Source organism: Bos javanicus, chromosome 19, assembly GCF_032452875.1.
Source record: "Bos javanicus breed banteng chromosome 19, ARS-OSU_banteng_1.0, whole genome shotgun sequence".
In the NCBI taxonomy this organism is placed as follows: Eukaryota; Metazoa; Chordata; class Mammalia; order Artiodactyla; family Bovidae; genus Bos; species Bos javanicus.
This window is the reverse complement of record NC_083886.1, coordinates 33111298-33250424: the sequence shown is the minus strand read 5'-3', so window position 1 is coordinate 33250424 and position 139127 is coordinate 33111298. Positions and strand designations below refer to the sequence as shown.

Below are 139127 nucleotides of genomic sequence, written 5' to 3'. Positions count from 1 at the left end.
GCAAAGGGTGGGACAGGAGTTAGTGACTGAACAACAACCACGTCCACCCCAGTTTCTGCTGCGGATGTCAGGGTAGAGTAGAGAATCTGCATTCCTGGCAAGGTCCCATGTGATGCTGCTGCTCCTGGTCTCGGGACCACACTTTGAGAACCACCGCTCTCCAGTTTACAGATCTCCCCTCCAGAAAGTACAGGGTTCCTCCGACTGTGATTACACCAGAACCATCTTGCCACTAGGTCTGACCTTGTACGTGCCCACTGAGCCATTTTATTCTTGCTAAAGTCTTTATTGTTCAGAGAGAGCGAGTGAGTGCCAGGCCAGTGACGTGGCCACCACTGATTAATGAGCCTCCTGCAGCCCTTGCATCTTCAGGAGACCCTGGCATGCGGCTTTTGCCCTCAGAGCCCTGCGTTCGAGGGGGAACGAAATGAGAGGTCTCTTTAGAAAGGCCAGAGGGTGAAGGCTGGAGGGGCCGGGCGAGGCTGCAGATCACTGGAGAAAGACCAACCTGACCCTCTCCAAACCCACAACAAAACCTTTTCTTGAGTGATTAGCCCCAGAGAAAGGTGATTTGTTAAAGCCCGGGGTTCACCGCCTTTGTGTCCCGGGCCTTGGACATCTGGCAGGAGCCAGCGAGTCCTCTGATAGCGGGCTTGAGCCCCCATTCTCAGCCAGTGGACTGTGCATCATTGAAACACTGGCTACTTATTCTCATGCTAATCCGTGAACTCAGAGCAGATGCGAGGCGTTTGGTTCTGTTCTTGCGCGCTTGTAAAGAACTAATGCAACTTTTTGAAAAGGGAAGGGCAGGGTTGGGCTGAGAGAAGGGTGAAGGTGAAGGGGGAGAGGGAAAAGGAGGGGACCGGGGTGAATTCCAGAAAGAAGAGTTTACTTAAATGACTTTCTCTCTTGGTGGGCAAGGCACTGCGTGCAGTTCATGCAAACTCCAGCCAAAGAAGTATAAGACAGGAAATGTGAATTAATATTAAAGCTGTGGGACACCTCCAACTGGCAAAGTGGACAATATTCATAGAATGCAAAGGAAGAAAGGCATAGAAATTTCTCTCCCAATAAGCTTTCATGAGTCTTTTTCTGTCTGTCTCATGCAAAAACTTTATCTTCTGGGGCATAGAAACTTTATTCCAGCCACTAAAGATTACAGGTGGTGCAGTGGTAAAGAATCCACCAGCCAATGCCTGCCGCCAACACAGGAAAATCCCCTGGAAGAGGGCATGGCAACACTCCGGTATTCTTGCCTGGGAAATACCATGGACAGAGAAGCCCGGTGGGCTACAGTCCATAGGGTCACAAAAGAGTCAGACATGACTGAGCGCGTGCACACACACACACACACACACACACACACACACACACACACAGATTGCTTGACAGACTTATGGCACCCTTCGTTTTATAGTTAGAATGCCATTTGAAAATTGAGATAAGTTAAAGGGGAAGCTGGTAGTTGTTCAAAGGACTATGTCTCTATTTTTATATGCATTTCCTTTTTTCTATCGATAAAAAGATATGTATAGATTTATAGAGAGAAGGACAGATAAATAACTTTCAAAGCTGTCAGGCATTTAATACTGTTATTCCTGTGTGGTTCATTTGACTAAAGTGCCTATATTATTGATTACATTGTAAATCTGTTAATGACAACATCGATTCTGTGGAATATCTAGATTTGTTTCCTACACTGTCATTAGGAAAATTCTTAAGGAGAAAGACTTATGATGCATTTGCTGATGGTGGACTGTCCCTCTTGCCCAGAATTTGTGACCTATTTAATGCATGCCATGGACACAGGCTGACGTCTGCAAAGCATGCCAACTCAAAATTGTTTACAACTCTCACCCAGATGTCCTCTCCAGGCCACCAGCTAGCATCACTCACTTTAACGGCTCTGCCATGTCAATAGCCTCTTCGTGCTCAGTGACCAGACCACCACCTTCCACTCTTGACTCTTTCAAGAAGTCTCTGAAGTCAGAGTTGTCTAGACTTCCCTAGGGGTGAGAAGAACCTGGAATGCTTGTTACACAAAGACCTCTCTAGATGCCCCTCCACTACACACCCTTATTCAGTAGATGAGAGCAGGCAGGGGTCCTAGCACACCTGCCAAGAGTCCCAGGTGACTCTGATCAGCAGAAATCTCTGGATCACATTGTCCAAAAGAGCATGCTTGTGACAGTCGTGGGGTGAGCAGGGGTCTCGCATGTAACCTGAGCTGCATGCCCTCTGCCCCTTCTCTGCGAATGCTGTCCTCTTTTGTTGGGCAGGTGTTTGGGTGTATAGTATTTAGTTGTAATTTTTAAAATAACACACCTGTGTCTTTCGTGATCTAATTCTTCTTTAGTACACTTGTGTTTAGCCACCTGTGACTTCTGATACCTGGCACGCCTGTTTTCACTGTACTGCCATTACCTGGAGCTTTTGTCTCCTGGTACCTGGTCCTCAGGTCTCTGTCTTGTAGAACGATGGGCACAGGGACATTTGGTGATGAAATATAGAGTACAGTAAGTGTATGGGCTTCCTTGGTGGCTTGGACAGTAAAGAATCTGCCCACAATGCAGGAGACCCAGGTTCAATCCTTGGGTCAGGAAGATCCCCTGGAGAAGGGAAGGGCAACCCACTCCAGCATCCTTGCCTGGAAAATCCCATGGACAGAGAAGCCTGATGGATTACAGTCTGTGGGGTCACAAAGAGTCAGATACAACTGAGTGACTAACACACACACAGACAGTAAGCGTATAGTATTTAATTGTAATTTTTAAAATAGTGCCCCTGTTTCTCTCATGATCTGATTCTTCTTTAGTACACTTGTGTTTATCCTTCCTTTAGGCAGTGCAGTGGTAAAGAATCCGCTTGCCAAGGCAGGAGACACAGGTGATGCAGTTTTGACCCCCGGGTCGGGAAGATGCCCTGGAGAAGGAAATGGTAACCCACTCCAGTATTCTTGCCTGGAGAATCCCATGGACAGAGGAGCCTGGCGGGTACAGTCCATGGGATTGAAAAGAGCTGGATATGACTGTGAACGCAAGAGTATTTTCTTTGAGTCAGTCATTCTATAAAACCTTTTATATGTATTAACTCATTTACTGCTCATGTCAACTCAGTCATCATAGATATCATATTACTGTTATCCTCCTGACATAGATAAGGAACTGAAGCCAGAAGCAATTAGGTAACTTGCCCAAGATCAGGCAGCTTACAGGAGGTGGACTCAGGGTTAAACCCAGGTAGTTCAACTCCAGAACTCAGCATAATATACACATCAGTTATCCTTTCATATAACCCCTCAGTTCCTCATCTGTAAAATGGGAGTGTTAGATTTGATCTGATGTAACCAAGTTTATTTCTGTAATGGGTATATGATCAGAAATTCATCTGTGTATAAATTCCAAGGATTTAAAAATAACTTTTACTGAATGAAGCATGTCTACATTTAGTGATTTTTAGATGTGACTCCACCATGATTCAACTGTACAGGGGGTATAATTTATACCTATTTTCTTTCTGTCAGCAATCCTTCATTATGTCAGTTTGGTGACATCAATTTAATGAAGTGAAAGTTCAGCAGTTCAAGATTGTGTGACTAACGACATTGCACTTCAGTTATAATTGGCACTCGATCCAAGGATGCTAGAGGTATACCTGGCAAGGTTAGTTCTGCAAAAGAACCAGTGAGACTGGTGGCAAATACTTGCTGCCCTGTGAGGTCAGGTGTGTTGGCTCAAGTGATAGAGAACGTTTGGTAACAAGCCTCTGGGACACACTGTTGGCCCCCAGGTCACACAAGAGCAGTGGGGTAGAGGAGTGCACAGCCAGGCTGATCAGCAGTGCATCCTTACTGATACCTGCTCAGCGTTCAAAGTGTGGTCCAGCATCGAAGATGCTGTAGGAGACCTGTAAGGTTTGGAGTGGATATAGATAAAGCATCTTGCTAGTATTTAGTGGGGGGTTGTTTGTTTTTTTAAATATCTATTTATTTACTAGGCTGCACTGGGTCTCAGCTGTGGCACGTGGGGTCTTTAGTTGTGGCATGTGAGCTCTTAGTTGCAGAATGTAGGATCTAGCTCCCTGACCAGGGATCTGTCCTGGGCCCCCCGAATTGGGAGGGTGGAGTCTTAGCCACTGGACCACCAGGGAAGTCTCATATAGCTAGTATTTTAGACTTGCCAATTAGTAAAGAGTCTGCCTGCAATGCAGGAGACCCCGGTTCAATCCCTGGGTCAAGAAGATCTCCTGGAGAAGGAAATGGCAACCCACTCCAGTATTCCTGCCTGGAGAATCCCACGAACAGAGGAGCCTGGTGGGCTACAGACCATGGCGTCACAAAGAGTCAGACTCGACTGAGTCACTAACACAAACAGTACCAAAAAAGCAGCCTCTGTACTCATAAAAGCCAATTCCTTTAAATAAATGAATAAATAAAATATATGGAGAGAAAAATGGATGTAAAGATGCATATATGCGTATGTGTATGGGGTTGTGACTTTTAAAAATGTATTTTTACTCTAGGCCAAGGTCAAAACCAGTTTTTAAAGTACTCCCTTAGGTCTTCTCATGACCAACAATTGCACCATCTCCAAAAGCCCTGTATCAGCACATGTTATTTTTCTAGTCACTCCCCTCAAAACCATTGGTTTTTACCATTTCTCACTGTTTGATGCCCACTCATACCTTCCCTTTTCTCCCACTCAGCTTAGATTCTACAGTTTTCCATGGAGTGGTTTTCCTACAATCCCTCCCTTAACTCCCTTTTCTTCTTTGACTTCAGACTATTTGACAACCTCCACTTCGGGGTCCCTAATCTTGATGCATTTCAGCTGCACCCAGGCAACTGACTGAACACAACTCAAGAAAACACAACTGTGCTGGTTTGTTGTTCATGACAAGTGCCACATGGGCTTCTGTGCTTGCCGTATTTCCCGATAAACTCACTCTCCTGCTCTTAGACGACACAGTTTCACACCTTTGTGTTTGTTTTCAATCTCAGGCAAAATTCTATCCACAAGGAGGCTAAGGTGCCTGTCTTCATTTTGTTATATAGCTAAAGACTCCATGATAAACAGTGTATATTTTCTGACACTTAGTAAAGGTCTCATGAAAGACTTTAATTAACTGGGTTTGGGTCCTTTGCCTGTTCATGAGCCAATTACTATGGCCAAGTTCTGGCTTTTGTGCCCACCCCTCTAAATCAGGTTGGATCCAGGCTTTCCAGGCCACGAGGACCAAGAATGAGGGGGTGCTCATTTCCCAAAGAGATATTTGGGGTGCCTACAATGTAAAATGAGACAGACTGTTCTTGCTTTGCACATGAGGTTCATAACACAATGCCCAGCAGGCAGCAAAGAAACATTAGCTCGATGCAAACAGCACATAGAAAAGCTTTGGGATGTAGACAAAGTTCTACCTAGATAAAAAGCTAAACCCTAAAAACTTGCATCACTGAACAATAAAAAAATGAAAATAAATAAAATATGATCTCTATTCTTGCTCAAGATTCTAGAACAGACAACAAAATACATCTAAGGAAAGAAGAAAAAAGGAAACAATAGAGTTACAAGCAAAAATCAATGAATCAGAAAATAGAAAACGGTAGTTTTACTCCTCAATTGTTTTCTCTTTTTGTTATATAAAATAAATAAACGTATATAACTCTGGCAAGCTTAGTTAAAAGTGATGTGTGTGTTGAGTCATGTCCAGCTCTTTGGGATCCCCTGGACTGTAGCTGCCAGACTCCTCTGTCCGTGGAACTTTCCAGGCAGGAATACTGGAGTGGGTTGGCGTTTGCTACTTCAGGGGATCTTCCTCACCCAGACATCAAACCCAGGGATCCAGCCCGCATCACCTGCACCTCCGGCACTGGTAGGAGATTCTTTACCAATGAGCCACCTGAAGGGAGGCTAAACACGAGTGTACCAAATAAGAATTAGAATCATGAAATAAACAGGTACAATGTTTTGAAAACTATTATTGAATACTATCCACCATTTAAATACTTTGATGAAGAGAATGATTTTAGCATGTTTTTAATGTTCATTGAGCAAATATTATACAAAGGAAACATAAACATATTGTCATAGGAAGAAATCAATTATGTACAGCAAAAACCAAGAATGCTCCCTTTTCCGTCTTTCTAGCACTCTTCTTAAAAATAAATACCGTCAAGAGTCGAGAGTTCATTTTTTCTTCCACTGATGCATTTACATATGTGTGCATGTATGTCTTCAGTGTCATATGGGAAAATCTACCTGTGAGATAATATTATCCACACTGCTCTTGGACTTACTTTTTCACTTAGGCAAATGAGTCGATGATAAATCTAGTGTTGACATGTAGATCTATCTCATCTGATTTTACAGCTTCAGCATGTTCCTTAGGAAGGTAGCCTTTTGTGTGACTTAAACCAGTTCTCTGTTGGACATTTAGGGTGTTAGCAACGTTCCTCTTATAAACATGAAAAATGAGCGTCTCTGCATCTTTGGGCTCAAGAGCAAGTATTTCTTTGGAATAAATTCCTGGAAGATTTTTATTTTGATGGAGGGTGGCAACTTGTCTTCCTAAAGGTCAACAACTAACTTTTTGATTTTTCATTTTGTTTATTCTTGAAAATATTCTCTGTCATCAACGTTTTTACTCTGCCAATGGGATGAGGACACCCAGTAATTTATCTCAGGCTTTCACTGCTCCCCAGCGGTAATTTCTATTACATATTGATCAGAAGACTTAAAAGATAAAGCTGCTTCCTAAGTTTTCATCTCTCCAGACTTGGGAATATTAGTACAATTTCTCAGGCTTATGTCCGTTCACCAGAATGGTCTCTAAGGATTGAAACGAACATAGGCACAGAATCAAACATTACTGCCCAGCTCTATTCCAATTAGTTTTCCTCTTTTTCTTTCCTTTCTTTCCTTCTGGTAAATTTTGTAATGGGAGAAAAGTAGCTTGTTTCTCAATTTTTACTCATTTCTTTAGGTAATGAGTAAAAGAAATTACTGTGAAGATTTTCTGGGAAAGAGATTTTCTGTGAAGAATTTTCCATCTCAAGGGAGAGATGGAGTTGAATCTTTTGTATGAATACAATATTCTCTTGATCCTCACTGATGGTAATAATTTTGTTACTGAAAAGTGTTTTTATTGTTTCTGTTTTTTTCTTTTCTACAATTTACCTACAGATATTGTTTCTTCTTTTAAGGCAATTGAGTATCGATCTTTCCTGGTGGTTCAAAGGTTAACCAAATGTCATCACTGATGTTTGGCTATTTTGTAACCTATGAAACCAGTGAATTCATATCTTTCAAGTCTTGTGAGATCCACTGTTTCTCTGCCTATGCTTTTCTGTGTAGTTTGGGCACTGATAGGGTTACCAGGTGAGGTGGGCTGGCCCCTTGAGACCCAGAGCCTCTGAGAGCTTCCCCTTGCTAGACCAGACTGCACGCAGTGTGGGTGGGAGGGGCAGAGGAAGAAGGTTGAGCATCTCTTCCTGTCCTGTCACCCTGAGGAATTACCCCTCCGCTTTAAACCCACCTGTGACTGTGGCCTTGGGACCACACCGCAGCACACTCATCTTACAGCATGTTGGGTAGCACTTGGACCCCTGTATCTACTCCATTCTCCTGGCTTGCTTTCACACACTCAGCAACATTTCTGGTCTACTCATTACACTTTTTCCTTTCCCCTCAAAGGTAATGAGTGCTCAGATTACCACATTGATCTAAATTTTCATGAATAATTTTAAGGAATAATTACTGATTCAAGAAATGGTGGAAAATCTAAATATAGCAACCATGATTTTTTTAAATTGTCAATGCATACCCTTCCCCATTAGAGCTCCAGATCCAAATTGCTTTATGAATAATTTTTATATTACTCTCATATAAATTTTTCTACTCTTGCAGAGTGTGGAGAAAAATATAGACTATATAGAAAAATATAGACTTTTTGGATCATTTTAGAAATCCAGATTAGTCATAATAAAAAAATGACAAAATTGAAAACAATAAAAGTTTAGCCTTTTGAAAGAATATTGATATAAGCATCCCAAATAAAAATTTTAGCAAAATACATACAATAGAAAAATAAAATAATAATAATAACAGCACTATATTACCAAGAAGGTGAATGTGCATATACTTCAGCATTGACACACATTGATGTAACATGAAATATTACAGAAAAGAAATAAAAAAGAACAGGTATCTCAGTACCTGTAGAATATATTAAACAAAATCCCAGTTAATATGTACTTCTACATTTGAAATGAAGTTATCTAGTTCTTTAATAAGATTTTAAAAAATCCATAATGGAAAAAGAACAAACATTACATTTTTAACCATCAAAATACAGAAGTATTCCATAAATAACATAAACAGAAGGACATCTGATATTTTATTATTATTCTGCATTTTTTATAGTTCTAACCAATTCAATGTGGCAAGAAAAATGAATGAGGCAGACAATGTGGAAAGCAGATTTAAAATTTTTGTCTACTAGAGATTAACTAGAGGTTAACTGAAAAACAATGAAACTAGTAAGAGTGCCCACTATGGGTGTTGGTTACTGAACACATGTGGAAAAGGCAATAGCTTGCTTATATATCAGGGGGAAATCCTGAAAATATCTTGAAGAAAGATTTATTTACAAAATGATCACACATCTAACTCACATAGAAATAACCATAACAAAAGACGCAGGAATGTTACGAAGACAATGAAAAATTCATCCTGTGGCCATGCAATACAATTCAATAGAACAGAGTAATTGTGGTGCTCTAGAATACGGCATACAGTGTTCTTGGAAGGGACTACATTTATATGTATGTATATACATATTTATGTGTGTTTGTGTGTGTGAATTTCCTCTCAAGTTCAGTAAATTGAATTAAAGTCCAGTAAAAATGTAAAGAGCATATGGGGCGGGGGATGGTAATTGATATAACAAACTTCAAATTTCTAGGAAAATCAAGATGTGAGAATAGTCATCACATTTTGAAATGCTAGTTCAGGGTTTAGAGTCTCAAAGTGATAGTACACAAGTAATATTGCAATGATAGCATGTGATCCTCATGGGAATAACAGTTGAGTGTGTGTGTGTGTGTGTGTGTGTGTGTGTGTGTATGTGACATAGTTGTGTCTGACTCTTTGCAACCCTTTGGACTGTAGCCCACCTGTAGCCCTGCCTGTAGCCCAGGCTCCTCTGTCCATGGGATTCTCTAGGCAAGAATGCTGAAGTAGGGTGCCATGACTTCCTCCAGGGGATCTTTCCAACCCAGGAATTGAACCAGCATCTCCTGTGTTGCCTGCATTGCAAATGGATTCTTTGCCCACTGAGCCATCATAGAACAAAGTAAAATGTTCCAGGACAGATATGAATATGGATCAAGTTAAATGTGGGCTTTCCAGGTGGCTCAGATGGTAAAGAATCTGCCTGCAATACAGGAGACCTGGGTTCGATCCCAGGGTTGGGAAGATCCCCTGAAGAAAGAAATGGCAATCCACTCCATTATTCTTGCCTGGAGAATTCCATGGACAGAGGAGCCTGGCGGGCTGTAGTCCATGGGGTCACAAAGAGTTGGACAGGACTGAGAGACTAATACTTTTCAAGTTGAATGTAGGAGAAACATGTCGTTTCAAGTCAGCAAGGAAAGAATAGTCATTAGGAAAACTAGTTCATCATTTAAGAAGTTTGAAGGTTAACTTGCAATAAGTAGAGAAATTGCTTAGGTAAGAAACATACGCAGAACACCCCTTTCCTGGTAATTTTCCCTGGTCTTGCTCATGATCTCTTAGGATATTTAGTACACTAGATTGAATTTCCCTGTTTATAAAGGGAAAAAAGAGATCTAATGATATACAAAGAAGAAACTACTTTTTAAAATCACTATAGAGCCATTCTAGAAATGTTATTTTTTTTTCTGGGCAAATGGGTCTATAAGAACCACATTCTTATACAGTCCGGGATTTGAATTATCCCACATTCTTTAAAGGGTGAGAGCTGTGTCAGAGGCTAAGCTGTAAAAAGCTCAGACATGAGTTTGGGCTTTTAGTGTTTAATTAGTAAAGATAAGCTTTATCTGTGCAGCCCCAGCTAATATTATGCCAGAAGTTGAAAGGCAGAATGCTAGAGAGATGGGGTGTGATCAGATGGATAAAATGACCAAGTCCATGTGCAGAAACTATCAGCAGGAATGAATCTTGCACTCAGTTGCTTAATAATATGTCTGGAAAAGGTACACTATTGTGTAGAAACAATAATGGGAACTAAGAATTAAAATAAAAGCCATTTGTTGAAAGTACTTTGCCTCTGTATGTCAAGGCATGTTCTAATGAGCTAACTAAGCCTAGTGGTCCATACCTACTTCAGAGAGTGTGTTGTTTAGTCGCTCAGTCGTGTCCAACTCTTTGCGACCCCATGGACCATAGCCCACCAGGCTCCTCCGTCCATGGGATTTCCCAGGCAAGAATACTAGAGTGGTTTGCCATTTTCTCTTCCAAGGGCTCTTTCAGACCCAGGGATTGAAGCTGAAACTCCTGCGTTGGCGGGTGGATTCTTTACCAATGCGCCACCGGGGAAGCCCTCAGTGTTCAGTTCAGTTCAGTCACTCAGTTTTGTCCGACTCTTTGTGACCCCATGGACTGCAACATGCCAGGCTTCCATCTCCATCACCAACTCCCGGAGCTTGCTCAAACTCATGTCCATCACCGAGTCGGTGATGCCACCCAGCCATCTCATCCTCTGTCGTCCCCTTCCCCTCCTGCCTTCAATCTTTCCCAGCATCAGAGTCTTTTCTAATTAGTCAGTTCTTTGCATCAGGTGGCCAAAGTATTGGAGCTTTGGCTTCAGCATCAGTCCTTCCAATGAATATTCAGGGCTGATTTCCTTTAGGATTGACTGGTTTGTAGTAGTTAAGAGAATGTAGCGGGCACAAAAAAATCTCAAGTTGGAAATCAAGTATTCACAAAGTAAATTTTTTATACTTTTGAAAGCTGAACTGAATTTCCATTTTTAGTGCCTATTTTAACAAGTGGCAAAAATGTAATCATAGTCCATTCTGGGTACCCTTGGACTATGATTACATTTTTTTGCCATTTGTTAAAATATGCACTAAAAATGGAAATTCAGTTCAGCTTTCAAAAGTATTAAAAAAAAATTGGCTCAGATTGTAAAGCCTGAGGTAGCCTGTAAAGTCTGCCTACAATGCGGGAGACCCGGGTTCAATCCCTGGGTCGGGAAGATCCCATGGAGAAGGAAATGGCAACCCACTCCAGTATTTTTGCCTGGAAAATCCCATGGACAGAGGAGCCTGGTTGGCTACTGTCCATGGGGTTGCAAAGAGTCAGACACAACTGAGCAACTTCACTTTAACAAGTGGCAAAAATGTAATCATAGTCCATTCTGGGTACCCTTGGGGTCTCCTTCTGTCTCCCCTGCTCCCATCCCCTTATCAATCCCTCTGCTCCCACTCTGTTATCTCTTGTTTGGTCTTAGAGATGCTAAGACATCACAGACAGTCTGAGCTTGGGCCATTGTTACCGTCCATTGGGCGTCTGCCGAGCTGTACTTTGTCCTCCCTGTCCTTGGTCACAGCACATGACTATCACAGTTGCATCATGCCTTGTTCCTGACCTCCAGGCTTCTCCAGACCCTGCATCCTTATCTGGACCCCACTGCCTCCTGGTTGTTGCTTCTTCCGTGGTTCTGGCATTTGGAGGGGGGAGTTGTTGCTGGTGCTTCCTGCTAAGGAATCCCATAGCCCTTCTCCTTTGCTCTGAGATGGGGGATATCGTTGAGACTTGCCCTTTCTCTGGCTTTCCCTGGAGGCCGTTGCACAAGTCTTCTTGGCTCTCAGATTCCCTCGGCTCATCTAGAGTCTAGCTTCTGCCAGACATAATCTCTGGAAGAGGGTGGACAGGAAGCATCAGCCTGTTCCTCTCCTACTTTTTTTCTGACTCATATCTCCTTCTCCTGCAACACAGGAAAGGTTAAAAGTCTTTGGCACCCCACTCTAGTACTCTTTCCTAGAGAATCCCATGGATGGAGGAGCCTGGTGGGCTGCAGTCCATGGGGTTGCGAAGAGTCGGACACGACTGTGTGACTTCACTTTCATGCATTGGAGAAGGAAATGGCACCCCACTCCAGTGTTCTTGCCTGGAAAATCCCAAGGATGGGGGAGCCTGGTGGGCTGCCGTCTATGGGGTCACACAGAGTCGGACACGACTGAAACGACTTAGCAGCAGCAGCAGAAGTGGAGAACTAAGGAAACTCACTCAGAATCACCTTATCATTCACATCTATTGTTTATGCCTCACGTCCTTCTAAAGTTCACCTAAAAGATTAACTCGGTTTGGATCTTCTACCATAAAACTATGTTTTGTTTTTTTTTTTTTAGGTGGACCAATTTTAAAATCTTTATTGAGATTGTTACAGAATTGCTTTGGTTGTTTTATGTTTTGTTTTTTTTTTGGCTGAGAGGGACCTAAGCTCCCCCATCAGGGATCGAACACACACTCCCTGCAGTGGAAATAAAAGTTTTAACCACTGGACCACCAGGGAAGTCCCTATGATATCTTTTAAATAAAAGAAACACCAATATTAGAGTGAAACAGAAAAAATTATGGACCGAGCTGAAGGAGATCAGTCCTGGGTGTTCATTGGAAGGACTGATGTTGAAGCTGAAACTCCAATACTTTGGCCACCTCATGCGAAGAGCTGACTCATTGGAAAAGACCCTGATGCTGGGAAAGATTGAGGGCAGGAGGAGAAGGGGATGACAGAGGATAAGATGGTTGGATGGCATCACTGATTCAATGGACATGGATTTGGGTGGACTATGGGAGTTGGTGATGGACAGGGAGGCCTGGTGTGCTGCGGTTCATGGGGTTGCAAAGAGTCGGACACGACTGAGCAACTGAACTGAACTGAGCATCCTCTACTTTCAGAAAAGAAACAGAGAAGAAATTTAAAAAAAAACTCACATAACCCACCTTAAATCAACTTTTAGTTCCCTGTAATTTATGTAAATAGGCACCATTTTTAAATTAACTGTTCTTAATTGTTCTGATGCTTAGCTTTTATTGTACCCAGACGATTTTGAGAACTTCAGTGATCAGCCTACTGAAAATGTCCCTTGATCCTTTTGCATGTTAATTCACCTCTTGATAAGGTGTATTTCCAAACCTGCACCCATTTCTTTCATATGTCACAGAATCGGAAAGAATTGACTCAGGACAGAAGCAAGATATGTGAGTAATTATCAACGTTTCCAATTATTTTTTTTTGCCAAATCAATAATTCATGAAAGTGACCATTTGTCAAGACCTTAAAGTCCTATCCCTCAGGGGAGGTGGGTCCCTGGAGAAATAGAACAAAGAAAATTCCAGATACATGGGTGGAATGTCCCCCACCTGGTCTCAATGTAAAGCCAGCCCTCACTATCTGCAGCTGAGGCTGCTGTCTGTTCAGAAAACATTTGTCCTCTGAAGTTCCTGACAACAGCGAGCCTTTATAAAGTTTAGGATTACATTTCTTGAAGTGTGTTCTGAGAACAATGAATGTTATGGGATAGGACGTGGGTAAGAGGAGTCCATGGTCCAAGAGGCTTGGAAAACATTGGACGAAGCAAATTTAACTGGTATCTTTACTAAAACGTCATCTCAGAGACTGTAACATGCTAATGTCTATTGGGAATACTCAAGAGGGTACAGTCTTTCGAATTTATTCTATTGCAGAATACTTTGCTATGGAACACCCGCCAGGATTCGGGATGTAGCTGGGGAAACTCTGGCCTCTTTCAACACTGGAAATGGCAAGAAAAGGCTTGAGCATCCACTCAGAGGAAGACCTGCTAGGAGCAAGCCCCAGCTCCTACCTGGCCTTTAGTAAATATCATTAGTCTCTCTCCCTCATCATCCTTTCTTTTCCAAACTTCAGAGACTAATACTGGCCACTATCAGCAGTAAGACAGCTTCCCTGGCGGCTCAGCAGTGAAGAATTCGCCTGCCAATGCAGGAGACACAGGTTCAGTTCATGGGTCAGGAAGATCCCCTGGAGAAGCAAACAGCAATCCACTCCAGTATTCTTGTTTGGGAAATCCCATGGATAGAAAAGCAGGGTAGTCTACAGACCACAGGGTCGAGAACAAGTCAGGCAGGACTTAGTGACTAAGCAACAACAAAAACAGTGGAAAAAACACTTCTTAATATGGTTTTATAATAATTTTGCTCGTTTCTCAGTCTGGAAATACCACTATGCTCATCTCCACCTGCAACAATCTTACTCGATCTTCAACAAGGTCCTTCTTCAATTCCACTTACTTTGGGAAATCTTGGCCATCTTTCAGGGCATATCCAGGAGCTGGATATGAATCTGGTGAGTGGGTAGCACTGTCAGTCACTCACTGGAATACAGTGCACTGTTGCATTCTAAAGAGTGTGTGCATGTTTTGTCTCATTGAGATTACACGCCCCTAAGGCCTGTGTTTCCCCACATGCAGGACATTGGCTGCTTGCTCATCCAGATCCATGTCACCCCCTGCTTCTGCTCCAGGAGGCTCACCTGGAGAGCTGACATCAACAGGCTCCCAAGCTCTGTGGCTTCCATGATGGTTTGGCCACTGCAGTGCCAAACACACGCTGGATTTTGAAGACTTTGTATGAAAAGAAAGAACATAAATAACCTCAGTCATTTTTATATTGACATGTTAAAATCGTGTTTCTAGGTATGTAGGATATATTACTAAAATCAACTTCACCTGTTTCTTTTTACCATGTTTAGGTGGCTACTAGACATTTAAAATGACCTATGGGGCTTGTATTCACGGCTTATGTTTTACTTCTAAGGTACAGGGCTGCCCTAGGGCTAGATATGGTGTGAGTGGTTCTGAGAACCCCAGTCTCCTACACAGTGTGGGTGTTTAATACCCACGTAAAGGAAATACCTGTACTTGGAATGTGAAAGCCATGTTGGAGCTGAAGCTAGAAGGGAACTTGGCCACCACCATTTCCAGATGGGAAAATCCAACCATGTTTGTAAACATTTATGGGATTGCACATGTTTTCAGAATAACTTTAAAATTATCTTCTTCTTTTTTTTTTTTCTTTCTGGTCTTACTTCTGCAAGTCAGACTGAAACACCTAGAGATAAACTAAATATATTAAAGCTCAACTAGATTGTTGACATCCAGTATTAGGACACAATGAGGCATTAAAGCTTGGCAGGACTTCTTGCTCATCCTTGTAAAAGCTCATTGCTTTATAGCAGCAGAACCTAACAAACTCTTCACCAGTGGACAGAAAAGGCTGGGATTGGCACTTCATAAACAGAAAACCACGTCCAGCCCTCAGTATTTATCCAGCTGGCATACATACAGCAATTCCACCCAGGCACCCAGAGTCAGAAACCGCCAGATCGCCCTGGAAAGGTTATAAAGACTTCACTTCCACGTCAGATGGAGCGCGGGAAGGCAGGCGGGCCAAGTTCCCACACTGGGCAGCAGGAGCCCCCCGCACCCCGGCCCCGCGGCCGCGGCCAGCCCTGGGCAGCACACACCGGGCGCCGCGAAAGCCGCCCGCATGGCCTGCAAGGGTGAGGGTGAGGCGGCCAGGCTACCGCCCACATTGCGGGGCATCCTGCTGAGACCAGGAAACCAAGAAATCAGGAACAAATCGGATTGGAATTAAAAACCACCTCATGCAGGTTCCACGGGCCACCTCCCTCCATTAAACAGCAAGGCGATTTGTAGGCCTTTCTGACCCGCTCTCTGAGGAGCGCGCGGAGAGGATGTAGGGTCAGGGGGGGCAAGCGAACCAGGAAACCGCTGCTCAGGAGAAGACATTTAACTCCGCATTGGGGCGCGCGCACGCTCGCGCACGAAAGCACACACACACACACACACACGTACAAACAACACTAAAAGAATTCCTTCATCAAAAACTGCGCCTATGGATTTGGAATCGGAGTTGATTTCTTTAAAAAAAAAATTCTGAATTTCTCCATTTGATTCAGTTTTTGGCTCGTTTCCTAAGAGATTGGTCCCTTCCAGGTCCAGGGAAACTTTGATCATCCTAAACTAGCATTCGGGAAACAATGAAATGAAAAAAACAACAAAGCACCAAAAGCTGCTGCGGGCAGAAGGCTTCGCCCGGGAATCCGCAGTGGACAGCAGGGTAGGTGGGAGGCGAAGCCGCAGCGAAGGAATCCAGTTCGCCCCGGACAGCCAGGGGCGCGGCGCGCGGCGCGGTCCCGGGAACCGCCACCAGCGAAACTTCCGAAGGTTCGCGGAGGTGGGGACTTGGCGGCTCCGGGGTCAGAACGGAGAGACCCTGGAGGGAGGGACCCCGAGTACAGGCATCGGAGGGGTCGGGGCTGCGCTGGGTTGAGTGGCGTCGGAGTGGTTTGGGAGCCCCTGATGGAGCGCGTGCCTCGCGGGGTGGGAGTCAGGTCCCGGGGATCCGGCCCCCGCGCCTGCCGGTCAGAAGTCCCAGGAGCCGCCGCAGACCCGGCCCGGCTCCGAGGGGGCGAGGCAGCCGGCTGGGGTGGAGGGGGCGGGGTGGGCGGAGTAGGGAAGGGGCGTCGCCTCGGTCGCCCCCGCCCTCCCCGCGGTCATTGGGCGGCCGCCGCGGGGTCCGCGCCACCTTCTCCCCGGCGCACCAGTCCGCGCCCCCTGCGCTCCTCCGGGGGCTGGTCCGGCCCCGGCCGCTGACGTCACCGACAAGTTTGCTGCCCTCGGAGCTCCACGTGTGGCGGCGGCGACTGCCCGGGAGGCGGTGGGGAGGCGGGGAGCGCAGTGGCCGCGGCTGCAGACGGGTCCCGCGCAGCCCGGTTCAGCCGCGCCGCTCCCAGGTGGGACCAAGAGCCGCCGGAGCGGCCGGGCGCGCACGGAGAGGGGCGGACGACTGGGCGCGGCCCCTCTGGCTCCTGCTCCGGCAGAGGGACTCGGGGGACCTCGCCCCAGGGCCGGGAGCGCGCACCCAGGCGGGCCGGGGACCGAGCAAGCGGCGGCTTGGAGGCGCTGTCCCCGCCGCGGTCTGGAGCGCGCGGAGCCCAGCGGCCCGGGAGCCGCGCGTACGCTCTCCGGGACCGAGTGAGGGATGCACGATCACTGAGCTGGGACGCGCGCTGAGAGGCTGCTCCTGCCGGGGGCTGAGACGCACTCCTTCGCCACTCGCCGCCGAGATCCCCGTTCCGGCAACTCTCGGGGACCTGGGGCGCCGAGCGCGGCCCCGGGCTGAGGACTTGGGCGAATCTAAGACGATGGTTTCTTAAGCACGGCATCACGTCCCCCTTCCCGCCCCCTCGACCGACCGGAGGCTGGGATCCCGCGCGCGGCTCTGGGGCCTCCATCTCCCGGAGGAGTCCCGGCTGCTGCCGCCTGGGCAGCTCGCACGGCCGCGGGGGCGCAGGGCGATGTGGCCTCGGTCCAGCGCGCAGGAGCCCCCGGAGGATGTCCCGGCACTTGGCGGAGTCCCGGCCTAGCATGGCCCGCGCGCTGCCCGACGTTGCCTCCGGCTAGGATGGCCCCTCCAGGCCCGGCCGGCGCCCACCCCACCTCGGCCGAGCCGCTGTCCCGCAGCGTCTTCCGCAAGTTCTTGCTGATGCTCTGCTCTCTGCTCACGTCCCTCTACGTCTTCTACTGCCTGGCCGAGCGCTGCCAGACCCTATCTGGCCCCGTCGTGGGGCGGTCGGGCGGCGGCGAGGAGGCGGGGACCCCGGGCCGCGGCGTCCCGGCCGGAGGCCCGGGGGAGCTGGCCGCGTGGCCCGTGGCCGCGCGAAGGAAGCGCCTCCTGCAAGTGCGGCCGCGGCCGAGGCGCCGGCCGCCCGCCCCGCGAGCCGACCGCGAGGAGGCCGGGGAAGAGGAGCCCCCCGGGCTGGCGGGGAGTCTCGGCGGCTCCGGGGCCGGGAGCAGCGTGGCCGAGACTCCGCCGGGGACCTTGGCCCTGCTGCTGGACGAGGGGAGCAAGCAGCTGCCGCAGGCCATCATCATCGGCGTGAAGAAGGGCGGCACGCGGGCGCTGCTGGAGTTCCTGCGCGTGCACCCCGACGTGCGCGCCGTGGGCGCGGAGCCCCACTTCTTCGACCGTAGCTACGACAAGGGCCTCGCCTGGTACCGGTGAGCGGACGTGGGGCAGGGAGTGGGCGGCCGGAGCTCGCGGTGGGGGCTCAGGAGCCCTTGGCGACCCTCACCCAATGCATCTCCCTCCCCGATTTCATCAGAGGGCAGAGGGTCACCAGTAGCTGTCCTTAAGACGAGGGATCTTTCCCCCACCCTGCCTCTGTCTAAATATGGCGAAATATTTAGTACTAAACCCCTGTATTTTCGATTTGCCATATAGACATTATTTCCACAATAAAGTGGATGAGGGCGGGGGGTGGATATTTTGGCCTTGGAGATATTTTTCTTTAGTTTTTCGGATTCCTTTCCCCCCAGATAGCCCATCTCTTCATTTTCTCCTACTCTGTGGAAGCAGAGAGAGAGAAAATGTCCCTGCCAAGTTAGAAACCTGCTCACCAATTACTAGATAAGTAACCTAGTGGATCCTTTCCCCAAGGAAACCTGTTTCTATTTCTCGTTTATCTACTGGGCAGTTCCCTGGGGTTAATGCAGTTTTTGCCATCGCCTATTTATTTACTTATCTTAACTCTTTGCCAGAGAATTGTCCTGGGTGGTAAGTAATATAGATAATTGTTCTGAGTGGTAAGTAATACAGACACTTAAAGTGTCTAGAACTAGACTCTAGGTTTGGCGGTATGTATGTGAGTGTGTTTTAAAAAAGGCTTTGTTGGCAATAACTTTTGTTTAGGGCAAGGAAATTGCACAAAATGCCTTCTGTATTTGTGGGAAAGAGTACCTTTTGTCTCTGGACTGGCAGAAACTTTTCTAAAGATCTTCAAACAATTCCCTTTATAAATGAGGTAGCCGAAATTTTTGTTAAAGGAAGAAAAGCGGGGGGGAAGTAGGAATCTTGGTAACACTGTGAAAAAACCTTCCTAATGCAGTGTAGGAAACAAGGCTGATTTAGATCTTAATCTTAAATTTGCCAGTCTTCTCAAATTCAGACCACCTTTAATAACAGAATAAGCCAAACTCTAATAAATCTTAGTGTCACCTGGGTTTTGTTTGCCATAAAATAGTGGTGCTTTTTTCTCTCCTCGGAGCATAAGGAAAAATACGCTGAAATTTTCCATTTTCTAAAGTTTTATCTTATTCATTAAATGTTCCTTCTCCTTATTATTTTAACTGAAATGATATTAGAAAAGTTACAACACCATTTAAGTATATTTCAAAAGCCCACTCAATTAGCCATTCATCCCCCAAAGAGAAATGGACATGATTTGACAAGTTTATTTACTTGAGAGTCAAGCACAGGAAGCAAATTTACAGTAACCCAACTCAGGAGAAAACGGTTTCGTCCTAAAAGTCAAACTTGAACATTAAACATGTTTCAAACAGTAACTTTCCATTTGTTGGAAAGAAAAACAAACAGCCTTCCCGTGCTATGGGATATATATCATTTAAAATCATCAGCCACTTAAAAAAATCCCCCTGTGTTTCTGTCATTTCTGTTGTATCCTCTGGGAAGTTCTTATAAAAATGACCTGTTGAATCTGGAAACAACAGGTCCTTCTTCTTAGCACAAAGGCAGCTCTGTTTTTTCCATCAAGGACACAAGAAAGACGTGATTAAAGACCCCCTAAAACTCTTATCTAAAGCAGTTTGCATTGAATGCGGCCCGGTACATGGCTGTAAGTGAACACATTTCAAGCCGACTGCCCCAAAACATCTAAGACAATGTTGGACTCTGAGGTGCTGTTATGTATGGTGAAATATTTAGTACTAACCCCCTGTATTTTCGTTTCGCCACATAGACTTTATTTCCACAAAGTAGGATTGTTTCTTCCCGTTTCAGAGATGAGTAGCTGAGGGTACAGTATATTCAGAGAGCTGGATCTTATTTTCCGTGGACCTTTCTGAGCTTGTGTAAGAGAAGGAAGGTTTCAAGGTAACTAGAAACACAAGTTGTTTTTTTTTTTTTTTTTTTTAGAAGGGAGAGGCAATTTAGAAAAAGAAGAAAAAGTCATAAACTTTTAGGCTGCTCTCTTGCTTGGAAACTGGATGCATGCTGTAAAGTAAATATCTCCTTGGATTGTTTACTTGGGTAGAGGAGTTTTATAAAGCAATTTATGGTGGTTACAAAAATAACTGCACAGTAGACTTCATGGTTTGGTGGATTTAATTTTCTGAGTGTTGGAGCAATGTCTTTGTTTTACCATTTGCAATGGGCTTTTATTGGATGCATAAATTTAAGTTTAACTCAATTACATGGAAAACTCTTATTAAAAAAGTCCAACCTATGGAGGCTGGATTATGCGATTATTTAATGAAATTTTGCCACAGTTCTCTTTGATCTTGGTTCTGAACTTGGAGTTAGATGTTTGTGGAAAAGACTGAAGACTTAAACATGAAAAAGAAAATCACACACAACACCATCTATTAGGCACGTTTTAGCTCTTGTGTTTAGGCAGTATTTTAGGTAAAGGGATTCCTTTTAGAGCTTCCTGATTCCGTCCCAGAATTGTAATATAGGATTTCTAACACACACTTATGAAATGCCACCCCTCCCCCCTCCACACACACACAGGAACAGAAAGAAAACCCTAGTCTTTGAGCCCTGAAGTGAGTTATTCCAAGCAAAAAAAAAAAAAAAAATCTGTACAATATTTTTTAGATGCTCTTTGACATGGGAGAATCATGCAAATCTAGCCTTGTTTTTTCACCCCGTGAAGTTTCTCTCCATTTGCCAGAATAGTTTGTTGTGGCAGCGCCCCCTACCGTCCTGATGATGGCACAAATCTGTTGCTGATGGGAAGTTGGGAGAAAAATCTCTTGGAAATTGAGTTTGATCGTTTTAAAACGCTTGTTGCTAGGACGTGTCAATACATTTCTCTCTCTAGGGAAGAAAATTAATGGTACTTTTTAAACTACATCCCAGAAATAGTGTAATCAATAGTTTCTTCGTTTGGACAAGTGTGTAGCAAAGCTTAAGAAAACGAGTTTATTCAAAATCTCTAAAAAGGAAATTATTCATATTGATTTAAACTGTCTGAATAGTACTGTCAAATCAGTGAAACATAGGGACATTTTACTATGCCAGGGAATTTGTTAATGATAATTTAGGGAGCTCCAGTGGAGTTTTCTGGATATGAAACTCCGCCCTGATGGGGTTTAGAAAACATTCCACATGACTTAATTTAGCCGACATGCTATCAAGGACGACGACAAATGTCTGGCTCACGCATCACTGGAAAGCAGTCCTTCGCCATGCTCTGTCTCCGTGTCCATTGGATGTGTGGCGGGTTCCTCGAGCAAAGTGGGGAATTGTTGCATTAATTTCAAAACTTTAAGATTTCTTCTGAAAGTTAAGACCAGATACCTCTGCTGTAGTTCAAGACCCGGTGAACTTGGAATTCAATAAGAACCCCCCTCCTCCACTCTGCTTGTATATTTGCACCAATTATAATGTATGGTTATTTTTCTCCTAAAAAGATACCTTAGCTTTTATCTTACCTCCTAAGATAAAAAATGCCTATTTATAAAGTATTTAAAGATACGTGTGTGCGCTTATGCATACTATGTATTTATATATGTATGTATATGTTTGCATTCTGTAACACTTCAGTCTTTTATTTTGGGACAAGATAGTTAAGTGTTCCTTGTCTAAATCTCTTATGCTAGCATGTCTCATTCCTATATTTTGATTCAGTTTTTTTAGTGAGACTGGATGATTTCCACAGAGAAAAATGTTGCCAATATTATTTTACTCCGTGGCAGTGGTCCCCAGCCTTTTAGGCACCAGGAACAGTTTGGTAGAAGACAATTTTTCCACAGACTTGGGGTGGGGGATGGTTTCAGAATTATCCAAGTGTATTCCATTTATCGTGCACTTTATTTCTGTTATGGTTACATGAGCTCCACCTCTGATCATCAGGCTTTAGGTCCTGGAGTTTGGGGATCCCCGTGTAGTATCCAGGAAGATCAGAGGTGACTCAGCTTGGAGTTCAGAAGATGCTTCTTTCCATGGCTTCAGAATGTGAAGCTTTCTGGCCCTTCCCGATCACGGCCTTGTTTATCATCCTGGGGAGAGGCAGGCTGAGCAGAGGCCCTTTCGGTTCGTATCGGGGGTGATAGGCGTCTCAGAGCAGCTGGGAGCAGCTGCAGAGCACCCCGTGTTCGCTTTCCCACCCTTGTGAGCCACCAGCCCTTCTGCAGGAAGGGTGGGGGATGAAATTTGAGCCACAAGAGTCTGGCCACCCATGCAAGGTCCTGGGGACTGCCATCCAAAGAGGCCCTGTGTCCTCAGAAGGGAGTGAAGGACCTTGGAAGGGCTGAAAGGTCGAGGGGGGAAGTGGGGAGAAGCAGCTTTGGGCCCCGAGTCCTGTGTCTTTGGAGGGGGAAAGGGCATCATTTGCTCCCAGGAGTCCTCAGTGACTGGACGCGTTCCATCGAGTGGGAGGTTGCAGACAGTGCCTTCGAGACGCCTCATGCTGCCATTTTGTTTGGCCTGGGTTCATCCCCTGGTAGACCTCCCCGGCAAGACAAGTTCAACAGTCTCCTCTCTGTGTGTGTGTGTGTGCGCGCGTGCACTCAGGTTTGTGCGTGAACCCACATTCAAGAGCAGGCAGCCAGTAGGTGGACAGATGATAGAACTGATAACAGGAATGTTACTTAGTGGTTCGGGAACTTCTGAGCAGTATCAGACTCAAGTGAAACAGGGTCTAGGATATTGAGTCCAGCCGTTAAAACAACAACAACAGCAAAGCCATGCTTGGTACAGTCCGGAGCGGGAATGCCTGGTGTGAGTGATGATTCGCTTAGAGTGATGAGCTTTATCACTTGCTGATAGAGCGTATGTGAAGCGCACGGCCATCTAGGAGCGAAAATCCTTTTGTCATCTCCTGCCTTCCCTTAAAAAAAAAAAAAAACCTAAGAACGGTCTGGCCCAAATATTTGTCTCATGGAAATGTCTGTGGATGGGCCCAGAAAGAGGACATGCCAAATCTGTGTTCTGGAGGGGCCATGAGAACAAAATAAGCTTTTGCAGTTAATGACAAGAGGGAGTGACCTTACATAGGCCAGAAGCTCCCGTCTTAGGAGGAGAGTGTCACAGAGCAAACACACCCACTTGATATAAACAACTAAGGCTTGCCTGTCTCTACGGGATGCGTTTGAACAACTGCACATCATACTTACCATCACTCAGGTTGCTGGGTCGGAAACTTCATAGATGTAGCGCTTTTCCTTAGGGAAAAGCTTTCCCTTTCTCCACCAAGGAACAGGAACTTAGCTGATAAAGAGCATCATTTTTCCATGTGCTTCCTAGTGATACTGGACTTGAAGCTTTGAGAAAGTTTGTTTCTCCTTAAGTGATGAATCCTTATTGTGGAAATGAGGTTTCTTATTAAGGCATATGCCTTTAATATTATAACCAGAGGAAATTGCACTTCAGTAATATTTTGGCTGCCTAGTCTTTGCGTTTGTAAGAATGTCTTTAAAATGTTTGCCAGCACTTTAAAATCTTTGCTAATTTGATACAGTTAAAAAGTCTCTACGGGCATAGGGATATTGATACAGTTAATAAATTAGCCTATATGAAATAAACTTATGTGAAACCAGAACCTAGAAATTGAGGAAATGCCGAGTTTAGAGATCTGAAGCATATTCCCAGCTGCTTGCCTCCAGTGATACAACTTCTGATTTTTTAATATCACTCATGTGGTCATGACTGTTACATTTAATCTGTGGTCCTTTGAAAGCTGTATTCCAGAAGTTCAGATTTGCTGTCAGATGGCTATAAATGTGGGCTTCCCAGGTGGCTCAGTGGTAAAGAATCCACATGCCAATGCAGGAGACTCAGGTTCCATCCCTGGATTGGGAAGATCCCCTGGAGAGGGAATGGGAACCCACTCCAGTACTGTTGCCTGAAAAATCCCATGGACAGAGGAGCCTGGCTGTTTACAGTCAATGAAGTCCTAAAGAGTGGGACGTGGCTTAGTGACCAAACACGCACATAGGCGGTAAATGTTTAAAAAAAGAAAAGAGGGAATATTTAGTAAGAAGGAAACTTAGTACTTGATGTTAGGCTTGTGATATTCTTGCAAACTTTTAAAAAAGAAAAAAAATCCTGTTCAGGGACTCTTGAGAGCAGCCCACTTTGAATGTGACATTTAGCGCCACCTAGTGGGAGGGAGAGTCAGCAAGGAACCCAAAGGGCTGAACTTGGAAAACTTCATCATGATCAGAGTATATTTGGTCTCCCCATTTTTTTAAAACAAAAAACAAGGAGGGAAAATCATGTTGGGTAGCACTTACAGCCTCTCTGCCTGAGCCCGCTCTTTCAGGCAGGGAGGTTATCCTTTCGAGAGAAATAAAAAAGACCTGCCTTAACAGTAAACCTGAAAAGCAAGGTAGAAGTGATTAGGAGATTTGTATTAGAAATGTGCATGCCTGAAAGAAATACCATATGCCCCAGATTAGTTTTGTTAGTGTGTTTTGCCTCTGTTTCTTGAAACCAGCTTCACATGAAAATACTTCCAGATGATTTTTATTTCAACATCAGTCATGCAGTCTTATTTCTTCCACCCTGTGGGACAGGCTCTTGAGGAGGGTCCCAGGATTCTTAGGGGGTGGCACCCGGAAGCCTGTTTAACCCTTGACATGCCTGAGATACACTTTGGAAGATCTGTCTGTGTGGGACAGTCTTATAGGAAGGTCCTTTCAGAGTTTCCAGCAGGAGACGGCTTCCTGTGAAGCCGTCCAGGGCCTGGGGAGCAGAGTGGGCAGGTACACAATACTATATATAAAATAGATAAACCAGCGGTGGACCTACTGTATAGCACAGAGAACTCTACTCAGTATTTTGTAATAACCTATATGGGAAAAATATCTGAAAAAAACAGATAAGTGAGTGTATCTGAATCACTTTGTTCTAGAGGTGAAATTAATGCAACATTGTAAGTCAACTCAACTCCAGTTTTTTTTTTTTTTTTTTTAAGTAAGCATGGGTGGTAAGGGGCTTATAGGAATGTTACAGTGGAGGAACCTGGCAGACCCTGCCCAATCCAGGTGATGTGGGTGACATCCCCTTGTTTTCCTATGGAGATCCTGTGTGTGTGTGTGTGTGTGTGTGTGTGTTTGAGTCAGTCAGTCATGTCCAACTCTTTGCGACCCCATAGACTGTAGCCCACCAGGCTCCTCTGTCCATGGGATTCTCCAGGCAAAAATACTGGAGTGGGTTGCCATTTTCTTCTCCAGGGAATCTTCCCAACCCAGGGATCGAACCTGAGTCTCCCACATTGCAGGCAGATTCTTTACCATCTGAACCACCAAGGAAGCCCCTGAGATCTTGTATCCCCTGGTGTAGTACAGGAAGGAAGGCTTCATGTGCGGGAGTTTCTGGCCCCACCAAATGCTCAACCACTGTCTGGTCGTGAGAAAACATGAAGGGAGGGGGCAGCCACAAAATGCCTGAGCAGCATTCTTCACAAATGTCAAGATCGAGACTAGCAAAGTAAGGCTAAAACACTTGTCACCACTGGGAGCAGATGAAAGAGACTAATTACTAACGAGTACATAGAATCTGGTACCGTCCACTGGGTCCCAGGAATAGAAAAAGGGTGTTGATGAAAAACTGAGGGTATGTGACTGGCGTGTGTGGTTGAGTTCATGGTGTCATAGCAAGGTTAGTTTCCTGGTTTGATCCTTTACCAGGGAAGATGATAACCTCAGGGGAAGCTGTCTGGGTGAAGGGGTTTCTGAGAATTTTCTGTACTGTTTTGTTTACAATTTTCTTGTCTAGAATGATCCCAAAACCAAGAGGAAAAGAGCATCATTAACAAAGAAGGCAGAGGGGTGGGATGAGGGTTCAAGAAGGGCTCGAGAGGGAGGGCTTATATATGTACTTACAGCTGATTCATGGTATTCTACAGCAGAAACTAACCCAACATTGTAAAGCAGTTATACTCCAATTAAAAAAAAAAAAGAACAGAAAAACAAAAACAAAGAAGGCAGTGGGCAGGAGGGCTCATTCTGAAACCCTCTACCAAGCGAGCCCCTTTGCTCCTCTCCTTCCAGCTGCCCCCACCCCCCATCACGCCCCCCAGCATGGGCTAGCGAGCTCCCCTCCATGCCAGCACCTGTTGCTCTAGACATGCTGATCTTTCCCTCAGCGTATTTCATAATAAAGTTGGCTCAGGGCTCCCCTTCCTGCTCTCTTGTCTCTGAAACATGGGCAGAGACGGTTTTGTGTTCCTTTTCTGTTCTTTGTGGCTGGCAAGTGTCACATCACGAGGGTATAAAGTCACCAGCCCTGACTGAAGCCCTCTCAGGCTGGAGAGCAAAAGCTTTGATGTCGGTGATGGGTTTTTGAGGACACAAAGCGCTGAAGTGGGAGTCAGAGGAAAATCTGACGTGGGCATCTGGCTTTGTATGTTGTTGCTTCCAATCAAGGAGGAGGAGTTGTCAGGGCTGGGGAAGCTGCCGATGTAGGTTAGAGGGATGGGTGGACCCATGCCTGTGGATGCGCCTTAAGCTGGGATGACAACACAGTCTAGATTTTAGGGGTGAGCTTAAATATTCTTCTTTTTTTTAAATATTTATTTATTTGGCTGCACCAGGTCTTGGGGCAAATGGGCTCTTTAATTGCAGCATGTGGGATCTAGTTCCCTGACCAGGGATCAACCCCGGCCCCCTGCACTGGGAGCATGGCGTCTTAGCCACTGGACCGCCAGGGAAGTCCCCTCAGTTTAAATAGTCTATCTCCTCACTTGACCTTGTGCTTCAACCTTTGGTTTAGACCCTGGCTTGTGAGACCCGCTGCAGCAGCGATGCAGATCTGGACCAGTTGCAGGTGTGCAGGAGAGGGAGGAGAGGAGAAAGTCCAGCTTCCATAGTGCTGGAGGGCTGGACCAGGGTGATCTGGGTGGCTCTTGCTGCTGGAACGGCTAAGCCTGGGATGCCAGCGTTATCAGACTCCAAGTTCCCGTCTGGGCAGCATACTGACGTTTTCTGCTTCTGTTTTTAAACACACAGTGGTGCATCGGAGGCTCTGACTTAATAGAATTATGAAAATCTGCCTCAGAACATCTCCTTTGATATTTTTAACGACTGTCACAATAAAAATTACATTTTTACTAGAGCAAAACAAGAAAACAACTCTGGCTACATCTTGAGACTCAAAGAAGATAACAGTATTTCCTCTTAATCCTTGACTCACTTACCTTGATTGAATCTGTTTTATGAACCTGTGTCGTGCCAAGGACAAGCTATTAAATGCTTGTGTAGATAAAAATAATTTCTGTGATTTAATGCTATTCTGGGCTTGTTTGGCATTTTTCCACCTTAGGTGGCATACACTTTTCTTCATGCAGTTTGGAACCTTATAAATACACCAAAATATTTGAACCTGCAACGTACGTTTGATGAAATGTCATTTTCATTTCTATTTCATTTATTTTCACTCTGATTTGTGTTATTTTCTTCCTTCTAATAACTGTGGGCTCAGGTGGTTCTTCTTTTTCTGATTCCTTGGGGGGTAAAGTTAGGTTGTTCATTTGACTTTCTTGAATGCAGGCATTTATCACTATGAACCTCCCTCTTAGAACTGCTTTTACTGCATCCCCTAAGGTTTTGGAGTGTTTCCTTTCCATTTTTATTTGTCTCAAGTTATTTTTAAAATTTACTTTTTGATGTGTTCTCTGACTCATTGGTTGCTCTCTGACTCATCGTGTTGTTCAGACTCTACATATTTGTGAATTTTCTATTTTTCTTCTTCTCACTGATTTCTAGCTTCATACCATTGTGGTCCGAAAAGACACATACCATGATCTCAAGGTTCTTAAATGTGTTAAGACTAGATCTGTGGTCCAGCCTATGACCCACCCGGGAGAATGTTCTGTGATGTTCAGAGTTCATCTGTAGGCATATCAGAAATCCTGAGCCATCCAAGTGATTTATCACCCATCCATTAAAAAATAACAATCAGCATGGGGGGAAAATCCTCTTTATTTAGTGGTCCTGATGAGCAAGTCTAAATGGCTGCATGGGGATGCCAAAATATTGTCAGGAATATAATGAGAAGGTGGCTGGCTGCTCCTGGAAGTGGGGGGCAGGGTGAGTTGGTGGTTGTACTCATTCCTTAGGATCTCGAACCCTGTGCTCTCTTTTGACTGTGGGAAACCCCCAACCAGACCGCCCTGAACATGGCTGAGTCATCGCCAAAGTCCATCTTTCTTACTCTTTTCTGAAGTATTTCAGATCGACACTTTTTTCTTTAGAAGTGTTAATACTCCCAGTCAGGCAATAGCCTAGTTTTTACCCCCCAGCACTCTTCTGTTGATCTTCATTATTATTGTTATTAATAACATTTATCTAATTATTCTGCCAATTGGTCATTAGTAGTGCCAGGCTCTATACTATAGTGGTTAGGTCATTGCCAAATAAGACATGACTGTCGATTTGCATTTCTTTGGTTCTAACAATCAGAAACTGTAAAGAAAATTGGAATTAGAAGGTATCTTAGAGATTGTCTTCTGCCTATGAAAAAACAGGGTGCCTTGCCTAAGATTAAACCAAAGACAAGTGCTCAGAACTTCTATTTTTCATGGTAAAATTCTGGAGACTACAACTGGGAAACCATTGCTTGCTCTGAATTATGTAAATTTTATTTTGGAGGATTTATATCAATGGCAAAAATATTCCAGAGAATGGAACAATTGATAGCATTATTTTCTCTCCTTCCAAGACTGGTGATTAAAACTGAATCAAGTTGAGTCAGTGATCAGTTCATCTTTGCATTTCTGGCTTTCATCTCAGATGTTTTCACCAATATTTTGATGCTTATAGATTTTGGAACCCAGCTAGCACCATTGGCCTATGGATCCTTGTAAGTAATTTGTTTTATGGTTGTTACCTGTTTGTAAAAGATTAGTGGGAGAAATCCAAGTACAGACAGGATAACGTTTTCTTTTTCTCTCTTGAGCATTTGGAATAGGAAGTAATCAATCAAATTATAGGAATAAAATTCCTTTCCCTTTTTCAGAGTTCTCATTTGGATTAGAGCTCTCCTTTCAATAGGAACTATCAAAGTTGCCAGGCTGGGTTGAGTGACAAAGTCAAAAATGGTATGTTTGTTACGGTCATAAATCTTTGCAGATACTCATTACGCTCAGGTATTTTAAAGAGGGAACTGGATTAAGCTGCAGTGAAAGTTACATTCCCAGGGCTAACTGCTCCCCCCTCGTCACCTTTCTTAACTGAAGCCATGTTTGCTGCCAGTGGATGCTTTGAAAATTTCTGGCCCTACAAACAGGCTTCAGTGATGAAGCGATTTCGTTTTACAAACAAAGCTGTCGAGTAAACAAATCTGGCATCTGGTCCTTTTTCTTAATTTTCTGCTGGACTTTAATTATTCTTGTAGTTTTCTTTCATCAAATGTTGTGGGATTTTTTTTCTTTTTTAAGAAATAAAGGCTGCTTGTTTTTCTTTCCAATGAGGTCTTTCTCTTTCTTCTTGCTATAGGAGGACTTGAGATTACAACAGTATCTGTTAAAAAGGCTTTCCCCAAAGCCAGAGGGTCTGCTAAAATGACCTGCTAAGGTTTAATGATGGAAAGAAAATACATTTAATCTGTTTCATATTTATACGGGGGGAGGTCATGGGGAGCTAATGCTTGTGATGAAAATCCTTGGGGTTTTCAGGTGCACTTGCTTTGTGGCAAAGGGTGGCAAGTTGGAAGCAAATATTGGAGAAACCACTTCTCGGCTCCAGTTGACAGTTAACAGGAAGGTAGACTTCTAATTCGGAGAAGGCAATGGCACCCCACTCCAGTACTCTTGCCTGGAAAATCCCATGGACGGAGGAGCCTGGTAGGCTGCAGTCCATGGGGTCGCTAAGAGTTGGGCACGACTGAGCGACTTCGCTTTCACTTTTCCCTTTCATGCATTGGAGAAGGAAATGGCAACCCACTCCAGTGTTCTTGCCTGGAGAATCCCAGGGACTGGCGAGCCTGGTGGGAGGCTGTCTACGGGGTCACACAGAGTCGGACATGACTGAAGCGACCTAGCAGCAGCAGCAGCAGACTTCTAATTGCCATACCCTCTGATTTCTCTAAAGAATCTTGGGATATTGATTTTTTAGAAACCATAGTGAGAAATAATTAACATATTCAAAACAAAAACTCAGAAAACCCAAAATTCTGCAAAGAATGGAGTAAATCAACCTCATCTGACCCAGAGCGGCTGCTAGTTTTTAGCCTTTGGCTTGCAGTGAAGATCCGAGTCAGCAACAAAAATCTGGTGCGTACTAAGAGTTTTTCAAACTCTGAATTGCAAGACATTGGTGTATAATAAAGCCAATTACTATTTTTTAATGGAAGGGGTTATAATAGCATAAAATAGGAGAGTGAATCCCAGGTAGTAACCCAGAGAAATATTACCTTGACAAAGTTGCTTCAGGTATGAACATAGATAAGTAGATCAGGTGTGTGCAGGAAGGTTGGAGATAAAATGTACTTGTCAGTAGTGGATCTCATTAGAAAAAACTTTGAAAAACACTGGCCACTGTGAGCAGAGGTCCTGTGTGAAAAGACTGCAATGAACATGCCAGGGGTGTCCCTCCAGGAACTCACCTCAGTCTTTGTCCACCTTCTGTCTCCGGGCCCTGGAACTTTACCTCTCACAGGAGAGATTCGCTGTTTGTTTAGTGAAACAAAAATGATGCCTTAGGTCATGGGTCAGCAGTTTTTTTCTGGAAAGGGCCAATGGTAAATGTTTTAGATTTTGTTAGTCAGACGGTCTCCATCACAAGTATTCAACTGTTTCTTAGCAGGAGAGCAGCCTTGTTGTTTTTCAGTCACTCAGTCTGTCTGACTCTCTGCAACCCCATGGACTGCAGCACGCCAGGCTTCCCTGTCCTCCACTGTCTCCTGGACTTTGCTCAAATTCATGTCCATTGAGTTGGTGATGCTAGCCATCTTATCCTCTGCCACCCTCCTTTTGCCTTCAGTCTTTCTCAGCATCACGGTCTTTTCCAATGAGTGGACTCTTTGCATCAGGTGCCCAAAGTATTGGAGCTTCCTTATATAAATGATGGATGTGGCTACCTCCCAATATGTAAATGAATGGGCTTGGCTATCTCCCAGTAAAACTTTATTGACCAACACAAGCCTTTGGCTCACTGGACATGCTTTTCAGACTTCTAGGACAGGCTAAAAGCTTCATGTATGTCCCTGGACCTTCCCTTACTTTACTGATCATGTAACTCTCAGATGAGTATCCATCATGGGAGGTGTTGAGGATGCATGATGTAGCTGATGGACTCCCCACAAGGTATCACTCACAGCTCCTCTTAGCCAGATGAGGCTAGAAGAGTCCATCCTGGGAGTGGCCTGTGGGAACTTTTTGAAATATGCAGACTTGTGCAGGACGATGGCATTTCATGTAAAAGTGATTCATGTGCTCAATGACAAACATTTTACTTTAGAAAAGCCATCATATAAACAGATCCAAGAGGTCTTTGGTCTTTTTTTTTAATATATATAAAAACAGTTTAATAATGCAGTTTGCTGTTTCCTTGACTTCGTGTTTGAGTATGTGCTTAATTTACATACATCTTCCTCCACGTCTCCATTTTTCCTTCAGTCTTTTGGATGCCTGGGCATCCTGCGATGGGGTCACTTGACCTCTGTCCTGAAATGCAGTCCCACCATGTGGTTCCAGCCAACAGTTTGAGTTTGTAGGTGAGGAGTGAGACATCAAACTGGGATCAAAGTGTCAGGAAGGATTTTTGAGGCTATTTCATGGCATGTGTAGGGAGACTAATAATATTTTGATAGAAGCCAATATGCCTGAAATATTACAATTTCAATGCATAATCAACAGTAAAGCATTATCAATGAGATATTTTGCATTTTTCATACAAAATCTTCCAACTCTCAGGTGCCTTTTATTTTTTAACACTTTATTTTTTAAGTTTAAAATTTTTTAGTTGTGCCACATGGCACGTGGATTTTAGTTCTCTGACCACAGATTGAACCCGTGCCCCCTGCATTGGAAGGCAAATTTCTAACCACTGCACTGCCAGGGAAATCCCTTTTTTTCTTTTAATTGCAGATTGGGCTCTTTGGATGGATACTTATGGCTTCCTGCATTAGTTTTTACACACAAGTAGCATCTGATTGATATTCCTATTTAATTTTCTTGAACATTCTGGGAAAAGTGCAGTGGCTAATTTCCAAGGCAGTGCTGTATGAGCCTATTCTAAACTCCATCACAAGGGTAGAAAGCAAAATAAACTTGCTTTAAGAATCCCTATCTTTTTGAAAACTCACTCAAAAATTCCCTGAAAGAATGAAGATATTTGAATACTTTGTGTTTTCTCTTACCAACACTGAAATTCAAAGTTTCAACCATGGATATTCTTTCATTGGTGACATCTTATTTCTTCTCAATGAATGCCTAATAGCGGACATTGTAATGCTTCTGATATTTTCCTTTTCACTGGGAATTTTGGTGATGACGAGAAAGCATTAAAAAAAGGGAGGGGGAGCAAAAACTGAGAAAAGCAAACCAATGTATTCCTACTGTTTGACTCACAAATTTATTGCTTGTGGGAAAAAATTGCTTCTATAGTGTTCAATGTAAGCTGATGGCAGTCATTTCTGTCTGATTCACAGAGGCTCATGGAGAAAGGACTTGGAGGACATTGCAAGTTGAAAATGGCTTAAAATAAGGATACTCGAGTATCTAAAGTTCAGAAGCTATTTTCATGGCATCTCTCTAGGTTTAGTCTTGGGATGTTGTAACTAATTAATCTATTTCACTGTGGTGGTCCTTTCTAGGTCACTCAGAAACTGAGGTGGGGGGCCTTTAAACAGCATGGTGATGGATCAAGGGGATCAATTTGGGGAAGAGGAGGGAAGGGGAGTGTGTGAGATTTGCAGAGAACTGTGGCAACCCCCTGCAGTATTCTCACCTGGGAAATCCTATGGACAGAGAAGTCTGGCAGGCTACAGTCCCTGGGGTCCAGAAGAGTCAGACACAACTTAGCAACTAAAAAACAACAACAGTTCCTAGAGAGTTGAGATTTAGTACAAAGTCTGTGAAACTCAAACAGGAACTGAATATCACAAAACTAAATCCAGTCACACCATTCTGAGCCTACGGTGCCCTTGAGAGCTTCAGTTCAGTTCAGTTCAGTCGCTCAGTCGTGTCCGACTCTTTGCGACCCCATGAATCGCAGCACGCCAGGCCTCCCTGTCCATCACCAACTCCCGGAGTTCACTCAGACTCACGTCCGTCGAGTCAGTGATGCCATCCAGCCATCTCATCTTCTGTTGTCCCCTTCTCCTCTTGCCCCCAATCCCTCCTAGCATCAGGGGTTTTCCAGTGAGTCAACTCTTCGCATGAGGTGGCCAAAGTACTGGAGTTTCAGCCTTAGCATCATTCCTTCCAAAGAAATCCCAGGGCTGATCTCCTTCAGAATGGACTGGTTGGATCTCCTTGCAGTCCAAGGGACTCTCAAGAGTCTTCTCCAACACCACACTTCAAAAGCATCAATTCTTCGGCGCTCAGCCTTCTTCACAGTCCAACTCTCACATCCATACATGACCACAGGAAAAACCATAGCCTTGACTAGACGGACCTTTGTTGGCAAAGTAATGTCTCTGCTTTTCAATATGCTATCTAGGTTGGTCATAACTTTCCTTCCAAGGAGTAAGCGTCTTTTAATTTCATCCATGTGCAGTGATTTTGGAGCCCAAAAAAATAAAGTCTGACACTGTTTCCACTGTTTCCCCATCTATTTCCCATGAAGTGATGGGACCAGATGCCATGATCTTCGTTTTCTGAATGTTGAGCTTTAAGCCAACTTTTTCACTCTCCACTTTCACTTTCATCAAGAGGCTTTTGAGTTCCTCTTCACTTTCTGCCATAAGGGTGCTGTCATCTGCATATCTGAGGTTATTGATACTTCTCCCGGCAATCTTGATTCCAGCTTGTGCTTCTTCCAGCCCAGCGTTTCTCATGATACACTCTGCATGTAAGTTAAATAAGCAGGGTGACAATATACAGCCTTGACGTACTCCTTGTCCTATTTGGAACCAGTCTGTTGTTCCATGTCCAGTTCTAACTGTTGCTTCCTGACCTGCATACAGATTTCTCAAGAGGCAGATCAGGTGGTCTGGTATTCCCATCTCTTTCAGAATTTTCCACAGTCTATTGTTATCTACACAGTCAAAGGCTTTGGCATAGTCAATAAAGCAGAAATAGATGTTTTTCTGGAACTCTCTTGCTTTTCCCATGATCCAGTGGATGTTGGCAATTTGATCTCTGGTTCCTCTGCCTTTTCTAAAACCAGCTTGAACATCAGGAAATTCACAGTTCACGTATTACTGAAGCCTGGCTTGGAGAATTTTGAGCATTACTTTACTAGCATGTGAGATGAATGCAATTGTGCAGTAGTTTGAGCATTCTTTGGCATTGCCTTTCTTTGGGATTGGAATGAAAACTGACCTTTTCCAGTCCTGTGGCCACTGCTGAGTTTTCCAAATTTGCTGGCATATTGAGTGCAGCTGGAGAAGGAAATGGCAACCAACTCCAGTGTTCTTGCCTGGAGAATCCCAGAGACAGGGGAGCCTGGTGGGCTGTCGTCTCTGGGGTTGCACAGAGTCGGACATGACTGAAGCAACTTAGCAGCAGCATTGAGTGCAGCACTTTCACAGCATCATCTTTCAGGATTTGAAATAGCTCAAATGGAATTCCATCACCTCCACTAGCTTTGTTTGTAGTGATGCTTTCTAAGGCCCACTTGACTTCCCATTCCAGGATGTCTGGCTCTAGGTCATTGATCACACCATCGTGATTATCTGGGGTATACAAATGACTGCAAGAAATCTTTGCTCAGCTAATATCCTGATTAAAATGAAACCAGTCACCCCATAGCCACCTGCACTTGTGCGACAGAACGGAAGAGCGTTTCATTGTATGGCCAGATTACTACGTAATTGCAGCAGTGGAGAAAGTAGAACACTTGAAGGGGAAGAGAAAGAGAAACACTTTGGAACAAATGCCTCAGAGGCCACCGATAAAGGGGCCTAGAGACCCATGTCGGGGGTGTGAGGTGGGAAAGGTGGTTCAGGTCTGGCTGGTGGGCGCCCTTGTTCTCCGTAGATTCCTCTGGGGATTTTTGTGTGTCATGGCATGATTCATGTCCAACAGATTTGTAAGTGAAGTGAAAGTTACACTGTATCAGCGTGCCTGCTGGGATGACTGTCCAAGACAGCATAGCTAAAAAAGAGGGTTTGGGGAAAATACGACAAAATGTCAAATGTGATTTCTTATAACAGATTATTGATTTCTTGGGGAGAGAGAACAGGAAAATCATGAGTGGCATGATATGATGTGTGAACAGAGATATACATATGTAATAGGTAATTATTATGAAGTCCTTACAAATCCTGGTAGCTCAGTTGGTAAAGAATCCACCATCAATGCAGGAGACCCCGGTTTGATTGCTGGGTCAGGAAGATCCACTGGAGAAGGGATAAGCTACCCACTCCAGTATTCTTGGGCTTCCCTTGTGGCTCAGCTGGTAAAGAATCCACCTGCAATGTGGGAGACCTGGGTTCCATCCCCAGGTTGGGAAGATCCCCTGGAGAAGGGAAAGGCTACCCACTCCAGTATTCTGGCCTAGAGAATTCCATGGACTGTGTAGTCCATGGGGTCACAAAGAGTTGGACACAACTGAGTGACTTTGACTTCACTTACAAATCTGTTGGACATGAATCATGCCATGACCAATCCCCTGATTGTTATCAAACTACATCAATGGAGAGATCTATATATATGCATATGTATATATATATTTGTGCATCCTGAAATTCCCAGAGGTAGAGATGTTTGTACCAGCCCCTATAATATATATATATATAGGGCTTTCCAGTTGGCACTAGTGGTGAAGAATCTGCCTGCTAGTGCAGGAGACATAAGAGATGTGGGTTTGATCTCTGGGTTGGAAAGATCCCCTGGAGGAGGCCATGGCAACCCACTCTAGTATTCTTGCCTGGAGAATCCCATGGACAGAGGAGCCTGGGATTTGATAGTCCAGAGGGTCCCAAAGAGTCAGACACAACTGAAGCAAGTTAGTATGCTTCAGGGCTAAGATATGTAGATGTATATGTGTATATCTAAAAGTCTGTATTGATATATAGTTGATTCACAATGTTGTACTAATTTCTGCTATCCAGCAGAGTGACTCAGTTATACATACATGTATTCTTTTCCATTATGGTTTATCATGGGGCACTGAATACAGTCCCTGTGCTATACAGCAGGACCTTGCTGTCCATCCATTTGGAGAGATGGTATTTTGACTCCCTTCTTGGAGGCATGTTTCCCCTTCGTTTATACCAAAAAATAAAAAATTAAAAAAAGCAAATAAATAATAGTTCATTTAAACAGCTCTGTTAGTACATAGACTTGAACATGGGACTTCCATGCAACTAGTCTTATAGGCTTAGCACAGTTTTAAAGGTTCCAGTGAAAAGGTTCAAAACAGGAAGTTCTTAAAAATTGCATTCTCACTAGATATGTAAACAATTTCAACACAGTGATGTGGGAGTCTGACTTCTGACTGCCTCTTATCAGAAGTCAGTAGAATATGCTAGCGCAGTTTTTGAAAGCGTGGGCAAAATCATTTTCTGTAAAGAAAGTACTTTTCGTTCCTCCCCAAGGCCTTACAGATCTGAACTGTTGAACTCAGACTTGAGTAATGATGTCCTATACTTTGCCAAACAAGTCGTTTCCCCGTTTATCACATCCATCAGAAGGGGAAGTGTCCCGCAGGACAGACTTTTTCCCAGGAAAGGCCTTTTCGTGTGTATGTGTCTGTTTTCTGAAGTCAAGGTAAGTTGAAAATCAGAGGAAAATTTCAAGTTGGTTTCCATATCGTTCGCAGGCGATGTTCACAAATCTGAGTCTGGGGGTTGTATTCTATTGGCACCGAAATGCTGAGACGTTAATTAAAGAGGAATCTATTATCATAGAAAAATAACGCAGACTGTTTAACAGCACCAGATCATGTAAAAAGGATGGAAATAAGACACAGTTGCAGCTTTATTAGACACAGCTGCAACTAAATAAAAAATATGTTGTAAATATTTTTTTTGAAAACTTGAAAAATTTAGGCTCAGAACAGTGTGACTGAATTTACTTTTATTGTATTTAATTCCTGTTTGAATTTCACAGAGTTTGTACTAAAGCTCTCCCTAGAAACTGAACTTGTTTGTACTTATCCCAAAATCAATTATTAAGAAAAAAGTACATGATCGTAAAATCTCATATTAGCATTGGAAATGACCTCCCGAGTCATTTGGCCCAATACTTATCTGATAGACCAAAGTTTATTAATATTAAAACGGCTCCATAGCTACTCTGGTCAACAAATCATGTCCTGATATATCTTAAAAAACTGATAACATTTGTGTGTGCTCAGTCTCTCAGTCGTGTCCGACTCTGCGACCCCATGAACTGTAGCCCACGGGCTCCTCTGTCCATGGAGTTTTCTAGGCAAGAATACTGGAGTGGGTTGCCAGTTGCAACTCCAGTGCATCGTCCTGACTTAGGGATCGAACCTGTGTCTCTTGCATTGGTAGGCAAGTTCTTTACCACCGAGCCACATGGGTTGCCCTTTCCTTCTCCAGGGGATCTTCCCAGACCAGGGATCAAACCCCCATCTCCTGCATTGTGGGTGGGTTCTTTTCCACTGAGCCACCGTGGAAGCCTGAAAGAAACACTAGAGGAATGCAGAAAACTGCACGCAGCTGAACTGAGTCGTGTAAGTCTACTTGAGTCTATACACACATGCAGATACGTGCCTCACCTGTCCACCAGCCACCTCAGCTCAGCTCCAGTTCCGATTCACATTCATCCGTGTCTGGTCAACAATTTTCTGTCGCATTTTTGACAACCTTCCTTCAACACTTTACAATAACTCCCAAGCTGCAATCTTCCCAATGCCTACTTTCATGGAAAACATCAGGGCTTTTTCAGGGTCAAGTGTCATATTTATTGTTGTATCTATGAATTTCTTAACCAGTTCAGGTGTGAAAACTGTGCTACCCTTATTGTTAGGTTCCTACCTTTCAAAAAAGTGTGCCCCTGATAAAGTTCGAGAGTGTTATACCCTTATTCCATTTTCCACATAAGCTCTGTGGCTTTTATGTTATGATTTTTTATAGTGGGGGATTTGGGAATGTGTACCATGAGTTACAGCACAGCTGATTGTATACCATCACAGAAAATGTAGCAAATGCGGCACAGACAAGCTTTGTACCAATCTGATGTATTTTTTTCTCAGGCATCTTACTGTGTATCACATATTTTTAAAATTTTGTTGGTCTAATTAGACTCAGGGCATATGTACAATTTGTTAGGAGTTTTATCATTTAGAAATTTAATATAAACATTTTCTAGCTACATTGTTAGACCTTTGATAAATGTTGTAATGACTTCTAAGTCCTCTTTTAAGAATATGTTCATAATTTATTTATCATTTAATCACTTAGCCTTTAATCACTTTTTGCTTCTGTTCTGCTGCTCTGTCGTATCCAACTTTTTTGCAACCCCCTGGACTGTAGCCTGCCAGGCTCTTCTGTCCATGGGATTTCCCAGGCAAGAATACTGGAGTGAGTTGCCATTTCCTCTTCCAGGGAATCTTCCCAACCCAGGGGTCAAACTCATGTCTCCTGTGTTGCAAGTGGGTTCTTTACCCACTGAGTCATTGGGAAAGCCCAGTTAATCACTTTTTAATTTGGGGGCTATTTTACACAGTACTTTGATGGATGTCTTTGTAGAGCTTTTTGTTATATTGAGTCCAACTTGTTTGGCATGAACTCTGAGAAGTAGAATCATAAGGTCAAAGGCCATGAATATTTGATACATATTGCTAAATTGATTTCCAAAATGATGGTGTGAATTTATACTCCTGGCAGTGTTGTACAGGTAGAAATGTGATCAAGTTTCTCTGTTTCCAGGATTCTCAAACACAGAGGAAAATTCCATCTGAACACGGAGACATGAGCCCTGCATCTGCAGGATCAGATGCTCAAAACTGCTCTCTCATTGCTTTTTCGGGCTCCTACCTTGTTCTTAGCATCCTGGCTTCTTTTAAATCTCCTTCTAAAGTGTCCAGGAGTGTTGTCTGGTCCTTTCAAGTCACACCCTCGAGACAGAGGTCCAGCTGTCCATCCCCTGGGAGACCTGCTCCTGAACCCTTCAGGTGATGACCTGGGACAAGTCCATTCTCCTTGTTAGGACCTCAGTTTTGTTTTCTTAAAAACTGGGTTCGACTCAGTGTTTTCTGAACATATTTGGAGACATCTTTAGAGACATGTTCTCAAGGAATTCATAGAGGTAAGAAAGAAATGGTAAAGGTTGAGGAGAAGGGAGATGAAGGCAGATGAAAAACATCTATCCCTCTATGACTTAGGAGAAGACTGATTTTCAGAATAGCATTTTGTTATGAAACATTTCAGTATAAAGTTAAAAGGATTTTATAGTAAGTGTACATCTACTCACTACCTGCTAAGTCACTTCAGTCGTGTCTGACCCTGTGCGACCAATAGACGGCAGCCCACCAGGCTCCCCCGTCCCTGGGATTCTCCAGGCAAGAACACTGGAGTGGGTTGCCATTTCCTCCTCCAATGCATGAAAGTGAAAAGTGAAAGTGAAGTCGCTCAGTTGTGCCGGACTCTTAGTGACCCCATGGACTGCAGCCTACCAGGCTCCTCCGTCCATGGGATTTTCCAGGCAAGAGTACTGGAGTGGGGTGCCATTGCCTTCTCCACTCACTACCTTGAGTCTATTTTTAACATTTTTTTATATTTTTAGTAATTAAAAAAAATTTTTTGACCACACCATGTGGCATGCTGGATCTTAGTTCCCCAACCAAGGATCAAACATGTGCCCCCTGCATTAGAAGGTGAAGTCTTAACCACTGGACTGCCAGGAAATTCCCACTGCTTGTTTTGTCACATATTTTTCTGACAACTGTGGATTCTCTTTTGTTTTCACAATCCCTCAGGGCACAGCGACTCTCTTCAGACTCCACGGGGCTCTGGGAAGGTTGGGGTAGTTTTGGCAGTTAGTCACTGAAACCATTGGAGTTGGCATATTGGTACCCAGCACCATCTTGGATGGTACCCAGTGCCATCTTAGATGCCCTCTGAGGGAGATTTTCTCCCTGCAGTTTCATTAGAGAAGTGCTTATACTAAAATAATGCATCAGTTGCAGAGTGTAAAATATAAAACTAAGGAGACTGGATTAGAAACGACACAGGATCTGTAGATCCACATGAGCCAAGGTCATCGAAGCCATCTCACTATAGACATTCCAAGGTTGCCACCACACAGAGTGTGCGGGCGGGATTTTTTTCTTTTGGAATTCCCCTGAGGACCGTACAACTCACCAGAACACTGGCTTTATTGCTCTGGGAGGCACACGCTAGTTAGACTAGTGACCCTGGTCCTCCAAGCCACCCCCAGCCCCCGCCTTCTCCCGTTAACTCCAGCTGTGGCTCTTGTGCTCAAGACCCATGAGCTTGTGTGGGCTGAAGTCAGGAACCCTGAGCTCCCTGGGTTTGCAGACATCTGAGGAGAGAGTTTGGATGACAGTGAGCTTCTCTTGCCTCTTTGTGCTGCTGAGCAACTCACCATCAAATGCCTGTGTCATCCTTTCCTTCTCTGTAAAACATGGCCGAGAATTTTTACCTGGCTTGAGTTAGAGGGTGGTTGTGATTTTTTAAAAAAAATGAGATACTTGGGAATCCCAAACTCCTGTAAATACATGAAAAGTACATGGGGTAAAATGATTTTAAATAACAGTTTGCGATACTGACGGAGGAGGGCTTGGCAACCCACTCCAGTATTCTTGGCCTGGAGAATCCCATGGACAAAGAAACCTGGAGGACTCTGGCCCACCAGATCACAAAGAGTCAGACGTGCCTGAAGCAACTTAGCACAGCACACATGATACTGAAATAAAAGTAAGGCAAAAAAAAAAAAAAAGACTGAAAGAAGATGCATTAAATGCTGCTGCTGCTGCTAAGTCGCTTCGGTCGTGTCCGACTCTGTGCGACCCCATGGACTGCAGCCTACCAGGCTTCTCCGTCCATGGGATTCTCCAGGCAAGAACACTGGAGTGGGTTGCCATTTCCTTCTCCAATGCATGAAAGTGGAAAGAGAAAGTGAAGTCACTCAGTCGTGTCTGACTCTTAGTGACCCCACGGACTGCAGCCTACCAGGCTCCTCCATCCATGGGATTTTCCGGGCAACAGTACTGGAGTGGGGTGCCATTGCCTTCTCCAAATGCTAGCATGCTGAAATTAGGTACCAGTGATGATTTCTCTTCCTGTTTCCAAAATTGTTTAGACAGTAAGTTCCCTGCAGGGAAACCTTCAAGTTGTGGGCTTTTAAAGATGGGGAGGTGTGTCTCCATGTCCAGTCGTATCAGTTTGCTGATGTGTGTGGAGCATGTTGTCACTTGCATGCACCCTCTACAAGTGGTGTGCTTGTGTGTCCTCTGCTGTACAGCGCTGTGTAGAGTACAGCAGTGCAGGATCTTCATTTCAAGCCCAGGCTGTCCCAAACTTCCCAACAGAAGCGAACTTCCCAAGAAATCTCCCCAAACAGAAGCAAGCATAAAAGCAGCGGTGATGTAGCTGCTGCTGCTGTCCTTTTCCAAGTACGGTAAAAATGTTTTAGTTTTTGTTCGTTTTTAATGTATTATTTGTGTGAGAAGTATTATAAACCAGAGCTTCCCTGGTGACTCAGACAGTAAAGAATGTGCCTGCAATGCAGGAGTCTTGGGTTCAATACCTGGGTCAGGAAAATCCCCTGAAGGAGGAAATGGCAACCCACACTAGTGTTCTTGCCTGGAGAATTCCATGGACAGAGGAGCCTGGTGGGCTATAGTCCATGGAGCCACAAAGAGTTGGACACAGCTGGGTGATTAACACATACACATGTTGTAAACCTAATAGAGTACAGTATTATATAGCCGATTGTGTTAGTTTGGTACCTAGGCTGACTTGTTTGGACTTACAAACAAATTGGACTTCAAAACATACCCTCGGAATGGAACTCATTCATACATGTAGGGGACTTCCTACCTTTATCACGAAAAAGTGTATTAGGACTACGCATCTGTTGTTCTCATCATCTTAGGACAAAATGCAAGAAGTGACTTTTGTAGTAGCCAGTGGAAGAGGGAAGCCATCAGTCTTCTTGGGGAGAGGCTGGAACATCCCAGAAATGAACCTCCTTTGCCTGCTAGTAGCCCCGACTGCTGATTTATACCTTCTGCAGCCTACGAGCAGTTGTTTACTTTGCATCCCTGGGTAACAGCTGGAGTCTCGCAAATGTGTTGAGAATATTTGACTGTCAATAATTCTGGAAGGTTTTATCACGTTGGAGCTGTTGAGAGACTTTGAGAGGTTAGATTAACCGTTAGGTTAACCCACTAGCTCCTGTCTTCTGTGCTGTGCCACTTTCAAGGGGGGATTAGCAGTGCCCGGAATAGAATTCTCAGGTCCCAGCTTCTGTGAGCAGGAAGGTGGGAGGAGTGGGAGAAGGCCAAGACCCGATTTAGGGTTTTAGAGCAGAGAATGTGGATACCAGCCAGGTGGCAAGGGCAGGAATCCTTGAGAGTCTTGAGTATGCTCTTTGGAAGTTCTGTTTTGCCTTTTTTACCCCAGGGGATTGGATGTACATCAGAATTTTACTTCCAGTCTAGTTTCCTGCATTAAAATTTCAGAAGTTGCTAGTTGTGTGAAATGAACATCTTAAAAATCTTGACTGGTCAAGTAAGTCAGATGGAGAAGGAGAAATATTGCACGACATCCCTTATATGTGCAATCTAAAAAGGAATGATACAAATAAACTTACTTATAAAGCAGAAATAAGCTCACAGACTTAGAGAAGGAACTTATGGTTGCTGGGGGAAGGGATAGTTAGGGAGTTTGTGATGCACATGTTCACACTGCTGTATTTGAAATGGGTAAGCAGCAAGGACCTGCTGGATTGCACAGGGAACCCTGCTCAGTGTTAGGTGGCAGCCTGGATGGGAGGGTAGTTTGGGAGAGAATGGGTACATGTGTATCTAATGGCTGAGTTCCTTTGCTGTCTACTTGCAACTATTGCAACATTGTTAATCAGTTATACTCCCATATAAAATCAAAAGTTTAAAAAATTTGAGCTGGAATATGAAGTATAAATCATGGCTGGTTGTACAGAAAGAAGGGAATAGGATGAGCTGGCAGGAACAGGAGTGGTGACTCATCAGATTCAGTTTAGAGTCAAAGCGAGCATCAGGCTTTGTGCACACGATGGCATTTCAAGGAGTCTGCTTTGGGGGACTTCTGTGCTGTGTGCGTCTGCTGTGTGTTCCCACAACATACGCTTGACTTCAGTCATGAGATGTGGGGCCAATATAGTCTCATAAATACAGCCTGTAATTATTTCAGAAACACTTGCAGGGGACGAGCCAAGATGGGAAAAGACATGCTTTCCTTTTGGCCTACCCTCCGCCCTTTAACAATAAACACACAGGGATGTTGCCGAAAATAGAACAACCACCACAATGGCTCAGACAGTAAAGAATCTGCCTACAGTGTGGGAGACCTGGGTTCGATCCCTGGGTTGGGAAGATCGCCTGGAGGAGAGCATGGCAACCCACTCCAGAATTCTTGCCTGGAGAATCCCCATGGATCGAGGACCCTGGCAGGCTGCAGTCCACGGGGTCGAAAAGCATCAGACACGACTGAGCGACTAAGCACACAACAAAAACACGTGCACCCAGCCAGAGTCCAGAGACTGGGAATTCCCGCCTGCCAGGGCAGTGCAGGCTGAGGCTGTGCCCATGGCGATTGCCCGGGACGGGGACCTGCAGCCAGAAGGTGAGGGTTCTGGGATGCGGCCTGTGTTTGCCAGGAGAGACAATGCAGTGACCCCTACTTCTGCCCAATGCCTTGACAAACCCCCTGCTCTTTGACCTCATGGCTCACCTCCCAGGCTCAGAAAAATGCAATAGAGAACCTTGCCTTCTCAACAGGGGTTTGGGGAAAAGAAAAAAAAAATCACCCACAAAAAATTCAAACCACAGGTCTGTATATTGGCAAGCGATCTGAGCTTATACTTCCTGTGAATGTGAGAAGTACACACTGAGAGGCCAATATGAGAGCTGGTCTCAGGACTGTTGAGACCCTGGTGTCTTGAGCAGGGGGAAAAAAACTGCTCTGGATTTTCTACAGCTTGGTTCCCAAGAGGCATGAACAACCACAGGAGAGGGTGTGGGCACCATTAGCAATTTCAGCCACTTGAGAAAAGAAGTCAACCATGAATGAAAGACAGGAAATCTGGCAAACCCCAGGCAGACCTCATAGATATAACACTCTGAAAGGTGCTTACAGCTTGTTTTAAATTATTAAAGAAGTTTTAAAATATGTAAAAATTACAATGAAAAAGTGTGACAGCAGAAAAAGATTTGGGAAAGGACCAAAGAGAATGTGGGAGGAACACTGGAGTTGAAAAAGACTCGGTGGCTAGGCTAAGCTGCAGATTGAAACAGAAAAAACAAACAGTAATAACCAAGAGATCAATCTGATAGGTTTACCAAACACAAGAGCCAAACAGCCAGAACATACAGATAACTTAGAGATTTGATGAAATTACCAAAGAGATAACAGGATGGGGGACTGGAAGAGGATGGTTTATAGCCACAGAGAATAGACTTGCTAGGTCCAAGGTACATTTAATAAGATGTCCAGAGAACAGAACGTGAAGAACTTTCAGATAGAGTTAACTACAGACAGATTTTTGCTGAAACAACTATTAAATGACATATTTTATCAAGAAAGACTGAATCCTTAAGGAAAGCATGATGTATTAAAAAGAAAAGCCCTGTGGAGCCAAGAATTGGGTAAACATGCTAATGCATTGAAATGAAACTTAATAAAAGTGATAAATGGGTTGGATTATTAATGAGACTAAGAGGTGAGGTGGGGGCAGTGTTGACAGTAATGTTCACTTTTGATTCTCTTAAATTACTCATCAGGCAAACCATTTACATGTAACCACTGAAAGAATAACTTCAAACTGGAGGACAGTAAAATAAAATACGTAATAAACTCAGTCAACCCAAAGGAAGTAAAAAAAAAAAAAATGAGCCAACCCCGCCCCGCCCCAAAGAATAGGAACAGTAAAACATACAAATAGACATAGAATCTAGAAAGCAGCAGATAAGACGGGATAAAACAAGTCCGAATGTATAATTTATCAAGCTAAATGGAAATGGATTAAACTCAGACATTAAAAGATTCTCAGATTGGATAAGTTTCTCAGAAAGGGAAGCCTCCATCACAAAGAACCTGGATCTTTGGAGAAAATTTCTACTCCTTTCAAACGTCCTCCATACTTCTGTTTTCTACACCAAGGCATTAAAAATACATGTTGCTGTGCACAGACTGAATAAAGATCAGAGTGTAGAAAAATTATCATTAACACATGTCCTGAGGTGCTGCTGATGGAAGAATGGCTTTTCTTGGATTAACATGAAAAGTTTCCTAAAATCAATCCTGAACTTTTTAGTTTCCTACAGAGCAGTGGTGATGCTGATTTTGGTCAGGGGGACCAGTCCAAATGTTTCATTGTATAAGAGTATCTTGGGCCATTCATTAATAATTAATTAACAAAAACTCTGTGCCCAGCATCAGTGCTAATAATTACGATTTTGTGACTTTTTAAAATGGGTTTACTGTTTTATTAACATTTAATCTTCACTAAGAAGGAGCTCAAGTATCTGCCTGCCACACGTTCACATTTTTAAAAGGAAGATAAAATGGACAGCTTTAAGGGTGCAATGTATTTGTCATTGCACAATACATTCAGCAGTTAGACAATCTAGGGGATGGTATAATTGGACAGCAAGAAGATCAAACCAGTACATCCTAAAGGAAATCACCCCTGAATATTCATTGCAAGGACTGATGCTGAAGCTGAAGCTCCAATACTTTGGCCACCTGATGTGAAGAGCCGACTCATTGGAAAAGACCCTGATGCTGGGAAAGATTGAAGGCAGGAGGAGAAGGGGACGACAGGTTGAGATGGTTGGATGGCATCACTGACTCAATGGACGTGAGTTTGAGCAAGCTCTGAGAGGTGGTGAAGGACAGGGAAGCCTGGGGTGCTGCAGTCTGTGGGGTCACAGAGAGTCAGACACGACCTAGTGACTAAACAACAACAAGTACCTATACACCACAAGTACAGCGAAAAGCTCTGAAATTGGAGGGAAAAAACCCACCATTTAGGACTGCACAGAGGTCCTTGGCTGCCGACACAATCTCCCCTTGACTTCAGACTTGAGACAAACTGAGGGAGTCTGTCAGTACACAGAAACTCTGAATTCAGAACAAACAGTAACAGGATATATTGGCCAGAGCCAGTTCAGATTGTGGGGCCCGGTCCAAAGCCAGCAGGGTTAGCTGGAGGCTGAAATGTTGCAGCCGAGGTCCAAGAGAGCAGACATCTTCTAAAAATTGCTTGTTTCCCGAGAAGTCCCTCAGAACTCATTTTCCCAAACAGGGAGTTTTGTGATTTTTAAATTGCCCTCTCATAGTTGATGAAAAGCATCTAAAGAGCTCAGAAACATATAGTCAAGACACGAAGGCACTCCAGCCATGCTCTTTGAGGTCACATTTCCACAGCCAGAAAGAGAGAGAACTGAGCCCTCACTTGAACGTGGGGGACCCGTGTCTCAAGAAAAGGTCGTTTCATGATGCTTTGCTGGGCTAAATGTCTTTGTATCAGTCATTCCTAGAGGCAAAGCTGGAAAGAACCTTCTGAATTTCGAACCTATCCAGCTACTGTAGACCTGAAGGAAGCCCAATGCCCCCAGCATCCCTCCCCCTGCCAGCCTGTACTGGAGCAGCAGAATGGCTGGACATCTGTGACCTTTACTTAGTTTGTCCAGATTCCGACTCCTAGATTACCCACACAGATCCTCCTCCAGTTGCCCTGATTCCGGCTGACGTAACATCCTTGTGTATCTCAATCTGAACAGGATGTGGGTACCGGCCAGCACACGGACCCTTCAGGTGCCTCCAAGAGCGGAGAATTCGCCGTCCTCTTCTGTAGCATATGGCCCTTCTAAGCCCTCCACTTCCCTGGGCTCCAACTTTTGTTTCTTTCAAAACGGTTGTCCCCCTGAACAGATGACCTGTGATCTAACCGTCCTCAAGGTTCGGGTGGCATGTCTGAAGGGCTCATCATTTTCCTTTCCAAGTGGGGTCCATCCATCCCCAGAAAAGACTCTGATGCTGGGAAAGATTGAGGGCAGGAGGAGAAGGGAGTGACAGAGGATGTGATGGTTGGATGGCATCACCAACTCAATGGACATGAGTTTAAGCAAATTCCAGGAGATGGTGAAGGACAGGGAAGCCTGGCATGCTGCAGTCCATGGGGTTGCAAAGAGTCGGACTCGGCTTAGTGACTGAACAACAATGACAGCAATATCCCCAGAGGGATGCGTGTTGGAACTAGTTTGGGGACAATGGGTTCCCTCCCTGCTGCCTTCCGTCTGCAGTGTGCATCACAGGCATAGGTATTTTTCCCACCTTCAGTGCAGCCCTGAGAACCTGAGGAACCTGGTTGAGAGCCCCTGTTGGGTTGATTCGATTCCGTTATCCCAGCAAAGTGAGCAAACAACAGCTGGCCGATTCAGCTCCTCAAGCTCTGTATCCACTCCTGATACACAATCCCCTTGTAAAAGAAGCTCGGGCCTTCCAGGCACCTGAAGTTAGAGAAAACTCATCTTTTTTATGAACTCGAATACGGTCCTGTCATAGTAAATATAAGATGGTTTACGGTCACAGGGCACGTCGGCTGGCTTCATAAACCCTGCCTCCTGGAGCTCAGCTGGGTGCCTTGATATTTGACTCTACCGATAGAGCTGGGCCCTGGTGGAAATGTTTGCCAGCGATTTCCATCAACGTAGAAAAACAGGACTTACAGCCCATAAATTCTCTGCCCGGCCGGGGGTGGGGGCTGGGGTTAGGTACGGAGGGGCCTGGGGGGAGGGTGTTAAAGGACCTCCATCCGGATAGTGTTTCTCCAGTTTTTGAATCTGTCTTTCACGCTGGACATTTTTATAGGGCCATTCAATCCCAGGATGTAAGGAGATCAGAGTGGGCGGGAGGGGGCGGCAATGTCAGGAATAGGATAGGGTTACTGGCCTCGCCCGCTGTTTGTCCGTGAGTGCCCGGCCCCTGCACTGGTGACAGGATGTAACAGTGCTCACAGAAGGGGCTGGGGCCTGTCCATCTGTCTGTCGGAGGCAGATGGATCTGTCGGAGCGAGTCGCCCTGGACTCCTCTGGGCCAAATCTGTGTCTGACTCATCTTCTGGCACATGTGGCAGGCTGCAGGCTGCAGCTCCCCCTCCCCTGGACACAGAGCCAAAGACACTGCTGGTCCGGTCCACACAGGACAGCACAGGAAGGCCTTGGTGGAGGAGACGGGGTGGGGGCCAGTCCCATCACTGGTCCCCGTTTCTAGGGTGTTTGACAGGCTGGGCCTTGCTGGAGGAGTTAGCTGTCCGTAGGGTTGAATTTGCAGCAGGCTTTGGCAGCTGTGGGTGTGTTTCTCCTGCCAGCTTCTGGTGCAGTGTGAACCCTGTCAACGCAAAGAGCTGATCCTCCAAAGAAGCTGCTGGCGGCTGAGAGCAGCACCAGAGCCTCTCCTGGTCAGTCCTGATCGGGACCTCTGTGCTGGCAAAATACACAACATTGTGGGTGCTTCAGTGCACAAAAGGGCTGCTGTTTGCGGTTGGGCCCATCTCCCGCTAGAATTCCCCAGTGCCTCCAGCCCTGGGGGGTCTGTGGCCAGTGCCTTTAGGGATGCTCCTGGTCTGGCAACTCCTTGTGAAGAAGGCTTGGGAGAACATCAGCAGCAGGGAGAGAGACGTGCAGACCAGCATCACCTCCTGAGACAAGAAACTCCCTGACTCTCGGCAGTAGACCAGAATACTCAGCTGCAGCCTGAGTCTGGGCTGTCTTCCACCCAGGGCACTGGGTCCCCATGCTGGCTGCTTTCTGGAGCCACCTGGGGAGCTGGTAATACTGATGCTCTGGGTCTCCTGCAGAGACTCCTGTCTGAGTGGTCCCAGGTGGAGGCCAAAGCTTCTGGGACCATGCGCATGCAGGGTGGGGGCCGGCCCTGCTTAGATGTGTTAGGACCAGAAATGAGGATGATGGAGACATTTGTTTCTGGTCTTTTGTGCCTCTTCTACACCCACATCCCCTTGGGCTATAAGCATTTAAGGTTTTGTGCTCTCTTGCATGATCTGCTGGAATTTGTTCGAATTTCACCAACCTGTTCTCAGCCCACGAACGTGAGGAATGCCACTTTAATTCCCCTAACTTTGGTGTCTCTTTCAGTTAAAAGGAGAAAACATTGGAAAGAGTTTTCCTGCAGGAGTTTTATTGTTGTTTAGTCACTCAGTCGTGTCCTACCCCTTTGTGATCCTATGGACTGTAGCCCACCAGGCCCATCTGTTCATGGAATTCTCTAAGCAAGAATACTGGAATGGGTTACCATTTCCTCCTCCAGGGGATCTTCCGGGACCAGGGATTGAACCCCCATCTCCTGTGTCTCCTGCATTGCAGGTGGATTCTTTACCTGCTGAGGCATTGGGGAAGCCCTAATTACTTTTCAGTAACCTTGTCATTTTTTTCAAGTGCTATTTTTGATCTTGGCATTGTGTAAATATTTTTGTGACAGTTACTAGACTTCAGTATTCAGCTTGTCTGATGTTGAAGACTTTTATTCTCTGGTATCTCCTTTATCCAGCTATTTTTAAAAGATACAATACATCAAGCATAAAAATAATACAGATAATTTCTCATGTACCAGACCTGACATTTTGCCATATTTGCGGCAGACATAGGTACAGAAGTATATAGATGTTTTCAAAGACATAAGCTGGTCATATAAGTTAATGCAAGTCTCCCTGAATCCCTGTTGGATTCCAGCCTCTCCCGCCCTCCCTTGAGGCAACCACCATCCTGAATTGTTTTTTTAAATCATTCACTTGCATATTTTATTTTTATTACCTCTTTATACTATAAATAACTGCCCAGTTTTTTTTTTAATTTCTATAAGATATTTGAACATGTTATTCCCATTCATCCGAATAGTCATTGTAGTCCTTTAATATTTTCAGCATTTTGAGTCTTTCTAATTTTTTAAAAACCTTCTCTTAAATGAGAAGATTTGTCTTTGACCTACTTCACTTAATATGATAATCTCTAGGTAGATCCATGTTGCTGCAAATGGCATTATTTCATTCTTTTTATGGCTTAGTAATATTCCATTATTCATTTACTCCTTGGAAGAAAAGCTATGACAAACCTAGACAGCATATTAAAAAGCCGAGACATTACTTGGCTGACAAAGGTCCTTCTAGTCAAAGCTATGGTTTTTCCAGTAGTCGTGTATGGATATGAGATTTGGACTAGAAAGAAAGCTGAGTGCCAAAGAATTGATGCTTTTGAACTGTGATGTTGGAGCAGACTCTTGAGAGTCCCTTGGACTGCAAGAAGATCAAACTAGTCAGTCCTAAAGGAAATCAGTCCTGAATATTCATTGGACAGACTGTTGCTGAAGCTGAAACTGCAATACTTTGGCCACCTGATGTGAAGAACTGACTCATTGGAAAAGACCCTGATGCTGGGAAAGATTGAAGGCAGAGGAGAAGGGGATGACAGAGGATGAGATGGTTGGACGGCATCACTGACTCGATGGACATGAGTTTGAGCAAGCTCCAGGAGTTGGTGATGGACAGGGAAGCCTGGCGTGCTGCAGTCCATGGGGTCACAAAGAGTCGGACACAACTGAGCAACTGAACTGAGCTGAATATTCCATTGTATATATGTATCACGTCTTCTTTATCCACCCGTCAGTGGACACTTAGGTTTCTTCCACGTCTTGGCTATTGTGAATAGTGATGCTGTGAACACTGGGGTGTGTGTATCTTATTGAATTAGGGTTTAGTCTGGATATATATGCCCAGGAATGGGATTGTTGAATCATATGGCAACTCTTTTATCAACTTGCTCTTTCTTAGCCTGTCTTTATCCTTAGTATTTCACAATTCATCCATTTCTGTAAAGTCTACATTTAAGTTTGGTGAGCATAGGGGGCAGATATCACTTAAAACTTTCTTCAAGTTTTGTTTGTTTACTGTAAATCTTTTTTTTCCCTCTTCAAAATGTACCTCTGCTGTTCCTTTCTATTTAAGGCTTTGTTCCTTTAATTTTGTGGCTTCTCTTTCTAGAACTGATGTCTGTTGTTATCTGTTGACTCATACTTGAACATTCAAGGTTTTAGTCAGGCCTTTAATTTGCTCAAAAAATAGGGTGTGTGATTCACTCCAAATAAACAGGAGGTCCAGTTAATGAAAAATCCAGTCTAATTAAGTGATTCCGCAGCTGGGAGGTGGAGGGAAGAGGTGGCATCTCAGAGGACCCACCAGAAAAACATTTCCAGCCTGTCCTCTGACCCCTGTTTGTTTCTATGAACCTGCTGGTCTCCATGGCTGCTTTCTGCATGGGCTTTAGCTTCTTGGGAGTTTGCTGATTTTGTCTGTTTTCATTCAGTTTGGCTTAGTTGTCTCTAAAGTAGGTGATGTGACTGTGTCTGACCTACTTCCTTTGCCTCTACGTGCTCTTTCAGGGAAATTTCCGCTGTCCTGAGGGTTCTGCGGAGTGCAAGCCCTGTTGCCATTGAGTTTCTGAGCAAGTCTGCTTATTCTGTGATTTTTCCTTGCTGTCTCACCCTTTCTCCTTCTAGGGAGAGTTGAGGATTTCCTCCAAGGAAGCCACTGCTCACTGCTCATACCTGCACTTCACTTAGGAAAGGTGCCCAAGTGTCACAGCCTTCAGTACCCGCCCTTCACATGATTCCACTTGCACCCTGGCTGCAGAAGTACCCTGGAGCTGAAGGCCGAGGCCACCCTTCACTGTTTTTCAGTGCTGAGCAAGGTTTCCAGATCTTTATCCTCCTTCTGTCATTTTGTCTAAGCCTGGATGAAGGATGTGAGAGGGAGCGATTTTAACGACGTCAGAGCTATCTTTTACCTTCATGATGGGCTCCTTTGCTTTTATACTTAGAAAATCCTGCTCCAGGAGTTACTGCAGGTGCAGCTCTGTTTCCAGGTTTTTATAGAAAATAGAGTATCTTCCTGTGCACACTTAGGTCTTTTCCCATCTGGAATTTCCTTTTGTGTGTGGTTTAAGGTACAGAAGGTGCTTTATTTCAAATAGTTAAGATTGTCCTGGCACCTTCTGCTGAGTATAATCTTTCTAATTTTCATGATTTCACTCAAAAGGGCCACCTTTATATCATAGGTGGATTGTGTCTTGTTTGAATGTGAGATCCATTTTTTACAAATGTATTCATTTATTTATTTGGCTGCATTGAGTATTGTGACACACTGGCTCGGTAGTTGTGGTGCTTGGGCTTAGTTGCCCCAAAGCATATGGGATCTTCTGGGACCAGGGAGCAAAACTGTGTCCCCTGCATTGCAAGGCAGATTCTCAACCCCTGGACTACCAGGAAGCCCCCTGAATATGAGGTCTTAAATTTCACATGTAAGGCAAGTTCTTAGAGACTCAAACACTCCCCTGGGAGACCCTTTGATTGGGTCTGGATTGCTGCAGGGTGACGAGCTTCCACCCCGAGGGTCCCCCAGGGGAGGGGGACCCCTGAGGAGACTGCAGAGGTACAGCATCCCTCCTTACTTTCTCAGGAAGCCCCCCTCCAGAGTATCAGGACAAATTCCCTGTAGTATTTCAGGGCATCCTCTCTCTCTGTTGCCAACCTGAATCTGTGTATGTGAAATGGGTATTTAATGTTTAACATGACAGCCCTCTGAACAAGGGTGGATCGTGCATCTCCATTGGCAATTCTTAGTCTAACACTGTAGGAACCCTGGGGTCGGTTTACAAGAGCAGGGGTTTGGGGAAGGCCCCTGGAGCAGAGTGGCTGGGGAGGGGGAGAACTGCATGCAGACAGTGGGCTCCACAGAGAGAAGTGGAGCCCTCAGGGTGCCAGGTGTTTCAAATCAGCAGGAATGTGGGTGGCAAGCTGGGGAGGAGTGGGTGACAGCCCAGGAGAGGTAGGGGGACAGCTGTCACTTCTGGGCTGAAGGGTTGGTTTATTGTTTGCTAAGAAGCCAGGTACCTGGAATGGTCTTAAGGGGAATTCAGGAAGAACGATTCAGCAAGGTGAGGGTGCAGGATAGGTTAGAATGATGGCGGTTTGCCTACAAGGAGTTCACTTACGAACAGATCATGTAGTTTAATCCAAATAAGAAGGCAGAGAGGAGCTGAGGGTGGACAGATGCTGGCAGGAGGTGACATCTGTGCCAGGGATTGTGTCTTTCCCACCACCTACCCCGGCAGATGAGGGAAACCTCGATGAACTTCTTGTCTTCCTGCTTAAGAAACGAAACCTTTGCCTTCTCTCTCTTTTGGAGGAAGGCTAAGCATGCTTCTAACGAATTTGCTTCTAATGAGGGCTTGGACATGACAATTTCTGAGTCACCAGCACTGGGTGAAGAAGGCCATGCACTGGTCAGGGCCGTGCAGTGACCCGAGTGCCCGGCGGGTGACCGCAACCCAGGATGCACACGTGAACCTTGAGTGCTCAGACGGCCGCTCTGGTCATGGCTGAGTCTGGGAAAACTTGGCAGGTTTGCCGTTCCCCTTGGAGCACTTTTATTTCTCATTTTTATTTTTTAATAAGCCTGATACATTATACATTGCTCATTTACTACTAAAATTGGAACCAGTAGAGCAATAACTGGCAATTACCTCTTTGAGTACTGTGAATTTCCCTGCTACTTGCCTGCAGTCAGCGAAGGCTCCAAGCTGCTCAGACTGCTGGACTCAGGCTGTGGCCTTTGCAGCTGGACCCGTGAAACTGCAAGCCTCTGTCCTGCCTCGTGCACAGGCTGGCCACTCAATAGACGACACATGGACCTCTTGTTCACAGGGCTGGCCTTTGGGCCACAATGATGCTTGCTCATGAGTCGACTCTGCCCCCATGGGAAGGGGAAAAAAAAGGATTTTAAATTTGCTTGATCATGAAAAACCAGGAAGCAGAAGTCCCAGGGGAACCAAAAGTCCACTTCTCAAGGCAATCAAGAAGTACTCCTTGCTTCAGAAAAGATTTTTCGTATCTGAGGTGCCTCTGGTCAGCTGATACTGATACTCTGGTCAGAGTATCTTTTGTCTTTTCTGAATGCTCTAGAGTTTTTTTCCCAGGCACAATATGAAATAGTGTTGATTTCTCAAAAAAATCTCTCTTTTTACGTTCATCATTCCTAACCTCATTCCCTTACCCTTTCAAGTTGTTGTTGTTGCTCAGTTGCTAAGTCGTGTGTGATTCTCTGCTGCCCCAAGGACTGCAGCACGCCAGGCTTCCCTGTCCTTCACCATCTCCAGGAGTTTGCTCAAACTGCTGTTCATTGAGTTGGTGACGACATTCAACTATCTCATCCTCTGTCTTCCCTCTTCTCCCTTTGCCTTCAGTATTTCCCAGATCAGGGTCTTTTCTAATGAGTCAGCTTTTTGCATCAGGTGGCCAAAGTATTGGAGCTTCAGCTCCAGCATCAGTCCTTCCAATGAATATTCAGGATTGATTTCCTTTAGGATTGACTGGTTTGATCTCTTTGCCATTCAAGGGACTCTCAAGAGTCTTTTCCAGCACCACAGTTCAAAAGCATCAATTCTTCAATGCTCAGCCTTCTTTATGGTCCAACTCTCACGTCCATACATGACTACTGGAAAACCCACAGCTTTGGCTAGATGGACCTTTGTCACCAAAGTGGTGTCTCTGCTTTTTAATATGCACCCTTTCAGGTACTTCCTTTTAAAGTTGTCACCGTCTTGGCCTAACCACCCACACTGTTATCAGATTTTCCTTAAAATGATACCCAGGAGGAATCTTATCCCTTTGGAAACCCTTACAGATAGGAACTTCAGAGCAAGGGATGATTTAATAATTTCCCTATAAAAATTCCAGACAGAATTCCACAGGAAAATTAGACACAAGACAAGGGCACAGAAATATGGGAGCTGGAGACCCCAAGGAAAATCAGAGATTCGAAGGAAAAAGAACCTTCTCCATAAAGTAATGAGAGTTGGCGTCTTTCTATCTCATAGATGAGACATCTCGTCCATTTGACAGATCATAGGCTTATTCTTTGGGGTTTTCTTGTTGTTTATTTTGCTTTGCTTTGTTTCTAAGACTTTCTGTTGAGTGGCGAATCTGCTCCAGGCAGGACCGAGGCTCAGGCCTTCACATGTTACTCAAGTTTCTGATTTTTAGCTTATTTCAGAAAGATTAGGTGCAGGAAGCTGTTTAGCCCAATCAGCAGCATTTCCCCTTCTCAAGTTCAAGGGCTCAGACATGGCTGGAAGAGAGAAGGTTTTAGCCATACCTTTCTTCATCTGATGGCTCAAATGGTAAAGAATCAGCCTTCACTGCAGGAAAGGCGAGTTCAATCACTGGATCAGGAAGATTCCCTGGAGAAGGCAATGGCTGCCCACTGTTGCCTAGGGAATCCCACGGACAGACAAGCCTTACGGGTTACAGTTAATGCGGTTGCAAAGAGTTGGGTAGGACTGAGCAACTAACACTTTCACTTTTTTCTTTGCTTTAATTTGCATTTGAGAAGTTCCCCCCACCCAGCCCCCACCCCACCCGCCCCCAGACCACCATGAAAAGTTAGTAATGAATGCAATACTGAATGGTCCTGATCCTGGAGTTGGTTGGATCACTCTCTCCCCAGCCAGTAGGCAGAGTTTTGGAGACAAATACATTTCAGTACAGATGGGGACTCTTTTTTATAAATAAATTTACAAGTGAGCTGACAGAGCTAAAGCTAGCCACCTAAGAAGAGGTAGAAAGAACACCCCTTCCACCCTCCCCACGTCTACTTTTCCCATGCCTTAAGGATTCATACCTTCACAGGGAGGTTGTATTGATCAGTGTCACAATCATATTTGCCCTGACATACCTTGGCACTTAGATGATAAGTACCATGGTCAGCCAAGGGAAAATTAAAGTGTTTGAAACTAAAATCAGCAATTGCCAGCCAGGTAGCCATCAACTCAGGTCTAAATCAAGCCAGTAAGTGCCTGTCAGCTGGACAAAAAGAGGATGAGATGGAAGATCTCCTGGAGAAGGGAATGGCTTCCCACTCCAGTATTCTTGCTAGAGAATTCCATGGACAGAGGAGCCTGGGGGGGCTACAGTCCACAGGGTCACAAAGAGTCGGACACAGCTGAAGAGACTGAACGCACAGGCATGTAGTCCTTAGAACAGTGCAGAGGTGAGATCCAAGCTGGGCTTTAGGACCATTCAGTGGAGAAGGAAACGGCAACCCACTCCCGTGTTCTTGCCTGGAGAATCCCAGGGACGGGGGAGCCTGGTGGGCTGCCGTCTATGGGGTTGCACAGAGTCGGACACGACTGAAGCGACTTAGCAGCAGCAGCAGCAGCAGTGCTGTATGCTCGGTAGAAGGTGGAAGCCTGTCAGGGGAACCTGAGCACGCTGCCGGAGCAAATAAATGGTGACCTTGCCTTTATTTAAAAGATTGCTCCTTTGTTTGTGATCGATATTTTTGCATCAATTCTTATTTCTGAAAATACTGCATAAACATCTTATTTATTCTGATGACTGAATTTTTGGTGCCCTTGAAATTTTACACCGGAGGAAAGTATCTCAGTCATCTTTCCCGGGTCCTGAATAAATCCCTCAGTTTGAATTTCTCCCTAAACCGAAACCAACCTTTCACTTAGGACTGACTCTCTTAACAGCTTTCATGTATAATATTTGTTGTTTGTTGTGTTAGTTGCTAAGTCACGTCTGACTCTTTTGCAATCCCATGTACTGTAGCCTGCCAGGCTCCTCTGTCCATGAGATTCTCCAGGCAAGAATACTGGAGTGGGTTGCCGTGCCCTTCTCCAGGGGATCTTCCCAACCCAGGGGTCGAACCCGAGTCTACCACACTGCAGGCAGATTCTTTACGGTCTGGGCCACTAGGGAAGCCCCTGAGATCTTGTATCCCCTGGTGTAATGCAGGGAGCGGGGCTTCATGGGCGAGCTTTTCTTCTCCCAAATCCTTGACCTCTGTCTAGTCATGAGAAAACACGAACGGATGGGGAAGCCACAAAATACCTGAACAGCATTCTTCACAAATATCGAGATCGAGAATAGCAAAATAAGACTGATGCACTGTCACAGCTGGGAGGAGACGAAAGAGTGAGAAGTGAGAAGGGGGCCATCTGCAAACCAGGAAGAGCACTCTCAGCAGACACCGTATCTGCTACCGCCTTGATTTTAGACCTCACGGCCTCCAGACTGTGAGAAAAGAACGTTTGTTGTTCAAGCCACTCAATCTATGTTATTGAGTTATAGGAGCCTGAACCGATTGTGACAGTATATAAGAGCAATACAGGGACAGAGTCATTGGAGACATTGAAACTTGGACTTGTTAGTATCATTAAATAGTGAGATGTTAAAAGGTGAGGCATAGGGTCAGATGCTGAGGGAAGGGCTTGAGATGAAGGCTTCTTCTCTTCCCCTGACATGGATGGGAGTGGAGGGCAGGTTTCTGTGTAAAAGACAAGGTCATATGATTTACTAGATCAGAGAATAACAGTGTTTGGTCATCTCAGAGTCTGGTATATGTTCCGTGAGGTTCCTAAGCAACCTGGAAAACACGAGTTCCACAGCAGGGTGTTCACTAAAAGTTGCATACCATGGGGTCTTGGAGCTTCATAGTACTTTTTAGAACATCACAGGGTCTAAAAGTCCTTAACATTAAACACATGTATCTCAACTCTCTCTGAACTTATCTATGAAATTCATGTTTTCATGCGCATATATTTTCATTTATTCAACACTTATTAATTGCACACCCTTACATGGCCCTGTGCTAGAAAGGTTAATTGTTCAGAGAATGCAGTTTGAAAAATGATGATCTCATCCAAACTCTTTATTTTTCGGATGAGGAACGTAAGCCCATGAATGGTCAGTAAAGGGAGGAGTTAAAGAGAGGGACTGAAGAGGAGGTCCAGTTTCCATAGGGAAGTCAGTGGGAACATTGTCTGCAGAATGATGAAAGCTGAGAAGAGCAACATGGAGCTGGCAGGAAGAAAGTAGGGAGGTAGATCCATTTTTTTTCCCCCGGTGATGATAAAGGAATGAGACAAGATGGAAAAACCTATATCCCAGCTTCAAGGAGAGTCTGTATAGCTGTTGTTCAGTTGCAAAGTTGTGTCCAACTCTTTTCAAACCCATGGACTGCAGCACACCAGGCTTCTCTGTCCTCCACCATCTCCCAGAGTTTGCTCAGATTCGTGCCCATTGAGTTAGTGATGCCATCTAATCATCTAATTTTATGACACAAGAGTGAGTGGAAGGACTGGTGGAAACGAAGCAGAGAAGTACACACAGGGGATCCCATACAAAAGCACCCCCTAAAATCGATAAGAGTCTGGAAATAATAATCCATCTGATATTTTTAAGTTACTGGGCTGGATGCCCTGGGCGATGCAGACCGAGCAGGAGGCAGTCCCTTCCAGTATGGAGGTCTCTTCCATGACCTCATGGACAAGGTGATGCCACCCCAGATCCAGGATCCACATTCTTCTGTCTCCTGAGCACAGGTTGGCATATTTCAGAGGCCACTCAGCCACGGAAATGGGGCCAGTGGAGTGGGACAGAAAGAATGAAAGCCTTTTCTGTTAAGAGAGATGCTTAGCCCTCAAGTCTAGAGAAGGAAGAAAAGCTTTCTCAGGTCATGACGGCAAACCAAGGGGAGAGAAAAATCCAGAAATGAAAGCTCCGCCGTGATGATAAGCAAACCATGGGGTGGGTTACTGGGGAAAGTGCTCCCTGGAGCCAGCACAGGGTCCATGTCTCCATTCATTCATTGTCCCCTGGTCTCATTACCTGGACACTCTCTGGTGTCATTAAGATATCAGCGTGATGTAGGCATATCTGCATGGGCAGTTTAATGATGTCTGGGGAAGGCACGGTGTTTATTCATGGGTGATCTTGGGCAGTTGTCAGACTCCAGCCTGGAGATAAAGACGCCGGGTCTCAGGGATGTTAATCCTCCCGCTGGCACTTGACAAACACGGGAGCCGGCTATTACCAAACTGATTATTTCCATCATTAACAACCCATCCATCAGTCTCCTTTGCCCGACATGGCCACATGCATTCATCTCATCATAAACAATTATCTGACAAGAGTGCCGAGAATTGGTGCTCAGGGTGGAATTGCCCAACCTGGTCTGCCACAAGATGTAGCAAGCTGACCCCCTTGCTAGCATCCTCATTTCATTAATCAGATTAAGACAACAACCCACAGAGGGAGCGTCTTGTTAAACAACAATATCCAATCAGGGTTCCTTTGTGTTGCCCGCCTCTGCGGCTGCATTTCCTTTCAGAAGATGAGGCTTTGCAGGTCCCCTTGGAAAACCCGCATCTTTGCTCTCCGATCACCCACCCATTTATAATAATTACTCGTGTTCTGAGGAGCAGGGTGTGCTGAAGGGCTGGAGTGATGGAGGCACCATCTGCTCCTTATCGCTCACCTGAGTCAGAGTCTCCTGACATCTCTTCTCCACGGCAACATGAGCCAAGCGGAGCCAGTGAAGAGGCTGGGGCTGTGCCAGAGAAATGATGGATGGAAGCAGGGGAGACAGCAGCTCTGCTTCCGGGCAGACAGCCCTTTCCTCCAAAGGGTGACTCATGGCAAAGGCAGTTTTGCCCCAGTTACAAAGGTCGTCCCAGACCTAATCACGAAGGACTGATGTTTGTTTCTGTGCGCCTACAGCTTAGACAGATCCCGTTACACCTAGGGGAAATAGAACCCTCTGTCCTACTTCCCCTCTGCTTTTTCTTCTCGTGTCATGCAAGGTTTCAGGGTTTGGTTTGTCAAGGAGTTTAGATGACCGCCTTTTCAATAAACACTTGTTTATGTTTTTAAAGCAAACCTAGAACAAGGAATAAAAACATTCATCCATTGGTATCCACGGGGGATTGATTCCAGGACCCTCCGTGGGTACCAAATCTGAAGACGCTAAAGTCCCATCTCAGCCTTCTGTATCCTCATCTCCATATCCATGGATTCAACCAGCTGAGTACTGCATAATATTAATTGAAAAAAACTCCCTTTGAATCCACACAATTGAAGCCCATGTTGTTCAGGGTCAGCTGTATAAACATGCAGGCAGGACATGAAGATTCATCTGATACTCTTTAGGATTTATCTTTAAGAGATGAATATCTTCTTAAAGAGATACTCATCTTTAAGAGATGAGTATCATCTTAAAGATACTCTTTAAGATTCATCTCATACTTTTTGTGCTGGATGTTCTGGGTGATGCTGACATGAGCATACTTCAGAGATACTACAGGTTTGGTTCCAGATCACCAAGATAAAGAATATTGCAATAAAACAAGTCTTGTGGGTTTTTTGGTATATAAAAATTATGCTTACACTGTGGCCTATTAAGTGCCCAATAACATTATGTCTAAAAATCAGTGTACATGCTTTAATTAAAAAATACTTTGTTGCTAAAAGCGCTCATCATTCTCTGAGCCTTCAGCAAATGATCATCTTTTTGTAATTCTAACATCAAAGATCACTGATCACAGCTCACCCTAAAAATATAATAGTAATCAAAAAGTTGGAAATAGCATGGAGATTACCAAAATGTAACACAGAAACATGAAGCAAGCAAATGCTGTTGGAAAAAGGATGCCAATAAGTTTGCTCAAGGAAGAGTGGCCACAAACCTTCAATTTGTAAAAAATGCAAGGGCGATGAAGCCTCCCAGGTGTAATAAAATGCATGCATATTCAGTCATGTCCAACTCTATGATCCCATGGACTGTATAGCCCACCAGGCTCTTCTCTCCATGGAATTTCCCAGGCAACAATACTAGAGTGAGTTGCTATTTCCTACTCCAGGGGATTTTCCTGACCCAGGGGTGGAATCCATGTTTCTTGTATCCCCTATAATCAGGTATGCCTGTTTACATATGGGTTAGAGTTAGGGTTAGGGTTTAGGGTTTAGGCTTAGGATGGCATTTCATTTGAAGACACAAACAACATGTTGAAGGTGATGATTAGTTTTCATTCATATAATGCTTCAATAATAGTCTTGATTTTCACAACAATTGTACTTGCTTTAAAAAAAGATTTTGGGGGACTTCCCTGGTTTTCCAGTGACTAAGACGCCGTGGTGCCGATGCAGGGGGCCTGTGTTCAATCGCTGGTCAGGGAACTAGATCCACATGCCACAACTAAGACCTGTTGCAGCCAAATAAAGAAACATTTTTTAAAAAGAAAGACTACATTTAAATTTTTTTTGGAAGCTGAGATTAAGAGATGCCATGCAACTTGCCAAGATCGTGATCTGGTTAACAGTCATCTTTGATGAGAGGTCTCCTGAGTCCTATTCTTATCACTTAAAGTCATCTTAGACTCATAGCAGTCCAACATTTTACATGATGTTTCAAAATCCTGACAAATGGTTATTTTTGTGAAGGGATCTCATTTCCCTTTGTGTAGAGCTCTTTCTTCTTTTGATTAACTTTAACCATTAAAACATCTTTTTAGTAATCAAGCCCAAATCTTTATCTTTATAATTCTAGCAGATTCTAGATTTCCTCCTAGGAACACAGAGAAAAAAAATTAGATTTTCCATGTCCTAGCCCCTCAGATCAAGACCTAATGTCTCCTGGAAATAATCTTCTTTCTGATGATTCCAGAGCTTAAGGTTTTATGGTTCTGTACTAGTTTGCTAGGGCTTCTCAGGTGGCTCTGTGTGTGCTAACTTGCTTCAGTCATGTCTGACTCTACGACGCCATGGACTGTAGCCTGCCAGGCTCCTCTGTCCATGGAGATACTCCAGGCAAGAATACTGCAGTGTGTTGCTGTGACCTCCTCCAGGGGATCTTCCCAACCCAGAGATTGAACCCATGCCTTTGGGAACCACCCCGCCTTGCCGCCCCCCAGCCAGGTGGCTCAGCGGTAAAGAATCCACATGCCTATGTAGGAGACATGGGTTCAATCCCTGGGTCAGGAAGATCCCCTGGAGAAGGAAATGGCAACCCACTCCAGTATTCTTGCCTGGGAAATCCCATGGACAGAGGAACCTGGTGTGCTACAGTCCATGGGGTTGCAAAGAGTCGGGCATGACTTATCAACTAAATGACAACAACAAACAGTTTGTTTGCTAGGGCTTTTGTAGTAGAAGACCACAGACTGGGTGGCTTAAACAGCAGGAAGGAGTTTATTTTCTCACAGTTCTGAAGGCTGCAAGTCCAACATCAAGATAGTAGCAGGACCTCACTGCCTGGCTTACAGATGGCCACCGTCCCACTGTGTCCTCACGTGACCTCTCCTCTGTGCAGGAGCATCTCAGGTGTCTCGGTCTTGTCTTATAAGGACATGAGTCCTATTAGAATAAGGCTCACTCTTGTGACTTCATTTAACCTTCTCTGAATACAGACACTTTGGGGTTTAAAGCTTCAACACATGGATTTTAAAGAGACATTGATCCCATAACAGGTACCGTTAGATCAAGGCTTTCATTTCTTCAGCCATGCTTTATTATACATGCAAAAAACTAGAGAAAACCAGCACTTTGCACAGATGCAAAAAGACCTGACATACATCTTCCTTATTGGAATAACCTTCAGAACTTGTGTCCACCCAATGAGAACTATGTCAACAGCCAACAGAGGGCCACCCCGCCATGATGCTTGAAGACTCGAACTAAATCAACGGTGAAACTAATCAAGCTTATGATTCCACTAAAGGAGGAAAGTTCTCAAGGAGCATGAGTCTCTTGGAACTGGTGCTGTTCTGTAGCACAGGATGTAAAATTGGAAGAGTTGGCCCCTCCAGTCTCGAAGAAACTGGATTCAGGCCTGAATTTCTTATAATATGTTTGGGAAGGTGGAGAGGGTAATTATACAAACTAGCTCTTCCATTCCCAATGTGTATACCAAGAGTGAGTTGAGACAGTGATGAATTACCGAGGATGAGGTTAGAATAATTTAGTAAGAAGAGGTGGAAATCTGGTCTTTAATTCCTAACCTTTTGAGCTGCGGCTAAAATCCATTAATAGAACACGGATTAAGAAGTCTAAAGTACGATTACTCAGCAGCTCTCACCAGTGAATCACTCTGGCACTTGGGCCAGAATTAACATCTGAGGATTCTTTCAAACTTCATGGCTGGGTCTTTTTTTCTTTTTTCCCTGGCTTGACTTCTTTTGTAGTCTTGGGCTCTTTAGCACAGAGATAGGAAATGTCTGGCAACCATTCAACACTCATTCAAACCACAGGGTAGAAGTATAAAGGAGGCCTTCGGGGATATTCAGGGTCAGTCTGAATAGTTCATATCATAGATTTCAGTAAAAAAAAAAAAAAAAAAACAACAACAAAAAAAACGGTTACACCATCAGTAAGGAGAATTGTATCACAATATACAAGTAGATTTAGCAAGATTTACAAATCCACATGTGTTTCTTTAAGCAGTAGATTTCAAATATTTGGTGACCTTAGAACTCTCGGTTCAACTGAGATTTTACACTGAGGCGAAATGGAACAAAGTTGGTGAAAGGAAAGTTGCTGTGCTTAAAGAAGGATGTGAGTCTCAGAGACCCACCCCCTTTCCGTTTCCCTCTTCTGGGCAGCCCCCAATGGAAATAAACGCCAAGATCTTCTAAGAAGGTAAATTGAATGCATTTTCTCTAGGAGGTTCTTATTCTACAGTGATTTTCTCCTGATGAACCACAGAGCATGTGTGAGTGGAAGCTGATCATTAACTAGTAAATCACACCTCTCCTTAAGTTTTGAAAAATATTTTGAAAATGATATGTGGTCGTCCAACACAAATGTGGAGATGAAAGGAATCAGATTTTCCCCGCTGCAGGAGCTTTTAAAACTCTTTGGCTGTTTAAAGCAAACTGCTGAAACAAGGTATATTTTATCAATTGACCATGCGTTTTTTAATCCATCACATCTACAGTGTCGAAGATGGAAAGGACCCTAGAAATTGAAATCAAATGAGATTGTTGCTTAAAAGTGCTTTGTAACCTGCAAGGCCTTTTATAAGAATAAGCGTTGATGGCAATGATGTTTATTTCTTTTCTTTAACTGAACGTAAAACATTCCTTTGATGAGCACTGCGGAATCCGTTAATTGGAGCTCAGAGAATGGAAAAACATCTTGCCCAGTGTCAAGAAGCTAGTGACACCAATAACACTAGCACAGTATAGATTGTTGCTTGAGAATATTTTGATCAATTAGAAAAGCTTTGTAATCAGAGTCCATCAGAAATTAAAAAGAGAACATTTACTTTCTTTGTATAAAACTGCATGTCATCTATACTAGAGATGTATCTCAAGGAACTGATTTTTGCTGGAACTCAAAAGTCTATCAACCTGGACTTGCAAGTCTAAAATGTTTCCATGGAGGGAATTAGGGCTTACTCATCTAAGCCTGGGTGGCAGGGCAGGTACCCTTTCTTTGTAGTTCTGTGGTGACTTTGTTTTGAAACATATAAGATGGAATCTCATCTTCCATGGTTCATGGTGAGCTTTTAATATCACTGAACTACAGCCCAAATGATCTCTAAGAATCTTTTAGACCCATGGAAGCCCATATATTATTTTTGTTCCTGGAAATTTTGCCAAGAGATTCTTTTTTTTTTTTTAATTTTAACTTTTTTAACACCAAAAATATTTTGTATTGGGGCATGGTAAAAAAAACAAAACAAAACAAAACAAAGAGATTCCTTTTTCTGCATTGTTGGAAGCCAAGGTTTCTTTTGAACCAAACAGGGCAGCATAAAAACATATGTTTCATTCTCTTTGAGTGTGATTATTGAGTAGTTGAGAATTGCCCATGATCTGATTCCACTATACAAATTTCCTGCTTTATCCACAACTTGACTTCTGGTGATAGGACTGATCTGTAACTCAAACAAATTTGAAATGACTCAGTAATAGCAAATTTGCAGTGTTGTTTAAGGAAAAAGATGCTCTTCAGCAACAGGTCTAACCTGTGAAGTAAAATGATTGAGAATGACTGACCACAAATCTCCCCACTGATCTTTAGTACCTTCCTCTGAGCTAGGACCTCAGTTTAGAGGAACACTGGGTGATAATCTGGGATTGTGTCCAACAATGGCCACCAACAGTTCCTCCCATCCATATATATGCATCCCTTTCTCCCATTGAAAGGTGGAATCTGATAATCCAATAAGTTCTTCTCCCTTGGATCTGAGCTGGTTGTGTGACTTGCCGGTCACACAAGGCACAGGTGCCAGTTCCAGACCTAGTTATCCATGTGGAGACCTGACAGCTTCTGCTTTTGCTCCCTTGGCACTCTGACCCACAGTGCAAGAAGGCCCACCCTCTGGAGAAGGAGGTCAGCCAGTCCAGCTCTTTAGCCCCCTCAGCTGAGGACCCGTACTTATGATGTTGTACGGGAAGCTATGTTGTTACTCTAGCCCCAGCTGAGATCCAAGATGAATAAAGCTAAGTGCTAAGTCACTTCAGTCATGTCCGACTCTGTGCCATCCCATAGACGGCAGCCCACCAGGCTCCCCTGTCCCTGGGATTCTCCAGGCAAGAACACTGGAGTGGGTCGCCATTTCCTTCTCCAATGCATGAAAGTGAAAAGTGAAAGTGAAGTCAGTCGCTCAATTGTGTCTGACTCCCAGCGACCCCATGGACTGCAGCCTACCAGGCTCCTCCGTCCATGGGATTTTCCAGGCAAGAGTGCTGGAGTGGGGTGCCATTGCCTTCTCTGGAATAAAGCTACATGAGTCCAATTGACATCACGTGGAGCAGAAGAACCGCTTAGCCAAGCTCTTCCTAAGATACAAAATGCTTTGTATTGCTTTCAGCATTACGTTGTGAGCACTTCATTAAATAGCAGTAGATAACTGAGACAATAGGCCAAGAGGTTTCTGATGGATTTGGTTTGGTAGAATTTTCCCTGGCACTTCTCCTTCCTCCTGAGAGGCTCTTCTGCTTTTGTATCTTTGGATGCTGCCCAGACTCTTGGTGAAGAAAAGTGAAACAAAAACAAAACATCAGGGACCTCTCAGTGGTGGACCCTGCAGGACTTCCCTTCCCCCAGAATGGGGCCGGACTGGGGGCTGGAGGACCTGGGCTACTCAGTGGGTAATCTGAATGACTGGGAGTAAACCGCTGAGCCATTTCAGGGAATGGTAAAACATTTTTGGAAAAAATGGTGGGCTTGCCCTTGTAAGCACAAGGGTGACTGAGTTGTGCAGTACCACAGTGAGCTGCTGGATGTCTGACAATTAAGGGATAAGACATGTCATTTCTGTTGGGTAGAAAAATACTGTAAAATTGATGTGTCACTTAAAATACACAAATATGGCACTTAAAAAAATAGATATTTCTTGATAGAAAACACTTTTTAAAAGAGTGGTAGGGCAAAGCAATCTGCTAAAGAATGTTTACTGCGTTCATTGAAAACTCACTTAAATTCAGTGAGACTGTCGCCTAAGAAAACACTGACGTCCAGATTTTCATGTTATTGAAATATTGATGGCGTAAAGTGGAGGCTGATGAAATAAAAGATCCTTATTATTTTCACTACCTTGGAATAACCTTCTACCTGTGAACCCCAGGGTGTGCTTTCCCAGTCTCTTCTCCCCACTCCCCTCATCCCTGTCCTGTAAAAGAGGCATCTCTACCCTCAGTTGACAAGTATCTGGTGGAAATTTTATAAGGTTTTTTCAGCGAGGCATCAGTTGTCTTTAATACTTGAAAGGAAATTGAAGGGAAGGATTCAATTACTTGTGTGAAAAATGAACCTTCTCCCCAAGGTTTGGCCACTGCTGGTGTGCTTGTTTTAAAGCTGAATTATAGGTGCAATACATTTGCCAGAGACATGGGCATTAATTTTCTCAAAGCATTCAAGACGGGGAGGACACAACTGGGGGGAGTAGAGAGAAAATAAGATAGTAAGAGTTTTACGTTGATTTATTCACCTTTGTGCAAAGTAGCAGGGACAGGCGGGGGACTGCTTCAGGAGCTGTGGAGGGAAGGACTACAGGGCAGCCAGCCAAACAGAAAGTCAGATTGTTGTTCTTAGATGATATAGGGTCGCTTTATTTCTCTAGCTACTTTATAAAAATACGTATGCATAAAATATGCCTCTGATGCAGCCGTATGGGCCAAGGCCATGCTGTTTATCCAGGAAATGATTGTGTCCCTAACCTGCCTGTCTGTTAGCTCATTCCTGTCATAAAGTTAAACCAGATCTGTGCAGAGCAGAGCCTGTGATTCCAGTGTGTTCAAGTCGAGCAGTGCAGAGAGATCGGCTCACAGCCCACACACCCTCTGTGGATGGACGTGTGGATGGGTAGATAAATGGGTGGATGGGTGAGAAGAGAGGCAGATGCATGGATGGGTGGATGGATAGTTGGGTGGATAGGCAGATGAATGATTAGATGCATGGATGGATGGGTGGGTGGATGGATGGATGGATGGTAGATGGGTGGATGAGTGGATGATGGATGGGAGGATGGATGGGTGGATGCATGGATGGAAGGGTAGATGCATGGATGGAAGGGTGGATAAATGGATGGAGGGGTGGATGGATGGATGGGTGGATGAGTGGATGGATGGGTGGGTGGATGGATGGATGGGTGGGTGGATGGTTGTATGGATAGGTGAATGGATGGGTGGATGGGTAGGTGGGTGGATGGATGTATGGGTGGGTGGGTGGATGGTTGTATGGATAGGTGAATGGATGGGTGGATGGATAGATGGATGGGTGGGTGGGTGGATGGATGGGTGGGTGGATGGGTGGGTTCTTAGGGCACAAAGTTGATGTGCCACAGGTCTGCGTAGGTGGGCTGTCCCTCAGAGGTGGGGTCACTACATGCAGATGTGAGAAGCACTGGACCAGGGATCTGGGGTGGGTCCTCCCTCAGTCATTAATTATCTCCATGCAGGACCAGGTGTGTCCTTTGTGGGGCATGACACAGAGTGAAAATGGAGGAGTCCTTGTTAACAAATTATTATGAAATTTTGGTTGTAACAGCAGAGCACTGAAAGGAGGGTGGAGCCCTTCTGAACATGGACCCTGAGAGACTGCAGAACTGATGTCCACAAAGCCCATCCTGGCTCTGTGACTTTTAGGCAAGAAGCTTCTTCTCATATGGAGGGTTCTGTTTTCATGCCTTAAACCAACTGATTGGTTTAATGATATGGTTTAACCAACTGATATGTTTGGCAGCTTTAGCCATAGCTGGGGAGGGGGCGGTGGGGAAGTGTTCCTGAGCATGGGAAGGCTGTGATATGCTCTATGGAGAAAATCAGTGTGTTAGATAAGCTTTGTTCAGGCCCAAGTTAGTGTGTGATTAGCTGCAAGTTCAGTGTTAATGAATCAACAGGTTATATTAAATGAGATGTATTTAAACAGAAACACACATAAGACAAGATGATATACTGAGTAACTGAAGGGGATTTTGTGATCAGAGACTCATGGGAACCCAGTATAACAGCATGGTTCAGTATTCACTAATTCAGTGGTCGAAGGAGGCTGTAAAGTGCCTGGAGTAACAAAAGTAGACTGCGTGGTTGAGAGTCCACCTGTTCAGGTGAAGGGTTGGAAGGGCAATGGAATGCATCCCATCTTTAAGGAGTGTCTAATGACACAACTGATCATTCATGACTCCTGCTCATTCCAAGTATCATAAATACATCATCTTTGAATTCTGAAAATCAGGCGTTTACAGGAACGAAGACACGGGTTGACATAGCTATGCAGTGGCCCTTGCAGATGTCATGAAAATAGCGGGTTATGTTTTCTCCCTTTTCATCCTGAGTCAAAACCAGTATGTCACTGTATTGTTTACTCATTGCAAATATTTCTTAGAAATAGTCGAAGCCGCAAAGATTGTAAAACCACCAGAACCTGATTCCAGCATGCCGCTTTTCGATGTTCTTATCATCTTCTGCCTAAACGTCCCAAATCCCACCCTTTCGTCTGAGGACAATGGAGGATGGTGGCCTTTCCCCATCTTAAGTGTCCTGTGAGCAGAGAGAATTCCTGAATTCTCTCCTAAACTCTGTGTCTCCAAGTTCCTTTTCTGCCTTGATCTCCACTCTGTTCATCTTCCATTCTGAGCCCTCGGGTTCTGGATCCTCCTGGAAGCCTCCCTCCCACCAGGATTTCTGCTTGCTCCTGAAGTGTAGCCTTCTTGTCCTGATTTTGAGAACAGTGGCTTCTTCTGGAACTTGCTTCCGGCCCCCGACAGCCTCAGGACCACACATTTACCAACTTGAATTCTGAAATTCCATGTGGTCCCTCTCAGTCTTCATCTTGCTCCTCTGGGAGCTAGGAGAGTCCATCTGGGTCCCTGCCCTCTGTTACAGGACAGCCAGGTCTTTTGCAAATGCTATTGTAAGTGAGCACGTGTACAGAGAATACTTGTGCATGCAAGGAGATTCCCTCCACGTGCAGGAGCCCACCTTCAGCTGCCCCACTCTGGTCTTGAGAGCAATGGCCAGAGAAGTCGCTAACTGGTGGACTGGGATACTCTGGCACAGAGTGGCCACCTCAACTCATCTGGCCGATTGTGTTTGCAAAGAAGCTTGAGTTTCAACTCTAATTACAGCCACTAATTCAGGCCTGGCCTTCTGATCATTCATCTTTTAAGTGTTCAGCTTCTGAATCCCATTTGGTTCCCTGTCCTTCCCCCACCCCCTCCCCTTGATGTGGCCAGAATGGTTAACTCAGACAATTAGTAAATGCTGAATCATTGAGTCAGTGAATGAAGCGAGTGTCTGTGTGAGGTATACAACTTCCTGAGTGGGTTTAATGGAAGCCTAAAGAGATTTTTCACAGATTCATGGGTTTTCAAAGGAGAAATTTGCATATTAATAAGAAGCTGTTCAGACTGATTCGCTTAATGTGTTTGGAGTAAGTATAATTAAATGTCAAGGGAGATATATCATGAAGTAATGGAGCTGAAGCCAATTTATCAAAAATAAGGTCTAGGGAGAGACATTTCAAATAATAAACAGTTCTCCAACCTTCCTTTTTAAGGTGATTTGCTTAGTCTGGGCCAAGATTTACACGTTTTTTGAGACTCATTCAGACAAAGATGCTGGGAACAGAGTGGGGGGGTGGTGGGACAGAAGAAATGAACATTTTTTTTTTCTATTCAAGTTTATAACATTCAAGGCAGTCTTTCCTGCCTGAAACATTTTAAGGGAATCAAACCTTTTTCATTTTTCCTGTCTCAGATATTGGGATGTGGTAAGATCAGCACCTCTGAGCCACCCTCCATGTACACAGCTGCCATTTGCAAATTCCTTGTTCTGATGAGAGGTTATATCACGTTTAGGAGCAGCTGGTCACCCAGGAATTGCACCAATGACAAAAATTGGTTGAACATTGAAAAGGGTTCTAGATGTTGAAGGCGAGCATTTACTAATAAGCATGTCTAAGGAATTGACTGTTCTTTGAACGAACTCAATCCATGGGTCTTCACCTTGAATGTACTCTGGAGAGAAGCCAGGGTAAAAAGTACACAGATACCTTTTTATGCTTTTCTCTCTAAGTGTTTGAATGGACCAAGACATCCAGGGAAGTAGATGGAGTCTCTTGAATTCTGGATATCACTAAGGTGACCTTGGGAATAGATGCTTGAGCAGATCAAATGGAAATGGGTCTTGATTATGTTTATCAAACTATGAAGTCAGTGAGGTCATTCCTGGGCAGACTAGAGTGAGCATGCACTCACCGCCCTTCTTCAAAGAGGTTTGGGGTGGGAGAGAAGAACTTGACTCAATGCTATAAAATCACCGGATGGAAAAGAGGTCATGCCCACCTCATCCTTGTGTGTGACGCCAACAAAATGAAAAGTCACATTTACAAAATTTTAAACATGTTTCCACATGCAGTGACTATGCATGATGCTGACTGTAGCCATTGGGAAGATTATGTAGAGAAAGCCATTCGAGAATATAAGCTTTTTGAAGCACCATTTAAATTTTGGTTGGTAGCAGTTTCCTCCAAGTTTTGCAAAGCAAACTCACCTTGAGTTTCATTGGGATTGATCTGCTTTGTCCTGTATCTGAACATGTGTTACCTAGGGTTTTTTTTTGTTTTTTTGTTTTTTTGTTTTTTCAATTTATTTTCAGTTGGAGGATAATTGCTAGATGTCCATCAATAGATGAGTGGATAAAGAAGTTGTGGTACATATACACAATGGAATATTACTCAGCCACAAAAAGGAGTGAATTTGAGTCAGTTCTAGTGAGGTGGATGAACCTGGGGCCTTTTATACAAAGTGAAGTAAGTCAGAAAGAGAAAAACAAATATCGAATATTAACACACATACATGGAATCTAGAAAAATTGTATTGATGAACCTGTTTGTGGGGCAAAATAGAGATGCAGATGTAGAGAACAGGCTCGTGGACCCCAAGAGTGAAGAAGAGGGTGGGACGAATTGAGAGAGTAGCATTGAAATGTATACATTACCATATGTAACACAGATTGCTAATGGGAAGTTGCTGTACTTAGGGTTTTTAGAATTACTTAGTATGACTTTGTAATAGCAATTCCTTTCTTGGCTTTAAGTCCCAACACTCCCTCTTACCCTTTGGGTAACTCGGGACAAGTTGTTGAGTCTCTCTGCACTTCAGTTTTGCCATCCAGAAAGGTGGAAGCCTTAGAGATAGTGTATGTGAATTATTTTATTATTATTGTGATTTTTGGCATTTGACCCGTGACCTCATGAAGCCATGGTTTTTGGACCACTCATTGGTAAACATCCTTTACATTTAAAATGACCAGAGACATCGGACCTAACCAGGAGAATCCCCTGGGAACTTCATGTTGCATCTATTTAGAGCAATGAGAAGGAGGACATTTCTTCCCCTGGTCATGTCCCTTTTCCTAATGACAGATAGATTACAGCTCTGTTTTCAAATGTTTGTACAAAACTATGGCAGCTCTTACTCTGTGATCAAACCTGTGCTGACTGAATGAGGGAGGGTGGATGTCCAGAACCCACCTGCTTAACCTACTCTCTCACTTAGCTGCTGTTGTTCGGTTGCTCAGTCTTTGCGACCCCATGGACTGCAGCATGCCAGGCTCCCCTGTCCTTCACCATCTCCTGGAGTTTGCTCAGATTCATGTCAGTGATGCTATCTAACCATCTCATCCTCTTTTATCCCCTTCTCCTCCTGCTTTCAATCTTTCCCAGCATCAGTCTTTTCCAAGGAGTCAGCTCTTTGAATCAGGTGACCAAAGTGTTGGAGCTTCAGCTTCAATGTCAGTCTTTCCAGTGAATATTCAGTGTTTATTGCCTTTAGGATTAACTGATTTGACCTCCTTGCAGTCCAGGGAACTCTCAAGAGGCTTCTCCAACACCACAATTTGAAAGCATCAAATTAGTAAGCATATCACTTAGTAGGGCATCCCTAACACATTTCCCAAGAGCTTTTAGCGCTGTATTCAGCCAAATTTGAATGCATGACTCACTGGCTTACATTTTCTCTAGCTGTGTGGGATGGATTTGCATCATTTTTTTTTAGTAATGTGCCATTTTGATCACATCCCTAAAACTTCAGATGGACACAGGAATACCGCCATGGGGTCACAGACACCAAGCCAGCTCTATGCAAACATTCCTTAGTTTTGCAAAATAGAAAGTTCATTCAATAGATGATTGCTTGGCAACTCAACAAACCATAGGCCTGAAATTTATTATACCTTCAGTGTGTGCTTCCAGCTTGGAGCTTTTCTTTCACCCCTAGAAATACTAAATATAATATTTCCTGGCTCCACCATTCGCTGGACTTTCCACACCATGACCAGTTGGAAGGACCCTCCACATACCTAGCTGAGAATGAAGCCTATTTAACTTTATCCTTGAGTCCAAAGGCACCAAATTCAAAAATAAAAGATGGAATTTTGTGAAAGCAATGGTTTTGTTTGCTACTATCACATTCCAACAGGAAAGGCTTTTGAAATCCTTGAAGTCTGCCAGCAAAATATATTCCCTGTAATGGTACTTCTCTAGTGTTTGTGGGTGTTATGAGGGCAGGAGGATCTTATGGTCAAATATGAGTGGGAAATGGATTCAACCAACTTAAATGGACTTTAGTGGTGGACTTTTAAGGGTTATGTTTCTAGGATTTGCTGTGAAAAGTAAGTGAAATTTGTCATGCACAGTGTTTCCCCTGCGACAATGAAAACCCAAAGGACTATGTGTTTCTTGGGTTTTCGCAAATGAAGTTTGGGAAATGCTGTTTCGTGGTTTGTTTGTTTTTTTTTAATTATTTATTTTTGGTTGAACTGGGACTTCATTGCTGCATGGGCTTTGTCTAGTTGCGGCGAGTGGGGGCTACTCTTTGTTGCAGAGCTTGGCCTTCTCGTCCTTGTGGCTTCTCTTGTTGCAGAGCACAGGCTCAGGGCATGTGGGCTTCAGTAGCTGCAGCTCACAGGGGCTCAGTAGTTGTAGCTCATGGGCTTTAGTTGCCCATGGCATGTGGGATCTTCCTGTGTCCCCTGCATTGGCAGGTGGGTTCTTATCCACTGTGCCACCAGGGACGTCTGCTGTTCTGTTTTTTATTGAAACAAATTGTAATTTATAAACTTTGTCAGGATGGATGAACTTCATTGTTAGAATTTGATAGCAGTCTTAAGGAAGTTATTTTGGATCTCAATGGGCAGATCTTTTTTTTTTTCTTCTGAATAAGTAAATGGGGATGGGAGTATTAACTGCCAGTTTCTTTCCTGAAAACACGAGCCTGGAGGCTGAATTTTACATGATAGATTGGTGTTACGATATGATTGATTTTGCGGTAACGTGGGACAAGTAATTCATTTTCTCCCTGACAAATAGCAGGTGGTATTCGTCCAAGGAAACCACCTACATAGAAGTAAAATGTCTTTTTTTTAGGGCTGTCAGGAGTACTGTGCTATGGAACTTTCTATATTTTATTGCTTTGGGTAGCTTATTCTCCCAGAGTTACCATTTCCACAGTCTACAAACCAACAGTGTTACTGAAAGTAGGGGCCAGCTGCTCACCGCTGAAAACAAATAAAGAGGCCAGGCTGGTGGAAAGGCGTGTGTATGTGCATGCTGAGTTGTGTCCGAGTCTTTGTGACCCCATGGATTGTAGCCCCTCAAGCTCCTCTGTCCATGGGATTTCCCAGGCAAGAATACTGGAGTGGGTTGCCATTCCCTTCTCCAGGGGATCTTCCCCACCCAGGGATCAAACCCACATCTCTTGTGTCTCCTGAATTGGCAGGTGAATTCTTTATCACTAGTGCCACCTGGGAGGCCCCTGGTGGAAGGGAAAGTTTGCTTTATTTTGGATGCTGGCAACCTATGGGGAAGGGCATACACCGGTCCAAAGGCCAATTCCCCACCCCACCCCCAACTGGTGGGCAAGAGCTTTTATAGGCTGAGGGAGGGGGCTACATGCAGAAACAGCACAGTCATCTTGAAATTGGTCATCAGTGGTCTGACCAGTATCATCTTGATTGTTTTAAATACAGTTAGTCTTCAGTCGCAGGATCAGTTTGTTTCCATTTCTTTGAGGTCAGTTCTTGGAATTGTGGCAGCTTAAGGCAATGGCACCCCACTCTAGTACTCTTGCCTGGAGAATCCCATGGATGGAGGAGCCGGGAGGGCTGCAGTCCATGGGGTCGCTGGGGGTCGGACACCACTGAGCGACTTCACTTTGACTTTTCACTTTCATGCATTGGAGAAGGAAATGGCAACCCACTCCAGTGTTCTTGCCTGGAGAATCCCAGGGACGGGGGAGCGTGATGGGCTGCCGTCTATGGGATCACACAGAGTCGAACACGACTGAAGTGACTTAGCCTAGCCTATGTCGTGGCTACAGTCTGGTCATCATGTAGATGACTTCTCCCACCTGGTGGAGGCTTCAGTATCTATAAGATAGCTCACAGGATATGGCTCAGAACACTGTCTACAACCCTTGAGGGGGAACGAAATGTCCCTGGCTTTGTTTAATGACAAACTATTATTATTTGGTCTCCTTTGACTGTTTTCCTTTGTTTCTGTATGTTCTCACCACTGATTAAACTTATTCTTTGGCTAAAGTATTTTCACAGACTAAAGGCAGGCTGAGGACACTGGGGGCAAGGATCATAGAGTCCTGCTTCATTTTAACAGGACTGTACCTACAGGGTTTCTGTGACGGTGGTATATCTGGGATCCTGTATTTTCCAGCTTTATGTTTCCAGTGCCCCGTCCTGCCTCTACCGCTGCAGTTGTAAAATTCTCCATTCCCACACACCGCCCTTGGTCCCACATCTGCATCTTTATATCACGTGCCTTTTCACCCATTTCTCTGCTGGAAATGCTGAGTTTCTTCTTTTTCTACCCACTAAACCCCCCACTCATTCTTCAGATGTGCTAAGTCACTTCAGTCATGTCCGACTCTTTATGACCCTATGGACTGTAGCCCGCCAGGCTCCTCTGTCTATGGGATTTTCCTGGCAAGAATACAGAAGTGGGTTGTCATACCCTCCTCCAGGGGATCTTCCCAACTCAGGGACTGAACCCTCGTCTCTTAAGTCTCTTGCATTGGCAGGCGGGAAGGGCCTGGGAAGACGCTTCTAGCACCACCTGGAAAGCCCATTCTTCAGAGGAAACCTCAGATGCCACTTCCTTCATGACCATGTTTCCCCACATGGTTGGATTCACCACATCCTTTCCTGAGTTTTATGCCATATTGTTACATCTCATCCCCCATCATTCTTTGGGTTTTCCCGTAGGTGGATCCTGAAGAGGAGTTAGATGTATAAAAGATGACTTGGAAAGAGGCTGCCTGTGGAAGAAAAGGATTGGGCAGACCCAGTGTAGACCAGACAGTCTCTGCCAGCCCCAGTGGTCGACCTGTAGCCAAGATCGCTCATCAGAGGCTTACCAATTTGGGCTAAGCTTCTGTGTCACCACTTTGTCCAGTCACTGATCAAGAGCTGCCCGGAGCAAAGTCTGTGCTTCCTACTGGGATGAACCCTGTGGGCTCCAACAGCTGGGACCTTTCTGCTGGTCACACAGCCAGGCTGCAGGTCCTTTCATGAAGGGGGATCAGTGTTAACTCATCTCTGAGCCTTCCATGCTTTTTGCTGCTGATTAGAGTTTTTTAAATATAATTTTATTTCTTTGTTTATGTCTGTGCTGGGTCTTCACTGCTGCGTGGTCTTTTCTCTAGTTGCAGTGAGTGAGGGCTACGCTCTAGGTGCGGTACACAGGCTCCTCACTGCAGTGGCTTCTCTTGTTGGGCAGTACCAGGCTCTAGGGTGCCTGGGCTTCAGTAGTTGCGGCTCCCTGGCTCTAGGGCACAGGCGCAGTAATCGTAGCACACAGATGTACTTGCTTCACAGCATATGGGATCTTCCTGGATCAGCGATCAAATCTGGCAGGCGGATTCTTCACCACTGATCCCCAGGGCAGCCCTAGTCAGTTTTTTTATTCTTTGACCTGAATACCCAGCATGTTAAAACTAGAAGGAATTTGAGCCTCTACTTTTTACAGACAAGGAGGCAGAGAAACTATCTTATGATTTCCTTCATTCTAGGATCCATTCTGAATTGACTTTCAAATCAGAATCTGCTGGATCAATCCAACCATTCCCATTCTTGTTTCATTTCAATAACATTCAAGTATCCATTTTTCCAGCCATCTCACCACCCCTCCCACCCCGCCAGGAGGCACTACCTTTCCCCAGGAGCCAAGAGAATGAATGCTGATGGATGTCAGGGAAGAAAATGAGGGAATTATTTGTGATATCAGCACTTGGCCCAGTGGTTCAATGACACCTTTACAGAAAAATGCATTGACACTTTAAATATTAGGCTTTTGTGACTTGAAGTCCCCAAACAATTGCAGACAATAAGGGGAGATGAACCCACAAAGGCAGATGAGCTGCGGCAAGAGTTGGGAGCCTGAGCACAAATTTTTGTTTCTTAAAGAAGGAAGATTGGTGGCAGAATGGGAGTTCATCACGGGAATGTCTGCTAGCCGTCCTGGGTATCACTTACTCTTCCTGGGAGCTGCTGGGTTCTGGGGTCTTAGACGCACTTGCGGAGAGCTCTGCACGCTGGCCGTGGGCACTAGCCCTTCCTCCCCTCCTGCGAGGTCTGCTGTGCTCTGGGGTGACGGTCTTGCCCTGACTGCCAACCCCATAGCAGGTGATGTCTGTCTCCTTGGTCCTGAGGGCCTTTGATGACTCAATTCTCTCAAAGCAAACACTTTCCACATCAATAATTAAACAGATCAATTAGGGGGAATTTACCAAGTATAATCAGGCAAAATCAACTCTGTGCCCCTCGAGCATTCTATTTTTCATGCCCCGTTCCCTCCCTCCCCTTCCCCTGAAGTATTGTTTTGTGGACACAGAAAGTCTGTTTTGTGTTTTTATAAACCCCGGGCAGAAAAGGGGGGAAAAAAAAGCAGTTGGAAAGGATGGACGTGAGCAGTGGTAGGTGAGTGGAGACCCAGGCTGTCCAGTCTCCGCTCTCTCCTTACAGCTCCTGGGGCTTGAGGAGTGGACCTGGGGCAGGTTGTTTTGGGGACATGGGGAGGGAAATCCATGGGGAGGGGAGGGGGCCCCGGTCCCCAGAACGGTGAAGCTTTCAGCCAGAAGCAGAGTGTGTTAGCTGTTAGAAGGCTGCATATCCCACAAACAGAAAATAGGCTGTCTTTTCAAAAGGCTACGAAACATTGATAAATGTTTATCTGCTTGGCGACAAGAAGGATAATAAGTTTCCTGAAATGTTTAATGTTAAACTCACAGTTTGACCACAAGGGGAAAGTAATAGTAAAAGGACAAATAAAATGAATGAAACCACTACAAGATTCAAAACCATTTTCCTGAATCCCTGAATAAAAGAGGAAGTCAAATCAGCAGGAAAAGGCCATTTAGAAAAGGGACAAACAGTAAACTTAATACCTGTCATACTTGTTCAGTCAGTGATACACAAAGGGTGAATCCAAGTCCTCACATGTTTTCATATCAATTAGCAAAGAATGAAATCAATATTCAGATTCAAAAATCAGAAAATGAGCACAATGCAAATAAAACAATGAGAATAACTATGGTAAAATATATCAGCGAAATAAGAAAACATACAAAGAAAGTGGAAATCAGGACGGTTGTCTGGCTCCAGGATGGCTGTAAGTGTATGGATTGTTCACCCTTGTGATTGTGGGGCTGTCAGGCAACTGTTTTCACCTTGCCCAGCATCACAAGAGGTGGGGGAAGGTGTCCAGACCTTTCCTGAAAAGCACAGTCCTTTGTAATCATTATCCAAGGCACTGAAAGAGCCCGCCTCACCTTGGGAAATTGGCAGGGGGGGTGGGCATTCTCTACTTGGGCAGCAAGGGCCCACCATGTTGTCGGAACCACCAGCCTTCACCATCCTCACTCACATCTGTGCAGCATTTGATTTTTGACATTGTTGGTCAGGACCACTTTTTAAAAGGTAGTTTTTTCCATCCCCTGTTTTGTCATTCATCAACACCAGCCTTCTCCTTCCCTGCTTTGTTCCATCAATTGTTAGCATCCTAGACTCAACCACCTGATCCTGTTTCCTTCTCAAGAAACTAACCAGGTTCTTTGTCTTTTCTTTATTCCACCCATTTTCTGCACAACTACACGGCCAGATCTTAACATCACTTTTTTCCTAGAAAGGAACAAGTATTGGAGGAAAATGGATAAAACTTCTCTTGATCTTTTGCCTTATTCTAGAGTCTTCAGTGCTGAACCCATGAGACCTAGTTCCTCCTTTCTCCCTATGAACCTCCTCACTTGTGTAACAGCTCACTTTTGACTTTACCTCTTGACTCCAGTTCCTGTCTTGACCTACTTCTCATCCATTTTCAAACACTCAGCATTTCTAGCTCATTTCAGATGTCTTTTTCAGTTTGGGCTTTCCTGGTGGCTCAGTGGTAAAGAATCTGTCTGCCAATGCAGGAGACACGGGTTTGATCCCTGGGTCAGGAAGATCCCCTGGAGAAGGAAATGGCAACCCACTCCAGTAGTCTTGCCTGGAGAATTCCATGGACAGAGGAGCCTGGAGGGCTACAGTCCATGGGGTCGCTAAGAGCTGCACATGACTTAGCATCTGAGCACACATGCACACAGGGAGCTAAGACTACCTGTGCCGTGCAGCATGGCCAAAAAATAAATAAAAAGTAAAATAAGTGCTTTTCAAAAAAAAAAAAAGAGTGCTTTCTCTTATGTGAAGCTGTCTAATAAATTCTTATCTTGTATTTCATCGTAGTCTATTCTTTTAGGTGTAGGTGGCAGTCTCCTAAAGCAGTGCTTCCCAACCAGGGATGCGTTTGCTTCCCAGAGGACACTTGTCTGGAGACATGTTTGGTTGTTGTCATGCCCCAGGGGCCTGGTGAGATGGTTCTGGCATCTAGTGGGTAGAGGCTTATTGGCTGCAATTGTTTGGGGACTTCAAGTCACCTGCTCACATCCTACAAAACACAGGGTCGCCCAGTACAAAGGATAATCTGTCCTGAAATGCCCATTGTGCCAAGGTTGAGGAACCCCTCTCTGAAGGGTTGTGTCCACAGATCTAAAAACACTTCTCTGCCAGGGTTACCAAGAAGGGGGAACACTGCCGCTAATAACACACCAAGTTTCTTCCAAGAGGAATAATAAGGACAAGTTTTGTCTTTCTGGCTAGTCTCATTTTTCCTTCCTTTAGTGCGTGGCATCCTCTTTCTTCAAGTGTGTGTCAACTAGTAAGACTTAGGTCTCCAAGGCCAGTTGGAGGTTACAGCTCTAATGAACACTCCTCCCGGTGTCCACAGAGCCTGATTCAGCACGCGGGGCGATTAGCAGGGTCAGGTTGGAACTAATGAGCTCCGAGTGCCAGTTGTGGCCATTGGAGCTTAGTGGGGCTTTGAGACCCAAAAGCCCTCGACTTCATTCTGACCAGCTTGGACTTCTATTACTTGAAAACCCAGGAGGGAGAAAACTGCTGAAATGGTAGTTTCCTCCCCATCAGGCTAATTACTTCTTTTCCCAAGATCAAGACTGTATTTGGAAGGGCTGAGACATCTGAAAGCAGAGAATATCCTGCCTACTGGGGCAAGGAAGCAAGGGCTGTTGTGTGCCCCTCAAAAGAGACGAGCGATTAGCAAAGACTCTGAAAGCAGAACACGAAGTGGAGAGACTTGGAATAGAGTCTGCAGACCCACTCGGCCAAGAAGGAGGTGGTTGTGACTGGAAATGCCAAAGCCCAGGCCTGGGAGGTGTGCCCTCTGCTCCTGAGTAGGAAGAAAAGATGCCAGTGGGACTGGAAGAGTTGAGCAGAATGCTTGAAAGGGATGGAGAATTTGGAAGGGAGCATATGATGTTGCTTTTGGGCGGCAAGTGTGAGATGGCCTCACCAAGCTGTCAGCAAACTCAGCCTAGAGGAATGTGGTTCTAGTTTTCCTATGAATAAGTGATGCATTTTATTTATCTAAATGGAAATGTGTTGCCTATTCTTGAGCATTCTTGTTTGTTTATTTTGGCTGCTCCAGGCCTCAGTGGTGGCACTTGGGATTTTAGATCTTCATTGTGGCATGTGGGATCTAGTTCCCTGACCCAGGGATCAAACCTGGGCCCCCTGCCTTGGGAGCTTGGAGTCTTAGCCACTGAACTACCAGGGAAGTCCCCAGCATGGTTAGCTGTAATCACTATGGGTTGGTTCTACAGACGTGCACTGGTTAGGAAGTATTTTAGAGGTTGCTCTGGCTCAGAGCGTAGGGTCCTGGATTTTTTTATCCTATTTAATTAGTAGTGCTCAGTCACTTCAGTTGTGTCAGACTTTTTGCGACTGTATGGACATAGCCCTCCAGGCTCCTCCATCCATGGGGATTCTCTAGGCAAGAATACAGGAGTGGGTTGCCATGCCCTCGTATGGAGGATCATCCCAACCCAGGGGTCGAACCTGCATCTCTTATGTCTCCTGCGTTGGCAAGCATGTTCTTCACCACTAGCGCCACCAGTGTTGGGCAAATTATTGTGTGTCTCCCAAGCCAGGCTTTTGTAATATTTAAATGCATGGTTGGACTGGTGTCTTATGTAAAGCTTTGTTTCTCCTTGAACTTACTATGGATTGAAGAGAACTGGTTGATAACAGAACTGTCCTGTTAGAATAATTTCTTTACGTCTTCACCCAAGCTGAATTAGAAATTAAAAGCATACCAGGGAAAGGGGACTTAATAACAAGTCAGAACTTTTGATAATGTCATATAAGAAATGAATCGCCAGTCCAGGTTTGATGCAGGATACAGGATGCTTGGGGCGAGTGCACTGGGATGACCCAGAGGGATGGTATGGGGAGGGAGGTGGAAGAGGGGTTCAGGATTGGGAACATGTAGCGGATTCTTGTTGATGTATGGCAAAACCAATAAAATATTGTAAAGTAATTAGCCTCTAATTACAATAAATAAATTAAAAAAAAAAAAGAAAAAAAGAATTATGGAGAGTGCCAACAACAATGGTATGTCAGGCAGTTCTTCATAGATCCTTTGCAGGCTTCTTAGCATTTTGAAGGCAAAAGTAGGGAGATGACAGTAAGTGACTGAATTTGATTTTTATAATGGGGTTATTTCATTATTTCCATTAAATGAAAGAGGAAGCTGAGACACCAAGAAATTAAGACACTTATGGGTCACATAATTATTAGGAAATGGAACCAGATGCTTCTAGTCCCAAACTTGACCTGTTTTCACAGTTTTTTTCCATCCAACCACTTCTAAGTTCTGTACTTCATACCAGGGGATGGTCTTCTGATACTTTGAATTTTATGGTTATTTTAAATGCCTTGAAGGCAGTTGACAGTATTTGTTGAAGCTTAATAGGAAGAACAGTCCAGCCCAATCAATGAGTTTCTAGTGCCTTGTTCTTTTTCTAGGCTTGATGAAGGTTAAACAATAACAATATCTTCTCCCAGACAGTCAGCATGAAGGGAATGAAATAACTATATACATCAGTATCTAGGTGTTTACAAAAGATCTCTCTTATTTTCATCATCTGAGAGTCCAAACTAAATCAAGCTCAAGGGGTTTGAGATATATTATTGTTGTTCAATCACTAAGTCATGTCTGATTCTTTGTGACCCCATGGATTGCAGCACGCCAGGCTCCTCTGTCCTTCACTATATCCTGGAGTTTGCTCAAATTCCTGTCCATTGAGTTGATGATGCTATCTAACCATCTCATCCTCTGTTGTCCCCTTCTCCTTTTGCTTCAATCTTTCCCAGCATCAGGGTCTTTTTCCAATGAGTTGGGTCTTCACATCTGGTGGCAAAAGTATTGGAGCTTCAGCTTTAGCATCAATCCTTCCAATGAATATTCAGGATTGATTTCCTTTAGGATTGACTGAGAGATCATATAGCAGTTGGCCATTTCTGTGGCTAAAAATAAACTCATCGCATCACCATCACATCATCAGCTTCACCATACCGAGCGCCTTCAGCTTCTTTGCTCATGTGTGCAGCATCTTGGGTAGCTCTAACGGTTTCTCATCATGGCTTTTCTCATTCCTAGGAGACACAAGCATTCTCTTGATGGCCTTACCCACCCCCAACAGGAGCCACACACATCTTTACCAAAAAATAGGCTAAAGTAAAGTTTAAGTGGCTCCTTCACTCATGTCCAGACCATCAGTGTGGCAGACAGGCACCAGTGCTGGCCATTCAAAACATTTTGCAAACCAAACCAGTGCTGTAACCATGTAGACTTCATTTTAAGACATCTGGGATTAGGGTCTATTTTCTTATTTACTCTGCTTTTGGCATTTTAGGACTGAGTTAGGGCTTCTCTGTGGCTTGGTGATAAAGAATCCATCTGCTAATGCAGGAGACATGGGTTCTATCCTTGGGCTGGAAAGATCCCACATGCCGCGGAGCAACCATGCCCATGCATCACAGCTACTGAGTCTGCGCTCTAGAGCCCGGGAGCCACAGCTACTGAAGCCCGCACACCTTAGAGCTCGTGCTTCACAACAAGAGAAGTCACCACAATGAGAAGCCCTTGCCCTGAAACTAGAGTGGAGCCCCTAGTCTGGAGAAAAGCCCTTGCAGCAATGAAGACACAGCACAGCCGTAAATAAATAAAAGTATTTTAAGAATGAATAAGTTAAGGAAGATGAGTCAAAACAGAAGGAGCAATTCTATTTCTTGGAGGGTATAGCAATACTTTTGGTGTTGGGACATGTAAGTTGATCAATAATTCCACTCACTAACCTGTTAATAGTTTGGTGAGCATCTGTCCAGATTTTTGGTAAGCCCATATTATATACCAGTACATCATGTCAGTTATTATGGCTAAAATCATGTTTCATAACATTACCACAAGACCTCAGAGACATATGGACGCTTACTTGACAAGGCTGCAGGGTTCTTCTGATCTGGGCTGGCCTGAGATTGCAGCTGGCCTTGCTCACATGTCCACGTGTCTGTGGTCAGCTGTGAGTTGACCAGATGGCTGTCTTGATCTTGCCAGGGTCTACCCACATGACTGGGGAATCAGCTGGCTGAAGGCTGGTCTTGGGTAGGCTTAGCTGGGATAATTGGGTGACTGAACTTTGTTCCGTTTATTGTCCACCCTCCAGAAGGCTCGTCCAGACATGACCTCACAGTGGTGGCCAGATAAATGAGTGGAATGTGCAGGAGGTTTTTCAAACCTCTTCTTGAAATAACTATACAACATTATACGTTGTATAATGTTATAACTATACAATGTTGATGCTCATTGACCAAAGCAAGCCACATGGCTGAACTCAGTATCCAGTCATGGGAAAATAGATTCCATGTTCATAATGAAAAAGCTGTAAAAGTCATGGCAATTGGCGAGGAGAGTGACAGGGACCAAGAATTGGGGCCATCAACACACTCAGACCAATAATGACTGAAACATCCTTTAACACACGAGTGTTTTTTTATCATCTGTTTTTACACATATGAGAAAATATCCTATCATTTTATGGCTTATACGACACTGAAGATCTTTCTTCATTTGAAACAGATACAGTTACATCTTTTTAACCTTGCACAGTGTTTTTTGGAAAGCATATACAGAGTTTTTACCCAGTCCCCTAATGATGGGCATATAAATTGTTTCCTGTTTTGGGAATTTGGGGATGGTGCTGCCGTAGACACATATTTGCATAAAGTTTTCTGTACTGACACTGATGTTTCAGTACATTGAACCTATGGAATCCCTCCTGTTTTATCCTCCAGCAAGACTGAGCCACTTGTAATTCCCTGAATGTGTCACCACCTTCTGCGCCTCCATGCTTCAAACCCTGTTTCTTCTAAAATCCTGCTTCTTGGTCCCCTTGACCGATAAGCTCTAGTGAAACCCATGAAAAAGTGAATCTGCATGTAACATCACTGGTGATTGCCTTCACCCCCACCCTGCAGGGTCTCAAGTTCATAGTGTGTGCAACTGTACTGTTATTCCAGTCTTCACGGAGGCATCACTGTATTTGTGAAGCCTTCTCTAAATCCCTTAGGCAGATCCGGTCCTTCGCTGAAAATCTAAGCACTCCTATTACAGTCATTGTCCCAAACCCCTTTGTTATTCTGTCTTTCTGTCAAGAGGGTAAGTTCTTTGAGAGCAGGGCTGCTGTCTTTCTGATTCTCATTGTTCTGTTTTCTGGTGGGGTGCTTGACCCAAGTGGACACTTGACAAAGGTTTGCAAAATAAAAATCTTACACTTGGGGTCAAAACTAAAGGTATAATAATAATTCAAAAGATCCTTACTTGTTCATTCACTTAACAAATAGTTATTGAACATGTGCAGTGAATTGGTGTTTGAAATGGGAAGATGGCAAGAATGTCAGTGTGATTTCCTGACATTAGATGGTGTTTTGAAAGACTCCTTATGTCAATATAAAGGAAATAAAATCTAAGAAAAAGGCATCTTAGTAGAAAATAATAGGCCAAAATACATAACCAGGAAATGTCTTTAGAAATAGCATTCCTAATAAATGTCTGGGAAAATGTTCACTGGCTTAAAAATAAGTATTAAACATTTAAAAATTATTTCCATATATTTATTGGCATTAATTATGCAATATTCATAATACAAGGTATAAATGAATGCATTAGAAGACATACTTTAATATATTGAAGTAGAACTGAGATATCTGAAATAATATATTAAAATTCAGAGATAAAGTTTAAATATTTTCATAGAAGACCAGTTTGCCATATGATTCAAAAACCTTTAAAATATACACACCTTCCCTTCTACTTAAAGGAAATAATCAAACATGAATGAAATGTTTAACTTTGGAAACAACCTAAGTACCCAACAGTAAGGACTTGGCTGAACGCTTCGTGGCGGTTCATATCATAGCATACTACACGGTCATTTAAATTAAGTCAGTGTGTATTTAAGGTCAGGAATTTCCTATTTATAAGTGCACAAAAGCGGTTCAGAATGGTTTACATACATAATGATCTCATTTCACAAGTGTTGCAAAGAATTGCATAGAATAGCCTTGGATGGATAGACTTCAAGATACTACATCTGAATGTAGAAGAATTTGGGGCTTCTCTAAACCAAGTTTTCTACAATGAACCTTTTCAATGTGTACATTAAATTTTTTTTTAAATTTAGTTTTTAAAAAAGGCCTTGGGGACTTCCCTGGCAGTCCAGTGGCTGAGACTCTGTGGTCCCACCGCAGGAGGTCCAGATTTGATCCCTGGTCAGGGAAGTAGCTCCCACATCCCCAAACTAAAGAACCTGAAGGCTGCAACTAAGACCCAGTGCAGTTCAAAAAAAAAAAGTCTTTTGAAAAGCTGCTGTTTTTCTCTGGGATCACACCCTGCAACCTGCAGTGGTTTGTTTCCCTGAACTGATAGGAGAGAGATTCCTTCCTGCTCCATCACACAAAGGTGGTGAGAACATGCCTGTAGCATCTCTGCCATGGACCGCCTCCCTGTGAGTCGCTTCATTTCAAAAGTCCAGTTCCTGGGGACCCTCAGGCTTGTTTGGAGTCAAAGCTTTGTCTGTCTGCCTTTTTTCTCTGTGCTGACCTCTCTGAGGCCTGGTGCATCCTCTTGGTGTGCTTAACAGGTCCCTGGACAGAACTATTCACGCATCTAAATATCCCATGCGTCTAAACATTTCCAAAGTGATAAACCAAGCTAATAAACGGTTAAACAAAATATATTCTGTTCTTCTATTTTGATAGAAGAAATATTTGAATTTGAAATACTGCTTAATAACAACAACACAAAAAACAATGATGCTTAAATCTATTGTTTTTATGTGTCTGAAAGTTTAGGCAAAATACCAGAGGTAACTCGATTTAATTGTTATTGCTCAGTTGGATCTATGGATGGACCAGCGATGTGTGGGTGAGTAATGAATGGAAACACACACACATCATGAGCAATTACATCTTCTGCAGTACAATTCATTTCTCATGCTTCATTTCAGCAAAATACTAATTACATTACCATCAAGATTTTTATGATAATTTTGTTCTGGTGGCAATAATGACCTAAAGCAGGGGTCGGCAGACATTTTCTGAAAAGGTCAAGATCATAAATAGTTTAGACTCTGCAGGCCATCTGGTCTCTGTCACAAGTACTCAACCTGCCGTCCAAGTTCAGAATCAGCCACAGACTCTCCGTAAGCAAAGGACCTGGCTCTGTGTTCGCTATTCGCTACTGAGACAAATAGCTGGATTTGACCCACAGGCTGCCTGGTCCCTGTTGCAGCCATGATTTTCTCCTCCGGGGCCGCACAGGTGGCAACCTTGTCAATGGAGTGGATCTGTGGACCCTCACTGATCACTCTCCCGAACTTAGTTTTGTCCATTTGCCTCACTTCACAATGATACCATGATTTTGGAGATTGGTCTCATCTCACCAGAGTGAGATTATTTTGGAAGTTCTCTCAGTGAGACAGAACATAGGTCATTTTTTGTAGCTCAAACCCAGGGAAGCTGATGGCAGGTCCTGATGGCACATTTTAGAAAGAACATCCAGGGAGGCCAGGGCTCCAGACCCTGAAAAATCACAGCTTCACGTTGATTTTTCCTGCTTTGAACTTTAAAGGCAGAGCTTTCTATGGTGTGGCTCAGTGGTAAAGAATCTGCCTGCCAATGGAGGAAACACAGGTTTGATCACTGGTCTAGAAAGATCCCACATGCCAAGGAGTAACTAAGCCCATGTGCCATGACTACTGAACCTGTGCTCGAGAGCCCACATGCCACAATTACTGAGCCCATGTGCTGCAACTACTGAAGTCCGAGCGCCCTAGTGCTCCGCAACAAGAGACACACTGCAACTAGAGAAAGCCCACGCACAGCAGTGAAGACCCAGAGCAGCCCAAAATACACACAAATAAATAAATAAACTTTGCAGGCATATTGCTGAGCACCCACTCTGTGTCCAGAACCTAACAAACAGAAATCAAGGAAACCAAAACCAACAACAACAAAAAATGCATCCTTATCCAAATGTAACAAAGAGGCTTTCTAAAATGTCAAGGTTTTTCTTATCCTGCCCCCATGTGTCTCGGCTGCTCTACTGTCCTTAGATCGTCAATTTCAAGCCACGAAAGCACATTTCTTGCGTTATCTGTAGTGGCACGTATGCGAAGGGCTGATAATTCCAGGCTGATGAGAGGATCCGTCTGCAGCCGCACAGAAGCTGACAGCCCTCAGACCAGTCATTTATAAAAGCCTGTCTGGAGCCAAAATGAGCTGAACTGGGGGTGTGCATGGCTCTGGCCATGGCTGCAGCCCTCGCTGTGGCCGCAGAGCTAGGAGAGCTGCCCCACCCTCAGCCCCCGCCCTGCCCGCCCCATGAGGAATTCCATGTCTCCTCTGGATGGTTGATCTTGGAACATGGTTAAAAGTACCAGATAGGATGAAGAACAGCCCTTCCTTTCATTCAGGCTCGTGTTTAATGCATCATTCCTGCCTCAAAAGGACCACAAGGGAATTTCCTCTGCAGGGATGAACTTTATTGTTTAGGGAGTTGAAACCTCAGCATGGTCAAACCCAGAGCTCACTGTCTTTCTAGAATTTGAGAAGAATTTTGAATCATGGAGACAACAGTGAACCAGGGCTCAGGTGAGCAGGGTCTAAGCCAAGCCTTGGGTCCACCTAGCTTTGGGTTTTTTCAAAGGTTCCTGCCTCTGTGAAATCATGAGGCTGGGTCGGGGGGTTGCTTTGATACTCCCTCCAGTTATCCCTCAGTGATGCTGCCCCCACAAGAGCGCAGTCTACCTACTTCCTTTTCTCCAGCTCATTTTTTTGTTGTTATTTTTTGTTTTTACTGTATATTGGAATATGGTTGGGGGCTTCCCTGGTGATACAAGAGGTAAAGAATCCACCTACAATGCTGGAGACGCAGGAGACCAGGGTTCAATCCCTGGATGAGGAAGATCCCCTGGAGGAGGGCATGGCAGCCCACTCCAGTATTCTTGCCTGGAGAATCCAGTGGACAGAGGAGCCTGGTGGGGTACAGTCCAGAGGGTCCCAAAGAGTTGGACACAACTGAAGCAAGTTAGTATGCTTCAGGGCTAAGATATACAGATGCATATGTATATATCTAAAAGTCTGTATTGATATATAGTTGATTCACAATGTTGTACTAATTTCTGCTATCCAGCAGAGTGACTCAGTTATACATACATGTATTCTTTTCCATTATGGTTTATCATGGGGCACTGAATACAGTCCCTGTGCTATACAGCAGGACCTTGCTGTCCATCCATTTGGAGAGATTGTATTTTGACTCTCTTCTTGCAGGCATGTTTCCCCTGGGTTACAGTCCAAAGGGTTGTAAAGAGTTGGACACGACTGACACAACTGAGCACACACTCAGAGTATAGCTGATTTACAATATTGTGTTCGTTTCAGGTATACAGCAAAATGACTCATACACATATATCTATTCATTTTCAAATTCTTTTCCCATGTAGGTTATTACAGAATATTGAGTATAGTTCCCTGTGCTCTACAGTAGGTCCTTGCTGATTATCTATTTTATATATAGTAGGCGTTGTATGTTACTCCCAAACACCTAATTTATCCCTCTTCCCCCAACCTTTCCCCTTTGGCAGCCATAAGTTTGTTTTCTATGTCTGTGAGTATGCTTCTGTTTATAAATAAGTTCATCATTTTCTTTAGAGTCCACATATAAGTGATATCAAATTGTATTTGTCTTTATCTGACTTTCTTCAGCTTATTCTTGATCTCTCTGTCTTTCTGTAATCTTTCTCTCTCACACACAAACTTCTAAGAGTTTATAAATATTATTTAGGCTCTAGATCCTAATTTAATTTCAGTTTATCTCTGTTTTCTATCAGCTCAGTTCAGTTCAGTTGCTCAGTCGTGTCCAACTCTTTGCGACCCCACGGACTGCAGCACACCAGGCTTCCCTGTCCATCACCAACTCCCAGAGTTACTCAAACTCATGTCCTTCGAGTCAGTGATGCCATCCAACCATCTCATCCTCTGTCACCCCTTCTCCTTCCGCCTTCAATCTTTCCCAGCACCAGGGTCTTTTCCAGTGAGTCAGTTCTTTTCAATAACTCCAACTCCAATACTGTTTTCTATTGTCATTTTTTATAACTGGATTTAGAAACATTAAGACATTTCTGTTGTTCAGTCACTAAATCGTGTCCAACTCCTTGTGACCCCATGGACTACAGCATGCCAGGCTTCCCTTCCTTCACTGTCTCCCTTAGTGTTGAAACCTGTGACCTGGACAGAATAATGATCATCCCTCCCTAGCTTGATGCATAAAGAACACCAGATGTCCAGAGATAGATCCACTGTGGACAGGTGGAAAGTCCCTATCTTTTCCCAGGTCCTCTCTTAGACTCTGGTTGTCTTTATAGATTCTGCCCCTATTATTAGGTGGTCTGTTCAGTCTAGCTTTTAATGGGGTTAGGGCCTTCTTTCTGGGTATTCTTTGATGTTTTGAGAGGACTTTGGGAGAGGTACCTCAGTTCCCAAGATCCAGACACCATTTTAAAACAGAGTTTGGGGGACTTCCCTGGTGTCTAGTGGTTAAGACTTCATCTTCCAATGCAGGAGTGTGAGTTCGATCTCTGGTCTGCTAGCTGAGGTCCCACATGCCTCGCGGCCAAAAAACCAGAACCAAAACAGGAGCAATGTTGTAATGTTCAATAAAGACATTAAAAATGGATCACATAAAAAAAACCTTTAAAAATAAATAAAAATAAAACAGAGTTTGGGATGCTGTAAACGAGGTTAGAAAGGATATTTTCAGTCTTATGAACACATGAGTTTCCCAGTGAAGTAAACTTAGAAGGAGAAAATAAGAGGGTGGAGCAATGAGCCTTGTAAGATACTGGTCTATTTTTGTATTTCCTAAGAGTCCATAGATGAGAAAAATTATAGAATTGCTTGGGAAACTCTGAGATCCCACACAGACATCAAGGATTATGGACTGAATTTATGATCCCAGATAACCCTTGCCTCTTCCCCTTCAGGACTGCCCTTCTCCATGACCTGGATCCAGATGTATTTTCTGCCCTTTCATGAGGCTCCCCCACATCATCAACCAAGAATCCTTGACTTCATTCTCCTCCCCTGCAGTGCCAAGGAACATTGTGTTGCTTTCTTGAAATAAGCTAGTTTCCTTTGTCCATAAGCCCGCAGAGAATGAAAACCATCTCTTTCTGTCTCTTTACTTGATTGTTCAGATGTTTAGAAGGAATACTGGCTTTCAGGGCACTGGGAAATGTATCCGCCTTTAAGTCTGATGCTTGGATATCTTGACGACAGTTTGCTTATCAGATTTGCACATTGAGATTCGGTCAGTGTGGGAGCCGGTTCCAAAACCATATATCTTCCTTTCCTACAGAAGCCAACTCAAAAAAATCAGCAAAAGGGAGTTTTCTTTCCAGCCTCAGAAGGCATGTTTGGAGTGGAGGTCCACATAACGCCAGCAGGAAAAGAAATATTGCCATAGCTGCCCTTGGCCCAGGGGACACAGGCCCGGCAGCACGGGGGTTACCCTGCTTCCTCTGCTCCCAGCTCACGCCATCGGGGGCCCCCCTGGGAACCACCTTCATTCCATGGCCATGAAAAGAGCATGTTTTCCCTAGAATTTCCTGCTGCCGGAGGTTTCCAGAAACAGACACACAGTTCTGTTTGGCTGCAGAGACTAAAAGAGAAAAAAAAAATGTATGTGTACATGGGCCAGATTTATTTATTTCTCAAGGTAAATTACCTTTGCCTTACAACTCAGGTCCTTCCCCTACAGAAGAAAGCCTTTGAAAAACAGGCAGTGTCTGCGGCCTGTTTGCAAGATTCCAGACAGAATGATTCACGCTCTTGAGGTGGACAGGGAAGTAGTGCCTGTAATATTCCCTCATTGTGACAGAAGGTCAGCGATGGATCTGCCATCTGCCAACAGACCCCTGCCCAGGTCGCCTGCCCAGGTCCAGGAAGGTGGAAGGAGCGTGTGCTTTGGGGCAGAATGGACCTGGATTTTCATTCTGTCCCTTTCACTCACGTATTACCTCTCTGAGCCCATTTCCTCCTCTGAGAAATTATGCCAGTAATTCTAGCTTTTCACTGTTGTGAGATGCAGGAAAGAATATATCAGATTTCGTTCTATGGTAAATGCTAAGTACGGGTTCCTTTGCTTCTGTCTTCATCATGTTCTTCCTAAGACACTTGGAATTGAATTCTTGACTGTCCTGTGCCTGTTATTGGTCTGTTATTGGTAATTCCTGACTGTCCTTTTCTGTGGATTTCACTTTCTAGCAGTGACATCTTGTTTTGATGTTTTGACCACAGAGGATGAGTGGTGAAGAGATGTGTCTCCTTTGGGACTTCCCTGGTTCCCAGGGTTTGGTCCCTGGTCAGGGAACTAAGATTCCACATGCTGCATGGTACAGCCAAAAAAAAAGCGGATACAGAGATGGGTCTCCTTTGACCCTGCCTTCCTGAAGGCAGCAAGATTACTCAGCTGGTGGATGGGCTAGTTGGTCTTTCTGCTGCCTCCAGGCACCAGGGAGATGCCAAGACAGCCTTCATCTGAACCAGCCTCAGCACTTTGCCTTGGTGTCTGTTACTGGAGCTGCATTCTTTTCAACCTCATTGATTCTTAAATCAATTCTGTTGATGCCAAGTTGTCCTGCTTAATAATCTGCAAAAATCTTTTTATTTGATTGGTAGTCACACATCAGAAGAGATCAGCAAGTGTGAGGCTGGGTGGAACTTTCAACCTAACAGGTTACTAATGAGTTAAAGCCCTGAACATACGTGGAACCTTAGAGCTGGGATGGCCTCTGAGACATGGGGGACGGTGGTCGTATTTTGCTGATGAAGAAACCAAGGCCCAGAGAACTTAAGTGATCCACTTAAGGTCACATAGCTTTTAACATCAGAATCCAAGCTGAATCCACACTTCTATTCCCAGTTTTGAGTTTCCTATGAAACTCCATTTTCTTCATGGAGATGTATGACCCATCTGAGCCATGTTTTAGGATAAAAGCAATCATATGTTGTCTTTTGTCTCCATTAGAATTCTTAGGCAGAAATCTTTTTTTTTTTCCCTCATGTGAAAGATTCTTTAGTATCTTCTATTTATGCATCATATAAATTAAGTGATGTATTTCTTCCAATAGTTATTTTTTAAATAAAAATAAGGACTGTAGCAATGGTCTTATTTTTTTTTAACTTTTTTTTAGTATAGCCAATTAACAAACAATATTTTGACAGTTTCAGGTGACCCTCAAAGGGACTCAGCCATCCATACACATGCATTCTCCCGCAAACCCTCCCATCCAGGAGGCCATATAACATTGAGCAGAGTTTCTTTTGCTATGCAGTACAACTGCATTTTTGTTTTGCGATCTGTTTGGGAGGCTTTTTTAAAGTAAAATTTCTATCATTTTCCACCTGTAAAGCTTTGGGATCTTCTTTGAAAATGTCTCCTCTGTTCGCTCCATAAATCAGTTGTGTGGCCCCCTGTGTATGCCTCCCATCAGTATTCCTCCCTTTCTCACCGCCTTTTTCTTCCTCACTATCAGCCCCTAACCCAGGTCTTCAGCTCCTCAAGCTGGGATCACACTGGAAGAGCCTCCCCAGATATATCTAACTACCTGCAGGGCTTTCCTGATCCATCCTGACTTGTACGCTGACTCAGATTTAATCTCTCACTGATGTTAATCACACCCTCCCCTTTTCAGTCTAATTTCACGCAGCTCCCCTGTTTCAAACAGACAAATTCCTTCATCTGTGTTCAATTTGGGCCTTTCAGCCTCTTCACAGCCACCCTATGGGGTAACTTTCTTACGTTATCAGGGTCTGCATCCATCCAACTGGCTCCATCCAAGTCACCTTCTGCATGTCCTTTTCCTATCGCTCTTGTCTGCTGACTTTTCTCTTATCCTGTGAGACAGGGATAACCTGGCCACAGGCACGGGGAGGACCATCCATCACCTCCCATAGACAACCATGGTAGCTTGGACCTGCTGCTTTTCCTGCCTAAATCTCAGCTTCTTCCTCCGAAAAACTGGGAGCATAATGTCTAGCTTATCTTACAGGAGAAAACCATTGATAAATGTTTTGCAAGCATACCACATTCTTCAACTATCTCTGTGCTTGTGTCCATACAGTAGAGACACATCCTCCATGACACTGAACTCCTAGGCGCTTATAAGTGCTGGGAGAATCTCATTTGGGACAGAGGTCAGGCAGCTCCTGTTCTGATAACTTACCCGGGGTGAGGGGCAAGGGGTCCCTGGGAGGACCACTGGTTCCTAGAGATGGGAGCTCAAACCTTGTCCCTTTATTTACTAAACTTCCACAAATTGGAGATGTAGTTGGTTTAGCAAATGCCCTTTTTTATAAATTATTTACTTGTTTTTGGCTGTGCTGGGTCTTCAGTGCTGCACGGGCTTTTCTCTAGTTGCAGCGAGCAGGGGCTACTCTCTAGTTGCCATGCGTGGACTTCTCATTGCACTGGCTTCTCTTACTGTGGAGCACCGGCTCCAGGGTACAGGCCGCAGTGGTTGTGGTGCAACGAGCTTAGCTTCTCTGTGGCATGAGGGATCTTCCCAGACCAGGGATTGAACCCTTGTCGTCTGCATTTGCAGGCAGATTCTCTACCACTGAGCCACCCAAGAAGTCTCGCAAATGCCCTTCTTGAAATCCGTGTGTTCCTTGGAGAACTGTAGAAAATTGGTCCATTTATTTTTATATGTGCTATAAGTTTTTATTGAAGTATAACACCGTTCAGCAAAGGCCTCAGATCCTAGGATCCGACTCAGTGATGTTTCACAGGGTGGATACACTCACGTCACCAGCACCCAGATCCTGCACTGGGGTATTCCTGACCTTCCAGAAGCCCCTGTGGCCTCTTTCAGTCACTAATCCTCCCCCCACCAAAGGCAACAGCTGAGCTGACATCTAACACTAGAGGTGGGTTTTGCCTGTTTTTGAGCTTTTTATAGGAGAAATCATCTAGTGTATACGTTTTTGTAACTGGCTATCTAATTCATTTCTATCGATACAATTTGATGTCTTTGTCTTCTGGGTGAGTTCTTTTTTTAAAGAAATCAGGATAAAATAGACATAACATTTGCCATCTTAGCCATTTTTAACTGACCATTTTAGCTGACCATTTCCCAGGTCAGTAGCAGTAAGTACATTTACATTGCTAAGTGATCACTCTCCTGAACTCTTTTCATCTTGCAAGACTAAAATCCCCATTAAAGACAAACTCCCCCTCCCCCTGCCCCCAGCCCTGGCAATCACTGTTCTACTTTGTGAATTCGGCTCCTCTAGGGACCTCATACAAGTGGGATCATAGTCTGTATCCTTCTGAGCCTGGCTTATTTCACTCAGCATAAAGGCCTCAAAGCCCATCCATGTTGCAGCAGGTGTCAGAATTCTGTTCCCTTTTAAAGGCTGCGTAATACTCCACAGTATGGCTAAATCATGTTTTGTCTGCCCACTCAGCCTTCTGTGGACACTTGTGTTGCTTCTACTCTTTGGCTATGGTGAATTCTTTTTTTCTTTGGGGACAAAGAAAAAAGTGTGCCACGCACCTGGTAATAATCCTTCATTTGTTTGTGAAACTCCTTATTCTTGTGAAACTCCTTCTTCTCCTTGACATCTTCAGGAGAAAACAAATAAGCATCTCTAATTTTTCTTTATAATTCTAGTTTCTACCCTTTTATCCTACCCATTTCTACTATAAAATGTCTGCAAATTATTTTCACTCCTGCAAAGTGAATGGAACAGCCAATCCTATTTGCCTGGAAACTAAGGCGTCCTAGGACCCACTCTGTCCGTTGCTCACTGGAATTTCTCACCCTGAACCCCAGCTTGTCTGGTCTTTAGACAAACCCACATGTCTTCTCATTGCACTCACCTCTATGCTCCCCTCACTTGCCCAGTGTTTCCGAGAAGCTCTCATCGTGCTCAGGTGGCCCTTCCAACGTGTGTCCCAGGCTGAGCCCTTACACAGAACAGTCATAGTACATGCTTCACTAGGGTAAGGAAGGAAGATGTCCAAATTCGCCTAACCTCTTTGAAATACTATATTCCAACATATATGTGCAGTTTGTTTTGTGTGATAAAGGAGCTCTTTTCTGAGCATTAAAATTCAAGTTGCAATAAGGAAACGAATCTAAGAATTTAAAAGGGAGATGGCTATTTAAAGAATTCTGAGATGAGTTGTGACTGCAGCCATGAAATTAAAAGACGCTTACTCCTTGGAAGAAAAGTTATGACCAACCTAGATAGCATATTCAAAAGCAGAGACATTACTTTGCCAACAAAGGTCCATCTAGTCAAGACTATGGTTTTTCCAGTGGGCATGTATGGATGTGAGAGTTGGACTGTGAGGAAAGCTGAGTGCCGAAGAACTGATGCTTTTGAACTGTGGTGTTGGAGAAGACTCTTGAGAGTCCCTTGGACTGCAAGGAGATCCAACCAGTCCATTCTGAAGGAGATCAGCCCTGGGATTTCTTTGGAAGGAATGATGCTAAAGCTAAAACTCCAGTACTTTGGCCACCTCATGCGAAGAGTTGACTCATTGGAAAAGACTCTGATGCTAGGAGGGATTGGGGGCAGGAGGAGAAGGGGATGACAGAGGATGAGATGGCTGGATGGCATCACTGACTCGATGGACATGAGTTTGAGTGAACTCTGGGAGATGGTGATGGACAGAGAGGCCTGGCGTGCTGCGATTCATGGGGTCACAAAGAGTCGGACACGACTGAGCGACTGAACTGAACTGAGATGAGTCCTTTTACAAAGCAACAATTCTCAGCAATATAAGCCTCATCAAGGATTTACTTGCACTTGCATTTCTTCCTTTATGAAGAAAGAAGGTAGCAGGCAGCCCCTAGTTCACTCGGACTCCCCATCCCATCCACTTCCCTCATCCTGAAGATGACAGTAATTAATGTGTTTTTCCTCTGAAATCCTATTTTAGCTGTTTCCTCTTCAAACTCCTCCTACTTTGGATAGCTCTTTTCCTACCCTATCAAGATAATTTAAAATAGCATTTCTTTTTTTCAGGGATATGGGTAATATTTCCTCTGGGCTGGCACAATCTATGACTTTAATCTCTGCTGACAGGCCGCTGGGGAGTCTACTTCTCCCCAGGGCCGGAGGGCAGGAAGACTGAGATTGCCCACCAGCAGCTCCCATCTGAAGGGTGTTATCTCTATTCTACTGGCAAAATACGAGGTCGAGTGGTTAAAGGTCAGAGATGATAGGAAAGGAGGCAAGAATGCTGACTCTTGTAAAAAAAATCTTGGAATACTCCTCATCATTTCAGTGGTGTCTGATGTGTGCTTTTTTACAGTCCAGAACTTTTTCACACATTTGATCCAATTTTCTTCCCTGAGATAGTCCAACAGTTTCTGTATAGATCTCCTGGCTCATCTTATAAAAGTGTAACTTAGCTTCCAAAGTAGTTTGGTCTAGCCGACTTCTCAGTTCCATGAAGGGGATATATGTGTGTGTGTGTGTGTGTGTGTGTGCTGTTTTTGTTGTTGTTTAGTTGTTAAGTCCTGTCCAACTCTTTTGTGACCCTATGGACTGTACCCCTCCATTCTCTTCTGTCCATGGGCTTTCCCAGGCGAGAATACTGGAGTGGGTTGCCCTTCCCTTCTCCAGGGGATCTTCCTGACCCAGGGGTTGAACCCAAGTCTCCTGCATTACAGGCAGATTCTTTACTGCTGACCCTTGAGGGAGGCCCATACATGTGTGTATATGTGTAACGAATCCACAGATTTTGTCACTGTGAATATGTATGCATACACACGTATGTAGTGACAAAATCTGGATTTTGTGTGGCCCCAGCATTACACAGGCAGTCAACCGTCTGTGTCTCCCTTGTGTCAACACAGACCTCCCTGGTCTTTGCTTTTTCTTACCCAGACCTTCAGCTATGTCTAAGAAATGGGGGATGGGGGCACAGTTAAAAGTTCTGAAAAAGGAATTGCAGATATCTTAAATCAACAAGGAAAAAAGCAAGAGGAATCAGATATCTAATTATCATTTCTCCTCCAAAAGAAAAGTAAGGATAAGCTGACTAAAATATCAAAGAAAGCAAATTGTGAGGAGATCTGTATTATTAAACTAAGCCAGCATCAGTGGCTTATTGCCACGAATGTTGAAGAATTTGTGCCAGGTATAAATGCACATGGCAACAGATTGTTTGTGAAGCAATTGACATGATGTCTGAGATAAACGTCAAAGTAATTCATTTAGGGTGGTGGGGGAGTTGACATAGAGGGTTAGGGAGGAAATGAAATTGGCAGTCAGTTGCTTTTTGAAGCTGGATGTAAGTTACGTGAGATGTATGTTATAGTACTCTCTACTTTGGGGTATATTTGAAATTTTTCATAATATACAATTAGCAAATACACAGGAGGAATAAAATTATAGGAAATCAAACAAAAGCAGACACATGTAACACACAGTGCATTTTTTACTACAAAGGTGAAATAGAAATTAATAATTATGAATGAAACCAGCAAGTCAACCATCAGAATTTAATAAAAGTAAAATCAATCCTAATGCCTGGACCAAAAAGAAAAAGTATCAAGTGCAATTACTAAATATTTGTGAAGTTATGCAAATGACCAACAGTGCATGTTGAAGTTTGGGGAATTTGACCAAGTCTGTACTTAAAGGGAAAACAGTAACTTCAAAATGTTTTTATTACTTGAGAGAAATTATAATAAATGAACTAAACATTCAGTTAATTAAATTGGAAGAGCAAAGCATGAATAGAAAAAGAATAAATGTCATTAAAAAAGTAAAATGCAAATAAGTAAATTTGAAAAGTCATCTACCAAACTAGAAAGAAAGGCAGGAAAAAAACTCCACAAAATTATAGTTGAGATAGGGCATAAAACTTCAACTACTCAACTGGGTGATTTTTAGAAAAATATTAATTGACAAAATTCACTGAAGATGAAGCAGATCATTACAAAAAAAACAATAACCACAGGAGAAACTGTAAATGTATTTGAAGATTCTAGTCCCTTTCTTATCCTCAACCCTTAAAAGCACCAGTATTAGATGACTTTGGGCTTCCCAGGTGGCGCTAGTGGTAAAGAACCTGCCTGCCAGCGCATGAGACAGAAGACTTGGGTTCGATCCCTGGGTTAGGAAGATCCCAGGGATCCAGGATTCTTGCCTGGAAAATCCCCTGGACAGAGGAGCCTGGTGGGCTACAGTCCATGGGGTCACAAAAGAGCTGGACATGACTTAGCCACTAAACAACAACATACAGATACCTATTTCAAATCTATGATAAATAGTGGATTTAATGGCAGTACACTTTTGGAAAAATACATAGGTTTTATTTCACCTGCTTGTACTTTTGGACTGGCTCTGAAACCCATCCTTTCTCATGCTTAAACTAGGTAGCAATCTCTCCAACAGGACTCCAACAGGAATTTTTTTTTCCCCCCACATGACAAGTGATTCTAACATTTGTCATGAAGAATAAACAGACAAGAATCATCAAGAATATTTTGAACAACAGAGTCAGAATTTACTTTGATGTACATGAAAATATATTACCATAACACGATAGTAACTTAACATGACAGTTGGGCCAACAGAGAGAGGGACCACGATATTTAAACTATTATAACGGTGGCATTTCAAATTATTAGATGATAAAAGATGAATTATTTGATGTTTGTTATGGGAAAGTTCAGGAATTATAAAGAGAAATATTTTGTGTGCTACACAATGATATTATGTTGATTATAATTTATTTGTTTACAAGAAAACCACAAAAAGGGCTCAGGGTGTTTTAACACCATCTCACTGCTGTATAATTGTGTTTATTACAATATTCTAATTCACCTAAAAGAATTTGATCAAGGTTATTTTCTTACCGCCTTGTGGGTTGATGATTATAAAAAAATTACATTGCACTTATTTTGTGCCAGGCACTTTTGTAAGCTATCGAGGTATATTAATACCTTTAATATTATACAACATCAAAACAACCATAGGAGGTTAAAATAGTATTATTATTTCCCATAAAGTACATCCGCGAGCAACTAGGGATGCAGAGTGTCTGTGCAGCTTCTCCGAGGTCACAGTCACATACCTAGTAAGGGCAGCAATTGGTACTTCAACTCAGGCCGCCTGGCTCTGGGTGCATAAGACTTCTGCTCTCCTAGAAAGAAGCTCACGGAGTCTATTAGGGGAAGGCACTCAGGCTCCTGGATCTAATGTGCCTTTCTGCTCCACTCAGGGACCTGAGGTTCTCATGGCAGATGTTCAGAGCCCTCTAAAAGCTGGATAGGGCAGAAAATAAGGGAGAGTTGACACCAGAAGAGGATCTCAGAGAATGCTGAATCCTATTCCTTCTCCTCTAAACTAAGGTGCCTTCACATCTTAGGTGGATAGAGGATATCTGATCTCCAAGCTTCAGAGGGACGTTCCTGTACCTCTCAGCTCTAAAATTCGGCTTGCATTTTTTCATGTTTCTACAACTGTAATTAGATGGTGCCAGGATTAAAAGTGTTGACATTGCAGCCTGATGCTCTATGATGACCTAGAGGGGTGGGATAGGGGGACGGGTGCGATGAAGGGGCGGGTGGGAGGGAGGGGGTATGTGTATACCTATAGCTGATTCACGCTGTTGTACACTAGGAATTTACACAACATTGTATAGCAATTAACCTCCCATTAACAATCAATATTTTTAAAGTGTTGACTTGGAGACGTGTGGCCAAAGAGCTGTGACCTCTGACCCGCCCTGGTCTGTTTGCTCCGCGCAGGGACCTGATGCCGAGGACCCTGGACGGCCAGATCACCATGGAGAAGACGCCCAGCTACTTCGTGACGCGCGAGGCGCCCGCGCGCATCTCGGCCATGTCCAAGGACACCAAGCTCCTGGTGGTGGTGCGGGACCCGGTGACCCGGGCCGTGTCGGACTACACGCAGACGCTCTCCAAGCGGCCCGACATCCCCAGCTTCGAGAGCCTGGCCTTCCGGAACCGCTCGGCGGGCCTGGTGGACCGCTCGTGGAGCGCCATCCAGATCGGCCTGTACGCGGAGCATCTGGAGCGCTGGCTGCGCCACTTCCCCGCCCGCCAGATGCTCTTCGTGAGCGGTGAGCGCCTGGTGCGCGACCCGGCCGGCGAGCTGGGCCGCGTGCAGGACTTCCTGGGCCTCAAGCGCATCATCTCGGACAAGCACTTCTACTTCAACCAGACCAAGGGCTTCCCCTGCCTCAAGAAGGCGGAGGGCAGCGGCCGCCCCCACTGCCTGGGCAAGACCAAGGGCAGACCCCACCCCGAGATCGATGTGCAGGTGCTGCGGCAGCTGCGGGATTTCTACCGGCCCTTCAACCGCAAGTTCTACCAGATGACGGGCCACGACTTCGGCTGGGACGGATGAACTTATAATTTAAAAAGAAAAAAGAAAATATCAGAAGATAATATATTTTTTTACCAATCGGTAGAGAAGAAGCAGTTTAATATTTGCGCTGCCGATATTTGTTTCAGTATTTTTTTTTTTTTCATGAATGTTAAAGAGATTGTTCTCCTCTCCACCCTCACTGGCATGAACAACCAACCGCAAAGGTTTCGGAAAAAAAAGAGGAAATCTGCACGAATCTCCATTTTCCATCTTTATTTTATGTTTTACGTTCACCGTTATGAAGTATGAGTGTCAGTTACCATTAAAACTTTCAAGAAATCCCTGAGAGTATAGCTCACTCTCTTTTTTTAACACAGGCCAGATAAAACTGATCTCTCTCCTGATGTTTTTCTCCCTTTACTTTTGTTCCTGTGCCACTTTTTCTTAAACCTTTTCCCGATTAATAATTCTGTACGGTTACCCATCACTTCTCGGATATCACAGTGTTTTCAACTACATCTTTCTTGATCCTTATACTCAGCTGTGATTTAACAACAGAACAGGAAGGCTATTATCCCCATTTTACAGATAAAGAAACTGAGTATCAGGGAGGTTAAGTAATGTATCTTACCGCCAGATGGTGGACCCTTGACAAAACTCCATCTTCCACTTATTCCCTGCTTTGTGCCACTCTTCCCAGGGAGAATGGGAAAGGCACAGACATCCTTTAGAAATGCTTGGCTAGTTTGGGGAGGGTTTCCTGTTGCTTTTGAGTTCTAGGCAAGCCTTATGGCGCTCAAACATCTTACACAGTTGTGCTCAAGGAAACTACTCTGTCCTGGACACAATGTCTTTTAAGAGGCAATCTTGGCTTGCTAGAGCACCCCAAGAGGTAGAAATCCCAACTGAATTGAAGTGAGGGGAATTACTGGATTGTTGCATGGAGAACAAGGTGGCTGCTCACACTAGGAGCAGGACAAGCTGTGGTAGGGGCAGAATTTACCTATTCTTGTTTTGATTACCTTATTTTTTTTCTTAAAAACCCACTTCAGTAAGAGTTTGCAAATATCAACCTCAGTTTTTAACCTCTTTTTTTAAACAAAGTCTGCCTCTGTTATAACATCTTATTTCTAACCTTGGAGCTAGTACTAAAAAAAAAACAATCATCTTATTTACAAGGCCCTCAGTTTTTTATGGGTGGAGGGAGGGCTGTCACTTTGTCACTTTATTTTTTCCCATTTCCTCTTTATACCAATTATAATATAATATTCATTAATATTTGGAAAATACTCTAAGAACTGCCGATATGGGTAGAACAGTGATTTTTTTTTTCTATTCTCCCATCTGTTTCTGCCTGTTCCCCATTTAAATAGCTCAAATAAATCAATAGTTTATTAAGAGTGTTCCTTTCCTCTCTGAGTGGGCATTAACCAGATTAGCATTAATGGGAATTAAATTGGTTTAGAGAAGAGCACATATGCACAAACTATATAAAACATTTATAATTAGTCTGTCAGCAACATTTTATTACAGGTTTAAACCCAAGAGGAAAATGTCTCCAATCTCATGGAAGTTTTCCATGTCTGCTAAAACATAAAGGACCAGACACTCCAGTATTCTAAAACAGTATTCTTTTTTCTTCTCAGTTTTGTCAATCAAAAGAACGTAACATTGTTTTAAAATATGAGGTTTTATTGTGCATTTGACAGAGATGCTATTATTGAGTGAATTATGTATTTCTTGAGAAGTCTAACACGGGATTAAAATGAAGGAAAAAAAACAAGTTTCTAGGTATCCTATTCTTGCTTTAAATCTCTGGATTTATTTATTAATTCTCTTTTATGGGGGTTAAGTAGACCCCAAATCCAGGTCCCCTTTCCCAACTGATCTCCTTCCCTTCTGCACCCTCAACTTCCTGACGCTACAGCCTGTTTTTTTTTTTTTCTACTTGAATCATGACTACCAGCAATAAGAAATTCATTTTACACTCTTTTCATCTTTTCTCTTATGTCTGTGCTTCTGATTCTCTCATAAGCATTTGCTTGGCCTCACCCAAAGGTGGCTCGCACAAGTAAACAAGCACATCTAACAACTGTATTCAGCAGCCTTCATCTTTTTGTGTTAAGAAATAATAAAAGAACAGAATTGAGTGCAAAGAACTTCTTCTTGCATGTAGATGTTTTGTTTTCTCATGTGACTTTTTAAATGGATGACTACAGAACATTCCAGGAAAACCTTCTAAGATTTCATAAGAATGGTAGACGTTCTTTATCCTAACCAAGTGTATGAATATCTCAGGTCAGTGTACCCCAGAATAGGAATTTTCCATTTCTGCCTTTATGTGATATTTCCCCTTGCTGTGTGTGGACTTGGACTCAGATTTCTTTTGTCCATTTGGCTACATCACATAAGAAATAGGCTGTGCTCTTGATTTGAGCCTCTTAGTCACCCTTCCTCCAAGCTGTCTGCTCCACAATCATGTCCACTGACCTCCTGCTCTCCTCTCAGATGTAGAGAACAACCAGAGGTCTGCAGCTTCATTCTGAATCATTTGCTTTTGAGGCCATGCCTACAGTGTATAAATTCTTCTGATTAGTAAGAAATTCTAAGAGAAATAAATTTTAGTCTATTGACTAGAGATCAATAAGCTTCTAGAGAATGGATATTTATTATTTCTGGAGTATTAATCCCACTCCAATTATCTTATTTTCAAAGATCCTCAAAGTTAGAGTAAACCGTGACAGTGATCAGGATTAAATCCCCATTTGGCACTTGAATCCTTTCTTCTGCTGGTTGTGCAGGGGTTTAAAACACTGATGTGTCTATCAATTAACTTGATTTTTGCAGTTGTAAAGAGGAAAAGTGAAAGTGAAGTTGCTCAGTCGTGTCCAACTCTTAGTGACCTCATGGATTACAGCCTACCAGGCTCCTCTGTCCATGGAATTTTCCAGGCAAGAGTACTGGAGTGGGTTGCCATTTCCTTCTCCAGGGGATCTTCCCGACCCAGGGATTGAACCCAGGTCTCCCGCGTTGCAGGCAGATACTTTATCATCTGAGCCACCAGGAAAGCTGGCTGGTAAGGAGGATACGTTTCTTCCAAACACTTCCATCCTGTCAGCTGAGACCTGCCAAATCTGGTACCTATGCAGATAAGCAGCATTTAATATGTGAATAAATAAAATCTGCCTGTACAGCAATAATATAATAGTTTATATGAATGTAGCAGATTACCCTTAAAGGCATCTTTTCTCCTTAAATCAACACCTATTTCCACTCACATTCAGTCATTGTACAGATGAGAAAACTAAGTTTGGAGACAGTGGTTCTCAAAAAAAAGCAATTTTTCATCCCAAGTGATGTCTGGAGATATTTCGGGGTTCTAAATAAGCATGGTAGGGTATAGGGTACTCCTAGTGAATCAGTGCCAGGGATGCTGCCGAATATCTAATAATGTACATGAGAGCCTTCATCACAAAGAATCATCACACCCAAAATGTCCAATGGTACTGTGGTTCCCAGCTGAAGAAGTAAACCAGTTACAGCTGGTGTGTGTCCAAACCAGGTCTAAAAAGACAGATTCTAATTAATGCTTGACTGGTAATTCTTTCACTCAGCACTCTAGGTTTTCTCTTGGAAACATTTCTTTCTCTCACTCTATAAATGACTCCATTATAGTAAGCAGATCAGAGTTTAAGGGTGTGCTTTGTCAAGAGAAGTACTAAAGAGAAACTTTGCTGAGCTGGGTTTTTACAACTGAGGCACAGAAACAGATTGTAACAAACGGATGGCTGCATTTCTGAGAAGTGGAAACAGCTTCACATGAAAAAATATCATTAAACATTTCTAGAGTATTTCTCAAGTTCAAGTCTTACAGCTTCAGTCCTCCTCCTTGAGAGTGCCTTGACAGTATTTCTTGTCACCTGATGCGACCAAGTGTCAGGAGATAGAGGTAAATGCCTGGGTTTATGTTAACCAGCTAAATTCAGATGGACCTGCGGTGGTTTATAATTGACCCCTAGTGGATGAGTAATAGCAAAGGAAGATGAGTTCTTACTGTTACATTTTCTACCAGGTCTTTGATGTGATCACCGTAGAATCAAAGAGAAGGTATGGCTCCCCAAATTAGGAAAATATGGAGTTTTTCAGTCCACTGAAAGTCTTAGTGTAGGAACTCCCCTGGCAGTCCATTGGTTAAGAATTCACCTTCTGGGACTTCCATGGTGGTCCAGTAGTTAAGAATCCACCTTCCAATGCAGGGGACATGATTCAATACTTGGTGGGGAGAAGTAAGATTGCGCATGCCACAGGGCAACTAAGCCTGAGCACCACAGCTAGCAAACAATGCAGCCAAATAAGTAAAAAATAAAATAATTTTTTAAAAAAGAATTCATCTTCCAGTGTAGGGGATTCAGGTTCAATCCCTAATCGGGGAGCTAAGTTCCCACATGCCTCGTGGCCAAAAAGCCAAAACATAAAACAAGCAATATTGTAGCAAATTCAATAAAGACTTTAAAGAATGGTCCACATCAGAAAAAAAATCTTAAAAAAATACATATATTTCTTAGCATAGAAATAAAACCCCCATCTATGCTCATGTTGCAGCCGATAATCACTGAGGAATAATAGGACTTTCAAAACCCAAACATCAAGAAGCATCAGTGTTGCGTGGAGTTTGTGGTCCTTGAAATATCTTCATCAATGTGAAAACAGATCTGCATTCAGAGTCTCAGCTACACAGGTGAGAACCATGGATAGGAAAAGCACAAACCTGTTTGTCACATCATGAAATTTTGGAACCTTTAAAACTTAAAAAAAAGTGAATTTGGGAAAATTATAAAGCAGTGCAACCTCAAATACAGAGTAATAAAATAATGGATTTTTATTATGTCAGGAGGAAATAAAGCTGAAAATAGAAATCGCTTCTAATATAGGAATCCATTGTGGGACATTTAAGATATTTAGTGAGTATGTTTCAGGCTATAACCCTAATTTTCCAGTTAAATTGCCAACTGTTGGCTGTGTTCTTTTAATAGCTATATGCTCAACATCTTAACTCTCCTCTGATTTCACTGTCAAAAGGTAATAAGAAAGAAAGATCATGCGTTCTGCTCTGAGCCCTTTTCATTCCCATCATCCTGGGTCTGATCTCTTAGGTACGAAGGGTCAGACAGGATGAAACGGCGTCCTTTGCTAGCTCTGGCTGGCTGGTATGTAATGAAGCTAGATTTCTGGCTTTCTAATTCCTCAGAGGCGTCAAGGTTACTGTCTAGTCCACACATTGTTAAACTATGGTCCACATGTTTCTTATAATAAACATCGAGTATTTATCATCCTTGGGGGCTTCTTTTCATTGCAAAGAGAAGTGATGTAGATTTTCCCCACCTACCTCTAAGCTCCCTGCTCTCTTCCACTTTCCAAGTGCCTTCTCTCCGCCTTCACCTGCCTGTGTCCACGGATCCCTGGTGTCCTCATGGGCTTCACCTACTGGCCTAAGTTCTCCCCGCTCTTCACAGGCATCGTGCTACATGCTGTCCACTCCACACTTCAGATACTTGCAGTCCACCTAAGGCAGCTGCTCTCAGCTTCAGCTCTAGGGAAAGTAGTCTGTTTATCTGATACAGACACCAGGAGAGACGAAGGTCAGATGGGTTTCAATTTCCCCAATGGTATTTACATTAGGAAAAACAGGGCCCACAGGAAGATGGATGAAACAGAGGTGAAAGTTGGGGGCACACCTTTGACTGGAGCTGGAGGTGTTCTCGGGACACTTCCCAGGCCTCCAGGGCCCCGCCCTTCATCCTTGACCTGAAGGGCCAAGGTCAGCAACTTGGCATTCCACTCCTGAAAGGTCGTCTGCCTCTGGTCTGGGCAGAGGCATGTTTCTCCCACCTGTTTTCCCACAAATCCTTATCTAAGCTCGGATTTCTTTATTTCAAGCCTGCAACAGCTGGTCAACCAGGGAACAGTAGGAAGTGAGAAAACTTGACAGTCATTTCATTGCAGTTTTTCAGAGGGAACAAGAGTTCTTGATGAGTTACCATCAACTGATACCTCTAGAGCCAAACCTAGTTCTTATTTCAGACCACTTGATCTTACCCTTTAAAGCTCAGATCAGTTGTTCTTTGTCACAAAGAGTCCCAGAAAATATTCTAGAATAATAATAACTTAGATTTATATAGAGTGATTCAAAGCATGTTTATACTGTAGTTAGGCCTGAATAGTTTCTTTCATTTCTAAATTAAAAAAAAAAAAAAAAGTTTAGTCTGTTATAGCTTGCCGGGGTCCAGCCCCGGCTGATCCAGGGAGTTCGAAGCGGAGACGGCATCGGCAAGGATCAGGATACAATAGCTTCAATTAGATATTAATTAAAGATGTAAAGAGTAATAGAATAAGGATAGCTCAGTAGGAAAATTCAGTGGAGAAAAGAGGCTGAGTAACTTGGTTTACGCGGGAGACCAATAAAACTTCAAGACAAGAAGCTTGCACCACTTACGTAGGCCGCAGGCGTCCTTCCGTTCTCCCGAAGGAGAGGAGACACTGAGGCCTCCCCGGTCAGATCCTAGAAGCCCAGGCATAATTAGTAAGCATGGTGGGTTCCGAGCTCCAGATGGAGACTCAGCCAGAGTGAGAGAGAGAGCGACATGGGGAGACCAGTCTTTCGAGGAACTGATCCCAATTCTTTATTTTCCACGGTCTACTTTTATACACTGAGATATTATGCAAAAGTCACGCGGGGTCAGCAGTCCTGACTTTTATCAAAGTCAGGTGCTTCATACAAATGTATACAGAGGTCTTAGGGGTGTTACATCATCTTCTGGCCAGGAGGCCTGCTGACAATTTATGACCCTCTCCTTGTGACAGCGGTCAGTCAACCAGGACACTTATTTCTCCAGGGGTGATTATTCTTAAAACAGACGCCACCCAAATAAAGTTACATTCCTATAGGGTGAGGGTGTAGTGGGTTTTAGTTAAGGAAAGAATTTACTTAGCCTAAGGTCTAATGTGATTAATATCAAAGGTTAATACTTATTTCTTCTATATATTCATTAACGTGTGTAAGGGCAGGGGATGTGGAGACTTAGCAACAAACATTGGCTCAACAAATGAAAAACCCTTCACCAATACAATTTCTAATCAGCCCATTATACTTATACTAATAGTTTTCTAACTTTTCTAAGGAACCTGTTTTTAGAAGGTTTAAAGCATCTTGTGCCTCTCATGGTTGGGAGGCTGTAAGCAATCACATGTGGCCGGACAAGCCTGTCAGGCAGGCTAGAGAACCTTCAGAGGAGTTTGTAGGTTAAAACTCTTGTCACGCCCAGGAGTTTTTATTAACTGGAGCTCTAGGTTAACTCCTTCTCCGAAAGAGGTGGTGGGGGACAGCCCCCCGTAAAGTCAGAGGTGTAGGTGGGAGCACAAAGTAGTAAAGCAGGCAGGCTCTGGTTATGGGGGTAGATGCTCGAGGATTTCCAGGGGGACTCCTGAGGCTCGATCCCGCCTTTGCGTATGTCGAGCCTCCTTCCTCATGACCTTTGCCACGGGCGGAGTGCCTCACTCTGGCCCCCAACAATAGCTCTTCAGCATTTCCAACAAACTCCACATGTCCCATCAACTGAATAACTTACAAATATCTTTGCACCCTTTCCCCCTCCCCGCCCCTCTTGCTTCCATATCATTTCTCTTCTAGGTGACCTCTTACCCCTCAACATTTTATTGTATCTAAATCCTATACCAAAAGTCATCTTGCATCCTTATTTTTTTTTTTAGATTCATTCCTTTCTTTTCACTGAGACTCTTAGCTGTTACTTTTCACTTTTGGTAACCACCTGGCCCCAAAATCATACGTTATTTTTTATTTCTAAACTTGGCCTTGATTCTGTCTTCTTTGATCTTCTTCACCTTTTATTAGGATGTGTCTTTTCATTTTGGGCTTCCATGGTGGCTCAGACAGTAAAGAATCTGCTTGCAATGCAGGAGACATGTGTTCGATACCTGGGTCGGGACGATCTCCTGGAGGTGGGCATGGCAACCCACTCCAGTATTCTTGCCTGGAGAATCCCATGGACTGAGGAGCCTGGCAGGGTGGCAAAGAGTCAGACACAACTGAGTAACTAACACTTTTCATTTTAGGAAAAGTTCTTTTTAGAGAAAAACACCCTTCCCTCCAGTATCCAAGCATCTGGCATTGAAACCTTTCTTGAGGATGCAGCTTTCTTATCCCTTCTTATCCACAGAGATGCAAAAGCACCAAGCAGCCTCAGCTTTCAACTGTAAAATGATTCTGTACTCAACACATCCAGCTCTTCTTCCACCCAGCCATAAATAATGAGCTCCTCTTCAGACTGTTTGGCCCCTGCTATTTGATGAGGCCATTAATAAAAAAAGTTCTGTATCAACAGAATGGTAAACTCGACTAGCCTGAGCCATATATATTGAATACACAGAAAAATTGGAAGCAGATCTCTTTTGACCAGCCTCATCCTGTCTCCTAACTCAAGTTGCAAATCTCCCACATGATCATAATGTCCAGAGTCCATCTCCCTCATCAGTCCTTCAGCATGTGTCCTTAGCTCTCTCAGCAGTCTCTTCCATGCTTTTTCAGGCCAGTTTGTTCCAATGACAGCTTCATTATTTAATTGACTCTAGCTTTAGTTTCTCCAGCTTTATCATCATCATTTTTATTGTCCCCTGGGCTTCCCTGGTGGGTCCGTAACAAATCTGCCTGCAATGCAGGAGACTCGGGGTTCAATTCTTAGGTCAGGAAGATCCCCTGGAGAAGGAGATAGCAACCCACTTCAGTATTCCTGCCTGGAAAATTCCATGGCAAGAGGAGCCTGGTGGGCTACAGCCCATGGGGTCGCAAAGAGTCAGACATGATCGCATGACTAAACCGCTACCACCACCTTTTTTTTCCAGTATTGTCACCATGATGTCTGCTATGTGTCCAAAACTGTTCTGCCCACCTTTGTCTGACTGTCACCTTTCTAACCAGTCCTTCTCATTTCCTACATTATTTAAAATTTTCCCCATTCATTGCTTCAGGTCAGGGATATAGCCATGCTGATAAATAATAGGATTATACATTCATTAGATTTACCTAACACTTCATTAAATTCATTAGATTTACTTGACCCACCAGGCTCCTCTGTCCACGGGGTTTCCCAGGCAAGAATACTGGAGCGGGTTGCCATTTCCTTCTCTAGGGAACACTTCCTTCTTAAATAGACCATGAAAGGAATCCATGGTTTGTCCAATCCATCCATTTTCTTAACCCTATCTTCTTTCTCTCTCTCTTCTTTTTAAAATGATGTTCCAATTCATCAGCTCTTTCTGTGCCTTCATGATGAAACCCCAGGTCTTGTGGATAATTTTGTGAATAGTCTTGATTTGACCAGAAAGGATGAAACCTTGCATGAATCATTCAGTACCACTAAACCTCAATTTTTCTCATTTTCTTTTTAAATGCACAGGATAAACTGTACTGTCAAGTTCATTCCAGCTGAAACGTCTGGAAGCATTTTATGGCTGGGGCTGTCACAACGATTTTTCTTCTGTCTCTTAAAATGATTATCATTTCCATCACTTTATCTATTTGCCATAGTCCACTGAAAACTGTCACCAATTGGACTTCTTGGAAGTCCAGGGGTTAAAACTCTGGGCTACCACTGCAAGGGGCATGGGTTCAATCCCTGGCTAGGGAATTTAGATCCCACATGCTGCACAGCACTGTCAAAAAATAATAAAAATAAAATACAGTTTCTATATCTGTTCAATCATTTGTCCAACTCACCAAAGATTTTTTAAAATTGTGACTGAAATTTGCTTTTATTAATAAGAATCAGTGCTAGCTGGGCCGCCAGACATTCCCTTCCTCTCTTGCTTGGCCACATATGTCAATGTCAGAGGAGCCACGACTACCCTTGAACTGTGAGTTGCTTCCTATTTTTTCTGCTGCCCCGGTGTTCTCAATCCTTGACTCTACAGCCATATCTTTTCTAGATTCTGGAAAAAAAATCTGTTAAAAAAAAGTCCTTAATAACAGTTTCTAAACTGAGACTCTCTTAATCCATCCATTTTTGGCCCTTTAATTTACAGACTACCTCCCACCTTGAACAGTAAAATATAGCTATGAAGAAACTTATTCATTCTGGCGTTAATCATTGCCTCCATCATCACTTTGATCTGGTCCAGACAGACCATGATTTTCCACTGACATATGCTATTTTCTGTGGATTTTTTTACTCTGACTTTTTCTACCAACTGCACCATCCATTGCCTGCTCGAGAAAGAAAGAAACAGAACCTCACTCTGTGAATCCTTTACAACTGAGAGAATCACCATTGATAACCTTTTAGAAATGAGGACACTGCTTCTTGCCTCTTGTGTAGCCATACAAATGCCTTCTGAGTCCAGTGCTTGCCCAAAGATCGCCATTGAATGACCTGAAAAGACAATGTCTATTATATTATGTCCTGACATCTAAGGTTTTAATCGTTAAATACAATTGGCTTGAATTTGTGGGAATTTACCTAGTTTCCAAGGGATCTTTGGAACTCTCTTTTTAAAAAAGGATCTTTAAAAAAATTCTTTGAAACAATACACTTAAAATCTACCGTCTTAAACCATGAAGTGTATAATCCGGTGTCATTAAACATATTCATAATGCTGTTGGGTAGCCATCACCACCATCCATCTCCAGAAATTCATCCTCCCAGACAGAAACTCTAAACCTAAAACTCTAAACAATAACTCCCCACCTCCACTCCCTCACCCCAGGTAGCCTCTGTTCTACTCTCTGTCTCTGTAAGTTTGGCTCCTCCTGGCACCTCATAGTGTGTGTGTGCCCAGTCACTCAGTCGTGTCCGACTCTTTGCGACCCCATGGACTGTAGCCCGCCAGGCTCTTTCGACCATGGACTTCTTCAGGCAAGAATGCTGGAGTGGGTTGCCATTCCCTTCTCCAGGGGGTCTTCCTAAACCAGGGATTGAACTCAGGTCTCCCGCATTGCGTGTGGATTCTTTACTATCTGAGCCACCAGGGAAGCCCAGTGCCTGGCACATAGCAAATACGGTGTAAGTTTCAGCGTTTCTAGTAGCTATTGCTTAGTAGCCTTACAGACTCCCTCTCTATCTTTTAGGACATGACCGTTTGTATGAATACTTTTACACAGTATATCCCTATCTTCCTATGCATTTCCTGGCCTCTCCGCACAGATTATGCAACTTGGGATAACTGCTGTCCATTTTAAGATTGTTTCACCCTGAAATTAGAAGACTGCTCAAACACACACTGGAAACTTCTGAATCCTAAAGTTCTCGAAGCAGAGATGGAAGGAGAGAGGAGTAGCATAAACCCACTGACGGAGTTTGTGTTTGAGAGTCCACAGTCACAACCCCCTATTTTGCAGAAACAAATCATGGGCAGTGAGGAGTCCACCTAGGCTTGCTGACTCTAAATTATCCAACAGGAAGCAAACCCTCAGAGTTACGTGGTGGAGGGAACCGTGGGTCTCACCAGAGAAGGGCTGTCAGAAGCCACAAGGAGCAGCCCCCATGCCCTCATGGCCCCATTCTCTCTTGTGACTTTCCATAAATCCTTAAAGTTCTTAGAGGCTCACCTGGCTCCTCAAAGAGTAGGTGCTGCTGCTGCTAAGCCGCTTCAGTCGTGTCCGACTCTGTGCGACCCCATAGACGGCAGCCCACCAGGCTCCTCTGTCCCTGGGATTCTCCAGGCAAGAATACTGGAGTGGGTTGCCATTTCCTTCTCCAATGCATGAAAGTGAAAAGTGAAAGTGAAGTCACTCAGTCGTGACCGACTCTTAGCGACCCCATGGACTGCAGCCTACCAGGCTCCTCCATCCATGGGATTTTCCAGGCAAGAGTACTGGAGTGGGGTGCCATTGCCTTCTCCCCAGAGCGTAGGTGAGATGGTCTTAAATGTTCCCATAAGCTCTCAATAAGGATAAACAGTTGTTTTTGTCAAACTTGAAAATAGGATGGCTCGGTGAACTATTTTATTTTAATTGTGTCCACGTTAAAGTTTGCTCAAGCCTTTTGATGCCAAATATTAACTTTTTTTTTCATCAGGACCCCCGAAGGTGGATCTTTCCATGTTCATCACAGACTATTCCTCAGAGCCCCTGAGTTCAAAGGCACATCCTCTCTAAGACCCTTGCAACCACACGGCAGAGTATTAGCTTTATTTTAAGAATTCTTGTCCCTGGCACAGGGATGGAGCAGACTTAATGTTAATACCAGTGTACATCACACCCTACTTCTGTAATCATCAGGTATTGAGACAATATAAGTTCACATTTCTTGTTTTTATTAGAAGAGGAAGGGACTTACCTGAGGGTCCAGTGGTTAAGACTTTGAGCTTTTAATGCAGGGGTCTCTGGTTTGGTCAGGGAGCTAAGATCCTACTTACTGCACAGTGTGGTCAAAAGGGGGGAAAAAAAAGAAGGAGAGGAGGAAAGACGATGGTTTGCAAGTTTAAAATATATTGAGTTTTCAAGTGATAACTTTAGGGGAAAAAAAGCCTGATGAAAGAAGATAACTCATATACTGGCAAGGGTATTGTTCAACCTCTCCAAATATAAACTAGGTTAATCAAACTGAGAAGTTGTATTTATCAGACTGTTTTGAGGTCATGGAATTAATTCATGATTACAATTGCAAAACCTCAACATGACGTAAATGCTCTTTAGTAGCACTTCTATAAAATGAAGATATTTACCATGAAATAGGACTTATGTGCTATGAAATAAAACTTTACAAGGCTCCCAGCTTTACAGACTAGAACTATTAGCATTTTATATATCTATCAAATTGGTTAAAGAGTTTTAGCTTCTCTGCCTTTTCTGAAATAAAAAGTTGTAATTTTTCGAGGGTATGTCTAGGCTTCCTAGGGCTTTTTGCAAATATATGAAGGTTCATAAAAAACAAGCAAATTCATCGTTTGCCTTGATGGTTGGGTTTCATTAAAGCCAATGGCATGTGTTTATTTACTTTCTTCCCCCTGGATTGCAAGGGCAACTGAAAGGAGACCATTGGTGGTAGTGGGTGTTGATTCAATGTAATTTATTTTCTCATATTTGTTGAAGTAGAAATTATATTTACATATATGCTATATTAAGAGGGCACTCTATTTGAAGTTCCAAGTTGTTTGGTTGTATTTGATGACCATTAACAAAGAAAAAAAGCCTTTCAAAGATCCTTAAAAATATTTTTATATGACTATATCATCAAAAAGGTAGCTTTTATGTGCTTTGAATTTTCTTTTCAGTATTTCAGATTTTGCCTGAGACAGTTGACCTTTTCTTTTCCTCTGAGCAAATATAGTTTTTCTTCTGTTTTCAGTCCATAATTTTTGATTAGTTCTTACAAAGCTGCTGAGGTCTTTTATTCAAAATGTTTCTCTGAGAATTTTCTTAATTCTTAAATTTTCTAGTAATTTAAACTAGACACTAATGTTGAATGTCTTAATTACATTTAATGCATTAAGTGTAAATTTGCTGTGATAAAGTTACAAAAAAGAATATTATAGGCAATAATAATAAATTGAAAATTTAAGCTTAAGGGTCTTCCTTGATGGTTCAGTGGTTGGGAATCCACCCTTCCACTACAGGGGGCATGAGTTTGATCCCTGGCCAGGGAACTAAGATCCTGAATGCTGCTGGGAATGGCAACAACAACAAAAAAAATTAAGCTTAAAACGGGAAAATCCCATTTTAAATATATTTATTAAGTTGCATCACTTTCTGTCTCTTTCTAGTAACAGGAAATGTATATGTCTTCTGTGATAAAGATTTAAAGAGTTTAAAACACCTGTTTTTATGTTCTTTGTTGGCCACTTTCTGTTCCATGTTATTCCTGTTTAAAAATAAATTAGATTTTGTTTGTGTTTTATATTGTATGTAACAAACGGCATCCATTTCACAGTACAGGGTCTATTGCTGGCATTCACTGGCGCTTACTTATGGGACAGTCTGTCTTATTTTACATGGACATTCGAGTAAATTAATTCTGACCGAGGGCCAGTATTTGGCGAAACTCTTCTCTGAGTCTCCAGCCTCATCACTGTGGACCATCTCTCAGGGCAGCAGTGTCTGACCCGCGCCTCCCAGGATGGATGGGATTATTGCTGGCGATGTGAGGGTGTGAGACAGCACAGTGCCGCCACAGAGCAGTGTCTCAGAGCACAGGCGTTAATGAGCCGGTTTATCGTTTCAGGTCCCTATTGAGGGGTCAGTGGAGGTCAATGGCACCACTGTGGGGGATGGATGTCACCTGGCTCCCCTGTGTTGTCCACTGCCTCCCACACTCACAGAAGATGCCATTCTCCGTTCATAGTGCAATGACGTATCAAACCCCGAATCCCTGGAAAATCCTCCCCAGGCACATGCTTAGAGAACCTACTACCAAGCGGCCAAAACTGCTGCACATGATGACTCTATCTGCATCCCTGCTGTAGACCTCAGTGCATGAACTCAAGGGATCAAATGGGAAACTGAGGCTGAGAAATAAAGATGGACAAGATCCCTGGGGTCTCAAATAGTATGAGACCTCTTTGATAGTATGTTCAGCTTCATCACATTTCAGCTCCCCAGACCTACATCTGGAATATAAGAGCCCAGAGATATGTGGGTTTCCAAAGAGTACAGAGTCAGATGATGGTGCTTTTAATTTGCTTCTCTTTCCTGTGTTAATGGAGACATCAATGACATCAGATCCTTAGAATTGTTGTAAAGACTCTGTAAAGTTGTGTGCATCAGGTTCTGAGAGCAGGGCTTGGCGAGTGATGGGTACTTGATAAATGTCAGCTGTCACTGGTATTCACATCACTCAAGACGAAACAGTTCCCCTCCTAGTGAGGTCTGGGGGGCCTCTCTTGTGTGGGCTCAGGGGAACCTCACCCCTGCTATAGGGACAAGGCATGTGAAAGAAGTGAAAAACTCCTCTAAGTTTACCACGTCATGTCAGAATAGCTACATCAGTGGGGTCTATAGTCTTGAGTGAATTTGAATATATTTCCCCCAGGCAACCTGATCCTGGCCCTTCACTGTGCTTTCTGTTAACTTTTACTTCTCCTCCAAGAGACTTTCACAGGAAATGTGGTTTTAAAAGTGTTGGAGGAACTTGTGAGCCAGGACCTCCTTCATTACAGAACCCAGGTGAGTAACCAGGGCAGGAAGACATCTGTTCCTTGGCACTCGACTGCCCCACTGGGCACACAGCACCCCCACTTCAGGGGAACAGTTCATAGCCAAGTCCCTTCTCACCGCCATATGCCCCCATAAATCCTGCACGTACTGTTCATTAATACCCGTGTATCCTGGGATGCAGCGCTTGATTCATTAGCCACCGGTGAAGCTAGGAATCCAAAGGCCTGCCTTTTCTCCTCTGCTTCATTATGTTCAAGAGCAACTAAGAAAAGCCATGTTTTCATCACAGGCTTGGCCATAAATGCCCTTTCAGTGGGCGAAGCTGTAGCCTTGAGGCAAAAAAAAAAAGGGTCAGGGGTTTCTATCACATTTTCTGGATGAAGATAACAAAGGCCATTGTCAGAGCCTTTTGGTCTGTGTCTCTCAGAGGAGCCTAGTAGGCTACAGTCAAGCTTCCCTGGTGGCTCAGTGGTAAAGAACCCAGCTGCCAATGCAGGAGATGAGGGTTCTATCCCTGGTCTGGGAAGATCCCCTGGAGGAGGAAATAAATGGCAACTCACTCCAGTATTCTTGCCTGGAGAATTCCATGGACAGAGGAGCCTGGCAGGCCACAGTCCATGGGGTCATAAAGAGTAGAACATGACTGAGCATGCATGCTTTGAGATGGACCATTTTTAAAGAACTTTTTTAAAAAAAATGTTTTTAATGTAGACAATTTTAAAAGCCTTCATTGAATTTGTTACAACACTGCTTCTGTTTTATGTTTTGGTTTTTTGGCCAAGAGGCATGTAGCTCCCTGACCAGGGATCGAACCTACACTTCCTGCATTAGAAGTCTTAACCATTGGACCACCTGGGAAGTCCCCTAGAGACCACACTTTTGTAAAGAAAACCACCAAGAAGGTTTCATGAGTGAATCCTATTGTCTCCTCTTCCTCTGGTTGTTCATCCCTCATTCACATAGCTGTGGGGACCATCTTTCTCCATGGCAAGTATCAGGGTGCTGGCAGGCTGTCTGGGCCAAGTCAACTGACCTCCAGAGCTAGCATTGTACAACTCCTGTATCCTTTTCATCCATGCCAGATGTTATATCCACTGTCATCTTTTAATGCACACAGCATCCTGGTCAGAAGTTTCAATGTCAGATTGTTTCTGGAGAGTTGTTCAGTTGCTCACTCATGTTCGATTCTTTGTGACCCCATGGACTGTAGCACTCCAGGCTTCCCTGTCCTTTACTATCTCCTAGAGTTTGCTCAAGCTTATGTCCATTGAGTCAATGGTGCCATCCAACCATCTCATCCTCTGTCGCCCTCTTCTCCTTCAGTCTTTCCCAGCATCAAAGTCTTTTATAATGTGTTGGCTGTTGGCATCAGGTGGCCAAAGTATTGGAGCTTCAGCTTCAGCATCAGTCCTTCCAGTGAATATTTAGGGTTTATTTCTTTTAGGATTGACTGGTTTGATGTCCAAGGACAGATCAATGAAAAGGATCCTGTTTCTTTATGTCCCTGACTTCACCCTACCACTACAGTAATGTTCTAGAAACTTCTTGTTCAAAAACTTTTATTAATCCACTATTTGTCTTCCCATAATTGGTCTGGATTTTTTTTTTCAGATGCTATTTGTTGTGATACCTTTCTTCCTTTCCTGCTACCCATCTGACAATCCATGTGTCTGGCTCATGCCTTTTGGAATATTCTACTCTTGTTCTCCTTCCTCCTAATTTCTCTGCAGGTCATCACACTCTGACCCTTTCATGGCCCTGTTGAAATGCTTTTTTTAATAATCTTTCCTTCAATCACTCCATGACTTTAGCTACTACCCTTCTCTGAGCCCTTCAGTGAGCCTCTTCTGATTGACACCTGACAATCTCTCTCTCTTTTTTAATATATTCTTTTGATGTTGATCTTGCCCTCTGATTGTTAGGGATGGGGGAGACGATCTTTGCACAGGAGTCCACCCTCCCCCCCCCGCACCCCCTCCTGTTGCCAGCACCCAAAATAAAGCAAACTCTCCTTTCCATCCACCTGGTCTTTTTTATTGGCTTTTGAGAGGCAAGCAGTCAGACCCCACTTTCGGTTACAATGTTGGTACCTTGAACTCAACCATGATGAGAGTATTTACACTGCGGAAATTAGCAAACACTACATATATGGCCTTTCTTTTCTTTTTTTCCTGAGAGAGCTAGTTTACCAAGTTCCACTGAAGCAAGTCCATCTCTACTTCTAAAGACAAATATAAGACAGGATACCTGCCCACAGGGGTATTATCTCATTTCTCCTAAAACAGAAACTGTATCCTATCTCTGCGAGGCCAAGTCCATATGAGGAAGCTGAGGCTTGCAGCTGACTTCTCCAAGGGAAAGAACACTGAATGGAGCCCCAAAATCATCTTGATCAGCATCTTAGTTCCACCCAGGTCTGACCTTATGGTACCACATTTTTTCTGCCCCAGAGTCAGATGAAGCTAAGCAAGACAAGGGGGAAAAGTCAAATGGACTGTTTAACTTTTTAAATGATTTTGTTGTTTTTCTGTTTCTAAGTCCTGTCTGACTTTTTGTGACCCCATGGATTGCAGCACGTCAGGCTCCTCCGTCCTCTACTGTCTCATGTCCATTGAGTTGGTGATGCTCTCTAACCATCTTATACTCTGCTGCCCCCTTCTTTTGCCTTCAATCTTTTCCCAGCATTGGGGTCTTTTCCAGTGAGTAGGCTCTTCACATCAGGTGGCCAGTGTTTTAGAGCTTCAGCTTCAGCCTCAGTATTCAGCTTCTAATGAATATTCAGGGTTGATTTCCTTTAGGATTGACTGGTTTGATCTCCTTGCAGTCCAAGGGACTCTCAAGAGTCTTCTCCAGCACCACAGTTCAAATGAAGTCAATGAATGCTTAGGATAGAAGGAGCTGCTTCCACCCCAGCCTCTTGTACATTTCCACGTCATGCCGGCCCTAATGGGGAGTGACAGCTGATGAAAGCTGCTATTCATGGTCATCTGAAACAGCTTTTCCTCCCAGATGAAATTCGGTGTGGCATGAGTCTAAACATGCAGACCAAAGGCCGGGCGAGTGTATTCCCCAGGTCTCTAAGGGCTGGCAGAGGCAACTCAGTTTGTGAAGGGGGCTTCCTGAGAGGGCATCACACAGCCCCAGTGTAAACAATAGGAGTCTTTGTGCCCCACCCCCCCGGCCCTGAGCTTAGTCCCGAGAGGGTGGTCCTGGCCCTGGACTCTGCCCATCTCAGGCTCTCCTCTTTGTTTATAATCAGCAGCAGGCACTAGGGTGACTTTCGAGTTCGGTGACTCATACTTTCCATCACCCTGTGGAACAAAGCTGGGATTTTTCCTCACTGCCTCCTAGGTGAACCACATCTCTTCAGGGAGTCATGTTGGGTGGGCAACACGATGCTTCAAATCCGAGATGGCTATTCTGACTCCTTGTCTGGAAGAACCAAGAGCGAATGCATGTCCAGCCAAAGGGCTTTTTGTGTGGAGTTTGGGGACACTGGGTTATTCCAGCAAACTGTAGATGGACCTTTACCAGCCTAAGGCAAGCAGCCACCCCTTGGAACAAGAAGCCAGAGCTTCTACTCTGAGTCTTGCCATCTGACACTGACGTGAAGTTACAAACATATGGTTTCCATCAAAACAGAGTTGGCTCTATTCCATCAGCCTCTGGGATCCAGGGACTTAGAAACTAGGGGCGGTGTGGTTTCTCATAGTGAGAGGTTGGGCACTTGGAAGGTGTCTGGACATCGGGGCCAGGAGTTGAGTCCATTTGGAAGAACCAATGCACAAGCTCCAAGAGAGTAAGCATGGACCGAAGTGGCAAGATCAAGAGAATATAAAAGAATGAAATCCTGCCATTTGCAGCAACACCGACAGACCTAGAGATTGTCATAACTAGCTAAAGTAAGTCAGACACAGGAAGACAAAATACGATGTCACTTATATGTGGAATCTAAAAAAAAATGGTACAAATGAACAGATTTATAAAACAGAGAGTCACAGATGTAGAAAACAAATTTATTGTTACCAAGGGTAAGGTAGGAGGAAGGATAAATTGGGAGATTTGGATTGACATATACATACTACTACATATAAGATGTATGTGTGTTAGTTGCTCAGTTGTGTCTGACTCTTTGCGACCCCATGGTCTGTAGCCCACCAGGCTCCCCTGTCCATGGAATGCTCCAAGCAAGAATACTGGAGTGGGTTGTCATTTCCTTCTCAAGGGGATCTTCCTGACCCAGGGATTGAACCTGCGTATCCTGCATCTCCTGCATTGCAGGTAGATTCTTTACTGAGCCTCCAGGGAAGCCCCATATATAAAATAGGTAACTAGTAAGGACCTACTGTATAGCAGAGGACACTGCACTCAATGCTCTGTAATGGCCTCTATGGAAAAAGAAGCTGAAAAAAGAGGATATATGTATATAGATAACTGATTCACTTTGCTATAAACCTGAAACTAGTACAATGTTGCAAATCAACTATACTCCAATGATTTATTTTAATCCCCCAAAAGAAGAGTCTAGGGCTGAGAGAAAGCTGATTTAGTCCCGGCTTCTGCTTCCATCCTGACTCACCTATCAAGACGCTTCTTCTTCCTTGCTGTGAGGTTCAGTTCAGTTCAGTAGCTCAGTCGTGTCCAACTTTGCGACTCCATGGACTGCAGCATTCCAGGCCTCCCTGTCCATCACCAACTCCCGGAGCTTGCTCAAACTCACGACCATCAAGTTGGTGATGCTATCCATCCTCTGCTCTGTTTAAACTACCAGAAATTTGGTTGTGGGTGCCCAGCCAGGAGAGGTGAAGCATACTGTACATCACACTGGCAAAGGCAGGCCATTGGGCTAAGAAACCACAGCAAAACATCAAGGTTTCTCTCTTTGTGTTTCCCGACTCCTGCCCTACCCTTGAGATCCCTGAGGAATGATTACTCATCTCAGGCCAAACTCACCTTCTCAGACATCTTGTTTTCTCCAGCTAATCTTTTCTCTTTTAAGATCCTATGCCACTGTTTTATTTTTTATATCCCCAGGAACTTAAAACTATGTACAGAAACTCAAGAAATAAGTTCTTGAGTGTGTAAATTTTAGGATCTTTCAATTCCCATAGTGCTGTGTTTCAGTGTCTTGCCAAGTGCCCAGGCAGGGCGTGTGTTTGTGTGTGTGTGTGTGTGTGTGTGTGTTGGGGGATGGAGTGTCTGGTCCTCAGTAGAGCCAGCATTCACTGGGTTTTCCTTCCTTGTCCCATCATTTTCTACAGTTACTTGACCATCCAGTCTGTTGTTTCATCCTTCCTGCCACAGACAAAAGTCTCTTCATACACACCTGTTTAGCTCCCAGTTAGCCTTTTCTGTGTTCCTCTGGTCAGGGGGTGGTGTGCAAGGCAAATACTCACCCACCCTCTGGTGCCCTTCTTGAGCCTGAGGACTCTGAGTCCTCGAGACACCACCATCACAGCCATTTCTCCCCTAGAGCATCAGAGAAAGGGGTTTTAATCTCCCCAAGCTCCACAGGGAAGACAGACACAGATGTCACAGCTGCAGTTCTCCAGCCCCCCTGGAGCTGTCATCCTGCCGACCGGCCTAAGGACCAGGTGGGGAGAGCGGAGCTGCGCCACTCCTAACCTGGCTCGAACCTCCTTTCTCTCCTCTAATGGGAGAAGGAAATGGCACCCCTTCCAGGATTCTTGCCTGGAGAATCCCCATGGACAGAGGAGCCTGGCGGGCTACAGTCCATGGGGTCGCAGAGTCAGACACAGCCAAACATGAGCGTGAGATGGTTGTCTGAACTCATTTCTCTGAAAATACCTTGAATGTAAAGTAGACATTATAAACCAGGTAATCTGGGTGAGAAAACTGAAGCCAAGGAAAAGGGAATTACTCATCCAAAATGTTCTGCTAGGGAAAAACAGCAGACTGACTTCTGTGGAGATCCAGTTTCCCCTTTGATGAGTTTAATCAGATTTCTGGTAGCTGGAATAATGGGTGCCAATAGAATAAGCATTTTAATATGGCTTTTACATGAGAATCAGGAATGAATTTGAGTGGTGAGAATTCTAATTTGTTAAGGCTGTAGAAAATACCAGAAGGAAGCTTGAAGTCCCTGGCTACTAGGAGGTGCTAGAGCATGAGTGGGGAAATAGCAGAGATAAATTCTGTGGGGTTTTTATTCAACAGTTATTACAACTATGTTACCACTGCTCTAGGCATAGGTGACAGGAATATAAAGATGAATAAAACACCATCAAGTAAAATTCAGATGTAGTGGAATATGAGCGTTTCACCTATCTTTTACAGAGTTCAACTTGATTTTTACTGTTTTCTTTGCTTTGTTAGGTTTCATAACACATCTATGTGGAATCTAGAAAATGGTAAACATGATCTTATTTGCAAGGAAGAAATAGACACAAAGACATAGAAAACAAATACGCAGATGCCAAGGGAGAAGGGGTGGTGGTGGAGTGAAGTGGGGGACTGGAATTGACACATATACAGTGTTGATACTATGTATAAAAGAGATAACTAATGAGAACCTACTATATAGCACAGGGAACTCTACTCAGTGCTCTGCTGTAACCTGAATGGGAAGGAAATCCAAAAACAAGGATATATGTGTATGTATATGTGTAGCCTGGAGTAGGAAAAGGCAGCTCGCTCCAGTATTCTTGCATGGAAAATTCCATGGGCAGAGGAGCCTGGTGGGCTACAGACTCTGGGGTTGCAAAGAGTCAGACACAACTGGGCACACATGCAAAAACAAATAATACAATTCCAAGGAATTTCTTTTTAAATGCCTTTGAGAAATGATGTCACTTTAATCATGCCCTCACTAGGGTTAGGGTAAGTAGTGATGCATGAAAAGATATTTGACCCCAGAGTTTAATTAATGATTTAGTGATGTGGTAGGTCTGTCTCAGGGGGAGGGAGAAGAAACAAGGTTGCTAGTGAATGAATGAATGAACTCTATGCATCTGTTCATGACTCCGGGCTGTCTGAGGGCAATGGGGGGAATCAGATAGAAAGGGTATGACCAGCTAGAAATCCTTTATCAAATGCACAAGTTGCCACAATGCCACGTGCTTTCTGAGAGTACCATCCACCACCATCAGAAAGAAAATTGCATGTTTTAGAGGAATAAAAGCAGTCATGCCTCATGAACACAAAAAGTTGTTCTTGGAGACAGGAGTTCTGAATAAATAATTGATGCTTCTTTTCGCTGAATGCACAATGGATTTTTTGCATCATAAATAAATGAGCAACCTTTTATTTATCCGGTGAGACCTCCTTGGGTGCACACGAAACATCATTCTTATACCATCATGTTCATTTAAGGGCTAACCAGCTGTTTGCTCTCTGCTCTGTGGGATAGGAGAAATGGTTCAAGCAAATGATAATAGCAAGTATGTGTCAGCCACAGGTACTGCGGGGGCCTCGATCAGATGATGTTTTATGGCATTTTCTTAAACTTCAGACAAAAAAAGTGGAACATTGTTTTCTGGGAGATGGGTTTTATATACCTGTATTGGGAGTCATCTTGTTTTGTGAAATTCTCACTTTGTATTACGTGGGTTGCAAATGCAGGGCTCAAGAAGGTCATCATTTCCTCCCGGGCGTTCTGCTCATTGCTGAGTGCACAGTTTTGCTTTGCTTTAGCTTTGTGGGCCATGTCTCTTGTGTCTCCTGCATTGGCAGGCGGGTTCTTTACCACTAACGGCACCTGGGAAGCTTACTAGTTGGATAAAGTGAAGAAAATGGAAGTGATGAAATTTTTTCCTCGCCAATGCATCCTAAGATGCAGAGACTGAAATTAAAACACCCCCTGGTGACAACCTAGAAGGGTGGGATGGAGAGGGAGGTGGGAGGGAAGTTTAAGAGGGAGGGAACGTATGTATACCTGTGGCTGATTCATGTTGATGTATGGCAGAAACCATTACAATATTGTAAAGTAATTATCCTCCAATTAAAAGTAAAATAAAATAAGACTCTCTGTGAAACTTGAGGCTATCAAATACGTTCTCCCAAGGCCTTTGAAAGACAAATAACAAGCTGGGGTTATTGTGGTCTAAGAGAAAGGGCATGTTGGAAATAGGACGAAAAGCCCTTGGAATGGCTGGAGTCTCTCATATGAGGTGATATAAATAGCTGAATCAAAGGATGTCTGTTCTAAGTTGTCCTTTCTGCTGGGTGTTCTTGAGGGGAGAAGAGCATGGGGTGGGCCCACTGGATCTGAGGGAGGGAACCAGTGTGGACCAAGAAGCACTGCATTCCTGGAATAAGTCCCACTTGGTGATGGTGGATAATCCTTCTGATACACTCCTGGATAGGGAGGATTCTTTCTTAAGTAATTAATCTAGTACATAATATGTGTTGTTGTTGTTCAGTTGCTAAGCTATGTCCAACTCTTTGCCACCTGGATCAGGAAGATCCCTGGAGGAGGGCATGGCAACCCACTCCGGGATTCTTGCCTGGAGAATCCCAGGAACAGAGGAGCCTGGAGGGCTACAGTCCATAGGGTTGCAAAGAGTCGGACACGACTGAAACAACTTCGCATGCGTGCATCCAACTAAACAGGCAGGAGAATGTGCACATATTAAGAAATATTAGACATTTGTCTAATTTTAATCATCCATTTGAGAGGTCAGGGAGCAGTGAATTCAAGCTAGAACATAAGGAGTCTTACCAGAGCTGAAACTGGAATCTGCCTGGAGGGAATGGCTGGATGAACATGGTTTTGTTTGTTGGTTTTGTGAAATTTCTCAGTTTGTTCTGTTTGGCTGCTTGCAGCTCCCTCATTACAAGTAGCTGCCTTTGTATTAGTACCAAGCAGCCCTTCAAGTATGCGCTTGCTGACTCCCTGACCTCAATGACTGATGATGCTCTGCTGCCAAGCCCTGGTGTTGACACACCTAGAAAGAGCAGGGGTGACCTGATGCACTTAGGCTTGACATTTCTCTCTTCCTCACAAGCCCCTGAACTTGAGTATTTGTGACTCTGCTAAGCTGCTAATAGTCAGTCCCCCAGGCTACACGCTTATTCACTCCCTCAACAGTTACTCACCGAGTGTCAATCCCATACTAGGCACTACCACCCTGAGTATGGGGGACGTATGAACCCAAAGAAAAGACCTGATCTCAGCTCCTAAGAGGTTTTTACCACATTCAAGGGAGAAACATGACAGATACACAGAATAAAAATCCGAGACTCAGCATCAATTAAATATTACCTTCTGAATTCAAAGGGGCATCCCAGGTGGCTCAGTGGTAAAGAATCCATCTGCCAATGCAGGAGATGTGGATGTGTTCCTTGGGTCAGAAAGATCCTTTGGGGGAGGAAATGGCAACCCACTTCAGTATTCTTGCCTGGAAAATCCCATGGAAAGAGGAGCCTGGTGGGCTACAGTCTGTGGGGTCGCAAAAGAGTCACACACAACTGGGTGACTGAGCACACTCTGAAATCAGATTCTATTGATCCTAAAGATTGAGGTTCTGGGTGTGGGGTGGACTCAAATTTAACTCAGGACTCTCTGAAGAACTTATCGCTTACTTACAGAAACACATTTTTTGAATTCTGTCCCCAAACTCCAAAAAAAAAAGAGGAATTCTTAAAAGTTGGTTTGCACTTAGGTTGCTTCTCTCTCTTGGCTAGTGTAAATAACATTTCAGGGATGGGGGGTACACGTGTGTGTAGCCATGGCCGATTCAGGTTGATGTATGACAAAAACCACCATAATATTGTAAAGTAATCATTCTCCATTTAAATAAACAAATTTTAAAACAAAACAAAAATAACGCTGCAGTGAACATAGGGGAGCATATGTCTTTTTGAGTTACTGCTTTTTGTTTCCTCTGGATGAACACCCAGAGGTGGGATGGCTGGATCATATGGTAGTTCTATGTTTAAGCTTTTTAGGAACCTCCATATGTTTTCCAAAGTGGCTACACCATTTCACATTCCCACCAAAAATTAAAAGAATCATTTTTGGTGAGTTTTTAAAGTGTGGATTCTAGATATAGAGCTGAGAGGAAAAAAAGCATGTTTCCATTTCTGTGGGTCTTTTGAGGTTTGGGCAGGAGGGGAAGTAGGGCTTTTTGCACTGTGTCTGTTGCTTGCTTAGTAAAAAACAACTGTCCTAGGTCCCCTATCCTTTCCACAGAACTGACTGGCACCACAGTGGAAAGGCTTGAAGACTTCAAGCTCTATTTGGTGTTTCTGTATAATGAAGATACAGAGTCTCATAGCCCAACCCAGGAATTTCTACTCAGAGCCCAAGATTAAAGGAGTTTTCACCTAGCAGGTCATGGAAGCCCCAGCAAACTGGCTAAGAAAGGGAGACTGAACACTGTGTCATTCCGCCTCCTGGGCTTCGTCAATTCTAAATGAGTATGAGACAGTCTCAGAGAAAATGAGACCAGTGACCGTAACAGTCACAGAGACGAATGCATGGCTTTCCTAAAACAAGGATGCAAGCCAAGAGAGAGAGATGACAAACACACAGCTTTGGATGGGAATGTTCTTGAACGCGGAACATTTTGAAAGGTCGTTATCATTAACACAACATCATCCTTTCCGTGAGTCTCACGTCAAACAATAACTTTCTCGTCCCCAAATGCAACACTATAAAACGTATTTTTGAAATTTATGACACTATATATCGAGTTGATGACGAGAGCCAAACAAAAATCACCCACGATCACAACACTTAATGCCTTTTAAATGCAGTTATGGAAATAGATGGAAAACAGCCAGCGTCTGCTCAGCACAAGGATATTCAAATCTGATACAATAATCATAAGTTTATGTTTCTTGGAGCACCCTTCCTCATGTATCAAAAGCCACACGAAATTTAAATAATAGAGTCAATCATCTGGCAAATTTGATTTGGTGGGAAAGGTTTTTCATTAGACTGTCTGGGGAGATTTCAGCCTGATAAAACCCCCATTCTCTAGATTCAAAACCCAGACAATGTTTTGTTGACAAAACATTCAAGAAGCAGGTTATTATAAACATCAAGGAACTCATAACCAAACACTGAAGAACTTCTTGGAAGCCATAATAACCACAGAGGCAGGAGATGCCATGTGTAAAATCATTGATTTTTGGAAACAAAATCAAGTGGCAAACGCTCAGGAGGCTATTTCCATTTGGGTCTAATTAGGCAATTTTTTGGGGTATCATTGGAATCTGGGGAACAATTTCCTCCAGAAAGATTTAGAAGAGACAGCTCTCTTCTCTTTAGAGCTCTACACAGCATCACATCAATTTATTAAGCAAAAGTCAGCAAAGGTGGAAACTCCTTTCTGTGCAACCCTCCAACCCTTAGTAAGATTGAAAAAACAGTCAGTGCTTCATGGAAACTGGAAGCCATGTGGAATATCAGGCCCACGCCATGATAGGAATGAGAAGACTGCTCTGCGTTGGGTTGTATTATCCAGGTGGTGCTAGTAATAAAGAACCCGCCTGCCAATGCAGGACACAAGAGATGCCAGTTTGATCCCTGAGTCAGGAAGATCCTCTGGAGAAGGAAATGACAACCCACTCCAGTATCCTTGCCTGGAAAGTTCCATAGACAGAGGAGCCCACTGGGCTATTACTCTCTTGCAGAGAGTTGGACATTACTGAGCGACAGAGCACACACACAACATACTGTGCAACTGGAACAATACAGGCTGATCCTGGACTCAGTTATGGAGTACTTCTTCCTTTGAGGAGCTGGATCTCTGTGATCTGCCTGACAATTACATTATGAGCTAAAGCTGCAGGGAAAGTGACGGGTGATGGGGAGAGGCCCCATTCATCCACCAGAGTTTACTTTGGCAAATTACCCAGCTAGGATGGAAAAACGCCACGGGGCTGAGGGGCTGAGAGAGCATTTAGTTATTATTTCTGCCTGCAACCTTTGAGCTCCTGAAGGAATCCCGGAGGAATTCGGACACCCCGGTCGGCTCAATTGCCTTTTTGAGCCTCACCCATGTAACTGATCACTCCAGCTCCCATGCTGCGGATCACAGATGAAACAGAAATGAAGAAAAATTTTTGTCAACGATTTTCTGGAAAGAGTGTTGGAGACCCTCATAGCTGGAAACGAGGAACAAATCAAGGCTTCACTTCAGCAGGCCAGTGCCAATCCCCTGCCATAACGATGCACTCCATGTCTTACTGTTGTTGTACAGTCCCTAAGTCGTGTCTGTTTCTTGGCAAACACCATGGACTGTAGCCCACCAGGCTCCTCTGTCCATGGAATTCTCCAGGCAAGAAAACCGGAGTGGGTTGCCTTTCACTTCTCCAGGGGATCTTCTCAATCCAGGAATCAACCCCAGGTCTCCTACATGGCAGGCAGATTCTTTATTGTCTGAACCACCCTGGAAGCCTTGGGGAGGGGGAGGGTGGAATGAATTGGGAGAGTAGGTCTGACATATATACACTACCATAGGTAAGTAGATCACTAGCAGGAGCCTGTTGTATAGCACGGGGGACACAGCTCAGTGCTCTGTGATGACCTAGAGGGTGGGACAGGGAGATGGTGTGAGGCTAGGATTGTGCTGGAGTCACTGCACCAACTCAGCATCAAAAACATTGTCCAAAGGCCTGTAATTCAGTCCCTCTGGTGGTGGCTCAGCTGGTAAAGAATCCGCCTGCAATGTGGGAGACCTGGGCTGGGAAGATCCCCTGGAGAAGGGAAAGGCTACTTACTCCAGTATTCTGGCCTGGAGAATTCCATGGACTGTTCCAAGGGGTCACAAAGAGTCAGACATGGCTGAGTGACTTTCACAGTGATGGGAGAACAGAGGGGCAGAAGGGAACCTGCCTCTGTGCTTGGTACCTCTGCCTGTATGGGCGGAGTCCTGGCCACCCAGGGCTGGGCTGTTGGCTTTTTCTCTATTCCCCATCAGATTTTCTGTTTTTCCAACAGAAACAAGAAGCTTAGAACTCTGATAGAAAAAGGAAAGAGGACAGCTGGTCTTCCTCCTTTAGATCCTAAAACATATTTACAGTTGTCTTTTAAACTACACATCAGCAGCCCTTTTATTTTGTAAATAAAGTTTTATTGGAACACAGTCACAATCATGTGTGTGCCATTGCATATGGCTGCTCTCATGATACAGTGGCAGAGTTGAGTAATTTAATATGCATTAAGGGCTTCCCAGGTAGGTGGTTCAGTGGTAAAGAACCCATCTGCCAGTGCAGGAGACCGGGCTCAATCTCTGGGTCTGAAAGATTCTTTGAAGAAGGAAATGGCAATCCACTTCAGTATTCTTGCCCAGAAAAAAATCCTATGGACAGAAGAGCCTGGCGGGTTACAGTCCAGGGGGTCTCAAATGAGTCTGATGTGACTTAGCAACTAACCAACAATGACCATTTAGCTTCTTCCCTACTGCAGTGGAAACTGAGGGACTGCCCTGGGTCTGAGCAGAAGTCCCAGCCCTGCCCCTTGATGGCCATGAGACCTTGGACGAATGACTACCTCTCAAACCATGGTTGCCTCACCTATAAAATAAGAACAACTGTCTCTGTCACAGTAATGTGTTAAGATTGTATAGAAAGGACAAAACCTATTTTTTTTATGTTTAATATAATGGTTTGATTTCTGCCAAATATCGACATGAATCAGCCATAAGTATACATATGTCCCCTCCCTCTTGAACATCCCTCCCACCTCCCACCCTTTCCCATCCTTCTAGGTGTTATAGAGCCCCAGTCAGATAAGAGATGCCCCTGGTTGTCTGAGTGGCTTGGGAGGATGGCCCTGGACGAACTTTCCTAATTTTTGTCCTCTGAGTTTTCTTTGGAAGAGTGAATATTGCTGTTTGGTCAGTGTTTGTATGTATGCCCTTTTTTTTTTTTTTTCTGCACAAATATTGATTTTTCTTGCTGGCTCACTGAACTCCCAAGAAAAACTCTCCATTCCATAAGAGACCATTTGTAAGAGAGTAAATACTGGTCATATTCATAAACACCTGATGAAATAAATTTTATGAATGCTTGGGCTTGACTGATGGAATGACTGGGGTTATGATGTGGAAAGGTAAGCAGGACAGAATCATGGAACTGAAAGGGAAAAAATGCCATTAGAAGTTTCCCAAACACAGTCCTCAAGAGAGGGATGTTGGTGTCCCATTTTTCAAGATTGCCCTTCCCTTTGGGACCCTTCAGCCTGTCATCCAATCTTTTGATCTGATGCACAAATGAGCCTGGCTAGGTATACCTCTTCTTGCAAGACCTTGAGGATATTTACATCAATAGTAACACAAGGCATTTCTTTTTAAGACAAAGTTTTATATAAGGTGTGTTTTAAAAGAATTTTGAATGAATTCTGAAGGTCTAGTTGACTTTGTTTGTTTGTTTCTTGTTTTTAAGAACAAACATATGAACACCAAGGGGGGGAAAGAAGGAGGCGGAATGAACTGGAAGATTGGGATTGACATATATACACTATTGATACTATGTGTAAAATAGATAACTAATGAGAACCTAGTCAAAGCTGTGGTTTTTCCAGTAGTCATGTATGGATGTGAGAGTTGGACCATGAACAAGGCTGAGCACTGAAGAATTGATTCTTTTGAATTATGGAGCTGGAGAAGACTCTTGAAAGTTCCTTGGACTGCAAGGAGATCAAATCAGTCAATCCTAAAGGAAATCAACCCTGAATATTCATTGGAAGGACTGATGCTGAAGCTGAAGCTCTGATACTTTGGCCACCTGATGCAAAGAGCCAACTCTTTGCAAAGACCCTGATGCTGGGAAAGATTGAGGGCAGGAAAAGAAGGGGGTAATAGAGAATGAGATGGTTAGATAGCATCGTGGCCTCAACAGACATGATTTTGAGCAAACTCTGAGAGATAGTGGAGGACGGGGGACGCTGGTATGGGGCAGTCCACGGGGTTGCAAAGAATCAGACACGATTTAGTGACTGAACAACAAATGAAAACCTAGTGTACAGCACAAGGGAACTCTACTCAGTGTTCTGTGGTGACCTAAATGGGAAGGGAATCCAAAAAAGAGGGAATATATGTATACTTATAGCTGATTTAGTTTGTTGTACAGCAGAAGCTAACACAACATTGTAAAACAACTACACTTTGGTAAAATTTTTAAAAAACGGTGCATTTATAAATATTGTCCAGATGTATTATTGACTAGGCATTTATCACCCGGAGGTTTTCTTAAGACAGAGGAGGAGGAAGGGCCTCTCCATGTGTGACCGGAGGATGAAGTTGGGGAGACAGAAGAGGAAGGCTCTTCTGAGTCCTGGTATTGGGGAGAATTTCAGGGGCTTCGGAAACACAGCTAAGCACCAGCTTCTTTAACTTGCCAGGAGAGAATTTCCGTATTTTGAGAACAAAGAAAACCGAGTGTATGCCACAAATCTGAGAACAAATCAAGAAACAGATCTCAAAGAAAATCCCCCAGGGGTGGCTATGATCGGGTCGCTTCACCCACCAGGCGGAAAATCTGAGCAGCTCACTGATAAGATCCCCCCAAGTCACCACAGGGGTTAATCCGTTCCTGATGCTGTTCGGTGGAAAAGGAGACGATTATCCAACGTGTCCTGCTAAAGGCATGGCTCTTGCAGGCCTGGCCGCTCGCCTCACCGCCTGGCCAGGCAAGAGGCCCAGGTCCCCAGGCCCCGGTCTTTCTTACCAAGCGCAGGATTCCCCCTGGGTGGGCTGAGCTGTCTTCATTTCTGCTAAGAGATGGTACTTCTGACCCGTGAGTTAACAGGAACTGCCCTTTGAATTTCTTCTGGCCTCTATGCAATCTATTAAGGCACTTAAGCTTCTGCCTTCTACATAAAACACTCCAATTTTTAAAAACAAACTTTTAAGTCAAAAATGACAGGGTTAATTATTCTGAGAAATGCTGTTTACAGCACAAACTCATAAAAGAGGATTCATGATTTAATACCCCATCCAAGACAGTGCTGGTTTTCATTTCTGCACAATCAGGACCTAAATCTATGTCACTCACCCGCCCTGTGCATGCTGGAAATGGTTTTATGTTCCATCTTACTTTAAATTACACACATCAAGCTCATAACGGGACACAGTCCACTTTGTTGCCAAAACCTGCTAGGTTAGATCATCTATTAAACTCTATTTATTTTTTATGACAAACAAGAAAAATGACAAAGCAGCTACCGAATGCCCACTAATGAACACCAAATGCCCCTCGAGGCCTCCATCCCACCACACTCGTTTGTCCGGGAGTCCACTTAACTTCCTCTTTGATGACCTACCTCCCAAAAGTAATGCAAAGAAGAAGCTGTTTTTCATAAGCTACCGGGGACGGAGCTGGTTACCATCTGCCCTCACTTTCTGATTCTGGGGTCAAAAGTTTGATTCCACTTTGACATGCAGAGTTCTGTCAAAAGGAGAGAAATCTCACATTCCAACGAAGCTCTTTCTCTTAGGGGCCAAATGAACGAAATGAAAAAATCAACTCTAAATTTGCAAGAATCACCTTTGTATCCACCAATAGTACAAGATAAGGTTATAAATGAAAACATTCGTCGGAAACAGTCAAGATAAGGCCAGAGTTTCCTAAGAAACAGACTCAGAAGATGCGAAAGGGTATTTGGAATTAATCTGATCAACAATTCGGATTTTGACAGCACCACAGATTTTTCTGCATTGTGTATATTTGCATGTTTGTTTAAAATCTTTCTAAGTTGTTTTTTAAAATTAACTTTTATTGGAATATAGTTGATTTACAATGTTGCATTAGTTTCTGCTGTACAGCAAAGTGAACTAGTTACATATATACATAGATCCACTCTTTTTTAGATTATTTTCCCATAGAGGTCATTCCAGAGTATTGAGTAGAGTTCCCCAGGCTGTACAGTAGCTTTTTATTAGCCATTTATTTCATACATAGTAGTGTGTATATGTCAGTCCCAATATTTCCCAGTTTATGCCTCCCCCTGATTTCCCCCTTGGTGACCATAAATTTATTTTCTACATCCATGACTCTACTTCCGTTTTGTAAATAAGTTCATCTGTATAATGTTTTAGATTCCACAGAAAAGTGGAATCATTTAATATTCCTCTTTCTCTGTCTGACTTACTTCACTCCGTATGACAGTCTCTAGGTTCATCCATGTCACTGCAAATGGTATTATTTGGGTTGTTTTTTTGTTTTGCGGTGGAGTAACAATCCACTATATATATGTGCCACATCTTCATCCATCTGCTGATGGACTTTAGGTTGCTTCCATGTCTTGGCTATTACGAATAATGTTGCAATGAATATTGAGGTACGTACATCTTTTCAGATTATGGTTTTCTTGAGATATATGCCCAGGAGTGGGATTGCTGGATCATATGGTAGCTCTGTTCTTAGTGTTTTAAGGAGCCTCCATACTGTTCTCCATAGTGACTGTACTGATTTTCATTCCCACCAACAGTGTAGGAAGGTTCCCCTTTTTCCACACTCTCTCCAGCATTTATTGTTTGTAGACTTTTTTTTTTAGCTGCACCATATGGCTTGTGGGATCTCAGTTCCTTGATCGGGGATTGAACTCAAGTCATGACGGTGAAAGCCCAGAATCCTAACCACTGGGCAACCAGGGTGCTCCCTACTGTCTGTAGATTTTTTTTTTGCTGATGGGCATTCAGACTGGAGTGAGATGATATCTTACTGTAGTTTTGCTTTTCATTTCTCTAACGATTAGTAATGCTGAGCATCTTTTCATGTGCCTCTTGACCATCTGTATGTCTTCTTTGGAAAAATGTCTGTTGAGATATCCCACTCACCTTTTGACTGGGTTGTTTTCTAAGTTCTATTTAAAATCATCCCTAATATGCCACGCCAAGCACAGCCTGAGCAAGGTCAAGTCCCAGAATGCACTGGTGGTACTCACTACCCCATTGCCTTCTGAGATTAGATCTCTGGGTGTAGAAAGCTGCCCATGGGATCTTGAGATTTTAAAAGAGCAGTGTCCTTCCTTTTCCACAGCTTTACACAGATGAGATGGAGAAGAACAGCTGCCTAGTTTCTTGGTCCCTGGTTAAAGCAGACAATCAATGTGGCAGACAGAGAGAGAAACACAAATAGCTTTTCTCGAAAGATGTCTAGTAGACTCAAAAAGTTGAGCAAATTTTTAAAAAGTAGCTCTTTTGTCTCATTCCCCAGATACAAGTTCATTTGTTTCTTGGTCTTGGGCTGCTGGTGGTGCTGAATGTTTTATTCTTTGTCTTCATGGGTGTTTAAATCAGAAGTTATGGGTGTGGTATCCATTTGCCATTTTGTACTGAAAATTCAGAATGCTCTTTTAACAATAGCATGCTGATTTTATTTGGAAGTCTGGATTTGTGATAGATCCTTTAGAGCTGGAAGTATCTAGGCAAAAACATAGTGTAATTTATCTTTTGAAGGTGTCGAGTGACTCATGAAACAAAAGTAAGGAAAAGGCAAAAATTGACAGTTCCTAGCAAGACAATATGTATTTTCTTACTTTAATTGAAGGTATGAAAAAAATGTTCTTGTGCATACTAAATGAGCTTGGGGTGTTTGTATGTGTATTTGTAGCATGAGGATGGTAGAGATTATGAAAAATATGAAATACTTCTATAGGGTCAGAATATTCTAGCTTCAAGAGAACAATCAGGAGACAGCCTTCGCCATCTGCTGTATCATGCAGCATAAGTCTGTTACAATAATCCCCACACTGAACTCTTTCATGCATTGCTGACCAGGCCTCCTGACTTCCCATCCACTCCTCACACAGGGTGAGCTGAAGGATACCACCTAAGGAAGCCCTGACAAGCCTACGGTCATGACTTTCTTCATGGGACTCCACATGGAAGATGGTTTATGAGCCAGATTCTGCTCTTAACTTGAATTCACAAAGTTCGGCACAATTAGGGAATTTTTTTTTCCACTTTAAATCTTTGTCAGTCAGATAGATTTGCCAGGTAAACTGTAGGATGCCCAGTTAAATTTGAATTTCAGAAAAACAACAAATAATTTTAATGTAAAAGATGTCTCAGATACTGCATGGGACATGCTTATAGCAAAACTAGTTATCCATTGTTATCTGAAATTTAAATTTAACTAGATATCCTGTTTGTTTGTTTTTGCTATTATTGCTAAATCTGACATCTCTACTTATAGGGCTCTGCATTTCTTAGTTGTTGTTTTTTTTAATTTGGAAGATAATTGCTTTACAGTATTGTGTTGGTTTCTGCTATACATCAGTATGAATCAGTCATAAGTATACATTTGTTCCCTCCCTCTTGAACCTCCCTCCCGCCTCCCACTCCATCCCTCCCCTCTAGGTTATCACAGAGCACAGGATTAGAGCTCCCTTTGTCATATAGCAAATTCCCACTCAGTTCAGTTTAGTTCAGTTCAGTCGCTCAGTCATGTCTGACTCTGCCACCCCATGAATCACAGCACGCCAGGCCTCCCTGTCCATCACCAACTCCCGGAGTTTGCTCAGACTCACGTCCATCGAGTCAGTGATGCCATCCAGCCATCTCATCCTCTGTCATCCCCTTCTCCTCCTGCCCCCAGTCCCTCCCAGCATCAGAGTCTTTTCCCATGAGTTAACTCTTCGCACGAGGTGGCCAAAGTACTGCAGTTTCAGCTTTAGCATCATTCCTTCTAAAGAAATCCCAGGGCTGATCTCCTTCAGAATGGACTGGTTGGATCTCTTTGCAGTCCAAGGGACTCTCAAGAGTCTTCTCCAGCACCACAGTTCAAAAGCATCAATTCTTCGGCACTCAGCTTTCTTGACAGTCCAACTCTCACATCCATACATGACCACTGGAAAAACCATAGCCTTGACTAGATGGACCTTTTTTGGTAAAGTAATGTTTCTGCTTTTCAATATGCTATCTAGGTTGGTCATAACATTTCTTTCAAGGGGTAAGTGTCTTTTAATTTCATGGCTGCAATCACCATCTGCAGTGATTTTGGAGCCCCCCAAAATAAAGTCTGACACTGTTTCCACTGTTTCCCCATCTATTTCCCATGAAGTGATGGGACCAGATGCCATGATCTTTGTTTTCTGAATGTGAGCTTTAACCCAACTTTTTCACTCTCCACTTTCACTTTCATCAAGAGGCTTTTTAGTTCCTCTTTACTTTCTGCCATATATGCAGGTCAGGAAGCAACAGTTAGAACTGGACATGGAACAACAGACTGGTTCCAAATAGGAAAAGGAGTACGTCAAGGCTGTATATTGTCACCCTGCTTATTTAACTTATAGCAGAGTACATCATGAGAAATTCTGGGCTGGAAGAAGCACAAGCTGGAATCAAGATTGCCAGGAGAAATATCAATAACCTCAGATATGCAGATGACACCACCCTTATGGCAGAAATTCCCACTAGCTATCTATTTTACACATGGTAGTGTATATATGTCTGGAGAAGGCAATGGCACCCCACTCCAGTACTCTTGCCTAGAAAATCCCATGGACGGAGGAGCCTGGTAGGCTGTAGTCCATGGGGTTGCTAACAGTCAGACATGACTGAGCGACTTCACTTTCACTTTTCACTTTCATGCATTGGAGAAGGAAATGGCAACCCACTCCACTGTTCTTGCCTGGAGACTCCCAGGGACGGCGAGCCTGGTGGGCTGCCATCTATGGGGTAGCACAGAGTCAGACATGACTGAAGCGACTTAGCAGCAGCAGTGGATATATGTCAATGCTACTCTATCAATTCGTCCCAGCCTCTCCTTCCCTTGTTCTGTCCATAAGTCTGAAATATCAGTAAGGAAGAAACAGGGAAACTGTGTTTACCTTCTCCATACCTGGCAAGAGATCCTGCATATTTTCCAGGGGGAAAAATTATCAATTTCTGGGGGGGAAAATGGCAAACATGAATTTTATGGACATTTAGCCATAATATAGATTCTGCATAAGTCATGTATATTGGTGCCAATTAAATGTTAATAATGGAATTCTATTGACAATTTCTATTTTTATTAGAAAATAAGATTACAGAGATTTAGGCTACATTAAAAGTCAGAAGTTATTACCTTAAAAGTATTTCTAGTCACACTCAATTTAGTAAAGAGAAAGCATATTTAAAATTAGTCTCATGTTAATCTCTTAAGTTGAGGAAAGTCAAACTAACTTCAATGGGGAAATCAACAGGTCATTGCCCTGAGACAAAGCCATTAAAGTAATGCACTGTAGGTCACCATCATATCCTATGAAAAGACAGGGAAAGCGTGCTCTGGCCTCTTGTACTGACAAGATTGACCAGATCTTAATGGTTATGTGGTCTGTTCCTATGTAAAAATTAGTTGGGATCACAAGGATTTGTGAAGCTCTCTGTAAGAGCAGCTGTCTAGTCCGAGTTCAACAACTAATATCAGGAAATAGGTCATTGTAGCATTTACACACGTATGCTTCTATTTAATCCCAAAGTCATCAGGGTTCAAGAAGTTTCCTTATGGATTTCATTTCCTTCACCAGGAAAAGATAAATGGGTCCAAGTCTTCCCAATTTAAAAATGAAAAACTGAGTGGCCATTTTACAAAGAGCTGACCAGAGAAGAGTTCTGAAGCTGCAATCTGCCTGTTTGCCTGGGCAGCCACCGCACAGCCGTGTGCCAGCCAGGACCACAGTGACAGGTCAGGCTTAGCGCCCACAGGACAAGCAGACAGAGCCACGCTCCACTCAGGCGTGAGACCTCTCCCTGGGGCTGTGAGGTGTCCAGCTGCTGCCTGGGAGGCAGTGGTTACAAGAGGAATGCAGGACATGGACCAAGCTGTCCTTAAACTGGGGGAGATCTCTGAAATCTGTGGCCAGAGATATCAAATCCCTTCTGGAGGAAAATGTGTTTGAGAGCTTAGGCTCCTGCTGCTGTTGCTCAGTCACTGAGATGTGTCCGACTCTCTGTGATCCCATGGGCTGCAGCACGCCAGGCTTCTCTGTCCTTCACTGTCTTCTGGAGTTTGCTCAGATTCATGTCCACTGAGTCGGTGATGCTATCTGATTACCTCATCCTCTGCCGCCCCCTTTCCCTTTTGCCCTCAATCTTTGCCAGCATCAGGGTCTTTTCCAATGAGTTGGCTCTTTGCATCAGGTGGCCAAAGTAGTGGGGCTTCAGCTGCAGCATCAGTCCTTCCAGTGAATATTCAGGGTTGAAATCCTTAAAGTAAAAAAAAAGGAATTAGGCTCCCAGTTCTTTTTTTATTTTTTCCTTTGTTCATGTCTTCTTTGTGTATGCATGTGTGTGTATGATAAAAAAAAATACATAATGTGAGATCTATCCTCTTAATAAATGCTCGAGTGTACAACACAATACGTTAGCTATAGTAGAATGTTGAAAGAAGACTTATAGAAGTTTTTCATCTTGCATAATTGAAATTTTATATCTACTGAAGAGTAACTCCGCATTTCACCCTTTCCCTAGCCTCTGGTAACCAGCATTCTACTTTCCGCAATGAGTTTGACTGATATAGATGCTTCTTATAAGAGAAATCAGGCAGAATTTGTCCTTATGTGACTGGTTTATTTCACTTAGCAACATGTCCTCTAGGTTGTAACAACAGAATTTCCTTCTTTTTATGGCTACATAATATTCCATTATATATATGTAAATATACCACATTTTCTTTATTCTTTCATTTGATGACATACATTTTAGGCTGTTTCCAGCTCTTGGCCATTGTGAATAATATTGCAACTCACATGGGAATGTAGATATTTCTCAAACATCCTGACAGAAGTCCCAGTAGCTCAAGAGGTAAAGAATCCACCTGCGATGCAGGAGATACAGGTTTGATCCCTGGATTGGGAAGATACCCTGGAGAAGGAAAGTACAACCCACTTCAGTATTCTTACTGGGAAATCCCATGGATAGAAGAGTACGGTGGGCT

General features: G+C 43.8%; 1 protein-coding gene across 1 annotated transcript; it reads left to right on the top strand.

Annotated features, from left to right (window-relative positions):
- Window positions 1-17516: 17516 nt before the first annotated feature.
- On the top strand, window positions 17517-103287 carry HS3ST3A1 (heparan sulfate-glucosamine 3-sulfotransferase 3A1). The gene is made up of 2 exons (XM_061391123.1): window positions 17517-18112; window positions 100546-103287. The coding sequence occupies exons 1-2, from the start codon at window positions 17517-17519 to the stop codon at window positions 101165-101167; spliced, it is 1218 nt and encodes a 405-aa protein (XP_061247107.1). The 3' UTR covers window positions 101168-103287.
- The last annotated feature ends 35840 nt before the right edge of the window (window positions 103288-139127 follow it).

Excerpts from the sequence above, each read along its gene's own strand:
- HS3ST3A1 (XM_061391123.1), top strand. The coding sequence starts at position 17,517 with ATGGCCCCTCCAGGCCCGGCCGGCGCCCACCCCACCTCGGCCGAGCCG. Across the intron at positions 18,113-100,545 it reads AAGGGCCTCGCCTGGTACCG|GGACCTGATGCCGAGGACCC; the intron begins GTGAGCGGACGT and ends TGCTCCGCGCAG.